The sequence below is a fragment of the Panicum virgatum genome, chromosome 2K (genome assembly GCF_016808335.1).
Source record: "Panicum virgatum strain AP13 chromosome 2K, P.virgatum_v5, whole genome shotgun sequence".
NCBI lineage: Eukaryota > Viridiplantae > Streptophyta > Magnoliopsida > Poales > Poaceae > Panicum > Panicum virgatum.
The window spans coordinates 15,085-154,076 of NC_053137.1; the positions used below are offsets into that span (position 1 = coordinate 15,085).

General features: G+C 45.2%; 13 protein-coding genes, 1 long non-coding RNA gene, 1 other non-coding gene and 1 pseudogene across 24 annotated transcripts; 9 read left to right on the plus strand and 7 right to left on the minus strand.

Moving 5' to 3' along the window:
• Positions 1-557, minus strand: part of LOC120659644 — a 10,301-nt pseudogene extending 9,744 nt beyond the window's left edge.
• Positions 558-1,283: 726 nt separating this feature from the next.
• LOC120696358 lies at positions 1,284-1,422 on the plus strand. The gene has a single exon (XR_005684134.1). It is a non-coding gene; the product is annotated as a small nucleolar RNA Z247 (small nucleolar RNA).
• A 13,882-nt stretch (positions 1,423-15,304) lies between these two features.
• On the minus strand, positions 15,305-16,647 carry LOC120659653 (probable pyridoxal 5'-phosphate synthase subunit PDX1.1). Its single transcript, XM_039937865.1, has one exon. The coding sequence runs from the start codon at positions 16,490-16,492 to the stop codon at positions 15,533-15,535; it is 960 nt and encodes a 319-aa protein (XP_039793799.1). The 5' UTR covers positions 16,493-16,647; the 3' UTR covers positions 15,305-15,532.
• A 14,089-nt stretch (positions 16,648-30,736) lies between these two features.
• On the plus strand, positions 30,737-34,173 carry LOC120659659 (sulfoquinovosyl transferase SQD2-like). The gene is made up of 9 exons (XM_039937874.1): positions 30,737-31,379; positions 31,471-31,588; positions 31,676-31,749; positions 32,256-32,311; positions 32,388-32,471; positions 32,546-32,633; positions 32,767-32,844; positions 33,178-33,234; positions 33,358-34,173. Exons 1-9 carry the CDS (start codon positions 30,976-30,978, stop codon positions 33,872-33,874), a joined length of 1,476 nt encoding a protein of 491 aa, XP_039793808.1. The 5' UTR covers positions 30,737-30,975; the 3' UTR covers positions 33,875-34,173.
• Positions 34,174-38,241: 4,068 nt separating this feature from the next.
• Positions 38,242-43,571, plus strand: LOC120659669. 2 transcript variants are annotated; one of them, XM_039937882.1, is made up of 5 exons: positions 38,242-38,625; positions 38,716-38,831; positions 41,487-41,730; positions 41,898-43,022; positions 43,095-43,556. In XM_039937882.1, exons 1-5 carry the CDS (start codon positions 38,359-38,361, stop codon positions 43,290-43,292), a joined length of 1,950 nt encoding a protein of 649 aa, XP_039793816.1. In that variant the 5' UTR covers positions 38,242-38,358; the 3' UTR covers positions 43,293-43,556. The 2 variants fall into 2 exon arrangements, 1 of the variants encoding a protein (XP_039793816.1); XR_005669135.1 differs by having other exon boundaries at positions 38,256-38,625; positions 40,125-41,730; positions 43,095-43,571.
• A 2,743-nt stretch (positions 43,572-46,314) lies between these two features.
• LOC120659679 (probable proline transporter 2) lies at positions 46,315-50,413 on the minus strand. Its single transcript, XM_039937896.1, has 8 exons — positions 49,867-50,413; positions 49,133-49,313; positions 48,609-48,833; positions 48,387-48,481; positions 47,851-48,040; positions 47,586-47,710; positions 47,291-47,506; positions 46,315-47,144 (listed from the first exon to the last, which is right to left on the minus strand). The coding sequence occupies exons 1-8, from the start codon at positions 49,876-49,878 to the stop codon at positions 46,764-46,766; spliced, it is 1,425 nt and encodes a 474-aa protein (XP_039793830.1). The 5' UTR covers positions 49,879-50,413; the 3' UTR covers positions 46,315-46,763.
• Positions 50,241-53,470, plus strand: LOC120659687. 2 transcript variants are annotated; one of them, XR_005669141.1, is made up of 3 exons: positions 50,241-50,370; positions 52,289-52,370; positions 52,482-53,470. It is a non-coding gene; the product is annotated as an uncharacterized LOC120659687 (long non-coding RNA). The 2 variants fall into 2 exon arrangements; XR_005669139.1 differs by having other exon boundaries at positions 52,289-53,470.
• A 6,282-nt stretch (positions 53,471-59,752) lies between these two features.
• LOC120659704 (uncharacterized protein PB18E9.04c-like) lies at positions 59,753-62,699 on the plus strand. 3 transcript variants are annotated; one of them, XM_039937927.1, is made up of 6 exons: positions 59,753-60,403; positions 60,558-60,692; positions 60,787-61,432; positions 61,533-61,636; positions 61,764-61,826; positions 61,932-62,699. In XM_039937927.1, the coding sequence occupies exons 1-6, from the start codon at positions 59,953-59,955 to the stop codon at positions 61,949-61,951; spliced, it is 1,419 nt and encodes a 472-aa protein (XP_039793861.1). In that variant the 5' UTR covers positions 59,753-59,952; the 3' UTR covers positions 61,952-62,699. The 3 variants fall into 3 exon arrangements, with proteins under 3 accessions (XP_039793861.1, XP_039793875.1, XP_039793867.1); XM_039937941.1 differs by having other exon boundaries at positions 59,755-60,403; positions 60,594-60,692; XM_039937933.1 differs by having other exon boundaries at positions 59,756-60,403; positions 61,767-61,826; positions 61,932-62,698.
• Positions 62,640-64,996, minus strand: LOC120659693 (laccase-14-like). Its single transcript, XM_039937919.1, has 2 exons — positions 64,852-64,996; positions 62,640-64,452 (listed from the first exon to the last, which is right to left on the minus strand). The coding sequence occupies exons 1-2, from the start codon at positions 64,954-64,956 to the stop codon at positions 62,848-62,850; spliced, it is 1,710 nt and encodes a 569-aa protein (XP_039793853.1). The 5' UTR covers positions 64,957-64,996; the 3' UTR covers positions 62,640-62,847.
• A 3,366-nt stretch (positions 64,997-68,362) lies between these two features.
• LOC120659721 (putative pentatricopeptide repeat-containing protein At1g74580) lies at positions 68,363-76,736 on the plus strand. 5 transcript variants are annotated; one of them, XR_005669155.1, is made up of 12 exons: positions 68,364-70,931; positions 71,049-72,366; positions 73,201-73,641; positions 73,958-74,149; positions 74,271-74,349; positions 74,439-74,480; positions 74,590-74,649; positions 74,820-75,809; positions 75,906-75,983; positions 76,084-76,197; positions 76,268-76,393; positions 76,509-76,721. XR_005669155.1 is itself a non-coding variant. In XM_039937958.1 (2 exons), the coding sequence occupies exon 1, from the start codon at positions 68,436-68,438 to the stop codon at positions 70,707-70,709; it is 2,274 nt and encodes a 757-aa protein (XP_039793892.1). In that variant the 5' UTR covers positions 68,363-68,435; the 3' UTR covers positions 70,710-70,742; positions 71,049-71,679. The 5 variants fall into 5 exon arrangements, 1 of the variants encoding a protein (XP_039793892.1); XR_005669150.1 differs by having other exon boundaries at positions 71,049-73,641; XR_005669153.1 differs by having other exon boundaries at positions 71,049-74,149; positions 76,509-76,736.
• A 106-nt stretch (positions 76,737-76,842) lies between these two features.
• LOC120659742 (BTB/POZ and MATH domain-containing protein 3-like) lies at positions 76,843-81,297 on the minus strand. The gene is made up of 4 exons (XM_039937972.1): positions 80,624-81,297; positions 79,726-80,074; positions 79,078-79,354; positions 76,843-77,441 (listed from the first exon to the last, which is right to left on the minus strand). The coding sequence occupies exons 1-4, from the start codon at positions 81,007-81,009 to the stop codon at positions 77,245-77,247; spliced, it is 1,209 nt and encodes a 402-aa protein (XP_039793906.1). The 5' UTR covers positions 81,010-81,297; the 3' UTR covers positions 76,843-77,244.
• Positions 81,298-93,137: 11,840 nt separating this feature from the next.
• LOC120659752 lies at positions 93,138-94,440 on the plus strand. Its single transcript, XM_039937979.1, has one exon. The coding sequence runs from the start codon at positions 93,261-93,263 to the stop codon at positions 94,089-94,091; it is 831 nt and encodes a 276-aa protein (XP_039793913.1). The 5' UTR covers positions 93,138-93,260; the 3' UTR covers positions 94,092-94,440.
• Positions 94,441-118,264: 23,824 nt separating this feature from the next.
• LOC120659763 (potassium transporter 22-like) lies at positions 118,265-123,271 on the plus strand. The gene is made up of 3 exons (XM_039937990.1): positions 118,265-118,818; positions 118,990-119,352; positions 121,151-123,271. The coding sequence occupies exons 1-3, from the start codon at positions 118,389-118,391 to the stop codon at positions 122,971-122,973; spliced, it is 2,616 nt and encodes an 871-aa protein (XP_039793924.1). The 5' UTR covers positions 118,265-118,388; the 3' UTR covers positions 122,974-123,271.
• A 924-nt stretch (positions 123,272-124,195) lies between these two features.
• Positions 124,196-126,895, minus strand: LOC120659772 (uncharacterized protein DDB_G0284459-like). Its single transcript, XM_039938000.1, has 3 exons — positions 126,547-126,895; positions 125,731-125,892; positions 124,196-125,639 (listed from the first exon to the last, which is right to left on the minus strand). Exons 1-3 carry the CDS (start codon positions 126,706-126,708, stop codon positions 124,341-124,343), a joined length of 1,623 nt encoding a protein of 540 aa, XP_039793934.1. The 5' UTR covers positions 126,709-126,895; the 3' UTR covers positions 124,196-124,340.
• Positions 126,896-128,382: 1,487 nt separating this feature from the next.
• Positions 128,383-133,111, minus strand: LOC120659776 (uncharacterized GPI-anchored protein At1g61900-like). The gene is made up of 8 exons (XM_039938011.1): positions 132,968-133,111; positions 132,465-132,698; positions 131,704-132,288; positions 130,527-130,772; positions 130,354-130,365; positions 129,526-129,669; positions 128,844-128,888; positions 128,383-128,722 (listed from the first exon to the last, which is right to left on the minus strand). Exons 1-8 carry the CDS (start codon positions 133,014-133,016, stop codon positions 128,643-128,645), a joined length of 1,395 nt encoding a protein of 464 aa, XP_039793945.1. The 5' UTR covers positions 133,017-133,111; the 3' UTR covers positions 128,383-128,642.
• A 1,685-nt stretch (positions 133,112-134,796) lies between these two features.
• Positions 134,797-137,217, plus strand: LOC120659785 (polyadenylate-binding protein RBP45C-like). 2 transcript variants are annotated; one of them, XM_039938020.1, is made up of 6 exons: positions 134,803-134,930; positions 135,728-135,783; positions 135,861-135,991; positions 136,300-136,396; positions 136,604-136,747; positions 136,869-137,217. In XM_039938020.1, exons 1-6 carry the CDS (start codon positions 134,861-134,863, stop codon positions 136,869-136,871), a joined length of 501 nt encoding a protein of 166 aa, XP_039793954.1. In that variant the 5' UTR covers positions 134,803-134,860; the 3' UTR covers positions 136,872-137,217. The 2 variants fall into 2 exon arrangements, with proteins under 2 accessions (XP_039793961.1, XP_039793954.1); XM_039938027.1 differs by lacking the exon at positions 135,728-135,783 and having other exon boundaries at positions 134,797-134,930.
• Positions 137,218-138,992: the final 1,775 nt, after the last annotated feature.

The following is a 138,992-nucleotide window of genomic DNA, read 5'->3' on the forward strand; positions in this document are numbered from 1 at the left end:
GCAGGGTTTTTTTTAAAGAAAACTTAGGCAAACTTTATTGATTCACGAGTACAGTTACATCGTTTACAAGCAAATGAAGGATAGAAGAAGGGGGCTCCTCAATTCAAACAAGAGAGCTCTTGTGTAGTAAAGCTTGCCTACCTAATTCATGGGCGACAGTATTACAAAATATATTGCAATGATTAATGGACATCTCACTAAACTCCTCCCTCTCGCTGCACCATCAATGTTAATCGTCAAGTATCACTGCAGGTTAGTTTGACTAGAACTTACTTCACGCGCTCCATCATAAGTTACATTTAGAGTTTACATCAATATAAGTGGTACAATGCAAGTGGGGCTGGTGAGCCCGAGTGGCTCCTGGAGCCAGCCCCCAGGCCGGCGACCGGGGTTGGATCCCCCGCGTTGGCACCGGGGAGGCCCTCTGTTACCTCTCCTAGTGAAAAAAAATGGTACAATGCAAGGAATACTAAAATAAATATTTTAAATAATAAATTTATAATAATACCTCATGAAAATATCTTAATAACATTAATATTGCTATAGTTGAATGGCATCTGTATTCCCTGGGTTCTGTAAAATCATATATAACATTTTATTAGATGAATCTGTAACATATGCATCCAGAAGGTTCTTGACTATAGATAGAATATGTAATTAATCTTCTGTAATTAGGAAAGTCAAGAACCTTCCATAATTCTTGTAAGCCACGCTAGGGGCTCTTCCAGGCTATATATAACATGTAGGCGGCACGAGGTAAAGTGCACGCTTCAAGCCCTCTTATTATCTTTCATGGTAACCAGAGCCATCAAACAATAATAGATTAGATCCACCTTCCACCATGTCAACCTCCTACGCCGCAAGAACAATCATGCACTGTGGAAGATGCAAGTGCTTGCCATCGTGAGGGGCGCACGCCTGGAGGGATTTCTCACAGGCGCCACAAAGACCCCCCCCCCCCTGCGTCTACCATGAAGAAGACAGCAGATGGCAAAGAAGAGGAGGTGCAGAACCCACTCTACGTTGAGTGGGTTGCTACGGATCAACAGGTCCTGGGATTCCTGCTCTCTTCTATCACTCCAAATATTTTGTCTCAGTTAACTGCTTGCAAGACTGCTGCTGAAGTATGGAGTGCTGTCGAGGCTATGTTCACCTCGATGTCACGAGCGCGCACCGTCAACACTAGGATCGTGCTCGCCACAACGAAGAAGGGCAATCTTTCCATGGCGGAATACGTCGCCAAGATGCGGTCTCTTGCCGATGAGATCGCGTCTGCTGGCAAGGCCATTGACGACGACGAGCTAGTCTCCTACATTCTTGCCGGCCTCGACTTCGACTATAATCCCATCGTCTCAGCCCTAGTCGCCAGGACTGAGCCGGTCAGTGTGGGAGAGATGTACTCCCAGCTGCTCTCGTTTGAGCAGCGCATGGATCTTCTCCAGCCTGATAGCATCTCCTCGGTTAATTCCGCCAACCGGGGGCATGGTGCATCGCGAGGCACGCGATGCAGAGGGCGCTCGCGTGGGGGTGCTCCATCTCGCGGGCGTGGCCGAAGCAATGGGCTGCGCCAGTAGAATCAAGGCGCACAAAATAATCAGCAGCATGGGTCTGACAACAGACCTAGGTGTCAGGTTTGCAAGATAAAAGGACATACTGCTGATATATGTTGGTACAGATTTGATGAAGATTTCGTACCAGAAGAAAAATATGCAGGTGCAACATCTACATCCTACGGAGTAGAGACCAACTGGTACATGGATTCAGGTGCTACAGATAACATCACCAGCAACTTGGAGAAACTGTCGATCCATGACAGGTACAAGGGCCACGATCAGATCCACACGGCGAGTGGGGCAGGTATGGAAATCAGTCACATTGGTCATTCTACTGTTACAAACCCTAGTCGTGATCTTCCTCTCAATAATGTTCTATATGTCCCCAAGGCCAACAAAAATCTTTTTTCAGTTCATCGTCTCACATTTGATAATTCTACCTTTATAGAATTTCACCCTGATTTTTTCTTAATTAAGGATCAGGCAACGAAGAAAACTCTGCTTAGGGGACGCTGTGATCGTGGGCTCTATCCTCTCCCTGCTAGGCGCACAATAAAGCAAGCCTATGGAGCTGCAAAAATTTCTTTTGATAGATGGCATTCTCGTTTAGGTCATCCGGCTGCTCCAATTGTGGAGAAAGTTATCAGCCAATTTAATCTTCCTGTTTTAGCAAATTCAAATAAACATTCGGTGTGTGATGCATGTCAAAAGGCCAAGAGCCGTCAGTCACCTTTTCCTCATTCCAGTACTGTTGCCCAGCATCCTTTAGAAATTATTTATTCTGATGTGTGGGGTCCTGCGCCCAAATCAGTTGGTGGACACAAATACTATGTGAGTTTTATTGATGCTTATAGTAAGTTAACCTGGATTTATCTCCTTAAATTCAAATCTGAGGTTTTTACCAAATTTCGAGAATTTCAATCTCTTGTTGAGCGCTTATTTAATCGTAAGATTATAACTATGCAGACCGACTGGGGGGTGAATATCAAAAACTGCATCCCTTTTTCGCCCAAGTTGGCATCACACACCATATTTCCTGCCCGCATACACATCAGTAGAATGGGCCAGCCGAACGCAAGCATCGCCATATCGTCGAGGTTGGTCTAGCTCTTCTTGCTCATGCCAACATGCCGCTAAAATTTTGGCCTGATGCTTTCCTTTCCGCCACACATTTGATAAATAGAACGCCTAGTCGGTTACTTTCATATGACACGCCCCTTTTTCGACTGTTTAACCAACAACCAGATTATTCCTCTCTTCGTGTCTTCGGATCCACTTGTTGGCCCAATCTACGACCCTACAATACCCATAAACTCCAATACCGCTCCAAGCAATGCACTTTCTTAGGATACAGTCTGTTTCATAAAGGGTTTAAGTGCCTTGATCCTGATTCTGGAAGGGTTTATATTTCTCGAGATGTAACTTTTGATGAATCTCTATTTCCCTTTAAATTTCTTGGTCCTAATGCTGGTCGTAGGTTTCAAGATGAAATTAATCTTTTACCTACCTATTTGTTAAATCCGACTAGTGGGGTTCGTAGCATTAGTGATCATGTGGCTGATTCTTCAATTAATCCTGCTAACAATGATATCCTAGCGCATGAAGTCGTGCAGGAATTGTCGTCATCGCATATAGGGGTGCCCGGAGCTCCTTCTGGTGGAACTGACCCCCAAGGTGATTCACCTGCGCCTCCAACGACTTCTGTAGGTGTATCTGCCCAGGATTCCGAGCCTGGTGTATCGTCGTGTGACACATCGCCTGAACCAACGACCGCCTCTCCGACGCATGCGGGTGGTTCTACGTCCGGCGCACCTGACACGATCAGCGCACTGGATCTAGAGCCTCCGGCGGCTGTATCCACTCTAGATCTCGTGCCGGTATCCTCTACGGCACCTTCGGCTGGGGGCGAACTATATCAAAGGCCTAAGACCCGTTTACAAAGTGGTATTCGCAAGGAGAAGCGCTACACCGATGGTACGGTTAAATATTCTTTCTTAATGTCTACTGGTGAGCCACAAAACTTATCAGAAGCATTAGAGAATAATAATTGGAAACAGGCAATGGATGCTGAATATGATGTGTTAATGAAAAATAAAACATGGCATTTGGTTCCTCCTCAGAAAGGGCGTAATATTATTGACTGCAAGTGGGTATATAAAATCAAACGTAAACAAGATGGCAGCTTAGATAGATACAAGGCTCGGTTGGTTGCAAAAGGTTTTAAGCAACGATATGGTATTGATTATGAAGACACTTTCAGCCCTGTTGTTAAAGCTGCCACTATTCGAGTTGTTCTCTCTATTGCGGTGTCCAGGGGATGGACTATTAGACAGTTGGATGTTCACAATGTTTTCTTGCATGGGCTTCTTGAAGAAGATGTATATATGAAGCAGCCTCCTGGGTACGAGGACAATTCCAAAAAAACTATGTCTGCAAGTTAGATAAGGCACTATATGGATTGAAGCAGGCGCCTAGAGCATGGTTCTCAAGGTCAAGTAAGAAACTTTATGCCCTTGGTTTTAAAGGATCCAAAGCTGATACTTCTTTATTCTATTACAGTAAGGGTGATGTCATTATGTTCATGTTAATTTATGTTGATGACATAATTGTGGTTAGTTCTAAGCAAGAGGCAGTGGCCACATTACTTCAGGATCTCCATAGTGATTTTCCATTAAAAGATTTAGGTGACTTGCACTATTTCCTCGGTATCAAAGTTGCCAAGACTAAGCATGGAATTATTTTGACACAAGAAAAATATGTAAATGATCTGTTGAAAAGAGCAAATATGGCGGATTGCAAGCCGGTAAGTACACCTCTATCCACTAGTGAGAAACTCTCAATTTATGAAGGAGATCCGCTCGGTCCTATAGATGCATCAAGATACAGAAGTATTGTAGGAGTCTTGCAGTATCTTACATTGACAAGACCTGACATTGCTTTCTCAGTAAATAAGGTTTGTCAATTTCTTCATGCACCAACAATAGTACATTGGGCGGCTGTTAAAAGAATATTGAGATATCTCAAGTCATGTGCAAAGCTTGGTCTAAAGATAAACAAGTCATTTTCTTTCTTGGTAAGTGCATATTCAGATGCTGATTGGGCAGGCTGTCCTGATGACAGAAGATCAACAGGTGGCTTTGCAGTATTTCTGGGAAATAATCTTGTATTATGGCATGCAAAGAAACAAGCTACAGTATCAAGGTCAAGTACTGAATCTGAGTATAAGGCATTGGCTAATGCAACTGCTGAGATTATTTGGATTCAGACTTTGTTGAAAGAATTAAAGGTATCTAGTCCGCATGTTGCACGGTTGTAGTGTGATAACATGGGGGCCAAATATCTTGCATCAAATCATGTGTTCCATGCTATAACTAAACACATTGAAGTTGATTTTCATTTTGTCAGAGAACGGGTAAACAGCAAATTACTTCAGATTGATTTTGTTCCTTCTGAAGATAAAGTGGCAGATGGTTTCACCAAAGCCTTGAGTGTACGAAAGTTGGAGAATTTCAAGTGCCATCTCAACTTAGGAAAGTTGTGATTGAGGGGGAGTATTAGATGAATCTATAACATATGCATCCAGAAGGTTCTTGACTATAGATAGAATATGTAATCAATCTTCTGTAATTAGTAAAGTCAAGAACCTTCCATAATTCTTGTAAGCCAAGCCAGGGGCTCTTCCAGGCTATATATAACATGTAGGCGGCACGAGGTAAAGTGCATGCTTCAAGCCCTCTGATTATCTTTCACATTTATCTATTAATATTATTAGTAGCTACCAAATACTTTAATAGGTAGCTCAATATTACATTTGCCTATCAAAGATTAGCAGCTACCAAATGTATTCACTCACTTACGGATGGGACCCATTTCAGCAATGAGAGATGGCCCATGGGAGAGAAAAAGAAGAAAGAAAAGAAAAAAAGAGAAAAATAAGGTTCACTCACTTACGGATAGGACCCACCAAGTAGGGGTTTGCTGGAGTTGTAGGCTATCCACCAAGTAGGGGATTGCTGGAGTTGTAGGCTAAATCCAAAGTCGAAAGAGTAGGGACAACCCATATTTTAAAAATAAGGATGTTGAAGTAGAGGCTATTGTTGGAGTTGTTCGAAGGTATACAATAAACATAATCTATTTGTCAGGAGGCAACCATATTTTCAATCAGCCACTAATTTTTTAAGTAGATCGAGCAAGATACTTTCATAGTCTTGGGACTGTCATGTCCATAGCTATTGTCTTCGTTTCCGGTATCTTCGTCGGCAGCTAGGGGTGGTAAAGGGCCTTACAATTTGGCCTACAAAATCTAAGGGTTGAACCTTAAAAGGGCCAGGCTCTAATTATATATAATTTTGAGCTAAAAAAATTAAGAGCCATATTGGACTGTGAAGGGACTATTAGGGCCATGGCACATTACCACCCCTATCAACAGCGGCTTCCTGGTGATTTTCTTATTAGGTGAGACGCGACACTAAAAAATGAATGCTAGATACAAGATTTTCATTTGACATGTTACGAAAAACTAATTTTGTGTTCGTGGTATGAATTTTTTTTAGAGGATCTTTTCTCATCTTAATTGTAGAATTAGCATTATACGAGCAAGAGATAAACATGTGAGTGAATGGGAGAATTGAAGAGAGGGAGAGCAAAAGTAAAATATGTAGGGTCTATGCAGCGCAAGGAGCAGCTCTCCCAGCCCCATCATGCCACCTGTCCTCGCGGGAGCCCCATCATGCCACGCGTCCTCTCGCAGGAGGGCTCGCGAGGCCGTGAAACGCGGCTAGGCGAGGAAGGGGCAGCATTCTTTAATTTACCCTAGTTTGATTACAGCTTTTCTACTTCAATTCTAGCTAAAATGAAGCAGCATGCATGTTTACAATCAACGCAATGTAATTAGACTTGTGCCCGGTAAAAACCTCCTAGTAGTAAAGTAATTTTTCTACCTCGATTAGGACTTGTCCATCCCTTGTTCCCATACTGCCACCGATTGTCTTAAGAGTTATGGAGTAAATGCACTATCAATATATAAACTCGGCAAATGGGTGCTGGTGCCACCAGAGTGTCATTGGCATTAAAGAGGAGAGATGTTGATTTGGCAATAAAGTTAAGAGGAGAGAGCAGACCTAATCATCACCATGACACCCCTCGTGGCGCGTCTATCAAGCCAACGACACAGGGATGACACTCCCACCGGACGATCTTCGCTTCATCTGAGATCGGCTGCTCGCTGCTCCACCGCCAGCCCCTTCCTCCCCACTCGTTTCGCTCCCACGCGAAACGCGACACGCTAGGGCTATCCTCCCTTCTTCCCTTTCCAACAAAATCCAAGGCGGCGGGGCCCTTGCCGGCAGCAAACCGAAGCTCGGCTCCTGGGGACCGGCTGGCCTCGACGCCCTCTGAACCCGATAGTTTGGATCCGAATATCTCTCAACTTCGTATATAAATTTTGAAATCGTCCAAAACAGAAGTTATAGCCATTACTCTACAACTTCCATGACATGAGCTTCTTCTAATTCTGACCCTAACCCTCACAAATTTAGTGTTGAACATGGCTGTCACAATGATAGTCAAATAAACATTTTAGAGCTGCAGTATTTCAGCTCTATACCTAAGTTTTGATCCTCCTTTATCCCAAATTCTGTATGTAAACTCCAAAATCGGCCAAAATAAAAGTTGTAAAGGTTCATCCAGATACCTTTTTCATGTTATGCATTTGCATGCCCTGATTCAATCCCTGACATAGCCAAAAATGGCTCTGAAGTTTGCTGTTTGCATTGGAATAAAGCTGAATATTTCTACTATGCAACTTTATTTTAATATTATACGAATATTGAAATTAAACAAATGCTATTCTACTATGTTGATTTCCACATGGTTATAAAGTTCACATGGCACATTTGATCATACCACCATTACATTATTTAATACGTAAGCTGTCTATGAAACTTTGCCATGACAATATGCATTGAGAGTGACTATACCATTCCAGTGTCAAGATGATGTGTCACTCTTGGTAACCGTGCGATGACAGTCCCACTGAAACTGGACTTAGGTTCATCGTCTCTCTAACTATTTATTTAAGTATAGTAAGTGTTCAGTAAATAGAGAATTGCAGTATTAAATTCGGTACAAAATAAATTATCATAAGCACAGGAACTATCATGTATAGATCTAACATACTAGAAAGCATGAACAACATTACTAGAATCACAGGATAAATGCTTAAGGAACATATCAGATCACATGGTAACCTACTGAGCCTTAGCTGTAGGATTTGCAATGACAGGAGGGTTGACGACAACGAAGTCCCGGTGCAAGGTCCCAAAGGTGAAGGGTTCCGAAGATCTGGTCTCCCTTGAAAGTCACCAAAAAAATAAAACTACAAAAGAAAGCCACGCTCCCACAAGATAAGGGGTCAGGCAAGATTTTGACGGTCCATTCACGCATGTGCTGCGCGCCCGAGCCAAACCCGGTGAGGCATTGGCATGCGTGCACATGTGGTGTTTATCTTCTCTCCCCCATTACATAGCTTGGAGGAGTAGAGACAATCTCCACATTCGTGTTGGTTATTCCACTCCTCCACTAGCAAGGTGCGACTAAACTTGCACCACTTCCTCTAGCATATACATGGGCCTTTAAGATTTATTGAAATTTCTGAAATTGTTCATGGACCAAGCCTATCGAAAATTCCAACAGTAAGTCGGTGCATTTACATACATGATCTCTCTAATTGCTTATTTTTGTGCAGTAGCTCTATAATCTCAAATTTGTAAAAAGGATCCAAAACAATGTGGCATGCGGTGTAGAATACCCTCAAAATAGATCTTATCCTAATTTAATGGCTAGATTAGACCTATGGGTTAAAAATTTGAAAAACCCTTACTTGGGGATAAAATCCCTGAAATAATTGTTAAGCAATTATCGTCCTGAGATAAATCCTAAAAGCCTCTTAAATCAGGTTCTTCTGCGAGTCTTCTGAGTAGTTTTGCGGCATCCAGCCTCCGAGCTTATGAGCTAGGCAAGCCGTAGAAGCCACATTTAGTTATTAGTGCCCCGCCCCCAAGCCTGGGAACTAGTGAAGCCATTGTAGATGTGCTGAGTGTAGTGGAGAGTTGTTGCCGAAGCAATCTGAAAAAGACAATGCATATATTATGTAGCATAATGCGGAGATACCGAGTTTTACTCGGTAATAAAGTGAAGGTATCGAAATTATTTGGTGAAAAAAAATTGTTGTGTTGAGCTCTTTTTAAGGCCATTAAAATCTCCTGAATTGCCCCCCTAGTACGTTTAACCACCTGTTCCTGTTCTGACCTTTGCTCATAGCGTGTATGAGATCCGTGTCCCACATACGCGTAGAGTCGCTTAGGCATGACCGAAGATCTGAGGTTTGACGGATTAAGGCATTTGCTATCCAGTTGATTAGCGACCGTTAAGAGAAGACAACGAGTGCGAAAAGGTAGTCAGCATTGTGACAAATAGAGTGCGTGGCATGCACAAAGTAGTCAGCGAAAGTGCGGGTTGCGCACAATGTAGTTATCAAAGTGTAGCTCGGGAGGGTTTCACGCCCATTGAGAGGCGTACACAGATAAGTAGGAGACGCAAGTGCAGCTCTGGAAACTTTCTCCCATCGGCAAACATACACAGACAAGTAGCTGATCATATGAACAACAAGTCAGAGAATGATATAAGTCACTTAGCTTGATTCGTGGATGATTTGTCAATGGAGCTGCAACGGTTTGTTGATGAAGATGACTAGTTGGAATTTGTTCCCGACTAGTTGTCGATGGTACGAGGCTCGCCATCGAACTAGATTCTAGTAGATATGAGTAGTTGAAGTAGTCGCCGGTGTGTCGATGTTCCCAATTTGTTCAAGTAGTTGTAGTTGCGGCGCGAGTTGGAGTCGAGCTGAGTAGTCAATGTTGATGTAGTCATTTGCCCAAAGATCCGATCGAACTCGACAAATTGATTTGTCATGTGGAGTGGATAATATTGATGAAGAGGTCCTTCAAGCTAGCCCGATGATCCTGACCATCGGCCCCACGGTGGGCGCCAACTATGGCTGTTTTTACAACCAGCCTACCTAGTGATACCCTTAAGATAGGATATATTTGGTGAGTGATCCCCGAATCTAAAAGTTGAAGGTAAAAGTGAGGACACGAGATACGGATTTAGATAGGCCCGATCATTTTAACTTGAAGGTAAATCATCGAGATTGATGAAATCACCACAGGCTTATCGCTATCTACTGGAACATCATTGCCTACCACTGAAAGCACAATGCTGTTAAAACCTAGAAAATTCGTACCCATGACCTGAGGGGCTACCGTAGTCTACTTTAGGTCTAGCTCATGTGAGTGTGGTGGTGTGAGTTTTTTTAGATCATACGGAACAACTCAGATGCTTATAACACACACACACTCACCCCTATGAATGCATGTACGCAAACCATACCCCTATAAGCATCTTCGAAGACTAAACCAGCAAATCCTCGAGATTGATGAAGTGACAATAGGCTTCTCACTATTGACGGAGAATATCGCCTACCACTAAAAACACAACACTGCTAAAACCTAGAAAATTCGCTACTACGAAAAGTCGAACCCATAACCTAAGATACAATCAAGACTCTTCTAACCACTAACTGCTGTAAATTTAGCTCATGTGGGTGTGGTGGTGTGAGTTTATGCTTGTGTTAAGATACTTCCAACTTCTAGGTTGAGCTAAAAAAAAGAACGCAACCCTCGGCCATGCATGTCGGTGTTCCGAAATCACCGGCTAGTAAATTTATATGTGCGTCACAGGATCGGATGGTAATACCAAGATAAGACATAAGATTTATACTGGTTCGGGCAGAATGTCCCTATGTTCAGTTCGAGCTCTCGTGCTCTTGTATTCAAGTTCGCAGTAGGGGTTACAAACGAGCGAGAGAGGAACGAGGGTTCCTACTGCGCACGCGCGCGTGTTAGAGTCTTCACGGATGCATGTGCGAATGTGTATGTCCCTGCGAAGGGTACGTCTTTGTTGTCGGTCAAAACCCACCGGCGAGTAGCGACAGGCAACACGAAGAGCCGGGAGGTCGCCGGGGCGCTGGCAGGCACTGCTCCCTCGTCAACGGCCCGCAATTCCAGCACACGCCGTGGCTTTTGAAGACGCAGGGCGTGCCACCTGACCTATACCCGATTAGGAGGGTGCAAACGTGCTTGCGACGATTTGCCTGCATACACAAACACGTGCAAATATAAGTCCGAGCCGTGGTCGGCTCCCCGGGACGACTCTTGCATCGGCTTTAAAGAGCCGATCGAGTCCCGGTGTCAGATTGGATCTGTGTATATCCGGATGTTGATAAATAAAGCAAATAATTGTAAAGCTGCTTCAATTAAATCTAGCTAATCTAACCCACGATGGAAAAAGCTTCACTGCTAGATCGGAACATCCTACACGTAATTGGGCCTAACAAGCGTAATAAACAACTAAACCTTAACCAGAATGGAGGCCTAAGAATAAGCGAAAGCCGATTACCGGATCAATTCCCTGTTAAGATTAAGACAAAGCATCTAATACGTCGTCGGATCATCCAACCCGTTTGCAAGGCCTAACCTAGCAGATATTACGCTAATTCTTAAGTATAAGAACATACCATAACAGATTAGATCTACTAGATAGAAAAGAAGCAGGGTGTTGTCTCCGCGCAACGTGACTGCGCAGAAACAACATGATATTCGTAGATGATAAGCAACAAAAGCACGATGGATCTACTAAATTCATACTACGAACATCAGGATAACTAGTACTACTCGCCATCAAAAACGCTTCAGTACGAGTAATAGCAAGGTAAAAGCAAGAACAACACTGCCCTGATCGCAAGAAGCGATCAAGGCAGCATGGCGCTTACTTAGATGAAACCCTAGAATTAGGGGTGGCGGTGCGCCGAGAGTTGTTGTTTGCAAACGTGATGACGTTCCCTTTTACAAATACCATAGAGTACATATTTATAGTCCGGAGACTTGGGAAACAATCTTAAACTAACGTGTCCATAGCGGACTGAAACGAACATGGCACCATTTATGCCATTTCGAGTGATTTTGGTGATCGATTGACAACGCAATCAATAGGACTAATATGATTGTTAAGATGACCATTCTCAGGCTTTTAGATTCAAGTGATGACAAAGAGAGAGAATATAGGCATAGCTAGACCCGAAGGGCCGCCCCTACGGGGGTTCCGCTACCCGGTTAGCGGACGGGGGTCGATAGCACCGGAAGAACCGACGCATGAGCATCGGTGCATCCGATGGTTGTCGGAAGAACCGACGCCATGGTATTTTGGTGCGGAAGGGAATCGAAGCCAAGTCAGCTTATAAGCACCGGATGAACTGATGGTTCAAAAAGGGGCATCGGTGCATTGGGCGTACTGTGTTCCAGAGGCGATGCAAGTCACGCAAGAGTCAAGTCTTAAGCACCGGTTGAACCGGTGAAGCATCGGTGCATACCATCGGTGTAATGACGTCAGCAGAAGAGTGGAGTGCTGTGAGTGACCGGATTAACCGACGGCTAAGCATCGGTTGAACCGGTGGTCACTGTGTCAGCTGTCAGGTGTTCAACGGCTACTTCGGGTTATGAGTGACCGGATGAACCGACGCTACCCCAGCCAGAGGCATCGGTTCATCCGGTGATACGCAGATTTCTGCTGACCGTTGGAGCAACGGCTACATGACTTGGTGGCCTATATATACGCCTCACCCCGGCCATTTGAAGATTACTGGAGTTGCCGGACATCCCACACACACCCAAGAACATCTCCAAGCCATATAAGAGCATCAAGAACATATCCTTAGCCCTTAGCACACTTTGAGAGTGTTGTGTAAAGGTTAGCTCTTAGTGAGTGTGATTGCAAGGCCTTGAGCCTTTGTGCTGTGGTTCTCTAGTGAACCAAAACAAAAGCTTGGTGCGCCGGCACCTTGGAGCTTTGAAGCTCACCGGCAACGTCATCGACCCTCCGACTTGGTGTGGAGCGGCGACGACACTTTGTGCGGGGGACGTGGAGACCCCCATCCTTTGTGGAGAAGCGCCTTAGTGGAACCCGGAGCCAAGGTGACCGTGATTGTGTTCACGGAAGAGACTTGGTGGCCGAGTAGCAATACTCTTAGTGAGTGCTACAACAACGTGGATGTAGGTGTGCCTTTGTGGCTAACCAAACCACGGGATAAACACCCGCGTCAAGAGTTTGCTATCTCATATCCCGCTCATTAAGCTTCCGCATTTCATACTAGCAATTTGTGTGTTTTTACTTTCATAGAATAGTTTCTTGATAGGAAAGGCTATAGGTTGCTAAACTCTTTTGGGATAGGGGTTTCACACTAGAACAACCTAGTTGCACATCTAGATAGCATATTTTAGTTTAAGTTTTGTGCAAACTAGTTGGAGCCATAGGTCTAAGTTTTTATTAGTGCCTAATTCACCCCCTCCCCCTCTTAGGCTAGAGCACCCGATCACTTTCACAGACTCTATCTCTAATCAAACTGGACCAAATCTAAAGATACATGGCCCACATGGCCCAAATACTCACGCAGGAGCCGATTCGTAAGCCTCCTTCAATTTCTTCATTAAGCCCAACTCACTCGCGGCCCATAAATTAACCTGTTAATTTATGGCGATAACAGTCTTCCCCTTTTATAGACTAAGGGGGAAGCATTTACACGGGGGGAGGGGAGAAAAGAGACGTGGGGGTCGGGCGAATCCCGACCCTGGCCTACCATCTGCCCCATGCCCTACTGAACCGTTGAGACGCCTTGTCCGTTCGTACTAGCATAGTGTCGACCGTAGCGGCGTGGAGAGGGCGGGATTCCGGCCTGGCCGCCACATCCCCCACTGTGGGGTATGGCGTCCTGTCCCCTCCTGACGTGGCGCACATCTTCTCATCCACTGTTGATGGCGTCAGGTGGAGTGAGCAGGCCACGCCTACGTTCGGACGGCGCGGGCTGACCCGTCGCCCACTCCGCCCCGTACAAAGGCGTGGGACTCTCACGTCCCTGACTTCCCAAGGCCACGTCTGGTATCCACCTTTTGACCGAAGGCGTTCCCCGTTTCCTGGAGATATGTCGCTGCAGGCCCAATGGGTCCCTCCAGGAGGGCGGCGGCTCCTCCTGAGGGGTTGGGCGAGGCGGAACTCCTTCGTGGAGGTCGGACGAGGTGGAACTCCCTCGTAGGGGTCAGTCATGGCAGGCCTCCTCCCCTAGGGGTCGGGCGAGACGGTATTCTTATGGGGAAATGGGTCATTTCCCCATGTTGGGCCGTCCGGCCCACCTGGACGTTGCTCCGGGCCTGATTGTTTTGTACCTCCTTGTGTTTTTACCCGGTTCAATTATTCTACCGAGCGGTGTTAGGGGTATTTGTTATCTTTATCCTCAACAATGTCCTTCTTGGCTTGTCATTTAGAGTCGGGGTCATCTATGGGCCTGTCTGGGAGCACTCCACTCCCAAAACAGTCACTCCACTCCACCAACTCCACTACACTCCACCACTTGTAGTTCAATCTGTTTGGCTATTCTATAGCTCCACTCCATAACTCTTAAAAGGCCAGCTCAGTTCCTTCCACCCTGCCAGCCCAGCAGATCATCTCGACCCATTTAAACTCCCCCTCACTGTCACGTGGGGCCCGCTTGTCAGCTTCACCTTTCCTCTTCCTCCCCTCCATCTCGCTCTCTGCGCCCCTACAGGCGGCGGTGGCCCGATCCCGCACGGAGGGCGCGAGCCCCGGCGGCGGCGGCCGGCGCGAGCCCGCGCGGCGGTGGCCCCAGCTTCGGCGGTGGGGGTCCCAATATTCGGTGGCGGCAGGCCGCAAGCTTGGGCGGCGGGGGCCCCGAGCTCCGGCCGGGCCGCGAGTCCAGCGGCGGGGGCCCAGCGCAAGCCCTGGCGACGACGGCCCCGAGCTTGGGCGGCGAGGGTCCCGAGCTCCGGCTCGGCGGCGAGCTCCGGCGGCGGCGGCGGCCGCGAGCTCCTGCGCCGACGTCCTCGCCCTCATGGCTTGCGACTCCGTCACCGTCTCCAAGGGCCTCTCCAAGAGCCCCTCCTGGGCCGTCGCGCTCGGCCGCCGCCACGGTCGTAGCTCCTCCACCGCGGAGGAGCTCGACCTCGCGCCGCCTTCCGAAGCAACAGTCGCCCCTGCAGGAGCTCGAGGGTCGGCTGCGGCAGGACCTCCAGGCGAGCCTCGGCGGCAGCGAACCTCCGGGCGGCGGCCGCCGGCGAGCCTCGGCGAGTGCCGGCGGCGGCGGCCCCTAATGGTCCTCAACTGCAGGAGCACAAGGCCATGGATGAGTCCATTGACTTTTCTTTTTTCTTGAAGAGGTATATGGAGCACAAGGCCATGGATGAGTCCATTGACTTTTCTTTTTTCTTGAAGAGGTATATGTGTAACTAGTGGCAGGTGGGTAATTATTTTCAACTCCACCAGCTCTAGGTTTTGGTGGAACATCTCTTTAAGGAGCTCGACAAAAAAGATGAAATGGAGCCAATTTTTAGTGGAGTGGAGCTAGAGGGTCTGTTTGGATATTTTTTTCATAAAGTGGAGTGTTTTTTTGGAACAAAACTCTCCCAAACACCCCTATATAACCTATAGATGCACCTCGTTAAGAGTCATTAACTCTAGAAGTATTTCTGAGCAATACTATTGGAACCAATCCTGTTGGAACCAATTCTGAGCAAATATATTATATATTCATTACTACACAATAACAAAAAAAACATCATAAGCAGGCATGCTGAGCCAATCCAATCCATATTCATTAGATAAGATCATCATCGATGAACAATATATTAGCTTTCTTTCTTATCGTTCCTTCATTATTGACCGAACAAGAGATTGATCGAGACGAGGAGAAGCAAGCTACTGTAGTACTGAAATCCAGAAATCGATCGGACTGGCAATATAGATGGATGGATAGATGGACGATAAAATAAAATTGGTGACCGCGGCCGGCCAGGTTATTACTCGGATCTGGCAGCGAATCGCTCCACCTTTGGGTCGGCCAGGTTGATGCCGACCATGGCCTCCCCGAGCCCGGCGCTGACGTCGGCCAGGATGTTGGGGTCGCTGTAGTGCGTGACGGCCTGGACGATGGCGCGGGCGCGGCGCGCGGGGTCGCCGCTCTTGAATATGCCGGAGCCGACGAAGACGCCGTCGCAGCCGAGCTGCATCATGAGCGCGGCGTCGGCGGGCGTGGCGACTCCCCCGGCGGCGAACTGGACGACGGGGAGGCGGCCCAGCTGCTTGGTCTGCATGACGAGGTCGTAGGGCGCGGCGATGCGCTTGGCGTAGGCGAAGACCTCGTCGTCGTCCATGTTGCGGAGTGCGCGGATGTCGCCCATGACGGAGCGGACGTGGCGCACGGCCTCGATGACGTTGCCCGTGCCGGCCTCCCCCTTGGTGCGGATCATGGCGGCGCCCTCGCGGATGCGGCGCAGCGCCTCGCCGAGGTCGCGGCAGCCGCACACGAAGGGGACGCGGAAGTTGTGCTTGTTGATGTGGTGCGCGTCGTCGGCGAGGGTGAGCACCTCGCTCTCGTCCACGTAGTCGACGCCGACGGCCTCCAGGATCTGGGCCTCGACGAAGTGGCCGATGCGCGCCTTGGCCATGACCGGGATGGTGACGGCGCGCTTGATTTCGCGGATGAGGCCCGGGTCGGACATGCGCGCCACGCCGCCCTGCGCGCGGATGTCGGCGGGGACGCGCTCCAGCGCCATGACGGCGCAGGCCCCGGCCTCCTCGGCGATGCGCGCCTGCTCCGGCGTGACGACGTCCATGATGACGCCGCCGCGCAGCATCTGCGCCAGGCCCACCTTGACGGAGAAGGTGGCCGACTTGGACTGCTTGGAGGGCTCCAGCAGGGCGGCGCCGTTGTTGCCGTAGACAGTGACCACGCCGCTGCCGTTGCCGTCGGACGCCATTACTCCTTCCTACTCTCTCTCTCTCCTCTCGTGTCTTGTTCTTCTTGGGAGAGAAGAAGAGGAGAAGATAGGAAGGGGATTCTGGACCCTTCCCTTCTTTTATGGCTCTCTCAACTCAACTCGCTCCAGTCGGGCAGAGGGGGCAGCAGGTTGGCGGCGGAGGGGGAGGCGGCGGGGGTGGAAGGGAAATGGATGGTGAGTTGGTGACAGCCTTCCATTGTAGCGGTGAGATGAGATGGATGATGCACGGACGGCTCAGATCACCTCCTGCTTCTTCACTCGCCGTCCCGTCGTCCATCCAGCCCAGCCCAGCCCATCAATCCAGTCTTTAGTCTTGTTTCGATCTGTAGGTCCACTCCCAAATAGTGTCAAACTAGATACTGGTGCGCCAGTTTGAGCTGGTCCAGTGGATGTCGTGTGATAGTATTAGCATAAACTATGTTTTGCAAATTTAAAAAGCTATGTAACTATTAGAAACTATCTAGAAACGACCTGATTTTTAACTTTTTTATATTGTATGAAACTTTGAATATTATTTTGGGTATCGAAATATTTTTTTTGGTGAAAGAAGGGATAAGATAGTTTATTAGAGAGGGCGGAGCACAATTAGTCCGATACTTAATGTATTTGCGAAAATATATTGCGATTAGTAGAGGTGTCATTTTTTAGAAAGTAGTGGTTACATTTAAATATGATGCGTTATTGTAGAGTTAGCATGAGAAGCCATAGAAGAATGGTGATCGAATTGTACGTATAGTATTGCTATTATAGTAGTAATGACGCGGCCTTGCCGCGTGGACCTATATCCCGCGTTGTAGTACGGTAGTTGATGTGGATTTTAGTTCATGCATGTAGTCGTTGTGTACAGGCAAATGTATAATTTTTTTTAAAGCAACGTAGTTAAGTTGAATCCATTGTTCCATTATTTTTGCATAGATGTCATGGTCTGCAGCCCGCTGTTGCAGTTGGTGTGATTTGAGCATTCAATTGTGACATTAATATTTAAGTACTATAATATTTTGGGTATCGAAATGGAGGTATGACATTTGTTGCTGTATTTATTATGGTGAAAGAATGGGTAAAATAATTTATTACGGAGGGTGGTGGCACGGAGCACAATTAATCGGATACTTAATATAGTTTGTGAAATCATGTGATAATTAATAGATGTGATATTTTAAAAAAAATTGTAGATATGTTAAAATATATCACGTTATCGTGGAGATCACATGAGAAACCGTCAAAAACGGTAGTACAATATTTTTTAACAAAATAATATGCTCTCTTGAATGGATTATGAAATTAATTGTGGTGAAAGAAGGGTTAGATAATTTATTAAGGAGTTTGGAGCACAATTAGTCGTGTACTTAATGTATTTGCAAAATTATACTGCAATTAGTAGCGTATTTTTTTATAAGAGAGCGGTGGTTGTACTAAATATGACATGTTATTATGGAGGTAGCATGAGAAGCTATAGAAGAATGGTGATACGATATTATATTTTTAGTAAATTAAAATGTTATGTTAAACGAATTATGAAAATGCTTTGAATTTAAAAAACTTTGCTATACAGTGAAGTTGTAGATTTTGAATTTTTAGGCAATTTTTGTATTGATCACTTTTTATTTAAAGATATTTTGGTGTCAAAATTATAGGTGCAATGGGTCGCATGTAAATATTTGTTTAAATGAATTGTGAAAGCATTTTGAATTTTAAAATTTGCTCTATAATGAAGTTGTAGTTTTTTAATTCTTGATTAAATTTTATGTTGAGCAACTTTTGATTCCAACACGTTTTGGTGTTTAAATTATACGTATAATGTTGCTCGTGTGGAAGTAATGGATGAAACGGGTTGTGGTTTGCTTCAATTAAAATCTGAGGGTTTTTTTGTAAAAAAACTTGAGAGAGGATAAGGACGGCGGGTTGATTTTATGAGAACTTAAGGTTTTATTTGCAAATTTCCTTCAACCAGCACTGTTGGACTGCGGGTTGATTTCGAGAAAAGCTGAGGGCTTTTTCGCAAAATTTTCTAAGAGGGAAACTTGGACCGCGGGTTGATTTCTCTTAAGTTCAAGGGTTTTTTTGTAAAATGATCGGAGAAAGCACGATCTGGGCCGACCACCCGACCGTCGGACCCGGCCGATCGGACGGCCGGGAACGGCTGGCGACGTGGCCTGCTTCCCTGGCCTCGGAATTGGCCAGGATTCGTAGGGAGAGATAATCTAAAGAAAGCCAAACAGAAGGGTTACTTCTAGGCTATTTGCAAATAGATCATCCAAAAAAATCCTCAAGAAATGTTATTTGAGGCCATTTCATGTGCGGCCTACTGATTCTCTCGCTCTTTCTTTTGGAAAAGTGGCCGCCCAATAATAGAAAAAATGCTTTAGGAGCTAAATAGCTTTTAAATCCAAACACCTCAAGTGCTATTTTATCAAAAAACTATTTTTTTTACTAAATTTTAACTCTCAAAATAACCCGCTATTTTTTCAAGAGGGTCTTTACCTCCTTCTCTGCCACCAGACATGCTTGATGCTTTATGCTTGGTTGGTTGTTGGCCTCTCCTCTCTCTCTCACCACGCACGCACACTGACACACGCAGTGTCTCACTCCTTAGGCTGCCCTTTCTTCTGCACTCTAGTAAGTAGCTAGACACTGAAGAAACAGTAAAGAATAAATCATGGCTACACTACATCCTAGTATTATGTCTCTACTTTTGAGGATTCTTCTCTACCTTTTCGTTTTCTTATTATTCTTTCTTGTCAAAAGGAAATGAACCTTTTTTGTTTCTTCCAAACAAGAAAGAGAAAAAAAAGGCACCCTTTCAATGTCAAGCAAACAGAGAGTCCCCAAACGAATTTCTTCTGTAAGCAAACAGAGTAAAATTCAGTAGCATACAAACAAAAGAAATTCCTAGCAAGTGGTAAGTGGTGGATGCCTTCCAATGAGCGTCTCTCCACGGCCCACGCCACACATTTTCCATCACCAGCTGCTGCATTTTTTAATTCTTACAAAACTGTGACTCGGACGACGGATGGATGGATGCATGGGCCGTGCTTGGCTAGGGCGGCTCCAGCACTTCCCACACATTCAGCACCAAGAAAAGCACCACTGCCCAGTTGCCATGCATGATACTATGCACAATCTTCTCATCCCCTCGCAGCCCAGCAAGCAAAAAGTGCCTGGTCCCATGCCAATACAAGAAGATGATGCCACCGATTATATTGCTCCGCTACTCCCAAGGCACCTCCTCGATTCGTTCATAGTTCCATACCCACGTAACTCAAAAGTGGACTTCTAGTAAAAGCATCTCCAAAAACTTTTCTAAAACAAGTAGACTAAGGGTGTTTAGTTGCGCTCCGTAAAATTTTTAAAAAAATATCTTTCTATATTTGAAGTACTAAACATAGACTAATCACAAAAATAATCACAGAACTCGTCTGTAAATCGTGAGACGAATCTAATGAGCCTAATTAATCCATCATTAGAGGTTATTTACTGTAGCATTACTGTAGCATTACTGTAGCAATTTAGCGTCTGATTGCAGTCTGATTAGGTTTATTAGATTCGTCTCGCGATTTACAGGCAGCAGTCGCAATGCGTTTTTTATTTCGTCTAGATTTAAGTCTCCATGCAGGTGCCGGAAATAAAATTTGGAATTTTGATTTTTGCATCTAAACACGGGCTAAACAAAATACCAAAACTGGAGTTAAAATCGAATCTAGTAACAGTCTCTTCATAATCCTCTCCTCGTTATCTGGCTCGGTATCCCAATTCCCAACCTCTCCGCTGGCCATCATTCGTGAGCCTCGTCCGCTCGCCATCCCCTCATCCTGCACGCCCAGCTCATCCTCCCGTGCGCCAGGTCACCTCGCACGCCCAACCAGTGTTTTCCTTACCGATCTGTAACCGCCGGTTACCGCCGATTTTTACCGATACCGCTACTAGGCGGCAACCCATACCGGCGGTAAATTTCGAAAAATTTCACCCGAATTTAAAATTTTCAAAAATATTTGAAATAAAAAAAGAAAAAATATGGTAAGAAAGTAGAGATGACATACATCATTTTAATATAGAACATGTTCAAATATTTGACTGTTTGGGCACTCAAAAAAATAAAAAAACTTTCGGACCGGTAATCCCGAGCGGTATCCTCTAATCCCGAGCGGTATTCGGAGTTTTCCGAGAGGAAATCGGCGCGTTTGGACCGGAAACCACTGCATTGTGAGTATTTCTTGATTTTACATTGATTTTTAGATGTTTGTTGTGTAGCTATATTCAAAAACATGTGTTCATATTAGCTATATGGATCCATTTGTTCATGGTAGTTGGATGTTAATTTGTTCATTTTAGCTATATGTATATATGTGTGTTCATATTTCAAATATGTACATATATTTTCATTTGTTCATTTGTTCATTTGGACTGGAAACCACTACTATGTATTATATATATTGACGATGATGGTTTGTGAGGACTATGGTTGTGATGATTTGCATGGACTATTGTTGTGATGATCTATATGGACTATGGATGTGAATTTCTATTTTTATGGATATGAACTTCTATTCTATGTATGCGTAAATGTTATATAATTGTTTGATATATACCATCAGTAATGATATTTACAAAATTACGGTGAAATGCTGCCAAAATTTTTAATTTTCCAAAGTCATACGGTGTTTACCGGTTAAAAACGACGGTTACCGGTCGGTAAACATCGATTACCGGTCGGTAAACATCGATTACCGGTCGGTAAACAACGGTTACCGGTTTTTTGAATTTGAATTGTCATTTCGAGCGGTTTCTAGCGGTTTTCGGCGATTTACCGCCGGTTTACCGATACCGCTAGTTGGCGAAAATCGCTTTACCGTCGGTAAGGTGAACCCTGCGCCCAGCTCGTCCTTCCGCGCTGACGATTCGGCTGGTCCCCACCATGGCACTCGGAGCCGATCGCCACCACGTGGCCGCCGGGGATGATGCGCAACGAGGTGCCCATCACGGTCTCGCAAAGCATATATATATATAGGCGCCTCACAGCAAGTCCTCAGGCACGCACCATCCTCGAGCAAGTCGTCCCGGACGGGCACCCAAGTCCGCCGCCGCTGGATCGAAGGCCTCTGCGGAGGCGACGAACCAGCTCTGCACCTGCTTCGGGTACCCCCCCCCCCCCACCAACCCCCTTGCCTCAAATCGATTGCAGATGATCCCCTGGTGCTTCCTCACCACTTCCCCACCGCCGGCAAGTCCACCCCTCGCCAGAATTTCACCTCCAATATAGTGGCGGAGCCAGGATTTTGAAGTTGGGCATTCCCATTTTCAAATCAAAACAAAATGTTCGATCCATCATTCTTCTTCAGTTTATAGAGCTTACAATATACAATTACAATGCAAACATTAGAAAAATGAGAAAGTAAAATTTTGCTAAGTTGATACTCCATCTTTTGATGACTGGCTGCTGTTGAGCATTTTCTTGCCACCCTAGCATTCTTGCGCCGATGCTATTGTGCCATGCAACAGCTCTCAAGAGGCTCAACTCTAAGCTCTTGTCACCCGGGCCCCTTTGTTGGCTTGCCGGCTGTTGTGCCACCACCAAGTCGCTCTTGCCAACGCCAATGCTCACAGTTCAGGATGCGTGCGTAGGGGCGCTTTGCCACATAGGGTGCTCCCGCCGCTCTCGCTTTGGCCCTTATCGTCACGCTCCACCGAAGGTTGCGCAAGCTATCATCGATGTCTGGCTGAAATCAATTTGGAGGAAGGGCTCCGTGAAACTTGAGAGTTGAGAAAGACACGCTGCACTTCTCGGATGTGGTTTAGAGTGGTAGTGGGCTAGCTTGAAGAGAGTAGGATACTGCATTTCGCTTTCGATTGAATTCTAACTTAAGAAATGGAGTATTTGATTCACCATAACTTATGCCTAAAATCGAAACCCGCGAATACCCGAAACCCGACGAACAATGCGAAACCCGATTTTTTTTTACAAATCAGCAACAATATTTCCAAGTTTTCAACAACCATGCACAACAAGCCCGTCTGGCGAGGCCTGCGTCAGGCGAGGTCGCGGCCTGGGCGTCTGGCGAGGCACCTAGGCCAGCGAGCTCGCTACTCCATCAGTGGGGAGCCAGGGTCGCGGAGTCCAGCGAGGCGACGCCGTGCGGCTGGCTGGGCGCCGTGCGGAGCGGGCTTGCGGGGCGCGGGTGGCCTCCGCCCTTCGGACGCCGGTGCGAGCCTGCCAGGGGCCGAGAGCACGCGGTGTAGCGGATCCGCTCAAATTAAACCGGTTTAAGTACGATAACTATCATCTTAATGGTTAATCAAGTTACCGCGTACTTAACAGTATAATCCGGTCGTCTGTCGGGTTAAGAATCGAAAAACACTGAAAGTCTCGCACGAAGACGAGCACAGATGATTACAAGTAGATAAAAAATTCTCAATTTAATTTACAGCAGAGCTTTACAAAATAAGTTTTAAATAAATTATCAGAGTTCAACATGCAACGGAATTTAAATAGTAGTTTAGCTTGAAAACAACGATAACTACGAAGGCGTGTAGATGTCACATCGAGCCCACCGGTACGGTGTGAATCCTGGTTAACTCCAACCAGCAACAAATACCTGAAAACAGAATAACAACAAACCCTAAATATACTAATACTCAGCAAGGCTTACCCGACTAGTGGTATATACTTAGCCGACTCCTAGACATGTAAAACTTTTGGCTCTGGAGTTTATTTTGCTGAAAAGCTACTAATAGTGGATCCTTACTTTCAATATTTTAGCTTAAGTTTAGTATAAACCGTGCCAACTAAGTTTGCTTGAATATCTAGAGCAAACATGGTAGATCAGAGCAATCCTCCGATGATATCGCAAACAAATCATTTTCATTCCATGCTCATTCCCATTTCTTTACTACGATGTGACGGAGTGACCAAGGTTCTCTTAACCGAGAGAGACGGCGAATCGATCTGATTTAACCTTGCAAGGTGGACCTAACACACATGACACGTGCATCCATGCCGGACCACACATGTCAACTGTTCTCATCATCACCCCGACGTCTGAACCACGCCTGCCAAAACCCGGGTGAAGGGTCCCTCACGATGAACTCCCAGAGAACCCGGAGGCGACATACACTCCAACACCCGCCATCATCCCACTCCTAGAGTAGCAGGTCATGATTCAAATGTATCGTTGCAATTCAGGTAATTAGCTTACCGGTTTCGACTACCTCCTACTCCCGGCATGTGGTTAGTACTGTTCAAACTTGGTCAGCACGGCCAACAATGGTACGGTCCTCAATCGACACAGGCGGAGGCTTACTTTCCATCCATTTCATATCTATAACCAAACTCATATCCGCCTGGTCTCTATTTTTCCTGTCTCGTTGATTCATTCTTAAGTAACCTTGCAATAAGTAATCAGGATCTATATCTCGTGAGTGACAGGAAATCACTCAACTTCTACCGAATCCTAGTTAAGCATGGTAGTATTAACGATCTTCACATACTAGTAGAGTAACTGAGGGAACCTAGGGATCATGCATCTAGGGTTTCAATCAACTCCTAGAAACATAAATGCACAAATACTTAAATAAATAAACATTGAATACTGAAATTAGGGGTTATGCTCCGGGGCTTGCCTGAGAGTAACACTAAGCTAGTGTTAGTACTAGCAAGGCCTTGGACCCTTCCGACTTTGAGCCGGGTCTTCGGTTGCTCCAGCGGTTCCTTCTCTCTTCAGGATGCGTCCACCCAACACCGACTTGTGGTTCGGTCCCGTCAGCACGTGCTCCACGTCCATACATTGTACGTCTTGCGTACCTAAATGATATGCAATGAGGCGAGTGCATGAACATAAAGAAAACAACACATGATGCATTAGTGCTCATGATGCAATGCAATTACAAGAAAGACCTGACTAGGCAATTATTTATCAAGTAAGCACCGCAAACAAGCTCAAAAGGCAAAATGGTTGGTGCTACACCACGAGAGTTCATTCAATTTGTTTTAGCCTGAAGTGTTTCCTACAAGAAGTATTACTAACTTATTTAAAGGAGGCTAAGCAAGACATAAAGCAAGAAAGAGCAAATATGACAATTTATTTCACTAGTAAGCAACTTCAGCAAGCCCAACAAAAGCAACCTACAAACTGATCATAACAGAGTTGGAATGATCTACCACTGAACAAAATAGATTTCTGAAAAGTACACATGCAGAAAAAGAATTTACTTAACAACATAAAAAGAAAACTATAGCTAGGAACTAAAGAAATACAAAAACTTAACTTGCACCCATGATTTAGCAACACACATTTACCAGCAAAACAAGCTATTGACAAAGCATGGAATAAAACTCTTCCAACATTTATTGATAGCAAACAATATTTGTTTTGGACTTAGCATGACAAGTTGAAAAAGAAAACATGAATACAGATTATGAGCCTAGGAATTTATAGTGAAATACACATGCAAATACGAGGCTATTGTATAAATATTGCATGCTCAGGATTTATAAATTAATTAGCACCAACAAAACAAGTTTTAATTGTAATTAAACATATGAGAGCAAGATAAAGGCAAAACTCAACATCTTCTGTAAGCACATGGCCATGTTAAATGTTTAGAAGGCATACGAACACCATCCAAGAGCAGAGGAAACACATTTTATATTTTTATACAATTCTATTATTTATAAACCATTTACTTAGCATTCAACGAGTTAAATCAATAACTCGGTCATACTACATTCAATGAACTTGAAATTTTTACCACAGCACACACATCACAATAATAGCCTACCACCAATTTTTTACACCATTTGGAGTACTATAACTCCAGTTATGCAAAAGACAAGACACACTAGCATTAAAACCTTAACAATCATAAATCTATTTTTTACAGCAACAATTTTCAACTAACACCCATCATATTATGATTTCACTGCATAGATCTACTTACAAGGATTCCAAAACATCTTCATTTGCTATTTTATGATTTTTCTACAATTTACTACGAAATTTCAAAGTTTCAGCAAAATTTCCAAAAAAGACCCTTCGGGGCACTATTCATCTGAGTATATAGCTATGCACTTAGCCCCCTGGATTTGTCCCTATTATTGCCTGGGTCCCTGGTCGCGAATCTGAAACAGAGGAGCGCACGGGGAGCTCGATTCCGGCGAGGTGGTGGCCGGCTGGCGGCAAGGGAGGGGTGGGGGAGCATGAGGGACACGAGAGCTTCCTATGGGTAGTCTCGGTTGATGCCGGGGTGGCCGGAGGAGGGCCGGGGACGGGAGCAGTGGGGGAGGCGGCAGTGGCGGCGGCGCTCCGGCGAGGGAGGACGAGCGGGGTCGGGCCGAGAAGCTTCAGCGCGACGAGGGAAACCCGTTCAGGGGCTTGGCTTGGGCGGGGGATGGCCGGAGGTGAAGGCGCGGCGTGCAGGGCCGGCGGCGGCCATGGCGGGCGGCGTTCTCACTGGTGGCGATGCGAGGCGGCGGTGGGGCAGGCCGGTGCAGCGGCCAGTAGGGCCAGGCGGAGCTGGGGCGTGCGACCCACGTGGCCGTCAGGACCGACGCGACGCAGGCGGCAATGGCGCGGCGCGCGTGGTGCGTAGGTGCGCGGCAACGCAGGCGTGCGGCGAGCGCGCACAGGCACGGCAGCGTGCAGCGACGAGAGCAGGCCCGGCCGAAGCGACCGTGGTGGCCCACGCACGAGAGAGAGAGAGAGAGAGAGAGAGAGAGAGAGAGAGAGAGAGAGAGAGAGAGAGACGAGGGAGTGAGCGAGAGAGAGAAAGGAGCCGGTGAGCGAGCGAGCGAGCGAATGCCGTGGACGACTTGAACATGGGAGCGTCCCGGAGCTTTGAGAGATGAACGGGTGAGGAGGATGACAGGTGGGTCTAGTGAACAGCGGCCTCAAGAAATGTCTTCTACAACGAATCTATTCCAAAACTCAAATTTTAACTCTACATTGCTCAAATTTTGGTAGATTTTCACAATTGCAAGAAAACTTCAAAACTAAACCGATACTCCAACTTTCATTATTTAAAAACTCGTATTTCATCTCATTGGTGAAAAAAAACTAGAAACTTTTAATCAGTGATTTTATGTATGCCTAATTAGTGCTAACGAGGATGTTAACCGTGTGCTTAGCCCTAATACCAGGTGATTAACACCTAGGGTGTTACACGCGGCCTCCGCCCTCCACCAGTGGCGGATCCACGGGGGGGGGGGGGCTCGGGGGCTCCAGCCCCCCCTACGGGCTGCAACCTCCATTGGAACAAGGGGAGCTAGAGGAGGAGAAAGTGAAGGGAGAAGAAGAAGAAGAGGAGGAGGAAGAAGAAGGCTTCAGCCCCCGCTATGGCTGTGACCTGGATCCACCACTGCCCTCCACGGCTCCACCTCCACAAGCACGTGCGGGGGCACTGGCCGCTGGGGCTCGCCGCTTGTGGCGGCCCGCCGCCGCCGGCTCCAGCGCGAGCCCTCACGCTCGCCCGCCGCCAGCGAGGCGCGGGGCCTCGACAGGAGAGGCGCATGGAGGGGCCCGAGCTTGAGGAGGCGACAACCAAGCGGACGAGGGAAGGCGCCGGCGGAGCAAAACGGCAGTGACGCGGCCTTGCGGGGCGCAGCGCAAGGATCGAGTCGGGCGGCCGGCGCAGAGCAGGAGATCGGGGGGGCTGGGGTGCATGCGCGTAGCCAGGGTGCGGCGGCGGGATGGAGGGATTGAAGGAGGCAGCAGGAAGGTGGGAGGATGGGGTAAGGATAAGATTCCACATATATATTGGTTGCTAGATGGGCCTTTACTGGGCTGAAGATTTCGGGGCCCAATAGAGCTCCGCGGGTTAATTTAAGGATCCGTCCCAAACCCGAAGTATTTCGGGTACCCGAACCCGCAAATCCGCGGATCTAATCTAAAAACTGAACCCGAAACCCGCAAACCCGAAACTCGCAGATACCTGACCCGAACATGACCCCGACCCGTTGCCATCCTTAGGTACATGCACCCCGGTGCCTCGCTTCGACTGACCATGCGCTACTCACCAGCCGCCACACACGGGCTGCGGCCGGCCCAGGAGGAGGCCCATATAAGTACTCCCTCCATTCAGTTTTGATTGATATACTATATGGCACAACGACAAAGGGAAAGTGTGCTTATCAATCTAATAAATGCAACATAGATTTTTTTGTTCGTCCTCCAATGTTTTAACTGGGAACTCCACGTTACTAGTGTTATTTATTTCCACAGCTCATACTCATAGCAAATATAGCCATCATTTTTGAACATTTGAGTTTTTAAAATATAGCTATAAAAATGAATGGAGGGAGTAGTGCTATAGCAATTTAATACTCCCTCCATCTAGTTTTGATATATATTTCAAAAATTCAAATGTTCAAAAATGATAGCTATATTTGTTATTAGCATGTGCTGTAGCAATAAATATCATTAGTAACGAGGAGTTCTCAATTAAACTATTGGAGGACCAACAAAAAGTCTGTGTTGCATTTATTAGATTGATAAGGACACTTGGTGCCCTTGGTCATTGTGTCATATGAAAATATATCTATCAAAACTGGATGGGGGAGTATCTGCTCTCACGTCTTGTCCATCCAATCACTATCACTGTTTCTTCCCCTTATGTGTTGCTGGATAAGCAGTGAGAATCACTGCTTATTCAGCCCAGTAGAATGTAGGTTCCATTATTTTTTTACTTTTATTTCCTAATATTCATGAGCAAAACATTATATGTAATTACTTTTTGTTTCTGATTTCTTATATATTCAACATTCCTAAAGATTAAATTCAACATTTTACATAAACTAATTCAACATTCTAAAAAAACAAGTTCAGCACTTCATGTTGAAATGTTGAAACAACATACCCAAAATGTTGAATAGGTATCCTCAAAATGTTGAAGTGATACATTCCAAATGTTGATCTTTTTAGGTAAGAAAAATAAGTAAAATATATACATATTATATCTCATTTTGTTGCATTAATTCTAGACAGCGTATAGGTCCAAACGGAACCGAAAATGGAGTCATAATTTGAGAGAAAAATGTGTTTGAAGATTGCGAATCAATTTAAACCTTCCCACCCGCCAGGCAATCTCATCCTAACACCTCTACTGTTCACAGCAGGTCACCCCTCACTCCACTCATGAATCTTGGCTGTCCGTTTACCTGTAGCATGAATTTTAAAGTGGATGTTTGATAAGAAACTTCTTTCAGAAAGATATACAGATACAGGTTTCCCGGCCACACAACCGCGCCCCGGTCCAGCCCACGGCGCCGCCCGCACTGGGCACAGCGCCGTGCTTCTCACGCGCTCCGCTGTTTGCAGTTCGGCACGGCCCAGCCACGCATGCACCGCCTTGCCGTTGTGCCGCCGTGATCCGCCTCGACTCTTCCTACCATCTTCAATCTTTTTTAAAAAAAAACTATTTCCTACATCGACAAGCACCGAGCGGGGATATTTTTCCCCGAGAACGACGGGACGAGGAGATGAACCCGCGGGGAGTCACTATTTTGGACTCCTTGCCTCGGTATAAGCTCTGTTTGTTTCAACTTTTGGATAGCTTTTCAGTGTCAAGAGTCAGAAGCTCATAAACAACTAATTTCTCACGCAACTTTTGAAAAGCTAAAAGTTCATATAAGCTGAGTCGTGTGGTGTCGGATCTAGACTTCTAGGCACGTTCTGTGTTAGCACAACAAGTCTTTTACGAAGTTCAAGCACATTCCACAGCACACCAACATGTCTTTGTGCCATGCCTGGCCCTCCAGATACTTGCAGTTGGCTTGTGCACTCATAGTATAAGAAGAGATTAAGAGCATCTCCAATAGTTTCTAATATTTTTTTATAAAATTTATTGTTTGCCAACTCTCTAAATAAGTATGGGAGAAAAAAAGAGTCAATCTCCAATAATTTTTTATTATTACTTTTAAAAATGAGAAGTTTGTGGCCCCACAGAATAATTTCGCGTGAAACAGTGCGGGGGAGAAGCGGTGCGTATTTTTACGCACAAGGGAGGCTAATTTGCCAATTGTTAGGAGATGGAGAATTAGGATGGGAAACTATTAGGGGGTATTTTTACCTTTTTTTCAAAAAAACAAGAATGAGGAAGAGAGATTGGCAACGGTTGAAGATGCTCTAACCTACCATGTGCATACGTTGCCACTACTATCACGATAAGATAAAATGTTCAAAGTAATATAAGAAAAATAAGTAAACTTTATAAAGAATGAGAAGAGACAAAAAATGTTAATTAGAAAGCAAGATTAACTGTCATAGTAGAATAACAAACTACATCCGGACTGATAGGCTATTTTTGTGCTGTGCTAGCCCAAGCATAGCCTAAAATACGAGTCGTGCTATACAGCCTGCCGTGCTGAGATTCTAGGCATGGCATGACCCTCGTGTTCGTGTCGTGCCGGTGGGGGTGCTTGGGCTGCCAGCGGCGGCACCCCGTCCACTAGTCCTGGCTCGACTCGATTGGGGAGGAGGAAAAAGTAAAGGGGCCACCACTCAGTAATATGGTCTTTTTTTACTACTGGATCCTACCTGTCAGGTTTTTTTACTGTTAACTTCTAACAGAACATGGATGAAAGGGCACACAGGTCACATAAAAAAATACGAGAATACACAAGTGCAACTAAACTTTTTATGGACATGCAAATGGCACCAACTTTTATAAAGATATACAGGTAAAAGATTCTTATTTCGTATCATTTTCTAGTACTTTTATGTTTACTAATTGTTCATGTATCATAAACTATATATAAGATGAATTTTGGATTTCAACCTTAGTGGACTATACTGAAGTTGAATTGAATAAAATTTTGTCTTTTCCCGTTGTTGGACTATTGTTTTGTTAAGATCATATATGCATATATTGTATATTTTACATGTGCTGAGTTCTTTGAGCTAATACAGTGGGTGCTCGGCACCCAATAAGTAATTAAGTATGCAGCGGCTATGGGTATAAATTCATCCACTAGCCTATGGCCCAGTTTGGTTGCTCCACCGCACTTCATCGGATCAATTGTCAATCCCACCCGTGGCCCAGCACCCAGCAATGGCAAAATGGCATCTTGAAGAGCTGACGTGGCGCCAGCATGCTGGAAATGCTCTTTTTTTTTTCTTTTTGAACGGAGCATGCTGGAAACGCTGATTGGTCGGACGCAGATAAGGTTGCTCGCTGCTGCCACGTGGACCGCGCGAAAACTACCAAATCTCACTCAGATTGGGACGAGAATGAGATGATCCTGGCTAGCATAGCATCTGCTAATCCCGGCAAAACGAATATGCTCTTTGAGTTTTCGATGCTCCAGCTCCTCCTCTTGTTGGATTCCATCCCCATTCCTCTGGCGCATGGCCATGGCGGCGGCGTAGTGGTGCGTCGTGCCTACCTGTGTTGGGGGGTGGGCGGCTCACTCAACTACTAGCACTTGAGCCAGCCACCACCTGTCCCCTCCCACTCCCAGGCCCTGAACACCAAGCATGGCGGCCGCCGCCGTGGTGCCCAGGCCGCCTCCTTCTCTTCCTACCAGGGCCTTTCCCTCCGCCTCCTCCACCTCCTGCTCTTCCCGGCGGTATCCCCTAAGATTAAGAAGAAGCATGCCCCGCCCCCTTGTGTGCGCCGCTGCATCGTCCTCCGTCTGGATGCCCGATCCGGACCTGGAGCCTGAGCCCGCCCGCGACGACCAGCCCGCGCCCGAGTCCAGGCCCCGCCGCATCGCCCTCTTCGTCGAGCCCTCGCCCTTCGCCTACGTCTCCGGCTACAAGAACCGCTTCCAGAACTTCATCAAGTACCTCCGGGAGATGGGCGACGAGGTGATTGTGGTCACCACGCACGAGGGCGTGCCTCAAGAATTCCACGGAGCCAAGCTGATTGGATCCTGGAGGTCCGTTCCTCTATCCCTGCCCCCAATCCCTCATTATGCTCATATTATCACCACTAATAGGGGAGAGAGTACCCTTCTTGCTTGCTTGCAGCTTCCCTTGCCCCTGGTATCAAAAGGTTCCGCTCTCGCTGGCGCTGAGCCCTCGAATCATCGGAGAAGTTGCTAGATTCAAACCTGACATTATTCATGCCTCTTCCCCTGGGATTATGGTAATTTCTTTCTACTACATACTGCATTATTAGTCACTATATATACATTCTAGCTCACCTGCTTCCTGCTTGTTTTGTCCACTACAGGTATTTGGCGCGCTAATTATCGCAAAATTGCTCTGCGTCCCTCTAGTAATGTCATACCACACCCATGTTCCAATGTGAGTTTCTATTTTATAATGGCAAAGGGAAAAGTATAACTAGGGGGGACACAGTTACATTTTGTGCGCCAGTCACCACTAGCAGTTGCTTGGCATGCTGCTGCCCCCATCCCATCGTTTTTGTTCACTGTCGAACCATCAATTTGAGAAAAAAAACTGTGAACTTTTCATAACTGAGAGAACTTGAGTGTCTCTGTTCTTAGCTTAGCTATTCTGCACGAGAATTGAAAAGGTCTCTATCTTCATTCATTGTTGAGAACCACTAATATGACAAATAAAAAGGGGAAAAAAAGGCATGTGAACATTTCATAACCAAAAGAATGACAACTTGAAGAGAACAGAGTCATCTTGTCTCAAACCTACAGACCAACGTAATCCTAGGCTCCTTGAAAAACTGTATGTGGATTTATTGACATCCTGTGGATGACACCTATTTGAATCGTATCGTAGCATCATGGTTTCACATGAATGGCTGCATGGAAAACTGATTCTTTTGATTATGGCAGTTATATACCAAGATATACGTTCAGCTGGCTTGTCAAGCCCATGTGGCTAATCATTAGTAAGTTTCAGTCGTTTTCTCTAGGAATACATTATTTGCATGATTAGTCAACTGATGGTATGTTTCCCACTTGTAGAATTCTTGCACCGAGCTGCAGATCTCACACTGGTACCGTCGGTTGCGATCGGCAGGGATCTTCAAGCTGCCCGTGTTACAGCAGGTTTACTTAACCACTCTGTCTGTAGTTTCATATTCTTTTACTTCTACCATCTCTCAGGTGGTTCGTGTTTCCAGCCAATAAGATACGCCTTTGGAACAAGGGTGTTGATTCAGAAAGCTTCCATCCTCGCTTCCGAAATAAGGAAATGCGTTCAAGGCTGACGTATGCGTTTTCGTTTTTCTCTTCACTCTATATCTTTGCATTTTAATGTTTGACTGGTTATTGCAATTAGCAATTTTTTTCTTACATATGCCTCAACGTGGTGCTTCCATGTTGTGTTTTTCGTTTCAAGCAGTAATGGTGAACCAGAGAAGCCACTAATATTGTATGTTGGACGCTTAGGAGTGGAGAAAAGTTTGGATTTTCTTAAGAGGTGAGCTCATGATGTGTATAACTTTTTAATGCTACTGTACAAGCTGGATGGTGCATTATTCAGTTTACAGCAATTTTTACCTGGGTCGTCAAGAACAAGATACAGGTTCACAAATTGTTGAACACAGCAATTGTGCAAAAGCTTGTTCTACAAATCTGATTAGCTTTTTTCAGGTTATAGTTGCTCTATGTGCTTACTTAACCATAATGTTTTCTTGGCATTACTCTTGGTTTTCTACTCGCAGAAGATTTTTCATTGTTTTATCTTCCAGGGTGGCCTATCCAGTGATTGCCAATTGTCATTACTGCTGAATTGAGGTTTGATATCGTGCAGAGTCATGGATCGACTTCCAGGATCAAGAATTGCGTTTATTGGAGATGGCCCATTCAGGTTGGCATTGTTATCCTCCGGGCCTTATGCTTTGATAAGAACCAAAGAAGTAGTTAGTCTCGTCAGTTATTATGAAGATGGCAGAAGGGAAATGTGATTCTTTCTCATCATCTTTCTGTGCAGGGCTGAGCTTGAGCAGATGTTCTCAGGTATGCCTGCAGTGTTCACGGGTACGTTGCAAGGGGAAGAGCTATCGCAGGCATATGCCAGTGGGGATGTGTTTGTGATGCCTTCGGAGTCAGAGACGCTCGGGTTTGTGGTGCTTGAGGCCATGTCATCAGGAGTTCCGGTAGTTGGCGCTCGAGCTGGAGGAATACCTGATATTATACCAGAAGATCAGGAGGGGAAGACCAGCTTTCTGTACACACCAGGGGATGTTGATGACTGTGTTAGCAAGATCGAGCGTCTCTTGTCATGCGAGGAGTTGCGAGAGATGATGGGGAGGGCTGCCAGGAAGGAGATGGAGAAGTTTGACTGGCGAGCAGCGACGAGGAAGATCCGGAATGAGCAGTACAGCGCTGCCATCTGGTTCTGGCGCAAGAAGAGGGCACAGCTGCTGAGGCCTGTCCAATGGGTGGTCCGGAGGCTGTTGAGGCCGACGATGCCTGGGGCTGGCAACACCGTCGCGAAGCAATCATAGATGAAGAGGAAGCATTCTGGAGCATATTGGGTCAGTGCATCTGCTTCTGCGGTGTGGATTGATTGGATGCGTGATGCTCAACAACATTGAAGGGAAGGAAGCTCAAGTTTAGGGTTCCAGTACACTGAAGAATGGATGATCAGTCGTTATTTGGTTTAGGACTAGTAGATTGTAAATCGTACATATGCGTGCACTACTTATTCTCTTACGACGTTGCATTTGCATCCTACTATCTATTCTTTGGTAGAATTGGTATTATGTCTGTCTCCCTACCTGTTTGGAAACATGACTACCTCTCAGATCCGGCCCCGGCCCTCCGTACGCGTGTTTGTGTGTGAAAACATGAATAGTCTCGGTTTGCGGTCAACGGATACGAGGTGCTCAATTGTCAAGTTTGGTGCTAGCACTGGACTCTAATTAATTAAGAATGTAAAAGGTTCATTTTAGCAGCCTCAATTATAGGCCTGTTTGGATCCATGGGTTATTTTTTTAGTCCACTCCAAATAGCCCTAGGGGAGGGGAGCCAAACAGGAGGGCTATTTGTGGACTATTTTCAAATAGCCCACCCAAAAAACTATTCCCCTCAAGAGGTGCTATTTGGGCTATTTTGAGTGGACCTCACAGAAAAAGTTGTCTTTTCTCTCTCCCCCACGCGCACTGGATCCCATCTCCCCCCCACTTGTGCCACCACCGCCCCCTATCGCAGCCCCGCTCGCCTGCGCGGCCACCTCGCCACGCCAGCGTCGCCGCCTCACCCACATGCTAGCGCCGCCGCCCAACCCACGCTGACGCCTGCCCCCCCCCCCCCCCCCGTCCTGCGTCGAACCCACTCGCGGCCTCTACACCGTTGGCCATGGTGGCTCCCAGCCAGGGAGCCCTTGGCCATGGCGCTCGCGGCCTCTGCGGCCCCCACTTGATCCGACCCGCCGCCTCCCACCGACGTCGCCAGCCCCGCGTCCTCGCATTCGGCCGAGCCGACGCCGACGTCCTCCATGGCGAGCAGCTTGAGCCGAAGGAGGAGCACGACCACGACGCGGCGCTCAGGATCTCGCCGGTGGTGGGGGTGTCTCCTCCCTCCCAGCGCCGTCGGTGGGCTATCCCTCCTCCCCCATCCGCGCGCACCTCTCTCCACCCGCGAAGTCCCCCCCCCCCTCCACGACCACCTCCCCCAGTCGTGCCCTGCCAGACACTCGCGCCAGTGCCGCTGCCTTCCCCAACCTGCGCCGCCTCCCACAGCCGCAGAGGCGGCGAGGCGCAGGCCGCGGTCCTCGGCGCAAGCCCGAGGCGGAGGAGGCCTACTGCGGCGAGAAGGAGGCGAGCCCACGCGGCATGCAGCCGGAGGGACGTCATGGAGCGGTGGCCGCCCGTCGGCATCGAGGACCGCGAGTTCGAGACGGAGGCAGCTAGGAGTGTTCGGCTATGGAGCGAGAAAAGAGGGCAGAACGGCACAGTAGAGCAGAATCGTTGGATCCAGGGTAAGCAGAATCGTTGGATCCAGGGTAGTGGGAGCTCAATAATTAGGAAGACAAAATAGCCAAGGGATTCAAACAGCTCTAGAGCTATCTGGATGTAGGGCTATTTACATAGGCTAAAGAATAGCCTTCAAAATAGCTCTTGGTTATTTCTCCAAACAAGCCCATAGTGTGAGTACGATTTTTCATGTCCAACATGACACCACGTCATCGTATTCTATATGGGGTTGGCGCTGAGTCAGCCACCAGAGCGCTAAGACGTCATTGTATTATTTCTATATTTCTTTGTTTTCCCACTACAGCCATATCACATTCTTGCATTGTATTTTTTTGTGTATTTTTTTGTTTTCCCACTACAGCCACGTCTCATTCTTGCTTTCCTTTTATTTTTGTTTATAACTAGGTGGGCCACCCGCACATTTGCGCGGCAAGATATTATATAATGTTACAACCTTTATTTTATGTGTTTAACTTTGTGCTTTTTAAGCTTTGAGTACAAACTAATTTTGATGTTTTGAGTGTGGATATATTAATATGAATTAGTATATTTTTAAGTGTAATTTTTAAATTTTAATTTGTTTGGAATTAGCTTGGAACTTAAAACTTTCAACCATTGTCGATGTAATAATAATAACCCTCTGATTTTCAGTTAAATCTTCACTTATATAATGTGCTAGGTCTCCCCATAATATTACCCTAACTTTTTCACCACTGAAATTTGATGTACACTTGAATTTATTTTGATGGCTCATTCACTTCCTTAACCATTGTATTATATGTAAAAACTATTTTTTTTTCATTGCTCAATGGACGGTACATAATGGATTCTTCTACTTTGAAGTTACTAAAAAAATGTATAGAACCCTCATTTATTTGTGGCCTGTAAGTATTTAGTAGACCCTCCCATATAGTAGCATTGATTGTATCATTATGTTCAAAGATACAATAATTAAGTAAAATTAGGATAATATATACAAACAAAAAGAAATTGATAAAAAAATTACATGTTCATCCATTAAAATCATATCCACGCTTATAAGTTCATCAGTTGCATTGTTAATTGAATCTCAAACTCTGATAACTTTCACTTCAATGCTCCACATTTGTCCTTTAATTGTAAGATCACTTAATTTTTTGTATGTCCTATATCGTCAATGCCCTATCTGAAAAGAAACCATATATATTAGCTGCAAATTCATATTAGATGAAAAGACATGATATTTTAATAATTTGTTTTGCAAAGATTATTCATGAAAGAAATTTGTATGGAAGTGTGATAATAGCTTATCGAGTGATCTAACAACTAAAGGACAAACATGTAGCATTAATCAATCTGCCTACTATACAGTTAAAACAAAAAATATGTAGCGTCACCTCTGTTGCTGCCCGCTATAATTAATTGTAGCTACTCTGGCTGATGCCCCTTGCATACATCGTTCACTGAATATGAGAGTTTCATCAACAAAGATGTTTTGCTTAATAAATTTTATTACTTAACTCATTCCTGTATATTCATGATGACTTATGGACGAACATGCAAGCATGAGAGTACCTTTGTAGTGGGGTTTGTGACGCTAACGCCGCAATGCATGGAGAGGCCGAGAGCTTCGAGCAATCTGGTGTTCAATGCTTTGAAGATCTCCGGCGAAGTGTAGAGATCGTAGAGGAAGTTCTAGAACTCCGGCGGCGAGTCATAGATATCCGGCGAGGTGAGACCACAGAGACAAGTTCTGGAACTCCGGCGGCGAGTCCTACATATTGCTTTTATGAAGTCAACCTATTCTCCAAGTATGAGTTTTGTTTAGATGTTTTTTTTTAAAAAAAAGTAAATGTGTCTCATTTATGAAAATGTGATGATGACGTCAATCTGTTCTCCTTGTATGGATTCTCCTCGTATGAATTCGCAATGGTGGGTTAACTGAATTCGCAATTGTGGGTTAACTCTAATTACGTATAGAGGTATTTTTAACTAATTTTATTATAATGATAGTGGTGGGTAATTTAAATTTTTTTATTTTCTCCGATTAACGTGAGAATTTCTAACTCTTGAGAGCGAATGCGGAGGCTCCGTTTGTTGGCCAAATAATAAGATAATAGACATTTCTTTGTTCCAAACAGATACTGAGATACCTTACATTGAGAGAATTACATGACCCATTGATACAACTAGGTAAACTGGGCTCTACGTCACGTCCACTTAGAAATATGAAGCAAAATAATTGTTGAGTTGATAGTAATATATGTGTATAGAGCATGAAGAGAGATACACTGGAGGGTGTGGCAATGGGGTGATTGTTGCTTACGGGCCGAAGAATTTGTTCATTCGGGCTGGAGCATCGTTGGGGACCGTGGTGCTTGTGGGCTAGACTGCTGCTGCACGACATCCCTGTTGCTCCTCGTGCATGTTCCTAAAGCAGGTCGGTTTGTTGCTAGCGATGCCCACAAGTTTTGGGGACCATAGCGGGACTCACGTGCAATCATTCTGTTCGCTGGGCTGGAGCTGGAGCTGGTGGCTGAAATGATGTAAGAGAAAAATATTGTTGGCTGATTGGTGGCTGGAAGCTGGTGCTGGAATGGTGTGAAAGAAAAATACTGTTGAGCTGGAGGCTACTGGAGCTACCGAGCAGAATGGATGAAGACAGTGCAAAAAAAAAAAACACTCAATTCATGTCCCGCGTCGGATTTTCTCTCTCCGCACTCGGGGAGCGTCCGGCTCCGAGCTCTTGGTCTCCACGGTGCAAATGATAGATATAATATAATTTTTAAAGAAAATAAAATAAAACAAAACAAGACAAGGGTGAAGGAAGGGAAAATATCTGCATCCGGATCTTGGCGTATCTCCGTCGGGAGTGGGACCATCTCAGCAAGACACCATTCCCTCCTCCCCTGGCAGGCAGGCAGCCAGCCAGCCAACCAATCCCCCAATCAATCAATCCCCAATTCGCTCCGCTCCCAGGCAGGCAAGGCTCCCCGCAACCCAACCCTAGCTTCCGCCTTCCCCTTCCCCTACCTATGGATCCGCCGCCCACCAGAGAGGAGCCCGAGCCCGGATCCCGTCCCTTCCCCGAAGCCGACGAGCCGGGGACCTCCAGATCGGAACGCGACGAACCGGAGACTTCACCATCGGAACGCGACGATCCGTCGTCGGGTGCTCCGCCGCCTCCTCTACGCCAGCAGCTCATGGGGGCTTGCCGCGCCGACGAGCGCCTCAGGCCGCTCCTCACCCTCAACGTCTCCTGCACCGCCGCCGACGACCGTTTCATCGCGCACCTCGCGCAGGTAAATTAAAGCCTGCTACCTCGGATGCTTAGGGTTTACGGATTCATTCCTTCTTCGGTTGATTTTGCTCGCTTCGCTTCGTTGGCGCAGCACTTCGAGGTGTCGGAAGTCGGCATGCTCGCGCGATGCCTCTGCGTTCCCCTCGTCTCCCTGCGCGTTGGCAAGGTTCAGAGGGACGGCGCCCTCCTCTGCCCAACATCCATTAGGTTGGTAGCCACTCAATCCTTTTCTCGCTTCATCTAGTACACAAGGACGCGGGTTGACTTAAGATCGCAGCGCCTGGTTCTCTTGTCTTAAGATCTCGCTCATTGCATCCTTGACGTTTCAACTTACCATTCGCATCTCGCATAGTTTACCAACGTCCTTGCTTCTCGACGTGTATATGCTTCTTGGTTGCAGCTAGCCTTTACATATTATGTACATGTACATGTTAGTCAGCTCCTTCTGCTGTACTGCTGCGTTCATGGGTGCACTTTGACCTACTCTCACCACCATCTTAAAGAGCCAATCTGTTAACTAACACTCATAACTAACCGTGTGCACCCCACGATGCTAAACATACGTCTGTTCTTGCCACATGTAGGTAGCATGTTTGTGCTCTTTAGATTGGTTCCTTTTGGAGGTTGCCCTGAAATATTTGCACCAGTTGAGCATGAATACATCCTGATTCTTCTTATAATTGCTTCAGAAAGTTGTATTGCTGCTCATAGGATCCTAAACTAACATATTTTACTTTCGAAACAGCTAATTTGTTCTTAAAAATATCACTCAACCTAGCATGTGACATCATGTAAAGGCACTGAAATTTGTTGTTCATTACAGTTAATACACTGAATCTTATAAATTTCGCATTTAATGAAATTGTTGTTGACCAATATGTCCTTCCATAGTTACCAAGTGTTGTCTCTCTGCTTGTACTTTCAGGAAATTAGCATGGCACTGCATCTATACGATGTTGTGATAATGGTCGCAGGTCTATATGATTGTGTTTTTTTTAATTGCATGGAAACATATTAGTGCAACCATTATCATACTATTAGATTTCATGATAAATGCGTTCAGTTAGGTATGTCAATCTGCAAGTACTGAAGCCATGATATGATACAATAAAATGTTGGAGGACTGCCATGTACAACACTCAACAATAATTTCTGTTCTTCTCTGCTCATTATTTGTTCTCATTTCCTCCTTGCTTGTTTTCTGGCCTTTCCATCCTTTTTCCAGTTTGACCTGTGGATCATGCAGGTCTTGTCCTGTGCTTCAGTAATCTGTATTTACTACAACTTCAATGTTTCGTTGACCCTCTTTTGTTTTTTATTAGTAGTATGTGGTGCCTTTCTCTACTTCACGCCACCTAGTTACTTTCTAGAAGACATGTTTGTTCCAACTATTGCGCCTGACTTAGAATGATGTGCTTGTTGATTCTGGGGTTACATAATTCATCTTATTAGTGATGGCACTGTTCATCCTGCCAAATAAATTTATCTTTTCATTTGTAGGTAATTTGGGCGTGTGTCATAATCTCTGATATATGAGGAAAGAGAAGGTAGTTTCTTTCATGGCCTTGCAATATTTGTTACCTGCATTGATAATGAGTAATCATGTACTGCACTGTTTGGTGAGACTGATCAACAGGATCCCTAATTATGACTGCTATATTTTAATGGCTGGCTGCAAAGTTGTTCTGCAGTTACCATCTTAACGTTTTGCTGTTGCAGGACATGATCTAGCATCATTAGTTTGTGCAATAATTTAGTGCTTTGTTCATCTTGAATAGATGTATTTGTGCCCACATCGGTGCTCATTCTATAACCAAATACTTCGCTTGCCAACTTCTTCATCTGTAAAACATTCTTTCACAACTGTGCTTTTGTTTTACTCTCTGTTATGGTAGTCCTTGTGTCCCTTTTCTTTTGGAACCTTTTTTGTTCAATCTTTCACGTCGTATTTGTTGGGTTTAGTCCTAATGGGGATTATTGGTAGTAACTGCCCTTGGTAGTTTTTTTGTACTTCACCATTTTTCTTTTTGGGACTCTTCATAATTACAAAATATGTTGTTTTGCTCATGTAGAAGCAAAATCAGAATTTAGTGGCCCTTATTTATTTTATATATCTAGGTTACGTCTATGGAAGGTCTCACACTTATTACCTACGAGGTATATTTGGCCATGAGCTCACGTGAAAAATAAAATGCTGAACAAGAAGGCTCCTAGATTTTTACAACTCCTTCCAGTGAAAAGGCAGATCTGCTGCTATTGTACGGAACAGGTTCTCAAACAATGTGTTTTGATGTATTCAAAGGGATTCTCTCAAGTGAGGCATGCACACTTCTTTTGGAGGAGCATAGATTTATTGCCTATGTAATGGTGCCAAAAGTTAAGAATTTGCAATAGCATCTGGGTTTTTATTTTGATAAATTAGTGAGCTTGGGCCTCAAGACAATGTTTTACCACTTTATGAGGTCCTTAACATTTAACAAGGTTACTCTTTTCTTACATAGATGTATGTAATGGCACCTTATTAGTTACAGTGAGGCTTTACTTTTACTTATATCGAATTTCCTGGTCTGAGTCATTAAGTTTCACAGATGACAAAATTAGTTTATTTACTTTTCCTTACTAAGTTACTAGTGGCTGTGGTGTATATTAATGCTTGCGTATGTAATATGAGTGAACAGGCTCCTCTTTTCTATTAACTTATTTTCTTTCTATTGAAGTATCTCTTCTGATCTGTGGTTCAAAATATTTTTCTTTTCTTTTACCATAGCAGCTGTCCTGTCTATGCTTTTATTAGAACAAACAATATACCATTTGGTGAAAAATTGTTCATGGATCTCATGAATGCTCATTTCCTTTGTGCAGAGGGAAGCTGAAGCTTGGTCTTCTGCCATCATCTAGCATGTGCCTTACCTTTGTTGGTGATGATGGTTATTCAGAGCAACTAGCTCTCTTGAGCAACAGCTTTGAATGCTTGGAAGCTGTGATTGAAGAAATATCAGCTGATAATTCTGGGCGCTCTTTCCTAGTCAGAATTTCAGAATCTAAAGTATTTTACTACTGGTGTGCTGAGAAGTCAAAGGAACATGGAATGGAACTTCTTTCAAAGGTTTGTCTAAATGTAGAACCTTGATCTTAACTGCGATTTGCTGAAGTTATGGCTTCCTGGTAGAAACTACTGGAACCAAAGTATTATATCTTCATGGTACAGAAAATGATTTTGTCCATATGCACGCACTGATTAGGATTCTTGTTCCTTTGTTTTTGTGTGCGCAGATGAAAGGCCTTTTGGACGGGAGACCAACACTCTCTGATCTGACTGGCATTTCCAATTCTCGACTTGATGCTTTTGCCAGTCATTTACATGCTTATCTTCTCGCATCAAGTATTGGTGATGCTAAATCGTTGGGATCACTTGATGACTTTCTGGGTCCATCAAGACCGCATGATCAATATTTGCAGCTCCAATCAGCTGTTTCCAAGACTTCCAGGTTTCATGCCTCCGTAAGTAATGCAACGAAGTCAAGCTCTGTCTATCAAACCAGCTTAAGTCCCAGATCTGGCACTTTTAAAGATGGTGTGCCAAGGGCTTCATGTTCAAGGGTTGTCGGGAGAGAGAAATTGAAGCGTCGTGCAGAATGGTCAAGCCCATCAATTGCCCCCCTTGACGCAAATCATTTAACATCAGGCAGTATGAACCCTGATTCTACCAATGAGAAGTGCGATGCAGATTGTTCAAGAAACGTTACCTCAGTTCCGTTGGACTTGCCTTCATTTCCCTTGTTGCCATCTATCTACTCTCTTGGCACTTGTCCGCCACCTGAGGTTTCTTTGGAGAAGCAGTTTAAGCCTTACTATTGCTGGTGCCCGCCATGCCCATCATCACTGCAATACACTGTTTCCCCTCTGCATCTGCCAGCTACATCTGTAGATCCATTACCCCTACCATCTTTGAGTTCTCTGGTAGCAAATGAGCAGCAACCTTGTTCAGAAGTGTCTCCAAATCTGGATACAGCTGATCTCCCTTCCCTTAATCTTCCATCGATACTGCATGATCCTTTACTTCACCTGCCACTTCCCACTTCACCACTTATTCCCCTACATGGTTCGCAGGTTCCAACGTTCACGCCATTGATGTCTGATCCAATTGTGCATGTCCCAGTCATTGATGTGTGTTCTGCAGGGCAGGCATATCTGGTGAGTTGTGGTCCTTCAATATCCTCAGCAGTTCCCCTGCTTCCTAGCTTGAAGCCTCTGCTGCCAGAAGCAGATTCGTTAGTCGAGAGAAGTGCAAGGGAAACGCTAATGAGGCTCATGGCTTCGGCACCACCTGCAAGCAATCCTCAGTTAGCTAACATTCTCCCTGTGGTCATGCCAGAAAGTATATATCTCTCTAATAATGTAAGACACCTGGTGGTGGCGATCAACTTGATTTTATCTTCTTGTCTTGTGGCTTATTATTCTGTTTGATAGGTGAACAAGCATGCTGATGCTGACCCTGAGGGCAAAGATTTTGGTACATCTTGTGTTGTTGCATTTGGAAGTGGGATTGGAGTTGTGGAGCTGTACTCCAAGGATGAAGTTTCAAGCGGGGATGATTCTCATGAATCATTTTCAGAACATGATGATACAAGCACTGACTGTGATGTACAGCATTGCCAGAAAATTTAGTTTGCAACAGTTTGGCACAAGAGAAGGGGGTGTTTTTGGCTAGCTTGCTGGTATTGAACGTCGTAATATTTTGAGCAACAGCTGCATCACCATGGTAATTGGTAAATAGGTTTTCAGGGATTTGGTGATTTGATGCTCTGAGCAGCCGTTTCTAACCCAGTCAGCAGGCTTATCTGGTTGGCAAGTGTAATTAGTTCGTACTGTGCTTCGTTTTGTCAAACTTATGTGAACCCCTGAAGTTATTTTAGCCGTTTGTTTTATGCATCTTTAGTCTCAAAATATCTAGTACGCATTATTAAGGACATTTTCATTCCTTACGAGGCACGCCCACACTTTCGTGTCTTTACGAGGCACGCATGATGTTTAATATTCAGACAGCGTAATCTCTAGCTAATTAACTTGTTTTGGCGTTGGAGGAGAGCAAAGATCTCATCAAAGCTTGGCGTGGACAACTATTCTAGAGGGTCAGCCTGGGAGTTCGGTCTTTGTTTAGATCCAAAAAATTTTTGGCCAAAAATATCTCCGTTGACAGCGACGAGTTCTGCGCGCCCCGCCGGGACGGGACGACGGCGTCTCGATCTGGATCGATCCCGCTGGGATGCATGAGATCTCTCGCCTCCGCACAAATTCGTGTGGTTTTTGGCATGAGAGTTGGCACCCTCACCGCTGGCTTACTAAATGTAAGAGAACTTGCGGTGAAAAGGGTACTCCCAATTGCTGTAACAGAACTCGCAAGTAGAAGAACGAACTTCCAATGCATCGAAGTTTTCTACTCCTGCTTGAATACTTGCTCTTGCTCAACGGCCGAAAGAGAACTTTATTTAGTAATGCACTTTACTTTAAAAAGCTTTCCAAAATTGGCTAACTGGATTGATTTTCCCTTGTTGGGACTGGAGAGACTTGTGCAATTGGAGGGGCACTTTCACCCACAGGCTCGTAAGGGGAAGGGACAAATACCTTTACTTGGTCTAACAGTCCAAGAGCTCTCACGGTAATTGGATAGCTGGAAAGCTGGCTTGAACCAAGCCAAAAGGCGGTGTGTCATCACCTTGAACCAATGAATTCTCAGATTACTGGCAGTAATTCGTTCATTTCAATGAAAGAGCAGGTAGCTATAAGTTTCCCCACTCTAATAGTCTTTTTAGATTCAAGCTTATTTCCTTGAGGATCGCAACCCGAATCTTAGGATAGTCTACTTTCTGATAGTCTAGGAATAGCAGTCACAGAGGGAGGATCACCAATAAGTGTATTCTTACTAGATGAGACATCTCTATTCTTACTAGAAGAGACATCTTCAAAAGATTTCTTCAAAAAATGCAAAAGAATTTCTCGTTGGTCCTGTCTTTACAAAAAAAAGTGAGGGGGCCCACCACACCACTTCCCTCGACCCCTTACCACGGGAGTCACTAAAGATGAGACTGACCATGATAAGGGTATGGGGCATTGATTGGCTTGGAGGATTAAGGGGAATAGTTTCGGGTAGTGGAGCCAACATATTAGGTCGGCCAATGAGATTTGGCCCCTTTTTCTCCACCTGCGCAGGAGGGATTGCAGCGAGATTCAGATGCCACTCTTGACTGAGCCCGGGTTTAGGGGCTACCTGGGTTTGTGCCCAGCCTGGGGGCGCCAAGCGCAATTCGAGATCGAAGAAAAACGGAGACGCCGTCCGGCGTTCTAGAGCAAGCCATGTACATCTCGGCCCAAGACCACACGAGGAGGCGGCCCGGCCCGGCCCGGCCCGGCGAGAATTTCTTCTCCCGACATGAACCGAGCAGATGCCGCCGGCCGCGTGGACCATGCCCACCCTTCCTCCTCCTTCCCTCCGCCACATCAGTCAATTCACACTAAAATATAGATAAAATAAAAAATTAATTGCATAGTTCGTGTAAAATGTGAGACGAATTTTTTTAACTTAATTGCATCATGATTTGACAATGTGATGCTACAGTAAATATTTACTAATAACGGATTAATTAGGTTTAATAAACTCGTCTCGTGATTTACAGACAGAATTTGTAATTTGTTTTGTTATTAGTCTACATTTATACTTCAAATGTGTGCTTCATATGCTTCAAAAATTTTACATCTAAAAAATTAAACAAGGCCTTACCTGAACCGAATCGATCATTTGGTTTCCCTGATTGCCGGGGGGGGGGGGGGGGTGAGGGGGTGGTGTTAGGCGAGGGCTGCCACTGGCCGGCGGTGGGAGTGAGGAACGAATAGGGTTGGAGGGAGGGAGCTTAGGATTAGTTGGGTAGGGATGGGCCGGTGGCTGTTATTGTGCTGGGCCGCCTATTATTGCTTTATTGGACCCCAATTTTGGACGGTTAGGCTAATTCGGTTACCTGAGGCCTATAACCGAATTACACTTACACGAACCGATCTAGTGACCTAATCAGGTATTTCGGTTTGGTTATCAATTAATTATACCTAGAGTCAGTGAGTGACGGACGGGTGGTGGCATTGATGAGGGGAGTGGGACAAATGGTGGCATGAGACGATCCGGAACCCAATTGTCTTGACCGAATTCTAATCCTAAAATATATCCTTATTTTGCTACGGATATTATATGTATTGATTAGTAATTATTAGTATAGACTTTAGTATAATGCTAAAAGTGATTTTATAAAAATATAGTGTATATACAGTATAAAAATATAGTGTATATACTTTAGTGGTTACAAAAACCTCAGTATCATGGGTTCGACTCCCCGTGGGAGCGAATTTTCTAGAATTTAACGGCGTTTGTGCTTTCAGTAGTAGGCGACGTACTGTGTTTCTAAAAAAAAGTGTATATACTGTACATATATCTTATAAAAATATGAGAGCGTTTGTTTCCAATGGTGGTGCCATATCGCCACGCTCCCTGGTGCAGTGGAGTTCATTGCCCTCATCTATGGCCACTTGGGAGGAATGAGTCGGACCTGTGGCGTCGATTTCCAACCGCACAAGCTAGCTGGGGGACAAGCTGTGTTTCAGAGGGGTGCAAACGATCGCTCAGCTCAGCAATTAAATCCACGAATAATGCTAAAGACATGAGATGCTCATACCAACCAAACTGTCCATTAGTTCTCCCCTATTAGTACTTTTGACATCATAACCCTTCATTTCAACTAATAATCCTGGGCTGTAATAAGGCCTGAAATTACAACTAGTACTTATTACGAACCTACTACTACATTATTCTTCCAGTGTCTTAGTTCGTCAGTATACCAATACCAACATATATAGTTCAGTTCTCCACTTGTCCGTGCGCAATGCACACCAAACATATTCTCTGCATACCGAATCTGAACAACCAAATCTTGCATGCGCATCTGTGGTCTTCATTTTATTGCTTGAATTCACCGTTTCTATTACCATATCTTCCCCAGCCCACCCAAAACGAAACAAAAATTTTTTTAAATCTTTCAACTGACCTATCAAGCCAATGCTCCAAATCGCCACCAGACCGAGAAACTAAACCTGGCCTCAAAGATCAGCGAAGAAGTGGTAGGTGGTAGAATCAAGCATGATAAGCCTTATTGCCGCGACCGCGGCTGCAACAGCCAATCCGCTGAACCCAATTAGATTCAGCCAGTGCCAGGATTTCTGGATGGCAGACAACTTATGGCCCTTCACCATCAGGTACATGTGATTTGCAAGAACGAACGTCAGGGGGAAGGTGCTGAGGGCGCCCGTCAGGCTCATGAAGTCACCAAGGAACGGGAGCACCGCTGCCACCAACGTGTTCACCGTCAGGTAGCCTCCTCTGACAACTACTCTGAACACCAAGTTGTGGAATGCAAAAGGACCGCCACGCCCACTTCCATACTTTGTGTCCAAAAACTCATACATTGGGCTCGCAAATATCTGGGAAATACATGTGCATAAAAATCGAGTTAGTGACCTAATATCGGTAGCTATGTTTGAGACAAACGAGCCACAATGCTACACAAATATTTCAGTGACCTAAATACTGCAGTTTGGACTAGAAGAACACAAAGAAAGTGACTTACGTGTAACGCTATGACGGTCTGAAGAAAGGCCGACATATTTGCAGTGGCTTTTATCCAGACCGGGCCCTTGACGTTGTTCAGTAGATAACTTGATGTTGAGGAACCATAAGCCCAGTAACCCATAAAGGTTACGGCGTACAGAGGCAACGAGCCAACAGTGAACTGGAACCACAAAGCTTTCTCCATGTTCTTGACCACAGGAGGCCTTATGGTTGCCTGCAATATATTCAGCACATATGGTGAATGGTGATGTCCTTGCAAATAATAGTACTCGACAATGCTTGCTTGGACTCACTTGAATTTCAGGCAGCATTCCAGTGTTGTAAGCAAACACAAGGTCTGCTACAGCACCTATTGTAGTGAAGATTCGAATTCCGTGTGATCCGGGAATACTATAATCCCTTGCAGGCGCGGCCATTCCTATGAAATATCAGTAATGAAACAGAATGTCTTAGTAAACATATGCCCACCATCATATATTGGTATAATAAACAGAAATGCATATGAAATGATGGTATCAAAGTTGGCAAGGCAGCTTAATATGGTGCCAAGGATAATACCATCTCTCAGTGATAGCACAAACGCTATGACAATATAGATAAGGCTGAAAAGTGTGGAGAACCCCAACCAAACCCTGAGGGCAGATAGATAAGGAATTCCAAAGGCAAAAAGAGCACAGACGAATCCTGATATTGCAATGCAGTAAGGAAGCTTTAGAGCTCCATCATCCCTAAAGAGTGCATATGTTGCCTGCATGCATAGGGGAGATGGCAAATAAGTTTTGGAGGGAAATATTTATATATTTAAATCAAAGTTAACTTCAATGATTTATCTATGACAACAGATCTAAGTGATTGCTGACACTAATAACATTTTCTTGAGCTACAGTGCCACCTGTGTAAAGCATGCCATCAACAAATGGACTGATCTAATGGAAGGAAAACCAAAAGATGGAAATCCAGAAAAAAAACTCTAATCTAGACACAGGATCAATAAACAGTAGGGCCAAGCAAATATGGTACGATGGAGTCATGGAAAGAAGAGTGTTTATTTGAAAAAAAAAACAGGTAGTATCAGTGGTTATTTTTGCGAATACCTTCAGAGCTTGCCCAGCTAAGATGATAAAACCTGTGTTGATCATGAAAAGATTAACGTATTGCAGAGCCCATGTGAGTCCATAAATTTTTCTTCCTGTAGTTGAAAGATAAGAAAAATAAATTCTACTAGAATAGGAGGTAATTCCAATAACTTGAGAATAACACAATTTTAATGCAAGTAGGCTTAAAAGAAGTTAGTTGCTGAAGTAAACACTACTAACCATATATGTGCCCAGCAAGATCTCTGTATCTGATATGGCGTTTGCCACCAACTTCATGGAGTCGTGCAAGAAGCGCATTAGCATACATGGATATGGCAGCAGCTAGGAGGAGGCCACATGTCCCGGCAATCCAGCCTAAAGGGACCATTACAGAGCCAGAGTATCCAAGCACATATGCGCTGTTGACCCCGGTTATGAGGACGAACCCAACTTGATACCAGGGATCTGAAAATGGCAGAATTCTTGCAGGATTTAGCCATGCATAATGTAAATTTATCTGAATGCAGTCAGCAATTTTGAAATTGAACGAAAGATCAGAACTTGATTTTTAGCAGAAGAATTTAATTCATGGACGAGCAATTAACGGTTGAAGAAAAATAAGGCGATTACATCATCAGTTTGCTTGCTTGCTTGCTTGTAATACTCATAACAGGGTGACAGGCATGCGTGCAGTTAATGGTTGAAGAAAGAAAGAAAGAAAGAAAGAAAGAAAGAAAGAAATGGCGGCTATGCATGTTGCGTACCAACGCTAATCTGGTGGGCCGTATCCTCGGAGAGGTCGGGCCTCTCGCCCTTCTCGTCGGCGGCGTCCATGATCTTGGTGGGCAGCAGGAGCGGCGCCCTCTCGTGGTGGCCGTCGTCGAATTGCAGGTCCTCTGTCTCCGGGGTGGTGCACGACGATGACGAAGAGGAAGGGGAGGGAGCCTATAAAAAGGAGGACGAAGCCGCCGCGGCACCAACACGGTGATGCGATGGCTCCCCAAAAGTAGCATCATTTTCGTATATAATCGAGGGGGGGAAATAAAAAATGACGGACACGTTGTTATCGCCAAAGTGGTGAGAACATTGAATGAAATGATGGGTGCACCAATCAATCAATTAGGGAATCAAGTGCGATCTTACTTGTGGTGCCTAATCTATATAGTATATGTTATGCTATACTGTATGCCATGTGGAACACAACACAAGACAGCACAAAGCAGACACTGACTGTATGCATGTATAATTGGGAGGCCATCCGGAGCAGAGTGTGACGGGTCTAGACTATTGAGAGAGAGAGAGAGAGAGAGAGAGAGAGAGAGAGAGAGAGAGAGACGATGGGTCAGGTCAAAGTAAGTAAGCAGAGCATTGAATCATGAGAGCAGCAGCTCTCAGCCTCATAAGTAGGAGTATGCAGGTGAGTGCGAAGCATTAACAATCAGCACTAGCAGTAATTGAATTGATAGGGAAAGGAGGCGAAAAAGGAAGGCGGACTCACGTTGACATCCATTGCTTTGGCTCTGTGGGAATCCAATCCAATCTTCTTTCCGGTCAAATTGGTTGATGGTCTGGAGGATGAATTTGTTGGAGAACCCCAAGTGCAGCGATGGATTGATTGATTATTCCCTCCTGGCGGCCACCAAAGGCCTTTCGCCTGACCACTACTTTCCTCCTCCTCCTCCTGCTGCTCCTCCTCCTCCTCCTCCTCCTCCTCCTCCTCCTAAGATGTAAGATAATCAGGGGAGGGGAGGGGACGGGAGGAGCTGGTGGGTGGGGAAAAGAAATTGCAGCAGCCACAGGGAGGAAGAAGAGGAGGGGGCATAATGGCGACCGCGGGGCCCCTGATATTTATTTCTTTATTTATAGAGAGCCCGAGCGCGCTACAAGCCGGGCAGGGAGGGGGGACTGCAGGAGGAGGAAGACGAAGGTGAAACAAGCAAGGATGGAAGTTCGTTGCAACCGATTCTTGCAACCAAAAAGAAAACAACCCATGTCATAAACTGTCAGTCTCAGCTCGGCCTCTCCCTCCGATCCGATTTCTCATTCCGTTGCGCGCGATGCATTTCTTTCCTTCGCTCTATTTATTATTTGATTTTTTTAGGAAAAAAAAAGAATTGCTTTGCTTTGCTTGCCGAATTCCCCAACCACACACGCACGCAAAGCCTTTCTTTTTGTTTCTTCCCCGTCTCCTCCGCTGCTCACTCACTGCCTCTTGGGCCCCGACCACCAAACATGGGCGGAGCTAGGTGGATGCCTGGGTATTCCTAGGAATACCCAACTTTTTCCCCAAACAATCATGTACATTTGAAGTATGTATATATGTATAACTTATATTAGGTTATATTCTCTGTTCTCTAGGTTAGAAATCAGCCAAATACGATCTTTAGAGGTCCTATCGCCCACAAATCCTCTCTCTGTCCATGTATCAATTCAATCCATCTCACGCACGTTCTTGTACAACCGCGTCCTGGTTCCCAAAAACCAAAACCCAGTTGCAAGGATGCAGATAGCTGCATGTAGTCAGTGCTTAGGGTGAAGGGGAGGGACCAGCCGCCGTAAGCTAGCAATGCATTAGGGTTACGGAGCCTGAGGCAAGGCTGCCAGGGACGGCGATGTGGCTGCATCCGCGGTAGAACATGCCGAGGCTTCAGGCATCATGACGCCATCTATTGATTACCCTGAGATAATATGGTTCAGTCTGTGGCAATCATATATTGCAGCTTATCTGAACAAGCTATAGGTACCAAATTTTGATAGAAGAAGCTGTGTATTTTTAGCTAATTATGTGTAGTTTGAACATTTAAATGCTCCTTTACCCATCAGAGCAAACTTAAGAGCAGACTTATGATCAAATTTGGGACTGAACAATTACAATCTTTACAAATCAGCACTAGACTTAACTAACTATAGGTTGTTCACCTAGTATATGAACTAGTTCATTGTTGAATATGAAGTAAGATCCAAAAAATGAGCTTGTATCTTTAATTGTCGATATTCTGAACTTGTATTTTTATTGGATTTTTTAGAAAGTGGGAATACCCAACTACAAAATTCTGGCTCCGCCACTGCCACCAAACACCATGTGTGCATGCATGTACAATACGACACAGCAAACATACAGATATATCTAGTAGTATATATATTAATTATATGTAAATATGTAGATAGATAGATGGATAGACCGATTGATATTAGACAGGTTGACATGCAGATAAAAAGTTTTCTACAAGATGTATGTCTCCGTCCTAAACAGAACCAAAGGTTCATAGTTTTCCTCTCCTCTTCTTTTCTGAAAAGAATCGAACAGAGGGAGAAAGAGAGAGGTGGGGAGAAGGCCACTACTAGTACCTAAAATATCGTCAAACTGAAGAAGAAGAAGAAAAGATATTGGATGCTGCAACAGGGATGGAGGCATGGCATCTATCTACGCTACCGGTAGTACCCCTATACAATTCAAGGAGAGAGAAATATCATGAGCTACGGCCGGGTCATTTTCTACTCCTTCAGTTTCGTCCATCCATTCATCGCTACATACTACTTCCGTTCCGGAAAGACCAAAAGCAAACATTATTGGAGGGATATTTCCTACGTATTTGCTTTGCAACTGCTGCTACTTAGTATGGCTCACCAGCTAGTCTTTGCATACCCAAGTCAGCAAAGATTCCAGATGTTTGAGCATAATAAAATTTAAAATACTCTCATCCCCTTTAATTAGAAACACACACACACACACACACACACACATCCAGCTATCCAAGTCGGTGTATACAACACAAATATAGCATGCAAAAGGTGAAGATGAGAAGTTGTGTGTTTCTCCTTTTTTTTTCTAGACAACCGGCTTCGCTTCAGAGGTCACAAAGGAAAATACGATAACAGGGTGAAATTGAAACGAACAAGTCTCCTGTGCACCTGTGCAGGTCCGTTTCTTCAGATGAAATTGATTCGGAGTGCTCCTGAGTCCAGATGAGATGAGGCTGCCGTCACCAATTCGATTGCCATGTATGTATTCCAATGAGGGTGCAGCTAGCAATCATCCATGCTCGGATTATTCGATTCACTTCAGATGCCCACTGCACTACACTACTTGCAAACCAACACTGCAACTTGCAGGTTGGAGCCTCAATGTGATTATGATAACAAGGGCCAAAGCAGCATTGTAAGGCGGGCCTTGCATCTTTCTGGAGATACATGACGTACAAAAACTCATCACCATCCAAAAGGTAAGAGAATAGCATCAATTTTTATTTCTTCCCCCCAATAGAGGCAATATGATGACTAAAACTTGTCAAAACACCAATAATTAATGATGACCACACTCAGCTGACATTAGAATATACACCAACATTATACATATATCTCTGGTCCACTAATAGCTAGCAGCATCTGATTCCAAACCATGATTATCATAATTCCTAACTAAAGGCAATCCAGTAACTCACCTAATCTCTAGTGGATGCGAAAATGCCCTTCACAACCAACCTGGAATTCAGATGCGGAGACTTTCAACCCCGGAGAAATTTTCCCAGAAAGGAAAAGGAAAGGCAAAAGGCAGTCCTGGATTCCATATTCCAGTTTGTAGTTCCTAACTGAAAGCAGCACTAGTATATCTAATAGTCATAGACTCATATAGTAGCTCCCAAAATATAAAAAAAGCAAATTATATGATACTCATAATGCAAAGTCAATGTCGCTTTGGGTAACCGAAAGCATGCAGCCCTTGTTTTTTTGCCTCTATCCAGAAATATGAAATGCAGGTCACTTTGATTTTTGCTCCACTGTGTTGGCAACTTGAAGGGGACCTACATCATCAAATCGATCTTGGAGCTGAAATGCAGGGCAAAACTATGATGATGAACCACAGTTTGGAGTATTTATGGGTCTAGTATCCGTCCGTCTATGGGAGCTGAAATATGCACATGCATCAGGCTTCAATGTTCCATCCAGGAGCTAGGAGAGGGAAAAGAATACCAAATCTGTTGTCGCATGACCCCAGCATATATACGATATGTAGTGGAGAAGTGCTATTAACTTCTTGAGCAAATATGAATGTATATGATACAAAGTCATGTCAAATTTCAACCAATTTTTGGCGAGCATTAGTAACGAGCAAAAAAAAAATGCTCATGTTTGTCCCCTAGAGCTGACAATCAAGACATAAGTACACAAGCACACTGACTAAGCAGCATCAGTGCTACAACTTGAATACTTGATTAGGAACCGTGGAACTGAAACTGGAGGAGCTTCTAACTAACTTGATTTGTGCGGAAAGCGCAGATCTTGCGCTGTTGTGTTCCGATTGGGGGAAAAAAATAGAGTAGTAATTACAAGACAAAGCAACAAGGTAAGAGCTGGTACTTGTTAGCCGCGGCGGACGGCGGAAATCTTCTGGTAGACGACCTCGGAGGGGTGCATGGGGTACTCCACCGGCGCGACGGGCCGGCGCGCCGCCACGGACACGGAGTACCGGTGGAAGAGCACGACGAAGAATGTGACCACGGCGGCGGGCGGCGTGGTGAGCAGGTGTCCACGCGTCAAGTATGCAGGGGATCCACAAGCAATCAGGCAGCCATGACGTGGTGAAGGGATCACGGTAAAATTTCAAAGATATACCGCCAGGGGAGGTTCATCGTCATCCTCCCGCCATTCTGCTTCCCAAACCGAGCTCTCCGTTCTTCGCAAAAATTCGTCACCCTCGCATGATCTTGGTTTGATTCCTCGCGCACACGCCCTCCCAGGATCACTAGCAATCCGTTCGAACCCTTCCCGAGCCAAGTCCTTCACCGCACCTTAGGGTCCAAAATCGTCTTCAACCTCGGGTCGCCGCCGTTCAGTGAAGGTGAGAGCGTCGGGGAGTCCTAGGTGCTGGTTGTTTGGGGTCATGTCTGGGTGGTTCTTGGCGTTTATGGGCTTCATAGTATGTGTTGGTGGGTGTTTCCGTGCCGTCCATGGCTGGGACAGCCGGAATGCGCGTGCGCCGCCGTGGCCATTTCGCGGTCTTAGGGGTTGCCGTGGGGCTCCGTGCTCCGGCGCCTCCAGGGACAGTTTGGGGGTCTGGGAGCGTTCGTGGGAGGTATTTTCTTGTGCCTCGGCGGTTGGTCAGGGCTGTGGGGCCTCGGCGCGGCCGGCCACCGTGCGCCGTCCGTGGTCGTCGCCTGTGTCGGTTTCTGGGGCTAAACGTGCGGTTTGGAGGTGCTTTGGGGGGTTGTGTGCATGGGGGCTTGGGGCGGACCCTATGCGCAGGCCGGCTTGGTTGCGCGGCAAGCTCGCCGCCGGCGAGCTAGGAGCTGCCGCCCTGCCTGTGCGTCTGGTAAAACAGAGGAAGGGGAAAGGAGTTAGGGGAAGAAGAAAAGAAAAGAGTGGGGGCTGAGTGGAAGAAAGCAAGGGTTAAGTGGAGAAGGGTGAGAAGTTGGAGGAGTTTTCTGGTAAACTTGTTTAGATTTTACTAGAATTAAATTTAAATTTTGTTTTCTTCCATAATTCCTTATAATTTGTAGAAATGTCCAAAAATAGTCAAACCAATTTTATTAGTTTTTTTATTTTCTTTTATGCATTAAAAGTCTTAAACCCTAGGGAAAATAATAATAGTATTGAGTATTTATTTCTATGCCTTGTAGGTAAGGTATTTAAATAAGTACTTAATAATTATAAAAGGCATAAAATTTTGAATGATGCTTTATTTAATCACAAATGCTTTATAATTCATAGGAATTAGGTTTTGAGTTAGAAATTAATTATGAAACCCTTTTCTTTAATAAAAGAAAAATGCTTAGGATAGGTTAGTAATTAAGAAATAGTGGGTTAAGCTTTTTTTTTGGGTAGAATAGTGTCGACTTACAACGTTATCTTGAGATAAGTTGTACAATCTTCTTTTATTAAAAGTTTTGCATACTAACATTGACTTGCATCTTACCGTACAACTTGAAGCACCTGAAGTAGAGTTTGTGGAGTTATCTGAAGATCCCCAGGAGATCCAAGAAATTCTTGAGCTTGTTCCTGTTGTTGAAGGGATTCCTGAAGATACTAACTTAGCAGGGACCCAAGGCAAGCCCCGGTGCATTTATACCTATGCTTTTTACAACTATTATGCAATCATCAAAAATTGGTTTATTTCATGATTGCGCATTAGTTCTAGGAGTTGATTGCAATCCATTTCTCTCATGCATAATCTATCCTTCTTTGATAGGACATCTTTGCCACCTTCTCAAACTTATTAGTAATGTCTTATGCTTAGCGATGCTTAATTGTTACTTTGTAGTAACCTATTTACTTAATTAACTAAGGTTAATCTGGTTCTCGCTTTGATCAAGGGAATAGTTTATCTTTAATGTTATGGACAGAAGCTAGTGAAGCAGTTCTGCCCATTGGAATTATTTTGTTAAGGACCGTTCGTTGTTTAACCTTTGATTAAGTGATACTACCTAGTTGCTTACTGCCATTGGGAACCAGCAAATCCGGTAGATTAGTTGACTCTTGGATTGGAAATGATTTATATCCGTGCTTGGCGAGTGGGAGAAAGGCAAGGGCGTAGACTGAAACTCACATTGTAGATCAGGCAAGATGTAGGGTCCCATGTGGGGGTGCGCCTGGTAACTTTGCTTCCGGTCCTTGGGTACGACTGATTGAAAGGTTGTTACGTACAGTCCCCGGAGCTGTACATGACTGGTGATTAGGTATCTCCTGCAGGATATAAATCGGTCCGGATCGCCGCAATTCTCGATTATGAATGCACTTGATAATTGCTTGAGCATCATAGTTAAGAAAGATATTTGTGATGATTTTCCTTAAAAGTAATATCATTGGATGTTTAGTGCTTCTTGTTATGAAAAATATTTTTATCACCTAGATGTTAAGTAATTATTAAATTGGAGTAAAATCACAAAATAAGGACTTACCATTAGTAAGCTTTATACAAAATTGTCGAGCCAGCCAGTCCACTAAAAAGTCCTCATACTCCTTGCAGTTTTATTTTGGTTATTCGGGTCAATCTTCCTGAGTATCTTCATACTCAAGGTTCTATTTTTGTGTTTTTTTCAGAACTGCAACAACCATCTACTAAAGAGGAGTACCCGAAGAACTAAGTATTTGAAAGGTCTCCAAATACTTAGTATGAGTCGTAGATGTTATGTTTAATTACCGCTTACTGGCTTGTTTGCTTTAAACTCTTAGAATTGTGTAACCTGCACTTTAGTTTGTTTCAAACTACCGGTTTGTAATAATCTGTACCTTTCAGTATTTATGTAAAAATATAAGGATTGTTGATGCTCTCCCTTCGTGGATGCAATCCTAATGTATGGTTGAGATTCAAGTGTACGTGGATGATTTGGGTTGTCCCGAGGACATTTGACGGACTACCGGATTTAAACTGTTTTAAGTGTGTTTGCAAAAAAATTACTACTCTATCAATGATTTGGCGCACTTAAGCCAGTTTAAGTCAAGCGGTTCTGCCACACTCCGGCTCGCACGGTAGCATCCAGCCTCCGCTCACGCGGTGGAGGAGCTGCACATATGTGGCGCCGCAGCTCCAACTCGCATGGTGGCCTCCGACCTCCGCTGTGCGGCGCCAGAGCTGCACAGACACAACGCCGAGCTCACGCCCATGCGGAGAAGCCAAGATCCTGCATTCACGGCGGTCTCTGGCCTCCGCTCGCTCAGTCGCTCACACGCGTGGGGTCGAGATCCTGCTTGAACAGGCATCGATCGAGGGAGATACCCATCGATTTGAGCCCTTCCCGAAGCACTGGGCGAGCTCAACGATGGTCCATAGAGCAAACGACCGAGAGATGCCATAGAGGGAGAGACACATCGGGAGGGGAAAGATGATTCACACTAGATTGATGCGCACGGAAGGGGAAAAAAAGCAAGTGTAAAATGGATGAGACCCTGACTAACAGGTCCCACATGTCATATAAGAGTAGGGGCTGAAATTTGAGGACCGCTACTAGAGTTGAGGGTAAAAATTATGCTCCCAAAAAATAGGAGGAGCCCCTATTAAAAAAGTAGGGAATGAAAATAGGAGCTACTGCTGAAGATGCTCTAAGGTGCAGTTGCCTTGCCGGAGGGCGTCTGAAAGCCGGCGAGGACGGAGGGCAGATCGAGTGGGCAGGAGAGCAGCAGCGGCGGGCTCGGGTGGCTATGGGTGGGGATGCGCGTGGCGGAGAGGCAGAGGTGGCGTTGTAGTCTATTATCCAGGTGTGGAGCTTCCGGTCGGGGCAGGCGGAAAGTGGGCCTTGCCCTGTATGCCGGCGAGGTCGACGATGGGGGTCATGTACTGGCTTGGACATGTGCGCCTGGGGAGGACATGGAGACTTGTGTGGAGGTGGCGGCATTGGCGCCGCCTGAGACCGCCTAAGAGGGCTTGTGCGACTGCTGCGTGGAAGAAGAAGAGGCGGCGGAGGTAGTTGGAGCTAGTGCTGATGCTATGGTAGGCATGATGAGGAAGGAGAGAAGCAGCGGCGATGACATCTTCATTGCTCAGCCCCTTTGAGCACTTGAGCAGTGCGGCGCAATGCTCTGCTCCGGACAGGGGCGGAGCCAGCGTCCCCCTGCCCCAGGAACTCCATTGGAGGCAAAGGGGGAGAAGGAGGAGGAGGAGAGAGAGGAAAGGAGGAAGAAAAAGAGGGAGGAAGAGGAAGGAGCTTCCCCTTGGTGCTAGGGCTAGCTCTACCACTGGCTTCGAATTGGAGTAGCATCAAAACCTTGGGACCACTTCTTGGGTCCCAAGAGAGAGGAAAGGAGGAAGAAAAAGAGGAAGGAAGAGCAAAGAGTTCCCCCTTGTTCTGGGCCCTGTTTGGTTCCTTTTATTCTAATGGAATTTCTAGGAAAGAATCTTGTATGCATATGCTACTAAATAAAGTCTAATTGCAAAATCTTTTTAGGGATGAGTGTAACTTTTCGCGATGAATTTAATGACGGTAATTAATCGATGATTGACTACAGTGATACTACAGTGACCATCCTCAGATCACGGGGTCAAAGGTCTCGTTAGACTCATTATAGTTCCTAGCGCAAGGGTTCTGGAGTTGATTTTGCAAATTGTCTTTGTTTGACACTCTAATTAGGGGTCAAAGTCCCTTCTAGGGACTTCTAGGGAGTAACCAAACAAAGTTGTTCTCCTTGAGACTAGTACTCTAGATTGATTTGCAGATTCGGGGAGATGGTGTTGTTGTGGCCGCGGAGTGTGGACCAGACCAACTGCTTTTGCCTTCTTTTTTCTTTTGTTTTGCTTTGACTAAAGAATGAACTAACCCCTTGAAAATGAAAATGTAAAGAAATAACCTACTAGCTCCTAAGCTAGATTGATTGATTGTTGCCCTCCACTAATATGCGGAGTAACAAATGAAGGTATCATCAGAGAAAGAAAAAAAAAGTGCACTGCTGCGCATTACTTTTACCCGTGCACACGCTGGTGTTACTATTTCTAGTTGTTGCTCTCCTTAGAAATCTACTTGACTTGTAATGCATTTACCGATTCTTTCCACATAAAATAGCATAGTATAGCAGAGAAAAGGGAAGACAAAACTCCACTTTTTTTTTGCATCTGGATACTGAGTTGTACCCAATCCCAGGAAATGATTTTTGAGAGGATGGACCCACCACCCTACTACTCATACACTGGCAGAGCTACATGTCGGCCAAAGTGGGCTACGCCCCCCTTCCTCCACACTAGCTTCATTGCATATTTTTATTTGTCTGAACTGTTGTAACTAATAATATAGAATATAGAGAAGAATAGCATGAGAAATGACAGATCCATGAAAGGGAGAGTGGGTTCAAATACTCCATACTAGTTGCCGGATAAGGGAGCACCTCACTGCTGTCCAATTTCTATACATGGATGGGAATTCCAAAGATAGAAGAAGAGCCTCTATGCTCGTTTGGACTAAAATGACTGAAAGGGTAAAAGAACAATCGTCTATGCACGGTGAAGAGTGAAAGAATACTTGAGCCATTGAACCAGTACAATCCAAAAATGTACTCAAGCCCCGTTAAATAAACCATACTTCGAATCCTTTAGTCCAGCATCAAATTAATCAAAGTTGTGTGTGAGCAGACGTTGAGGCGAGGCTTAGCGTGGTTGTGATTACTGTAGCACTTGGCCCCTTCTTACGTTCAATCCTAGCCCCGCCACTTTACTCGTAGTAGGGGAGTACTAGACTAGTTTTGTTCCTCCTGTGGGCTGGGCCGAACGCAGCCCAGAGCAGCCTTGTTCGTCCTGTGGGCCGTGTTCTTTCTGGACCGCGCGCACTTGCAGCCCATTCCACCCTTGTTGTTTTATTGGTGCGTGGCGCGCGCGGGAGGAGGGGCCAGACCACTGACCAGGGAGGGAGGCCTTTCACCTTTGGCGGGTACTTTTTCCTTCCCGCGCGCGCGCTCGTCGTCTCTCTTCTTCTTTCCCAGTTTCCCCCGAGATGCTTACTTTTCCCTCCCTCCCGCCATGCTTCGTTTTTCCCTCCACAAATCAAATATTCCTACCCATCTCGCTCTCCTCTGAGATCCCACCCGCCATTACCCCCATTTCTCCCGGCACGCCAGATACAATCGAATTGGATCTCCGCCTCCGCCTCCCACATCAGCCTAGGCCATGGCGCCGCCCAAGCCCACCACTCCTGACGCGGCCACCAAGCCCAAGAACAAGAAGGTCACCGCCGCCCAGGTCGCCTTCCTCGTCGAACGCTACCTCTCCGACAACGGCTTCCACGCCGCTCTCGCCGCCTTCCGCTCCGACGCCGCCCACCTCTTCAGCCCCCACCGCGCCAAGCCCCCGCCCAAGGGCCTCCTCCCGCTCGCCGACATCCTCCACGACTACATCGCCCACAAGGAGGCCCGCGGCGCCATCGACTCGGCGATGCACGCCATGCACTCCCTCGTCTCCAACTACTACGCCTCCTCCTCCTCCTCGCCGCCGCCGGCAATGATGACCATGATGATGCCTCCCGCCGCAAACACCTCCCAGCCATCCTCGCCTCCGCTCGTCCCGCCGCTCTTCGTCGCCTCGTCTTCTTCTCCTCCGCAGCACCAACCGCAGCCCCAAGGTACGGTAATTAACTGCAACGCCCTCCACCTGTTCGACCTATTGCCTCCTTCATTCCTCGTCCTTTCTTTCTAGCATTGCATTGTTTCTTGTATTTTTTCTGCAACCTTAACCACACCTTGTATATGCTTCACCTGTCGTACATCACTACGAAGCTCATGCATCCACCGCGCTCCTTGTCCACAACTCAGAAATGCCCACCAAAAAGAGGAAGCATTCCAAGTCTGCAGGGAACACCACTACAGCCTCCAAGAAATCCAAATCCTGCACCACCACCTCGGATGCAAAAGGTACATTCACGGCTTCTTTACTGTAATTTCTCCACCACCACCACTGCAGTTAGCAGTCTGCAGATGTTGACCCAAATTCCCTGATGCATGCCAGGTCCTAAAGCTGTTGCCTCTCAGCTGGCAAATCACAACTTGTATCCAACTTCAGCTCAACAATCTGCTATGGCGAACCTTCCTGTCCAGACCTCCTCTGTTGCAAAGAGCTTATTCAGGCCACCTCAGCCTCAGCTCCACTCTTCTCCCTCTAGTACACCACAACCAAGCCATGCCATGCAAGATCAGGATCAGCCTGCTGCTTGTACAACTCAAAGGCCATTGCCCGTGGCGGCAAGTGCTCATACCCAACATGACATCGCCTCCCAGTGCTCCATAGTTTCTTCTTCCAAGACTCTCATCGTCAGCCCGCTCAAAGGGGGCACCTATTATGCTGTTGAGAGGAGTTACCATGTCAGCTCCCCCTTGAAGTCCACCACCCACAAGTCAACCAAGAGGGAACATGTCAAAGGAAAGCTAAACTTTGATGCTACTGATTCAAGGCTAGGTCCAAGTGAGCAGCTGATTTGTGACAAGGCCTCTACTACCTCCTCTGATGAAGACAAGCAAGATGACTTTGACATTGATTTCACTAATCTTGATATATTTAATGGTGATTTTTCGTTTTCTGAGCTTCTGCTTGACCTTGACCTTGACACTGAAGGTATTCATTGCCAGAATCCTTCTACAGGTGCTGAAGTTGAAAGGTATGACATAGTTCATTTTGTTTGTTTGTTTGTTTGACAACTTTCAATTTCTAGTCTTTGCAAAACTGTGCATGCTAAGATGTTTTCTTTCTGCATACAGACTAGAGCCTGTTGCCAAGAGTGACTGTGTGATAGCAGATCCTGGTTTACCTGATTCAGTGAAGGCAGTGGCTGCAGATTCCACTGAAGATTTCGATTTGCAAGGTTTGCACCTAGCTCTAATAAGATCCTCCATTGTCTTGTCTAGCTTCCTTTTTTTTTTCTTTGGCCCCTTATAACGATCATTATTTTTTGGCCCCCAAACAACTGTACTGATTGATACCTTCTTCAGCAGGAGCGACATCTGTCACTTCTGTCAGGGCTACTACTAAGAGGATAAAGATCGTCAGCCCTGGTATGCATTCTTATGGTTCCGCTTGTCATGCTGGTATACATGCATATTCAGCAATCAACGGAGTAAGAACCTTCTAACGTGCTGTACTTGGTTATTTCTTTGCAGTGAAGGGCCGCACAGCTTAATTAGAGCAGCGGATGAAATTTCACATCACCAAGTCAAACGCGACTCCATGTAGCCGGCCGCATGACTCAGTAATTTTATCTAGATGACTCACTAGATGGCCTGACAATTAATCCATGACAGTATGTTGTAGTAGTGACCAAACCAAGTGAACTGCGCTGAGGGCATTTTCAGCTTCCTGTAGCATATATATATGCTAGTAATGCTATGATGTAGTTTCTTGTATTTGTTATTAGCATTGTGTTGTCATGTAAATGCTAATAGCCTAAGGTTGTTATCCCGAGTGGTGCGAAGCAACCGGCGGCACTCCAGAGGTGGGGGGTTCGAATCCCCATCGGGGTGAATTTTCCCGCTTGTGGGAAAAAAAACCCCTCGCTGTGCTTCTGATAGCTTGGGTTGTGTAGTCAGCTTGGCCCGACCTGGCGTCACGGTTTCCCGGCCCAGTGGGTAACGGTCCCGGCCCGGGTAATGGTTCCAGGAAATGGCACCAGACCTAAGGTCAGAAAGAGCCGGGGTTCGGGGGGTTTCTCGGTCTGTGTTAGAAGGCTTCCTTCTTATAAGAATGCTGGGGGGCTAGCCCCTCGCAGGTCGAGTTTTTTTGTAAATGCTAATATGGCAGCATTACTAATTCTAATTAGTTTAATGTTTTGTTTCTGTCAATAGAGTTTGGCATTCAGATTGTAGTTGCACTTTGACTAGCAAGCTGTTGGGCCCATTTCTTGCTATATATTTCAGAAGTCGTTTATGTTCGTTCCCTTAGCAGCATTATTATTACGCCCCAACTGAAGTGCATGCCTTGGAGAATCTGTCTGTCTGTAAACAAAATGAGCAGAAAAAAGAAGAATGAATCAGGTCGTGGAGCTAGCTTGTGCCGTGGTTTCCTTGTTCCTCCTGATGACTAGCACTGTGGGTAGTCCGGTGGCGGTGGCGGGAGAGCGGTGTCGGGGGTGGGCCCGTCGTCCACCTCGAAGGCCATGGCCAAGCCGAAGGGCAGATGCGCATCCAGGTGGCAGTGCATGATCCACATGCCGGGGTTGTCGGCGGTGAAGCGGATGGCCGCCCATCCGCCGGCCGGGACGGCGACGGTGTTGCGCTGGTGTGGGTTGACAAGGTTGTAGGTGCGCACATGGCGGTGCGCGTTGAAGTTGCCGACGCCCTGCGCCAGCACGTAGAAGTTGAAGCCGTGGAGGTGCAGCGGGTGGTTCTCGGCGCCCAGGATGGCGGTGTTCTGCAGCACCACCTCCAGCGTCTCCCCGTACCGCAGCGCCTTCACCTTGGTCCCCTTGGACGTGGCCATCACCGCCGGGTCGGCGCTCGCCGCCGCGCTGGTGAAGTCGAACATCACCGGCGGCCGGTCGGGGAAGTCGCGCGTGTACATGCCGCCGGCTTCCCGCCGCATGCGCGCCTCCAGCAGCGACATGGCCGTGGGGAACTGGAAGGACACGTTGTTCATGCTGGCCGCCACGGAGCCCCGCGTCCGGTTGCACAGCGTCTGCGCCGGCGCGCACGGCGTGACGCCCAGGCCGAAGGTCACCAGCATCCGCGTGTCCACGTGGAGCGGCACCGTCGGGGCGCCGCCGTCCTGCAGCAGCCCGGTGAGGCTCGCGTAGAAGCGCTGCGCGGTGGCGCTGTCGTTGAACGCCGGCATGCCGGGCATCATCGGCGGCGGCGGAGGCTGTCGTCGTCGCCGTCCTTGGTAGTAGGTGACGAGGCCCGTGGTGGTGGCGCTGTAGGTGGCGTTGGCGAGGCTCTGGTACACCTGCGCCGCCATGTAGTAGCGGCGGCCCGGGTGGGCGTCGGCGCGCATGAGCGCGTCCACCGTCTGCCCCGGCGCGACGACGACGACGTCGGTGTGGTAGGGGTCGGTGTAGCAGGCGTCGGCGGCGACGACGGTGAAGGAGTGGGCGGCGACCTTGAAGAAGAGCTGGTAGTTGAGCGCGGCGTTGATGATGCGGAGCAGGTAGGTCCTGCCGCGCTCCACGGCGAGCTGGTAGCCACCGGCCGTGAGGCCGTTGATGGTGAGCGCGACGGAGATGTTGGGCGCGCCGCCGGCGAGGAGGGCCTGGCGCTCGACGTCGACGACGCTGGCGTTCCACCACTCGCCGAGCAGGATGGTGGCCTCGCGGTGGGGCCTGGGGAAAGGGTAGCTGGCCCCCGGCGCCGGGCGGAGGAGCAGCGCGCCGTAGACGGTGGCGCGGAGGAAGGAGACGTGGGCGTGCCACCACAGCGTGCCCTCCTGGCCGGTGACGTTGAAGCGGTACGTGTAGCGGCCGCCGGCGGGGCGGATGGGGCACTGCGACACCATGTTGGGGCCGTCCGCCCAGCAGGAGAGGCGCTGCAGGATGCCGTGCCAGTGGATGCTCATGTTGTAGGGCGAGAGGTTGACGACGTGCACCACCACGGTGTCGCCGTCGCGGGCCTCGATCTTGGGGCCCGGGAACTGCCCGTTCACCGCCGTGATCACCTGGCTCTGCCCCAGCAGCTCCACGCTCAGGTTGCCCACCTGCCACGTACATGTACGGGTACCGTCTATATAGTATGAAGCAGCAGAAGGTCATACTAAAGCCACAATGACGATCTAAAGCAGATGATGATCCAGGCTGATCTAGTACGGCTGTTTAATTAGTTTACGGATCAGCACAATTGCGCTCAGGCTGGAGATATAAGCTCTTTATTTTTTTTACCCCCCATGGTTGCCCGTTTAATTAGTTTACGGATCGGCTTATGATACTTTATTACTTACTTGTTTGAACGTGGTTCAGTGGTGGTGTTGATCTACTGCGTGAGGATGCGCGTGGACTGATTTTCTCTTGGTAAGGGGGAACTCTTTCCATTATCTAAAAAAAAATAGGGGCCAAGCGTAGAGAGAGAGAGAGAACGAAGGAGAAGAGAAATTACTTACATGGAAGGTGTGCTCAACGACGGCTGCGTCAGCCGACAACAGGTATCTGACCAGCAAGAAGCACAAGGCGAATGCGAGGTGGAAGAACAAGAATGGCCGAGCCATGTTGTTGATTCCAGCCACTACAATTGGCTTCGGATCTTCCTTGGATGCATTTGCATGCTGAAGCTCTGATCTATATAGCTAGCCAGCTAGCTGCTGGTCGTCAGGTCTCACTATCAGCTCGTGCCTGTGATGTTTGCAAACTTAATTTGCAAGCATTATATTGCATCACAAGATTATTAATTAATATATATTAAACCCCATCATGCTGTTACAGCAGCAGCAGTATCAGGTAGGTGTAGTCGATCTTGGAGTTGAACGACAGTTGTTGGATCAATGGCATGGGCATCTATCTCCCTTGGTAGCTTCTACAGAGCTCCAATTACATATCTGCTTGTCATCTAGGCAGCTGCTGCTAGTAGCTAGTTTACATACTGACTATTGTAAAAGTAGTATGAGCTATCCATATATCCAGTTATTAGAAGTCGTCAGGACAGAGGAGGCAGCTGATGCATGCGCTAATTAGTTGTTTTCCCAATTCATTTCATACGCAAACGCCTCCCCCCCCCCCCCCCCCCCATTCACACGGCACCCACTAACTAACTGTAGTTGGTGTACGCTGCCGTGTTTAGTTAACACAAGCAAATGAAAGAAAACCCTGCCTGCAAGATAGGTCTTGTTTATTATAACACTTTAGTCTCTCACTCTCTGCTGCCAAGCTTCTAGTTGCCTTCTTCACAGGGACCGCTGTTATTCTTGCCAAAAGGGAAAAAAAAGGCGTACGGTTAGTGTAATCCAAAATTTAGTAGGTTAGTTATGGTTTGCCCAACTAGCTAGCCCTATCAATTGACGACCATTCGCCATCTTCAATTTCAGAACTCATCATTGATCGATTATATAGTCTTCTCACACACTGTTAGCTAGGCAGGTAGCAGGTTAATACATACAAGATACAGTACTAATGACTAGATGTCTAGATGACTAGATCATGGACACTAACTAAAGAGCAACGTGAAGCATCGTGTGTTGTTCTATCTCATCTGGTGAGGCAACACCACACCATACCGGCCATATATTTACTTGCCAATTGCCACTGCTGAGATGACACACTAGAGCTATCAGCTATTTTGTCAGTGTGTAAGGTCCGATTTCATTTTCTATTAAGTAAACTTTGCCAGCGGTCCTCAAACTTGTTCCGAGTTCTCATCCCGATTCTGGTAATCTCAAAATACACATAATAGCCCTGAAACTTATCCCACGTTATCATCCCGATCCATAAACTTGTCTCGAGTTCTCATCCAAGTCCCGATATTCTCAAAGTGCAGTAACAACTCTTAAACTTTTCCCATGCTCTTATTTCGGTCCTTAAACTTATCCTGCACTCTCATCCAAGTCCATATGCTTTTGAAATACATTATTTATTTATAAAAAGTTTTACAAATACTTTCAAATTTATTTAGATTTCAAATCAAGTTCGATTGTCACTCAAAGTGGATCAAAACTTATGGATAAATTATCAAAAATTGAATGTGAAATACCAAAAATATCTAAATAACCTAGAGTTGAATTATTTTTTATTTTCTTAGGATTTTTAGAGCAAAGGATAAATGATTTTCACATCCTTATTAATCTCTAAAATAAAATCAACTATTAAATAAATATGTTGAAATCATCAAATATTATATCCAAGATGATTGTCTCATGGATCTTTGATCAATGGCAAAATTTGCCCATGGACACCGTTAAAAGCTGGACTTTGCTCCAAGCCACCAAAAAAGTCTGCCTTTGCTGAGAGACATTGAAAAATCATGCCCCTTTGCCGAGAGACACCGCACAGAATAGAGTATTCGATTTAATTGGAGAGCAACAGGAAATGACGAGTTTGCCCTGCTGCCTTATCTTCTCCTCCACCGACAGAACCATGGTCGCGACGCTCTACGGGACCACGGCGGTGCTGGCATACGTGCTGTCCGCCGCGCGCCTCGCCCACAGACGGTGCCACGCCGCTCCACCAACCCACGGCGGGCGGCGCCAAGGGTGCCGTCGCGGCCGCGCACCTCCTCCTCGCCGCGGGCGCGTCCGCGGACGCGCTCGCCTTCTTGGGACTCAGCGCCGATGACCTCCTCCCGCGCGCCACCGCCGCCGCCGAGAGGGGCAGGGCGCTCCTTGTGCTGCTCAAGCCCCCCGCCTGGAGGAGCTCGCCGCACGGGCGGTGGCAGTCCATGCGCAGCTGGATGGACGGCGGCCAGGCGGAGCCGCGGCAGGAGCTCGCCGCGCGTACGGTGGCAGTTCGATGCACGGCTGGGCGGGAGGAGCGGGCGGTGGCGCTCCCACGCACGGCTGGGCGGAGCTCCCGCGCGGCGGCGGGGCGTGACTTGATTCAAGGGGCGGCGGAGCTCGCGGCTCACGCCCCCTGGCAGTGGAGCGCGCGGCTCCCGCACGGCAGGCCCGTCGCCAGGATGGGCTGCAGGCCTGGGAGGGCCGCCGCCGGGGAGGGCCCGCGCCGGGGAGGAGCCGCGCCGACGCCTGGTTCGCGCTAACGTGAGGTAAGCTGCGTGCGTCTGTGGCTCTGCACAAAGAAACGGCCTGCGTGAGAGGATAAGGCAGTAGGGCAAACTCGTCATTTCGCGTTGCTCTCCAATTAAATCGAATACTCTATTCTATGCGGTGTCTCTCGGCAAAGGAGCATGATTTTTCAATGTCTCTCAGCAAAGGCAGACTTTTTTGGTGGCTTGGAGCAAAGACCAGCTTTAAACGGTGTCTGTGGGCAAATTTTGCCTTGATCAATTTTGAGTGAGATTGGAACTTGATTTAAAATCCAAAGAGTTTGAAACAATCCACATATTTTATTTTCTAGTTACATGAATGAATTTTGGAAGTATATGGACCTATTTGGGAGCGTGAGATAAGTTTACGGATTATTATATGCATTTTGAGAGTATGAGGATTGGGATGAGAATTAGGGACAAATTTAAAAACTATTATGTGCATTTAAGAGTATCAAAATTGGTATAAGAATTCGGAACAAGTTTAAGAACTGCCTGTGAAATTTGTTCAGTACATACTACTACACTTCTATAAAAGCGAATTCTGAAGACATGATCCTCTTCCTTTCCAGGTGGCTTATATGTCCAGCCTCCTATGATGCGAAGATGGTGGGCCGCCCATTGTCTAAGGGTCCCTTGTGGAAGACTTTTCCACATGTGAGCTAATTCCAAATTCTAAGGGTCTCCAAATTCTAAATTCTTGGCCACAATATCTACGTCCAAACGGGGTGCAGCTGTTCAACTGTTCTGTTGGGAGGGCCCTCAAAAAAAAAAAAAAACTGTTCTGTTGGGAGGAGCCCGGCAACAGGCCCTGAACTGCGTCCTGTCGGGCCGGGCCACTATAAATATTGCAAGCACTGTGATGCGACCCAGCCCAGCCCAGCCCATATGGATGACGGATGTTTTACAAAATAACCCTCCTCCTCCCTCGCAATTACGCCAGGAACCGGATCGGAATGGTCGTCCCTCCCGCCGCCGCGCCGCGCCGCGGATGCGATGCCGCCGCCGCCGCGCCTGCCGTCGCTAGCAGCCCTAGTCACCCGCCACCCTCACCAACTACCCGCCTCCGCCTCCGCCTCCGCCTCCTATCCCTCAGCCTCCACGCTCCCTGCCTACCGCGCGCTCATCCGCGACCTCTTCTCCGCCGGCCGTCTCGACGACGTCGACGCCGCCCTCGACTCCGCGCGCTCCCGCCTCGCCCCAGGCTCCCTCCAACCGCTCTACGTGACCTGCATCCAAGCCTACGCCCGCGCCGGCCGCCTCCGTGCCGCCGTCGACACCTTCGAGCGCATGGACCTCTTCGGCAGTCCGCCCGCCACCCCAGCCTACAACGCCATCATGGACGCCCTCGTCAACGCCGCCTACCACGACCAAGCTCACAAGGTCTACGTCAGGATGCTAGCCGCCGGCGTTCCTCCCGACGCCCGCACCCACACCGTCCGCCTCAAATCCTTCTGCCTCACCGGCCGCCCGCACGTCGCGCTGCGCCTGCTGCGCACCTTGCCGGAGCGTGGGTGTGACTCCCAACCCGTCGCCTACTGCACGGTCGTGCGGGGGTTCTATGCCAGCGGCCACGGTCACGATGCACGTCGCCTGTTCGATGAAATGCTCGGCAGGGATGTCTTCCCTGACGTTGCCTCTTTCAACAATGTTTTGCACGCTCTTTGCCTCAATGGGGATATCTTCGAGTCTGGGGCACTTCTCGCCAAGGTCCTCAAGCGGGGGATGCCGGTAAACAAGTTCACCTACAACATATGGATCCGCGGGCTCTCTGAAGGCGGCAGGTTGGGAGAGGCTGTTGCGCTCGTGGAAAGGATGGACTCCCACATTTTGCCAGATGTTGTCACCTACAACACATTGATACGTGGCCTTTGTAAGGACTCCAAGGTCTGGGAAGCTGCACAATATCTTCGTAGGATGATCAACCGGGGCTGCATCCCAGATGATTTCACCTACAACACCATCATCGATGGCTACTGCAAGAAGGGCATGCTGCAGGAAGCTACTGAGCTTCTGAAAGACGCTGTCTTTAAAGGTTTTGTGCCGGACCGGGTCACATACTGCTCGCTGATCAATGGACTGTGTGCTGAGGGTGATGTTGAGAGGGCCCTGGAGCTCTTTAGTGAGGCACAAGCAAAAGATCTGAAGCCTGACCTTGTCGTCTACAACACCCTTGTCAAGGGGCTCTGTCGTCAGGGTCTGATCTTGCATGCCTTGCAGATCATGAATGAGATGGTCGAGGATGGCTGCCATCCTGACATTTGGACATACAATATTATCATCAACGGACTATGCAAAATGGGAAATATTTCAGATGCGACAGTTGTGATGAATGATGCCATTGTCAAAGGATACCTTCCAGATGTCTTTACCTTCAACACGTTGATTGATGGCTACTGCAAGAGATTGAAGCTCGACAGTGCTCTTCAGCTTGTCGAAAGGATGTGGACATATGCCATTACCCCTGATGCTATTACATACAACTCAGTTCTGAATGGTCTCTGCAAAGCAGGGAAGGCCAAGGAAGTCAATGAAACATTTGAAGAGATGGTCCTTAAAGGATGCCGACCAAATGCTATCACATACAACATACTGATAGAGAATTTTTGCAAGATCAATCAACTGGAAGCGGCTTCTGGGGTGATAGTCAAGATGTGCCAGGAAGGGTTAGTTCCTGATGCGGTTAGTTTCAATACGCTGATTCATGGATTCTGCAGGAATGGTGATCTTGATGGAGCATACCTACTGTTTCAGAAGTTGGATGAGAAAGGGTACTCTGCAACAGCTGATACTTTCAACATTCTGATTGGTGCATATTCTAGTAAGCTGAATATGGAAATGGCTGAAAAGATTTTTGATGAAATGATCAGCAAGAGCTATAAACCTGATCTGTATACCTATCGTGTTCTAATCGATGGGTTATGCAAGGCTGCAAATGTTGATCGCGCATATGTGCATCTGACAGAAATGGTAAACAAGGGATTTGTTCCATCGATGGTGACTTTTGGCCGTGTAATAAATGCACTTGCAGTGAATCATCGAATATCCCAAGCTGTTTCTATTATTCACATCATGGTGAGAATAGGAGTTGTTCCCGAGGCTGTTGATACCATCTTTAGTGCTGATAAGAAGGAGATAGCTGCACCAAAGATACTTGTTGAGGAATTGATGAAGAAGGGTCACATTAGTTACTCTACTTATGAAATTCTCCATGGAGGAGTGAGAGACACCAGATTAACTAGAAAAGCTCGAAAGGAAAAATACATCTAATGTGTTTACTTCACCACATCAGTAAAAAATCATGTCAGTAAGCCAATAGAGCTTCGATGTATCTGAGCATAAGATCTTATTATTGTCCTATTAGTAGCTGTACACTACCACTTCAGGGCTTCTTTGTTCAGAATATGTAGACTATATGTTCCTACTTCCTAGTTGTAGGAATACAAAGGTCCGACATTTCTATGTATGTATGAAGGCTCATGGTAGTTCAAGGTAATTCTAGGGAGCTGGATTATTATTATACTCAGTAGAATATGCCATATTAGCTACAGTTTCTTTCCATTCTGAATATTTGAGTAAAGGCTTACTCTATGTGGCTTCTGATGGCAGGCACTGCAATGTTTGAAGTCAGTGTTGGAAGGTGGCCAGTGGCCACTACTAGTAAGAAATACTTGTGGAATTGTGAGTATTTTTCCCATTTATATGACTTGCTTACAGATCTCATGGGAAGTGCTCTCATCTCTCTATTGGCGTACTTAAATGCAGTCCCACTCAAAAATGTTGATAAATTTGTTGCAAGTGCTATTAAACTATATAGACATGTTGTTAGGTCCTGACTCATTTTGTCAAATGCTTTCTATAGCCTGTTAATGCAGGTTGCTGTGCTCTTCTGACTGATCTTGTGACAAGATTCTGAACCACCTCCTGTTTGTTGCTGTTGGTGCTTCTATATGTGTCATATGCCATTCAATAAACAAGGATGACAGGCATCCTCCCGTTAGTCACCATCAGTTCCAAGGCTCTAACCAATGAAGCTGTATTCCCTAGTCTGTACCTGGTTGTCTGCTGTCACACGCATCAAATGATACATCTCAGTGCTGAAGTTATTCCATTAGTTTTCTTTGTGCAACCAAACTGGTACTTTTCTACTTTATCAGTTTTTGCCTGTTTGAGAGGGCATTCAGGACAAATTCCAATTCTATACAAGCAAAAAATAATAAATATGGAAAATCTTTCAGCATAAAAAATAATTATAGTGTTTTGATGAGTAAATCAAGTTCAAAATGATTTTTTTGAGAGATGGACAAACTGAATTTTAACCACAAATCAGAATCAACGTAATTAATTTAAACTACATGTACCAGACTGACAGGGACAAGAAACTTTTATTTTGTTGACGTTTTCCAAGATGACCAGCATGGCCACTTGAGCCTTTTTAATTAGGCGATGCTAATCGATCCTTATCAGCTTATGTCATGCCAGCAGAAAAAAGAAAGAATGCTCAAAGGAAGAGAGCACCACATACTGTCAACCATCACAACTCACCTACCAAACGTATGCCTTCACCAATAAAATATTGGGGTAGACAAATGCAACATGCTATGCAATTGTTTTTGTGCATTAGTGGTATTCACTGCATGATGCAACTGATTTAGACTACTCAGCTTCCTCAACCAATATTGATGATACTGATGATGGAATTGCCTCCAACACCCCCCCCCTCCAAAAAAAGAAAAAAGAAAAAACACGGACTATGCAATATAGTAATGTGTTGACTTGTTGCAAGATGTACTCAGAACTAACTCTCTATTTATTTCCCCTCAATTATATATTGAACTTATTATTATTACTTGATTCACCTCTTGCCACGTGGTCTTGGGTCTGCAGCTACCAACTAATTTCATGGAATGAACACGTTGAAAAACAGGTATTTTGTAACTTGTCAGTCATTGGTAAATCTTGTCAGCATCGCCACTATCAACTGCTCATCAATCTATTGTTTTTTCTGCATTTAATCTTGCATGTACTGTTAATTGTCTGTGGTAAAAGACGTCATCTATATAATTGCGATAAGACTCTCCTTCGATCTCATAGAGTGAAAGAGCCCAACAGAATTTTTGGTTTTGGATTGAATTGAGAATTTTAGTTTTAATTCTCTTTTCTTGCTGCATAGTGTGTTTTCCCCCTCTGCTGGGCCCATGCCCTTGTCCAGATTTCTCCTCCTTATTTATCTAATATAATACTGCAGTAGTGGAATCCCCTACTGTTTCTGCTAAAAAAACTAAAAATCAAGGTCTCGAGGCAGCTCATCTCTAGACGTCTAGTGGTGAGAAGGGAACTAACAGGACCCAACGGCCCTCCTGCTCAGCCTAGCTTTCATTGGTGCCACCTCTTGGGCTTGGTCTCCTCTCGCGCTCTCTGCTTCTTCTACAGATTGATTATATTCCTGTTTCGGTTCTGTCTATACCCTCGTAAGATATAATCATACCTTGTTTGGCTAAATCTCTTGTTGTGTACCTTCATATTTTTGTTTCATAATATCTGAATCGCAATCTTTGATTGTTCTTGCAGTATGTTCCCCTCCCTTTTGTTTGTGTCCATCTTTTTTTTGTGAGTAAAAAGGAACATCAAATTTATAGAGCACGAGCTGTTCGTTGATTTGCCTAAAAGATGCTCTATCTGCTATTTTGCTCCGAACTTTTAAACTTTGGGAGTTATTTTCTACTGCATGTCTTCTGATGTCTGAATCATATACCTGCAGCACCGGACCTTGAGGCTCGTCAGAGTTCAGGAGCTGTTTTCAAGATGTTGCCTCTTGAAAATGAGCCTGGTCACTGAATTTCCTTGATTTTATTCCTGCAAGGAGGTTGAAGTGAGGGGATTAACGAGAATTAGAAGAGTTATGGGAGTTGTGCTTCTGGGTTTCTTGGGCCAGCTAATCAAACGGCGAGCTTCTCTGCGGTGGAAGCAAGCGGGAAGAGCATCTTACCGCTGCAGCTAGCCTCCTAATCGTTTTTAACTTCCTTCTACTTAGATACATAATTCTCCTAGTCAATTCATGTACCTTTACGCATGAAATTTGATCTGTGGGCACATTTAAGGGGATGAGCACACATATCATACAACTGTTACAAGGACTGTGTTCTGATGGTCTATGGAGGTATGCCATCTTCTGGTCTTTCAAAAGCGAGATGAATGGGTGGTAAGTTTATTTGTTTGTTCCGGCACAATCGTCGAACTAGCATGCATGAAAATTCAAAGTATAACTCCAATTTTTATACCAAGATAAAGAATAACTATTGCTCACCATACAATCTTCAAATATGCTCAAGTAACTTCCCACGGCTTAAATTCATGGTTGTAACTAGACCTGCTACGGTTGAATGAGAACATAGCCAAAACCTTATACTTGAAGTTGGCATGGAGCACAAAATTGGGGGTATTAAGAAATTTCTGTTTGTAGCGTTGCTTCATCTTGCTCTTTGTCTCTTTCATAATTGGGTAAATATATCTTGCAGGATCTTGACTTGGGGGGATGGCTATGTTGATAAAATGGTAGAATACAGACAAGTGGGAAATCTTTCTGCTGTCCCCACTGTTAGTAAGAATCAGATTGTACCATCCTCTTGCTACAACAAAGGCTATCCATTTTGCCCCATTGAGGCAGCACTACTGAGAATGTCTAGCCATTTGTACCCTCTTGGAGAAGGGTAAGCATGCTTGCATACTACTCAACTTCTTTAAGTTAATGTTAAATGCACCCTGTTTTTGACTAATTATATTTTTTCCAAGTCCAAGATTATTTGTCTGTAATATTTCCGACTTCGACAGGATTATTGGTAAAGTAGCGCTTACAGGACAACATTGCTGGATTTCTGCCAACGAACTTTGTTCGATATCTATGCATAATGTGAGTTGAATTTGCAGTTAGCTGTCCACGTCTATGTATTGTTGATCTTGCATAGCACAGGATGTCGTTTCAACATCTTATCTTTTCAGTACCAAGAAGACTGGCTGCTTCAATTCGCAGCAGGGATCAAGGTACCCGACTTATATTTTTCAGTTAGTGCTAGCAATTTATGCCTGTATTAAATAGCTGTATTGCAAACATCCTGCTTGAAACTGATTTTTAAGTATTTCTTACCTGTAGACAGTACTGCTTGTACCGGTGGTTCCTCATGGGGTTCTTCAACTGGGTTCTTTAGATATGGTAACTCGGCTTTATTGATAATTTTTTTTATATGATTAGTATTTGACAACCAATGTTTTGGCTCGCTACATTGTCCTATCAACTGAGGAGTACCATGGATTTAGAGAGTTTGAGCCATCGCTGCATAATCGGGATGATTACTTCATAATGTTGTTGCCAATTCCCTTCAGGTTTTTGAAAGTTCAGCGTTGGTGACACTCATCAAGGACTTGTTTCATGAGCTTTACGATGCTCCGGTTTCTCATACCTCTTTATCTGCTGACTCATATACTTTGAGGCTACCAACTGCAACTCTATCAATCGACCATCCAGATGTTAACTTGTTTGAGATCAATAGTGCTGCTCAGCTTTTGAATGATCATCTCAGTTTAACTCAACCCTTCACTACATCAGAATTTCCAACAGTGGAAGATAGCACTATAGGCTCTTACAGAATTAGTGTAACAGGTGGGCCTGATGGACTGTTGGGTGGTAACGAAATCATGAAGTATGAATATTCCAATGGCTTTACCCTGACTGATATGGCACATGGATATCAAGAGAATACTTGTGGTGATGGCAGCACTGTTCTAAATGATGGTGTAGTGATTTCAAGTTCAATCCATTCAGAGTTTCACAGGGATCTCATGGCAATGTCCAGGGAAGAACACGAACTCTTCATATGGCATAGTAGGTTGAAGCACACAAGCCCCACACCCCTTCAAGTGAATGGCGACAATGCAGACTTTTGCATGCAGCTTGAAACCAACAATTATGCAGAAATGTTACTAGATACTATAATTGACCAGATTGGTCATACGCCAAACAGTGAATCTTCTCACCCAACTGATCCTCCACTTTCATGTGAAATGATAATTAAAAAAGATAATGCGCCGAGGATGGATGAATCATCAGTTCCTGACATCCCTGGTGGCCAAGAACTTTCACATATCCCCATGAACGAAGGCTTCATAAGTTGTGCAATGACTGATGCTTCGCCTAAAGAAATCAGCAAGACCACAACTCAAGAATGCATAGTTCGAAATACACATGGGACAAATTCAGCTGAAATAAAAATAAGACGCGGTAACGTTGAGAGTCAGAGGCCAAGACCAAGAGACAGGCAATTGATCCAAGATAGGATGAAGGGTTTGAGGGAGCTCATTCCAAACGCATCTATGGTTGGCTTCTAACATCTTTTCCTTTTAAGCCTCCTTACAGCTGTGTTTGGCAAAAATGAAGTGACAAGTGCTGATTATATCCACTTGCATAAACAGTGCAGCATTGATGCTCTACTGGACAAAACCATAGCATACATGCTGTTCCTCCAGAGCGTATCCGAGAAAGCTGAGAAGGTAAGTTTCTTATATCCTGCCATATCAGTCACAACTCACAAAGTCCATGTAGTACTTGTATTTTATGCTTAATTTCTGTTTGCCTGCAACACTGAAAAAGATCCCGAATACTACATCGGAAGACAAGGAGCCCCATGATGAGACAAAGAAACAACTTGAAAGCTGCCCGCTGAGAGTTGAAGAGCTTGATCAGCCTGGCCATCTTCTCATTAAGGTGACTGGTCTGCACGCATGAGTTTTGTCGTTGCGTAATTGAAAGCCTTCTCATCATGTGCTTCATCCAGATGCTGTGCGAGGACTATGAAGTCTTCCTTGAGATAGCACATGTGTTGAAAGGCCTTGACGTGAGCATACTGAAAGGAGTGTTGGAGCATCGTTCTGCCAAGCTCTGGGCTAGCTTTGTCATCGAGGTACATCAAAGACTTGTTTTCAACCCTTTGGAGTGGCGCATCAAAGATTGATTATTTTTTCAGAGCATATTTTGAAGAATCTTATTTGTGCTGCACTCTGCCATGTCACTCGCAGGCATCGGGAGGTTTGGGCCAGATGCAGATTCTGTGCCCACTGATGCATCTCCTGCACAGGAGATGGAGTTAGCATGTCTGTCAGGCTCTGTTTACCTGTCATTTTAGTGTTTGTGGTTGATGTGGATTAGTTATGCAAACACCTTAGACCGACTGTTTGCTTGGTACTCTACTATGTACAGCTAAATAATGGATGAATGCATTTAGATCACAATATTATTACCCAAAATTCGATGCTGCGAAAAGGAGGTGCAAGCAGGAAACAACCGAAGTTTATTTTTCCAAGATCAACTGATGGCAGGATGAAACCATGAATCTACTATTAGCTATCTGTAGAAAAGTAAATTTTGAACACATTTGATTGAGAGAGAAACAATCTGTCATAGTCACATATCGCCAAAACCTCTTCAGTCCAGCAATCCTAACATCCCTAACAATCAAGACATCAGAAGATGACATCAAGACATGGTAAATCATTGAGTTTTCCTGACAGATGATCATACCCGCACACGCCAACCTGCAACCTACATTTTCCATGCTAATAACAAATTTACAACTTCTGCAAACCAAAATCACCAGGATACGAGATTATTCACAAGGTACTGAGTCCAAATCAAATCGTTGCCAACTGAGCACCTCATGCAACTCCCATTCTCCACCATAACATACAGATCCTAGGAAGCATAGAGAGGCAGCATTAAGCTACATTAGTTGACAGCTTGCACCTAACCAGCCATCTAAACCCTCCTCCGGGTGTGCCTTTCACTAGCCTCAACACTTTCAACTGGGACCATGCCTTCGTTCCCACAAACCCCTCTCTTTCGGTTAACAGATGCAGGATCATCGTCCACAACTGCCACAGTAGCTAACAAGTCAGATAGAAGGGATGGGCAGGTCTCCTCCAAGTAATTAAAACCTTCTGTCTCCATAACAGCTGCAGACAACAAAAGCAACAGCATAGCATCAGAACTTCAGCAAACAACCACCATGGGCTAAAAATGTAAGCAATGCAGGTTGTCACAAGACAACAGAACAGCCTCCGGGGAATACTTGCAGAGTTGAGACCAATCTAAAAAGCACACAGAAAAAAGGCCTCTAAAATGAGGTTGAGTAGACGATGATTAAACCTAGAATTATCATATAAAGGCACACTGATACCAACTACCCTAAACATTGAGAACAAAAGAGTGTTAAATAACCTTTTTAGAAATTGAATGTGCCTGTGAACTACTACTGATTCACCTTGATATCTCTTCACTAACACTTCATTTTTAGACCATCAGAATGAAGGACCATCAGCAGATCCAAAGGGTCTAAGACCATTCTGCTGCTCAAGATTATTCTTCTTCCCCTCTACTTACAATGGCAAGCTGTTTTGAATTTTTTTCCCCACTAACTCAAAACACGAAGACATTTATAGGGTCACATTCTTTAAAAACATGGCATGTCAGGTTACAATATACTTATAGGGGCATTAGGTTGTTTTTTAAATAAAAAAGGAGAATATGAATCAACTGTCAGTGCTATTGAATTCTGTACAATGTAACAACACATATAAGAGCTTGGTCATTCTTTTTAGGGTATTAGATAAAATTCATGCATCATTACATTCTTTAATGAAAAGTGCAACATTTTCCACATAAACTTATCCACAATCTGCCATTTTCCACATAAACTTATCCCCAATCTGCCAGTCAGAAACACCAAAAAATGGTAGCTATATCCATCCAATCACCAAATTCAAGCAAGTAAATAAAGGAATAGTACTTGTCGATTATGGCAATCATACTATCCCAAATCTACAAAGATTGCACACTTATTTCCTGCCAGCCTGACATTTAAACATGTGTTTCAGGGCATGTTTCCTTCCTAAATATGTGCTCTGGATGTTATCTACACTTGATTTGAAAACTACCTTCCAGGCTACTCCCTCCGTTCCAAATTATAAGCCATTCTAAGAATCTTGGAGAGTCAAACCATCTCAAAGTTTGACCAAAATTATAGAGAGAAATATACAGATTTATGACATCAAATAGGTGCACTATGAAAATATAGCTAACAAAGAATCTAATGACACTTAATTGGTATCATAAATGTTATTATCTTGTCATATAAATTTGGTCAAACTTGAAAATTTTTGACTCTCCAAGATTCTTGGAATGACTTATAATTTGGAACGGAGGGAGTATATGGCTTCTTGTTGTCTCTAAATCAAAACTAGGATAAGAAATTCAACCTATTAATAGCAGAACTCTTACTATAAAACCTGTCATCATAGTTACCTAAGCCATAGGGGAACATCAATCACACAAATTACCCAGTAAGAGCATCGCAGAGTAGGAATGTATATAGTTAGACAAAATCTAAACAACACAATCGCCACACCTGTATACCTCACAATATACCATGCTTTAGATTGCTTTGGATGGTTAGATATATTATTTGAAACAGCCAAGAAAATAACTCTCCAGATGCACAGAACTTGATAAACAGAATACACACAATGCTGTGTACCACAAACAAAATCATAAATATACAGTATGTTTCATATTCCAGAGAGAAAGTCATACCTCCCAGATTTTCTCGAACAGCAGCAAACTTTAGACAGGAGGACTTCAGCTCAGCACAATGGTGCTGTTCAGCTAGGGCTAAGGTTGTCGCAACTGTTTCAGGAGTCAGTTCATCACATAACTTCGCTTCACAAAGGATACGCAGCCGGTCTAATCCATATCTATCAGCTGCTGCCAATAAATGCTGTACCACTACTGTTGATGTCGACATCGAGACAGATCCAGCTAGTTCATGAATACTAGGGAGTTCATCAGCATATATGAAGTTCACCATCGCCTGCATCGGGAGGGGGAGAAATAACATTACAGTAAGGGATACATTCAATCGAATAGTGATGCATTGAATTTTTTTTCAAAGTAAAAGGTTCAACACATTAAGAAGCTAAGAAGCATCATAAGACAGAAACAAACCGAGATTGGCTCTAACGAGAAGAACACCGAGACTGATTACACCCTTAATTTATGGCGCAAAAGCATAATCAGAATTCTTCCAGTTTAAGCGCCAAATTGACATAAAAATTTATCTGCCTAACTTATGCATCCCTTCTGTATATTAGTATATAAGTTAAACTAGAGCTTCAAACAACAGAGCAGTAGCGTACAGAGGACATATGTTGGAGAGTGGAGCGACCTGCATGTGGCCATTACCTTGAAGACAACAGGCTCCACATCCTCCACAACAACTCTGCGTAGGTCAGGCTTTCCAATAGGACCAAAGAACTGGGCTTTGAACACCGGGGAGCGAGCAGCAAGAATCCACTTATGTGCTCTGACTTTCTCATCACCCACTTCAAAGGTTATGTCACATCCAATGCCGAGGCTGAGCAGCTCCTTGAAGCAGCGGCCCATGTCCGATGGTGGAACATGAACCTGGATGTTCTTTGGTGTTTCTATACGGTTCTTGACAACACCCACAGTGCAGTTCATCACTAGGCAATCATTCTTTAAGAAATCAGATGTTTCCAAGAGTGATCTTCTGTAGAACCGCTTGTAACCCCTGAAATGGAAAGGATAACAAGAATAATCAGGGAAACAAGATACGCTAGCTAAGGAGGGGATAGGAAGCTGTCATGTGTTACGAGGAATGGTATGAAGTAATTGGGGTGGGTAGCGGCAGAATAACTGTCGCTGAGTTATTTTAGTTGGCATACGATACGACTTCCTTTTCCTGCAGGCTAGAAAATGGCGATCCCTATGACCCTAGTGACATTACGGCAATTAAAATGGGGCTTCCTCTCTTTTTTTTAGCAGGCAGGAGAATGGCAAGCGAAGCAAGACTGTGAGCCATCCTTGCAAGTCATCTGCACTGAATCATGGAACCCCTGGTTCCTTGAGTGACTGGCATGCTTTGATTCATACATAATCCATTACCCCAGAACTTATGCAGAAAAAGTAGCACGCAATATTCTGTTTGGCGCAAAGCAAAAGTACATCATGGCCTTCTGATTCCCCTCCCCAATAAGGCAATAACCAAGGTTGGGTGCAATTAATCTAGGGCTGAAATTGCAATTGCAATTAATCTAGGGAGGGAGGGATGGTCGCATACCACATGGATCCCCTGTACTTGAGCGTGTAGGGTCCGGCCTGGAGCGCGCGGTCGAAATGGGAGTGGACCTTGTGGCGGGCGCGGCCCGACTGGTCGAGGAGGGTGAGCTCGAAGAGGGCGCGGACGTCGGCGCCGTCGGAGGCGAGCGCGACGAAGACGGAGACGTAGTTGGCGTTGTCCTCGGGGTTCTTGCCGTCTGGGTAGAGGTAGACGGCCCAATGGTATCCCCCGACGGCGAAGACGTCACTTGCGAGGTAGCGGCCGGGGCCCATGCCCTTGGCGAGGGAGAAGCCCCTGACGGTGAACTGGTGCGAGCCCCGCACTGTCTCGGTGACGGAGCGCGACCACGAGGTCGGCTGGGGAGGCGTGTGCGGCGGAATCGCCATCGCATCCGGCGGCGGCGGCTGCGGCTGGGTGGGGGAACTCGAACCCTAGGGGGGGAGGGGAGGGGGCGAGTGTGTGTAGCGTAGCGTGTCCTGGGCTGGGATGGCTTGGCCGTGTCGTCTACGAGGGGAGGAGCTCTCCCTCCGGGTGGCGGATTCCGGCCGGTCGACGGCGATGACCCACCGGCGCCCTCCTCCCCTTTTGCCTACTCGGAGTCGGAGCAGCGGCGGCGCCCCAACGGGGTGGGGTGGGGTGGGGATTGATTGCCTACAGAACGGAAGAAGGAAGGGGGGCAGTTTTCATCCTGGTCCTCCTCTAGCGCCTCTCCTTTTTTTTAGAGTCCCTCCATATCCCCGGGGTCTTTCCTGAAAGAAACACAAGTTCTTCTCCATCCCCTCAAGGCGTCCGCAGTGGTCGACGATTTAGCTGGCGATTAGATTTTTTAATTGATAAACAGTGACAGCACAGTGCTCGCTAGCGACGAATTTGTCGCTAGCTCGCACAGTCAGATGGAAACGGCAGACCATATCATCTTCAACAGCCTCTGAACGTGTATTTATTGAAGATTTATGTTGCATCAGTCATTTCTTTTTGAACTCCTTCACAAGCCAAGGCAAAGAAGAAGGAACATGAATATTACATTATTGCAAGAGTATGGCTGCAATTGTGTTGGTTTAATTTGTTAAATGAGATTGATTAAAGAAGAAAATAAAGGAGCCTCATCAGTTTGGTTTGTGTATGTTTTATTGAAGATCAACTGCAACTGCAGTGCAGGTGGCATGCAGGATAATAAGCTGATAAGCAGGTACGCATGTTCATCGATATGACCAGATGATGGATCGGAGATAATGGCTGTCCCAGCGCAGCGCTCACCCTTTGCCTCCCTGAAGCAGGGAAGTGATCCGCCCAAGATCCCATCCTCTCCGGCAACCTACTGAACGAAAGTGAAGCATGGCGTCCCCGTACCCTTTCGAGTCCTCCTGGGGAGGTGATTCCTTTCCCATCGCATTCCGTTCCATTCCATCCATATAAAGACTACCATAAGGAAAACCGGTTTAACTGCACTAACTATAATTTTATTAATTAATTAAGTTGTCATGTACTTAAAACGTTTCAATCTAATAATCTATTGAGTAAGTCCCAATAAACCACCGATAATCTCGATTGAAACATACACCAAAAGTCTCACGCGAAGATGAGCGCAGATAGTACATGCATGGTATAATTTTACAAAAGTGAAAATAATATTAAGATATTTACAAAACAACTTTCCACTTAGAAGTAACTTAAGACATAATAATAGCGGAAAAGAATCTAATTTGAGAAAAAAATAATAGAGAATACATAAAACAAATCGAATATTATGAAGTCGCGTCAAGCCCACCGATGTGAATCTTGGTTAACTCTAACCAGCAATAGTTATACCTGAAATAAGGTCAGCAACAAATCTTGAGCAACTAATACGCAGCAAGACTTACCCGACTAGTAGTATATATTTAACCGACTTCTAGTATATGCAAAGCTTTTAGCCGACTCTTAGTATTTTTGGCTCACGCATGTGTATGTCAGAAACAATAATCTATAGCACCAGGCTATATTAGATTAGCTAGTATATATAGATGTATCCATCCTTTTGTTTGACTTATTTTATTTTCCTACCTAATCTAATTCGCTAGCTTTCCAAGATTTAACACTCATATAGTCATATCATAATAACACGGGGTCAATCTAATTTATTGACATAATGACATTTAGGTTAGGGTGTCAACTTATCAAAGGCTCACAAATTGGATGCCAATTTTAGAAATTTCTCGATTGAACATAGCTTGCACATACGCACACTAACCTAAATTTGTTATTGGGAACATATCAGGTGCAAACTAATCTCTTCGTGCAAACTGTGCAAACTTCAATCTGGGTCACTGGATCAACATCCAAAGGGGATGATGAGCTAGGGGAGTGGGAGGGGGATTTGCAAAAGTGTGATTAGAGGCAGTCGGTTAATTGTAAAATTATTCAATCTGCTCATCCCCTTGAATGTTGATCTGGTGGCCCAGATTGAAGTTTGCACGAAGGGATTGATTTGCACATGATAAGTTCCCTTGGTTATTTGCTTGTATGGGCAGGTGCTTCATAGCTTTTTTTTATCACTGCATTTCTTCAAATCATCCAGAACAGTCATTTTTCCAATATACCAATCAAAATATGTTTCAATAGCCGTTAACAGCATACGATGATAACTTTACTATTATTTTTCTTGACCTTGAAATATTGATTATTCCTTAATTTTGGATGACACATGCTTAGAACTTTTAGAGTTTATTAACATTTCTTTATTGTGCACCCATGCATGTCTGTTTCCTTTTTCCTTTCTCTTATGCTTTCTGAATTTTCAAATATAGTGATTCCTTGCGGGATGTTTTTTTCTTTTTCTTGAAACGAACTCCTTGCAAGAAAAATATAGCAATCATTACAATATTGCATCCATTTTTCGGTATATTTTTTGTTCTTGTAACAGAAAAATTACAACACAAATCTCATTTCCTAAAGAATTCTTTGGTTAAAATAAATATTTTCCTGTTGCAACAGGGAAAAATAAGGTGGAACCAAACGATTATTTGTCAAGGTTTCTGTTGGTGATCTTCAAAGCCTGCACTGATTTCTTCAGGATGCCGGACTGGGTGCTTGGCGCGGAAAAGCACATGGATGGACGGGAGGACGGGGAGTTGCTGATGGCTCCGAGGAAAGGGATGCAAACTGCACTTGTTAATGGGACGGTGGCGACTTCAAAGAAGGGGATGCGAGCAGCAGAGCAGGGGATCCTGTGGAGGAATTGCTAGGGTCAAAGTTCTTCGGCAACAACGGAGTGGATGGAGGCCGAGTTGTGCCGCCGCATGAGCCACCCATCATGTTGGAGGAAGAGAAAAAGGTGTACTTCGTGGCGGAGAATGCGGGGAGCGAGAACTGCTTCACAGACAGCCCACAACTGCCATTATTTCCATCGCTACAAAGTGTGGACTAGGGAATAACATGCAAGGTTGGAGAGCCGACTGTTCAAATGCTGATCTATCAACTGTCACTGTTTTGTCCTTCTGTGCCATATATTATTGTACTTAGGTACGTATGCACGTACATTATTAAAGTTGGTGGTGTGACGGGAAATGTGTTGTTGATGACACGCCCAACAGTAGCAGCTCGCAATGCAACAATAATGCGAATGAATTAATGACTGGAATGTGTATGCATATATATATATATAGGTAATAATTAATTGTGTTGTACAATTGTGATGGATGGATCGTGGATGAGCACAGTATGGTGTAGTTGAGACTTTGATGCAAAAGTACATACACTCATTGTATAACTGTACCTGCTTGTACATGTGGACTACTCGTAGCTGTATGCATATATGCATATAGATGGATCGAGAGTACAATGCACTAAAGAAACATACAAGCAAATAAATTGAAGCCACCCTGCTGATAGCTAGCTAGGCATCAATGGCCAGCAGCAGCATCTATCTGATCTATCATGTACTTGCATTCGATCGGCGAGTTCTTTCCATTATTCACATCATTAATTTCAGGCCCGGCCACTACGTACTTACAAGTACTGCACACATGCATGGAGCGAGACTGTGCTACCTGCTTGCTGCAAATTTTTTAAAAAAAGGTGCAACTCGATCGATCGATCGATCGATCCACATGCATTCTTGCTTATAAGGCAGATACATGATTGTATTATATTGGAGTACTTGTGTTTTGCATTGATCGATTCTCACTCTCTCTGTTGGTTCAATCAGGTTTATAAGGGTGCGTGGTAACAGATCATGATCCTCCCGTGGAAAATATTACTTGAACTGCTCTCATTGTATAGTCCGGGTTCAAAGAGTCCTAGCCTAATTACACAATCTAATTGATCTACTCGGCCTACAATGTTTCTAGTCCTAATTCAATACAATTCATACTCTAACATCTTCCCTCGGTCGCAGCAGGAGCGAAATGGACGATTGCGACTGGATTCGAAGTCTTGTGCTTCCTTCATCTTCTCTGCTTTCGTCTCCGCTCTTTGTGGTGTTGTCCCTTGCATTGTCTCTTCCTCAATTCCCTCCCGTGGTCATAGTCGGAGTGTCTTGGATGACATGAATGCTTTGGCTGGAGTTGTTGCCGATTGTGTCTTGCATATGTCAGATGATGCCAGTTGAGAGAATGTCTTGCATATGTCAGAGGACAATTGAGTCTTGCATATGTCAGAGGACTATTGTGTCTTGCATATGTTAGAGGATGCTAGTTGAGAGTGTCTTGCATATGTCAGAGGATAATTGAGAGTCTTGCATATGTGAGAGGATGAAGTGTTGATGCAGTCTTTTCCGTTGTGTAGATGACGCGGTCGTTGCCGTCGTCGATGAAGCATCTTGCGGAGTTGTCTGAGAGAGGACACAAGATGTCCATCTTGTGGACAAAGTGGCGGCAGCTTGTTGACGAAGACCACACTGAAGAAAGCCATCGTTAAGGATTTGCTGACTGTGGTTAGTACTTTTCTATAAATAATAACATAAATAATGTATTAATTTGGTTCGCACTAGGGGTTCCTAGTGCACACAAGCCGAGAAAGGAATCTCGCATGCATGGAGTGCTAAATAAAATTTATTTGCAAAACCTTTTCAGGAATGAGTATAGCTTTTCGCGACGAATCTAATGACGATAATTAATCAATGATTGGCTACAGTGATGCTATAGTAACCATCCTCTAATCACGCGGTCAAAGGTCTTATTAGATTCTTCAGAGTTCCTAGCACAGAGTTTCTAGAATTGGTTTTGTAAACTGACTTTGTTTGACACTGTAATCAGCGGTCAAAGTTTCCTAGTATTTCCTAGTGTTGAGAACCAAACAGGGCCAATGATAGAAGTTTGAATTTTATATTGACGCGCTTTAAAATTTTATTATAATCATATAGTTTTGATTCAGGTTTTGAATTTATTTTAAATTCTTATTGTGTTATCATTGGATAAGTGGGTAATTTAGGGGCGCTTTAAAATTTTATTTAATCATATAATTTTTATCATATAAATTTAGGGGGTTATTTGATACTATTTTATAATGGCATAAGTGGGTAATTTACAAAAAGATTAGGGGGGTTACTTTATATTATTTTTTATAATGGCAGATGTGGTTAATTTAGATACATGTTTAGGGAGTTACTTTAGTCTATTTTCATAATAGCAAAGGTGGGTACTTTATAAGAAAAATATAACAGATCCAATGGCTATTATGATTAGAGTTGCCGAATTGATGGCCGGATGTTTATGATTTTTGTGAGAATTTATTGGATTTCTCAATTTTTTTAGATCGTCCATCTAAGATCCTAGGTGACTTTATTTGGAGCCTTCAAAAGGAGCCTCCAATTAGTAATAGTGCGATAGAATCGGTGCCTCTAATTAGGTCAGATTAGCTTCAAAAGGAGCCTCCAATTTTTTACCGCTTATATTTTAAAATAAATTTATTATGATATATATTCTAAACTAATCTAATGGTACTTATTGTTTTGTATCATGAATGTTATTATTCTTTATATAGTTTTAGTTAAAAATTAAAATGCTTGATTAATAAAAAGTGAGAATCGCATTTTTGTGTGGACGTAGTAGGAACCGTCTCCGGTCGATCTCATGCATCGTCACGAGAGATAACTCAATGAGATATATAGTACAGTGGGAAAAGGAGCGAGACAAAGGTCAAGACCAAGGCATCACAAGCATCAACTAAATAGTATTTCTATCTGTCAGCACTCAGCAGCTTTATTTATTATGACTCGCTCGAGAGACTAATTAATAATTTATTATCGATCTCATATGTTGACTCATCGATCGGCGATAGAGACAGACTGCGTTAGTTGAATTCAGTGACGTATGCTAGCTGGTGCCTCATCGATTCAAACAAATGAAGGGACAAATTGATGGCCAAAAAGTGGTGATTGAGTAGTGCAAGCTATCACACATGCATGTACTAGTACTATATATTATATCTAGTACTATATATATATATATATATATATATATATATATATATATATATATATATATATATATATATATATATATATATATAGTGAGCGTGGGAGCCAATGCAAGAACGTAACATGAATGAATTTGGTGGTACGTCATAATAACGAAATTTGAAAGCAAGCTAATCGTGCACACAATCAATAATTATGAACTGATGTTTACTCGTCAAATTAAATCTGAGATCCTGCCGATTGATAGAGACATGCACGATCAACATTCCTCAAGTTTATGACAGTTTATTTTACTGACTTATTGCTCATGATGACTTATATTGAAGTTTGTACGGTTTGCACGAAGAAATTAGTTTGCACCTGATATGTTCTCATACTAAATATATTAATGGAAAAAGTCCGGTTTACACCCTTTAACTATCGCAAAAGTCTGATTTTCAACTTTCAACTACGAAACCGGACAATATAGGCCATCCAACTGTCAAAACTGGGCAAATTTGGCCCCTGAGGTGGTTTTCTATTTTGTGAGAATTAAAAATATTCAATTTTATACTAAAAAATTTATAAGTAATTTATTTTAAGTCAAAAAATTATGAAATGGGTATCAAAAGTTTTCTAAAACTGTATCTATTGTCTCATGACTTGTGAGCTATTCAGATCTAACTTTTTTATGTTCATAATATTTGGTTGCTTGCAGTTATGTCTATTATTTTTAATAACTAAGATTCAAATGGAGCAATAATAGATATGTTACATTTTTAGAAAAAAATTGGCACTAGTTTCACATTTTTCTTATTTAAAGTGAACTAGTTTTGATTTTTAGATCTAATTAGATTTATTTAATTTTTTTTTAAAAAATACAAAACCACCTTCAAAACCATCCCCAGGGTCAATTTTGCCCGGTTTTGACAGTTGGATGGCCTATATTGTCCGGTTTCATAGTTGAAGGTTGAAAATCAGACTTTTGCGATAGTGACTATATTGTTCTTGCGGATGTACGCTAGAGAATCTAGCTATCTATCATGGCTCACTCTTTACATATATATGGAAAACAGAAAACTGTGAAATTGTGATATATTATAGTTTCCAAAACTGTTTTGCTCCTATCCCCGCCCGTCGGGCAAGCAACTGTTATGGAAAAAGAGGAAACACTACTTGTTGACAATCAAAATTGGCAGGAACCAGTCTGACCGGTATGTTCAGGCGGTCTGACCAATCGATGCGTATGTAGCTGGTCTGGTACGACCAACCGGTCTGACCGGTGGGTCTGACCGGTCCAAGCAGAGTCCGAGTATAACTAGAGTTTTCATAGATTTTGATCTTGTAATAGGATTTCTTGCGGGGCAAATCCACCCACCCTATAAATATAAAGGGCCACGGCCGATTGAGGCATCCAATCGATCAAAATACAAAACAAATCTATTATTTCATTGTCTTTACTTTTTATCTCCAAACCCTAGCTCTTCCAACCTCCTATCTGCTGTTCTTCCTTCGTCTCCGCGATGTCTAAAGGCGTTCTAGGTGGCATGCCGATCCTAAAACAACCCTACGTGCGCCTGCCCTGACGGGGTCCCTCCCGGGCTAGCGTTCGTCGAACTTCGCCGCTTCACCCCGGCGACCGGTCTGACCGCCTTACGCAGGAGGCGCTGCATCGAGCTCCTCCTCGCGCCGCGCGACCGTGCGCGCTAGTGTGTTGGCCCTAGATTGGCGCCCACATATTTTGGCGACTCCACTGGGAAAGAAAGATCTTGGTTATCAAAAACCGATCTAATCTACCTCAAAGAAGATGGGATCAACTACTGAAGTCGACAAGGACAATACCATCCCTTGTACTGAAGAGCATCTTGCTGAAGATATTCGCCAATTGCTGGAGGAGCGCAAGAAGAAGTGCGATGAAGAAGATATGAAAGTGGCGCTTGCAAGCATCAAGGTTGATCGACGTGGCAAGGTCACCAAGATCAAGGAGATCGACTTCACCTCTACTTCTGCGGATGCATATGAGGTAACACCCCCTGTAAGTGCCACATCTACTGGTGTTACTATGGAACAAGTTGAAAATTTGTTCGCTAAGCGAGATGTGCGATTAGTAGATCTGTTTACTGAAAGGTTTCTGATATTAACCGTTAAGCAACCGGTAATTGATGACACATCGCCTGTTTCTACTATTGAATCTATTGAAATCTCTGTCTCTCAACCATCGGTAACTTTACCGGCGAGTCAACCACCGTATGGAATGCCGATGCATTATTTTAGTGGTCAAACGGTAACGCCAATGAACTTGTTGGCAGCTCAGCAAACATATTCAGACTCGCTTACAAGCATCCATGGTTCGGCTAACTTTCGCTGAACGAATGAGTTAGAAAATTCTGCGCCACCATATTCTACTCATATTCATAACATGCCATCAGTACCCCCGAGAAATACCATGTCACATATCGGTCCTATCACGGATGAGATATTTGACTCATACGTGCAGCGATGGCAGCACAGGCAGCAACCAGTCAGACCGACCTCATCAATCGGTCAGACCGGTTCATCTCAACCGGTCAGACCAGTCGTATCGACCAGTTAGACCGGTTCCCCTGGTCATACGACATCAAACCAGCAGACCGTGTCTACCTCCACACAGCCAAATTCATCAATTAATCTTGAGAAATTTCTTGCTGAATGTAAGAATGATTTGGCTAAGATGATCAAAGAAAGTCTTGGGGTAGAGGTTAAAGACAAAACTTTATCTTACCAAAAGTCGTATCCTATGTCTTTTGATACGGTTACATATCCTGCTAGTTTTAGATTGCATGAATTTGTGAAGTTTAATGGAGATGATAGTAAAAGCACTTTCGAGCATGTTAGCCAATATCTTGCACAATTAGGAGAGGCTAGTTCTATAAATGAATTGAAAGTTCGTTTGTTTTCTTTATCTTTAACCGGAACAGCTTTCTCTTGGTCTTTGGCTCCTAACTCTATTACTTCATGGGAACAATTAGAGCAACAGTTTCATGATCACTTCTTTTTCAAAAGTTATGAGCTTAAATTGTCCCATTTAACATCGGTTAAGCAAATGCGCGATGAATCTATTAATGATTATATTAGGAGATTCCGCGAGACAAAAAACCGATGCTTTAATGTGAATCTCGCCGAGAAAGATTTAGCGGATTTAGCTTTTAATGGCTTGAGATATCATATTAAAGAAAAACTAGAGGGCAATGAATTTTTTGCGGTTAATCAAGTGTATCAAAGAGCTTTGGCTGCAGAAAGCCGAAGTAAAGAGTTGCAAGAAAGTCATAGACATCATCGTCCAAATACTCATGCTCTTGAGTATCATTCAGATTCTTCGGACGATGAGTCTAAAGATATTTACACTGCTGAATTTGTGTGGTCGCCCAATAATAAACCAAGTACTTGTGCTTCTTTAAAGCCGATTCCTAAAAATCGGCATGATGAGGTTAAATATACTTTTGATGTGTCAAAGTGTGATAGAATCTTTGATGAGTTAGCACGACTTGGAAAGATTAAGTTCTCTCACACAATTCCGACGGTAGATGAGTTGAAAAGACGTGCTTATTGTAAATTACATAATACTTTTTCTCATGCTACCAATGATTCCAATGTTCTTCGTAGACAAATACAATCGGTCATAAATGAAGGACGATTAGTTATATCTGCAATGCAAGTTGACCAGAATCTTTTTCCAATGCATGCACATGTGCTTGAATTGAAGAATCCCAAGGTTTTAATTCGGCCAAGTCAAGCCGAATCAACTAAGGGAAAAAAATGTGATCATCGTTGGAGAAGAGAAAAAAATGCTGCAGAACAAGACTTCTCGAGCTGCAACAAAAACATCAACACTCGGGGGGCATGACAAAGGAAAAAGGACCGGCAGCAATCTGACCGGTCAGACCGGTTCATCGGGCGGTCTGACCGGTTTCCAGACCGGTCTGACTGGTGTGTCCAGTAAATCTGGAAATCCCTCCAGGGTTGGAACTAGAACAAGTCCGAGCTTCAAAGAGCTCCTGACCAAGTATGAGAAGGAGGAAATTGTCCAGAAGCAGAAGGAACGGCCAGATGAAGCCAAAGGTACCAAATCAACGTCAACATCTAGTGGGCAATCGGATTCTCGCCTACGTCAAGGTAATTGTGTTGTTACATCAAATTCTGAGCCGATTGCTCCGTGGTTCTGGTCATATCCTTGTTATTATACACCTTTGGATTATAGTAGGATGTATATGCAACCATATTATATTCAATATCTTTCTATGTATCCAAATTGTATTCCACAAAGACCGATTAGCAATAATCTGATAAAAAAAGATCTTAAGTGCAGCAAGGAGGGTGAAAAGAACGTGAAGAAAGATTCAAAATACTTACAACCGAGGTGGTGTCTCTCGGGCTTATCTCACACTCAAAAGAGAAGGTTACAACATTTGCGCAATAACCAACAAAGCCGGTAGCCATGAAGAAGGTTTGGAGGCCAAATCAAATTGTTTCATCATCAACTTGAAAAAAAGTAAGACATGGCTGGTAATTTTTATCACCCTTAGCACAAAAAATGGCCGATGTATTATTGATCATCGCCCTTAGACAATTTTGGTTCGGAAGAGTATTCTTTAGCACGCAAGCTTTGCCAAAGAACATAGAGGCATATGTTGACAACCAAAATTGGCAGGGACCGGTCTGACCGGTATGTTCAAGCGGTCTGACCAGTCGATGCGTATGTAGCTGGTCTGGCACGACCAACCGGTCTGACCGGTCCAAGCAGAGTCTAAGTATAACTAGAGTTTTCATAGATTTAGATCTTGTAATAGGATTTCTTGCGGGGCAAGTCTACTCACCCTATAAATATAAAGGGTCACGGCCGATTGAGACATCCAATCGATCAAAATACAAAACAAATCTACTATTTCATCGCCTTTACTTTTTATCTCCAAACCTTAGCTCTTCCAACCTCCTATTTGCTGTTTTCTTTTTTCGTCTCCGCGACGTCTGAAGGCGTTCCAGGTGGCATGCCGATCATAGAACAATCATACGTGCGCCTGCCTTGACGGGATCCCTTCCGGGCTAACGTTTGTTGGATTTCGCCGTTTCACCCCGGCGACCGGTCTGACCGGTCCTTCTGACCGGTCTGAGCGCCTTACGCAGGAGGCGCTGCATCGAGGTTCTCCTCGCGCCGCGCGACCGTGCGCGCTGGTGTGTTGATCCTAGATCGGCGCCAACACTACTCTGCTCTAGAGCGAGAACGAATTTAGTTGATTTGATTTGTCCAGTGAGCTGAGAGTAGCAGTGAACAAAACGCGTGTGTGTGGCCACTGCACTGTGCTAGCTGGCCAGCAGAGAGCTAGCAGCAGCATGTGGCCACTGCACTGTGCACACACCAAAGCAAGAGACAACGCCCCTTCTCCCTTCTCCTGAATTGAAATCAGCAACAAAACAAAACTAGCCTCACGAACACCTAAGCAAACGTACAAATTAATAATAAACTAGCCTCAATATAATTGATCGATGGAGAAGACTTGCTTGCATTGCTTCTCTCGACCAATCATCTACGGGCCACTTAGCTTCTTCTACTAGTACACTGCTAATTAGGCTAGCAGCTACCGTGTATTAATTAGATTCACTTCTTCATTCCTCCGACGATGCTAGCTAATACATACACTACGGTAAACAGGGAGCCCTAAAAACACTCTGGTAAAAGTTTTGACAAGTGCCACCCTCGGCAAACATGACACGGCAACTAAAGTGATGGCAAAGAGCTATTTGCCAAGTGCTATTTCTCATGTATGTATACCCATGTGCTATTATTCTACATGAATAGCTAAAATGGGCAGAATTACCGAATAAGTTCAGTAACTGGCCGGTGAGCTATTACTAAGCATTGTTCAATAATTTTGTAAATTTACTTCAGTATTTTGACTATTATTTTTGCTCGTAATAAAAGGTGGGTGTAGAATAGCATTACCGTATTGTGTTTGTATACACACACATACATATATATAGGGTAGCCAAGTAGTATATATGTTGTGTCACATCATCATCACATATGGTACTGATGGACCATTGGCGAAAACAACAAAAACCCAGCCTGCCTGCTTCTCCTATCGATCCAACTTGGCATGCGCTCCTGATCAACATCATCCTCTCGTCGACTACTAGTCGCAGCAGCAGCAGTAGTCGTCTACCGTACCATCCATCTATCAGCTGCTAGCAGGTAGCTAGCTACGCAGCCCCAACGCCGCAGCAGCAATGGAGCAAATGGCCAAGTACTACTGGGCTATGCTGGGCGCAAGGACCGCCGCCGCTGCGGCCACTAGCAGCCTCAGGTCCTGGCCGCCGCCGGCGCATGCCGGCGAGCCGTCCTGGGAGGAGCTGGCGTTTGCCCAGGACGCGGCGGGGCACCTCGGCGGCTGCGTGTGGCCGCCGCGATCCTACACCTGCACCTTCTGCCGCCGGGAGTTCAGGTCGGCGCAGGCGCTTGGCGGCCACATGAACGTGCACCGCCGCGACCGGGCTCGCCTCCGGCAGTGCGCCTCGCCGGACCATGAAATCATCCAGGACGCACAGAAGCAACAGTCGTCGATCGCCTCTCCTCCTGCGGATCACCAGCTTCAGATGCAACAGCAGCCGGCGGAATCTCCCTTGTTTAGGCCCAAGCAGCAGGCAGTATTAATCTCTGGCCCTAAATCTACTTGCTGTGATCATCAAAGTTGCAATAAGGAGGGAGCTGTGATTAGTTCTACTTCTCCTTCATTCATATCAACCATCATCAACGAGAGCAAGAACAAGGTAGTCATCTCCCTACCTGCGGCGGCGACTGCGGGCAGCAAACAAGCTCTAGAAATCGATGATGATGAAGAGGAGGAGGAGGAGGAGATTGTGGCGGAAAGGAGGAAGCGAAGGCGAGTGGTCCATCAGCAGCCAGAGGCGCTGCTGCCGGTCTTCTTCCTGCGGTCATCCAAAGGAGTTGAACATGATGCAAAGGTACCGAAAGTAATCACCAGCCCTAGCCCCAATTCATCAGTTCATCTTGCAGGCCGGCAAGAAGTGGATCTGGAGCTCAGGCTTGGAATCAAGTAGCATTCCTAAAGTAGCGTGATGAATAGATAATTTCTTCCCTGCTGTTTCATCTATATACCATTCTATCTCCTCACCATGCGAGTTCATTGCGCGTGCACAACTGGATCATACACTTGATCCTTCGTTATCGACGAGGACTTTGCAGTTGTTCTTTCCCCTCTCTTTCTCCATTAATTTGTCTCTAAGTTTCTTCGTCTGCCTGAGATGCATGTTCTCGATTTTATCCAAGGCGATCGATATGCCTTTGGCCAAAGTTCTTGTGTAAAAGTTGTATGTTAATTGTCAAACAGATAGTATATATATATAAACTATATATAATTCCAAAAATGATACTATATGTAGTTTTCCTCTCATAATAGCTCAACTTGATGTTATATTAAATTGTTAACTAACCTTTTCATTTGTTCTATATATGTTTTTCCCTGTGGTTCATTTTGTACATGATTTTCTATTTATTTGATTGATATTCATTGATGATCACTGGGTTTTTATGTTGCATTTTATTCTTAGTAACACATACGTACTCAGAATTTTGTCAACAGTTATACTTAATATCATTTATTTTTTAAAGGAATAAGAACAATGCTCTAAGAGCAAAGAAAGATCGAGAATCTTGCTTGGCTGCCCTTACGAAAGATTAATTAATTAATTTGAACGGCGTATAGTATATAACAGGTACGGTATGTCTAGTAATATATGTATAATATATCTTATTTCTTCACCGCATCATTTTTCCTAATACTTCTTCTGATGACAATAAAAGCAAAACTCATATATATAGTTTCTTCCGGACTAGTCCATATATCGTCTTAGCTATATATTGTCATAAGGTATATATATGCATGGTTGATTAGATATATAGATGTATATCGGGATCATTAATGCATGCATATATATACGGGTGGTAGTAATATATATATATATATATATATATATATATATATATATATATATATATATATATATATATATATATATATATATATATATATATATATATATATATATATATATATGCATGGCAGACCAATAATTGCTGGGTACATGCATGTTTGCCTCAGAATCGACCTTAATTATTTTGGGCATTGCATTGGTCTCTGCTGGTCCTAGCTTGATTATTTCCCCTTCAACCATAAGCAAGCTAATAGCCTAAGGTTGCTTCTTATGCTAGCTCAGATCACAAGCAGACAGTAGACAGGGCAAAGTGGTCATCTGTTCTTGTCTTTTGCTCTATATATATAGTCCTTATATGTGTTACAAGGGCACTGCAAGCTAAAGAATATATAATTTTTCTCCTTTATTAATTATATCATACCAAGCTAGATTGTACAGATTGCTACAAATTAAGGTGTATGCATACACACACACACACACGCACACACACACACACACACACTTTTTTATTAGCTAGTAGTACACTATGTTCTCATACTTACTAATAATGTATGCACATTATATATTATACTTTTTTTCTATATATATCTTCTCTCTTTTCAGTTATCTTTATCTGTGTTCTGTTTTATGGCTTTTGATCGAGTATAATGCTGCTTTTAATTTGTCGCTGCCCTTGACCCATGCATACATTATTGTACATTTCATTGATCAGAGATCAGTGGAGACAGAGGGAATAACCGATCGATTGAGTGTTGATGATGATGTGTGTGTATATATGAGGCTGCTACATGCCATGCCAACACCATTGTCTTGGTCTGGTCTGGTCAGAGAGAGAGAGAGAGAGAGAGAGAGAGAGAGAGAGAGAGAGAGAGAGAGAGAGAGAGAGAGAGAGAGAGAGAGGAATCATATCGATCCGTGCAATTGCAAAGATGCAGTGGGGGCTCCTTGTCTGTATTATACCATGCATGACTCTATCATATATGAGTATCCTGAGCTGTGCTGGAATGTGTCAGTGGCATATATTGTGAGTGGGTGAGATTAGGCCAGGTCCCTTAAGCTTGTGACACATGATGCATCTCTGTCGCCTCTGCAAGCAGTGCATAATATAAGCAGGCAATGCATACCTCTGTCTCATCACTCTATCTGCGTGCTGCTCTGGACCTTATTACCATCATGCATACAGTATTGCATACACATGCATATACTCTAGCTAGCATTAGATCTGTAGTGCGCACTAGCTACTTAGATTTAGCTAGCTCTACTGCATGCAATTAACTGATCAATTAATCTTGCATTAATTATATTGTAGGCTTGTAGCTAGTATATGCGTGCTCCAGAAAATAATAAAATTTCCTCACTACTAGGATCATCATTTACCTAGAATATAATTCTCGCTCTTTAGCTCTTACTTTATTATAATGTCAAGTGAAGAATTCGAATATATAAAAAATATATGCTGCGCTTGATTCTCGTTGAATAAATAACTTGCTATATATAAATAAACGAGTGACAGTGGTAGGAGATATATGTTCACAGATCGAGTGGACTTTAATTTGTTGATTGATGGGGAGTATTAATTCAGAGATACATCAGTAAGCTGACATCCATGCATGTGCAGGCGGCCGGATATTATTATTACTATCGATCATTGAGCCATGATCACTGGGATGCAAGTCTGACCTCTTTTGGGTTGGGTCGACACAAAACTTGATGAAATGAATTAGAATGACATGCTACGTGTTGACAGTCAAAATTGGCACCAACCGGTCTGACCGAGTGGTCTGACCGGTCGAGGCACTGTGGCCTATCCGGCAGGGACCGATCGGTCTGACCGGTAGGTCCGACCGGTCTAACCGGTCCAGGTAGAGTCCGAGTACAACTAGGATTTTTCATAGATTTAGATCTGTAAACAGTATTTCTTGTGGGATAAGTCCACCCCACCTTATAAATATAAAGGGTCACGACCGATTAGGAAATCCAATCGAACAAAATCAATACAAACTCTACTTTTTATCCTCTTCTCCAAACCCTAACTTTTCCAACCCATCTGCAGTTCTTCCTTTGTCTCCGCGACGTTTGAAGGCGTTCTAGGTGGCCTGCCGATCCTAGAACAACCCTACGTGCGCCTACCCTGACGAGGTTCCTCCCGGGTTCGCGTTCGTCGGCCGTCGCCGATTCTCACCGGCGACCGGTCTGACCGGTTCCTTAGACCAGTCTGACCGCTCCACGCAGGGAGAGCTGCATCGAGCTCTTTCTAGCGCCGCACGATCTAGTGTGTTCGTGTGTTGACCGAGATTTGCGTCAACATACTTTTTGGCGACTCCGCTGGGGAAGAAAGATCTTGGTTAATAAAACCGATCTAATCTACTCCAATGAAGATGGGCTCCAACACAGAAATCAACAAGGAGAACGTCATCCCTTCGACATATGAGCATCTTCCGGAGGACGTTCGTCTGCTGCTGGAGGAGCGCAAGAAGAAGCGCGATGAAGAAGATCTACAAGCGGCGCTTGCGAGCATCAAGGTCGATCGACGCGGCAAAGTCACCAAGATCAAGGAGGTCGACTTCGCTTCTACCTCCTCGGATGCATCTACTGAGGTAATACCTGCTGCAACTGCTCCACCTTCTGGTGTTACTATGGAACAAATTCAGAAATTGCTAGCTGAACGTGATGTTTATTGGGTTAATTGGCTTAGCTCTAAGGAAAGGGAATCGACTGGTAAGAAACCAGAATCAGCCGATGAACCTCCATCTATTTCTACTTCTGAATTTTATGTTCCTCAACCATCGGCAGCATCTCCTACGAGTCAACCTCAACATGGGATGCCGATGAATTATTTCAGTGGTCAAACTGTTACACCCACGTACACTGATCCTATTATGAGTATTCCTGGTTCGGCTAACATTAGCCTAACAAACGAGATTGTTCAGTACACACCACCAGAAATCTCCAGGAATTCAGTGCCACACACCGGTCCTATCTCCGACGAGATGTTCGACCGATATGTGCAGCATTGGCAAAACCGGCAGAGACCGGTCAGACCGGTATATCAGTCCGGTCAGACCGGTTCCCCCCAACCGGTCCGACCGGTCGTACCGACCAGTCCGACCGGTCCATCCGGTCAGTTTGTTCCAAACCAGCGTGAGGTATCTACATCCACACAGCCAAATTCTTCGAGTAATTTCAATAAAATGCTTACTGATTATAAGAATGATTTGGCTAATCTGCTTAGAGAAAGTTTTGGAGTGGATGTTAGAAGTAAAACCCGCACATACCAAAAGTCGTATCCTACTTCGTTTGATTCGGTTGCATACCCTGCTGGTTTTAGGTTGCCTGAGTTTGTTAAATTCAGTGGGGAAGATACTAGAAGTACTTTTGAGCATATTAGTCAGTATCTTGCCCAATTAGGAGAAGCTGGTTCAATAAATGAGTTGAAAGTGTGTTTATTTTCTTTATCTCTAACTGGAACCGCTTTCTCATGGTTTTCATCTTTGGCACCTAATTCTATTGTCTCATGAGAACAATTAGAGCAGAAGTTCCATGAGCATTTTTTCTGTGGGCATGATGAGCTTAAATTGTCTCACTTGACATCAGTTAGTCAATCGCGTGATGAATCTGTCAATGATTATATAAGACGATTCCACGATATAAAAAACCGATGCTTTAGTGTGAATATTGCAGAAAAGGATTTACCTGATTTGGCTTTTAATGGCTTGCGCTCTCATATTAAAGAAAGATTAGAGTGCTATGATTTCTTTATTGTTACTCAGGTGCATCAAAGAGCTTTGGCTGTAGAAAGCCGAAGCAAAGAGTCTCAAGAATCTCATAGGCATCATCGTTCTAGTGTGCATGCTTTAGAATGCAATTCAAATTATTCGGACGATGAGTCTAATGATGTGTATGCTGCTGAGTTTGTTTGTCCATCTCAAGCTAAACCATTTACTTGTTTTGCTCTTAAGCCGATTCAGAAAAATCGGCAAGATGAACGATTTACTTTTGATGTATCCAAGTGCGAGAGGATATTTGATGAGTTATATAGGATTGGATATGTCAAGATGTCACATACTCTACCGCCGTTTGAAGAGTTGAAGCGGCGAGCATATTGCAAATTTTATAATACTTTTTCACATGCTACTAATGATTGCAATGTGTTACGTAGACAAATTCAATCGGCCATTAATGAAGGACGATTGTTTATTCCTAATATGCAGGTTGATCAGAATCCTTTCCCAATGCATGTGTTGGAATTGAATAATCCTAAAGTCCTAGTTCGGCCGAGTCAAGCCGAATCAACCATGGGGAAGAATGTAGTTATTGGTGATGAAAGACCTGAAAAGAAGCTGACACAGAAGATCCCTCAAGGCGCAAAAACACTCGGGGGCAAGACAAGAAGAAGAAGGCCGACAACAAGTCGACCGGTCTGACCGGCCATAGCGGCGGTCTGACCGGTTCGACCGGTCTGACCGGTGCGCCCAGTAAATCTGGGAACTCCTCAAAAATCAAGACAAGGCCGAGTTTTAAGGAACTCTTGGCCAAATATGGGAAGGAAGGGAGTGCTCAGAGACAGAAGGGGTGACCAAGCGAAGTCAAGGATACGGGATCATCGTCAGGACATCAAGAGCAATCGAGTCAAGATAATTATACTTCATCTAGTGGACCGATTGCTCCATGGTATTGCTGGTATCCTTACTTTTATACACCTATGGATTATAGTAGGATGCATATGCAATCATATTATATTTAATATCCTCCTATGTATCCAAATCATACATTACTACAAAGACCGATTGTTGCTAGCAATAATCCGGTCAAGCAAGATGTTGATTGCAGCAAAGAGAATGAGAAGAGTAAGGAGCAAGATTCAAAGTATTTACAGCCGAGGTGGTGTCCCTCAGGCTTGTCTCATACTCAGAAGCGAAGTTTGCAACGTATGTGCAAGAAGGAGGCAACGGAACAACAAGTGGAGGCCATGCCAAAGACGACAGCAACAATGAAGAAGGTGTGACGGCCCAAACAAGTTGTTTCGACATCGACTTAAGCAAAACATGGCCGATAATTGTTTATCGCCTTTAGTACAAAAAATGGCCGATGTAGTGTTAATCATCGCCCTTAGACAATTTTGGCTCAGAAGAATGTTTTTTGGCAATCAAGCTTTACCAAAAAAACAGGGGGGCATATGTTGACAGCCAAAATTGGCACCAACCGGTCTGACCGAGCGGTCTGACCGGTCGAGGCACTGTGCCCTATCTGGCAGGGACCGACCGGTCTGACCGGTCCAGGTAGAGTCCGAGTACAACTAGGATTTTTCATAGATTTAGATCTGTAAACAGGATTTCTTTCGGGATAAGTCCACCCTACCCTATAAATATAAAGGGTCACGGCCGATTAGGAAATCCAATCGGACAAAATCTATACAAACTCTACTTTTTATCCTCTTCTCCAAACCCTAGCTTTTCCAACCCCATCTGTTGTTCTTCCTTCGTCTCCGCGATATTTGAAGGCGTTCTAGGTGGCATGCCGATCCTAGAACAACCCTACGTGTGCCTACCCTGACGGGGTCCCTCCCGGGTTCGCGTTCGTCGGCCATCGACGATTCTCACCGGCGACCGATCTGACTGGTTTCTTAGACTGGTCTGACCGCTCCACGCAGAGAGAGCTGCATCGAGCTCTTTCTCGCGCCGCACGATCTACTGCGTTCGTGTGTTGATCGAGATTTACGTCAACACTACGTAATTAGTTTGGAAGAGAAAATGAATTAAAATAACAAACCAAAAAACACCAATGGGTACCCATTTGTATCCCTTATTGATCAGTGTAGGCTTTCTGTGCGTAGTATATGTGTGTGTGTCATTCCCTTGCTCTTTCATATTGGTTAGGTAAACCCATAGTGCCTAATTTTTAGTTAACCATCAATCTGTATCCCCTATATATTTTATTGGAGATCGCATATATGGGGAGGGGGGCACGCAATATATATATTGCATTGCTTGTACCTTTTGTTCCATTCTGTACGTGCTATGGGTACACGTTATTATGTCTCTCCTTCAATTTGCTAGCTAGTAAAAAAGACGCCACGTACTGCTCACCCCGCCCCCATCCATTATATTTTAACAAGTTCACGGATGACCAACTTAATTGTCCTGCACAATTGATCATCTCTTGCTGACGGAAATAATGTAATCGATCAGACATTATTTTGTTTAACACAATGATGCGCAGCTCTTCCGCATGTTTAAGAGAAGAAAAAAAATATATTCCGTTAGGTTTCCTCTACTAGTCCATCAATCCATGCGACCATGCCCCTTATCGCAATATGAGCTAGTTACATAATTGTTAGAAATTCATGAATAAACGTAGGGGTTCGTAGCTAATCAAGATTTTTTTGCACTGCCTCCTACAAATATTTTTCTTCACATTCTAACATAAAAATGGTCATGTAGATATTTTCTTATGAGTAAATTACACCCCAGGTCTCCAAACTTATTCTGCAACTTCATCTAGATCACTAAACTCTCAAATCATCCACTGGATCTCAAAATCGTGTTAAGTATTCCATCCGAGGTCCCAAACACATCACGCAATCAACCGAAGCCGACATGACATGCCACGGTGGCAAACATTTACAACCCCCACCCCCACAAAAAAAAAATCTATTCATCTTTAACTTTTTACCCTATTCCTCCCCAACCTCCCTCAGTCTCATCCCCTCCCTTCCTCCTCTTCAGCTCCCCAACCATTGGAGCTGCCCGAGCTCCGCAGCGGCGCGTGGTGGAGCACACGGGCCGCGGTGCATCCACCGTGGCGGCCACACACTGCACAACAGCACATAGAGCGTTCGGGGCCGGACGCACGGGCCTCCTCCGCGCCGCGCTCCATCGCACCGTCCTGCTGCTCCTCCCCGCGTCTGTGCCCATTGGCATGCTCTGGGTGGCCATGCACCAGGTCCTCATCTCCACAGGTTCGCGAGCGGCGGCCGTTGGCGTGGTACGGCGACGGCCATGGAGGAGGCTGGCGCGGGATGTAGACACGGGCGTGGCGCGATTGTGGCTGTTGGCGTGGTGCGGTGATGGCCGGCGTAGGATGCGGCTATGGGCGTGGCGATGACGGCTTGCACGGGCAGCGGCCGTTAGCGAGGCACGGGCTGTTGCGGTCGACGGCCACGAACGCGACCGGGAGCGCATGGCTTGGGTCTTCAGCAAGGTGCAAATCTAGCCGCCGGACCTCACCATCGAGAAATGCTGGTATGGTCGCCTGCTACATCGGTACCACTGTCCATGTGGAGAACGATTGAAAAGGTGGCATGGCCAGGCTATGGGGGTACTGCCCAAGCTCCTTGCCTGCGGGGGAGGCGCCCAGGCCGGCATCTCCTTGCCCCCGGCCGACAATAGCAAGAGCCGCTGTTGAGGCCTTCGCAGTAGCAGGGGTGGCGTCGGACAGGCAGCGAGGAGAGGGGGGCGGGAGGGGACTGAAAGGCGTCCGCAACAAGGCGAGCGACTTCGGCACAAAGTTTTAAATAGCCGGTTAAAGCTTCCGCTATAGACCGCTATAATTTCTAGAAAGAGCAGACGCTATGGCATTTAGCCCGCTAAATACCGGCTATAGCCCGCTAAATGTCGAAACGACAGCTCTGCCGCTAAACGTCTTAGCCGGCGATTTAAAACATTGCTTCGGCAGCACGCGTGGTGGAGAGTGACTGCGAGCGCGCACTACGAGACGGCTTGGGCCCGTTTTCTGTCTCAGCCCAGCCCAGGCTCAAATCGCCGATCGATTTGTTCGTCGCTATCGAGTGCTCTCTCTCCTCCTTTTTCCTTCCACGTCGGATTGATGCTGGTGACGTCGCTAGCTCAAATCGCCTTGTTGCGGACGCTCTAAAAGATGATAGAAATTAGGAGGTTATATGTCACCGAAAAATTGTGTGGCATGTGTGGGACTCGTGGTGGATCACTTTACACAATTTGGGGATTCAAAAAGGACGATTCGAGAGTTTAGGGGTCTAAGTGAAACTACATGACAAGTTTGGTGACCTGCTGTACAATTTACTCTTTTCTTAACTATCATGTCATCATATACTTTATTAGTTGATAATTAATCTATATGTTTGTCCATCCATATTCATAATTAATTTCATCCCTTTCCCATCACACACCTCCATATGTACTCGACATTTTAGTCGAAACCTTAGCTTAAGTGATGTCAAGTATTGGAATATGCATACTTCATCACTTCCTACATATATACATATCTATGCTGTGGTCGATCTACATGCATAGTTTCACACACATGGGCGTCTACTTTGAATTAGTATTTTGTATAGTATTTTAAGAATTTAGCTTGTGCCACTGATCGAGTCGCACAATCTGCAAACGCATCACACCCGCCCGCCGAATTTTGACTGATGTCAACGTACAATTTTTTTGGCATGCAAGCTGCGACTTCATTATCTATTATCTTATTATTTAACCAACAAATAGAACCTCCACATTCACTCTTAAGGCCTAAAAATTCACACGGTAATCAGAGAAAATAAGAAAAAATAAAATTACTCACCACTGCCATTATGATAAAAATCGACCCAAAATACCCCTATGTCTGACTAAATATAGTCCACCACGCCATTATAAAAAAATTAATCCAATATTTAACATAGTAACGAGACTCCAAACAACTAGCATTGGGTAAGCTACGAGATTCTTAAAAATTACGATCATGATTTTTAATTTATTTTTTCTACGAACATTGATAAAAAAATTTCGGACAAGCTTTAGAAAAATATTTGCACACTATAGCATCACGTTGAAAAAAGTAGAAAAGTTATAACCTCACAGTGTACTGAGACATCTTATTATTTGGCCAACAGACGAAGCCTCCGCGTTCGATCTCAAGGCCTAAAAATTCCCACTTTAATTGAAAAAATAAGAGAAATTAAAATTACCCACCACTGTCATTACAATAAAAATCGGCCCAAAATACCACTATATTCACTAAATATAGACCACCATGATATTATAAAGAAACTAATCCAATATAACATAGTAATGAGACTCCAAACAAATAGCGTTGGGTAAACTAGGAAATTCTTAAAAACTACTATCGTAATTTTTAATTTATTTTTTCTACAGACATAACACATTGATAAAAAAATTCTGGACAAGCTTCAGAAAAATATTTGCACACCACAGCACCACGCTGGAAAAAGTAGAAAAGTTGTAGCCTCACAGTTTACTGGGAAATACTATCATTTTAGTTGAATAATTGTAATATTATTTTTAGCATACAATCGAAACAATTACAGACAAAGTTAATATGTGTTCTATTTACTAACATTTCAGTCAAAAGTCATGTTGAAACTAATAAATGACGTCGAAAAAAACCAGAAACAACCTTATGTCAATTATTGCTTATCTCATTGTCTTAGTCAAATCAGTTGCAGCATATTTGAATTGATTAAATGAGTACCCAAGGCTAAGAGAGGAACAAAATAGGTGCACTAAATCTATATTCCATTGGAAACGATAAGGGGGATGAGAAAAATAAGAAAAAAGGAAAAGGAAAATGAGAAAAAGAAAAGGCCATAAACCAGCGCGGATACGGTGTGAACGACGCGAAGGAGTGGAGTGTGGAGTGTGGAGAAACTATTATTGGATTATGGGCAACAATGAAGAAATGAATGGTTGGAGGTTTATAGGATTTACACTCTCTATCGATTCTACGAATTAAGCTGGGAATGAGAGAGTAAATCTCCCCTTTTGTCTCTCCCCTTGAGCAACCAAGATAACAGTAACAAGAAGCAGCAGCACTAGCAGGTGAGTACTAGGAAGACGCCAAGAAGCTGTCGCAAACCATTGACTTAGAATCCAAATTAAATAAATAAAAATATTACGCTGCAACATTAACTGTAACACATAAATATAAAAAAAATGCTCAAAAAATTTCTTATGTCAAAGATAATACTACCTCCAAATGAATAATAATCTGTTTGCCATTGACGCGATCCTCAAAACACAACTTTGAGTACTATTAAAAAAATTACATTTTAGTGAAACTAAATATTTTTTAATCAACGTATACAACAACAAACTTAGAACTATCTCAAAATGGTATCCAATTCAATCCTAGATGGAGTATGAAAATAAAATCAAATTATTGATCCTCAAAATAGCTTTAAGAGATCTTGATTTTCATAAAAAAAATCGCTTTATGATAGACAGTTAAAAAAGTGTAACTGTAAATATACTTACACCTAGCCGCACAAATAATACATATAAATAATTAAATAATTTAAAATATAATATTAGATATAGTAACATCTAGCCGCACAGATGCGCGGGGTGACCTTAAAAGGAAGCCGTACGTTCTGCAAATGCCAAATACTCTTACCAAAGTGTTGGGTGCTTCATTGGTGGCCTGGCTGGCGGTCTAAGGCAGTGATGCTTATAAATGTCGAGCCCCTTCTTTTTATGGGCTGGGCTCATGGGCCCTTGTTTATTCTGGTTTGCGTAGCTTGCTACTGGGCCTCGCCCTTGCATGTAGACTGGACTGATAATGGAGGAACTTGACGAAGTTGTTTGGTTTCCAAGTACAGCAATATACAATTCTTAAAAAAAGTACAGTAATATATATACACGGTAATACTATTTTACATCTTAGATATAGTGTTTATTGTACAGACCAAACTAGTTAAAAATCATTGAATCGAGTTACCGAATTACTGAATCACTTTCGGTTAAAATGGTGTTCATTATTACTAAAAATTTGTTCAGTAACAAAAATAGCATGTGAGTATTAGAGCATCTGTAAGAGTTCCCCGTCACAGATTGCCATTTTTATTTTTTTGGCAAAAACAAAAAAAACCTTCTCTAACAGTTCCCCACCCCTGATTGCCATTTATGCCAAGTTCGGAAAAAGAGTCTCCGCGCGCGTATATATGCGCGTTCTTATCCGCGGCGCATCCGTCCGTATCAGAAGAGGTGGAAGGGCATAAAAATAATTTTGTTTCTATCTCAGGGTTTTTGATGTAAGTTTTCATAAGTTGGAAGGGCATAAACATAATTTTTGTTTCTCTCTCAGGATACTGATGTAAGTTATATCTAGGTTTGGCAAGTGAATTATACCAAACTATTAGAGATGAACTATTTTTTTACTTGGCATATTTTTTTAGAAGTTGACAAAACACAAGATTTGCCAAGTAAAATTTAGTAAACTTTTGAAGATGCTCTATATTACATATATATATATATACACATATATATATACATATATATATATATATATATATACATATATATATATACATATATATATATATATATACATACATATATATATATACATACATATATATACATATACATACATATATATACATATATATACATATATATATATATATATATATATATATATATATATATATATATATAGAGACGCACTGATAGAGAGATCTGCTGCAAATCTCTCTCTCGCGCTCGACTCCGGGGAGAGAGAGAGAGATGTACTGATAGATAGACGTACAAATTGAAGCCAGCAATTGAAGGATCGACAGCGTTGCGTTTGTAGATAGATCCGCTGAAAATTGCGTTATGCAATCAAATCTGAAGAATGCAATCCGATCCCAAGGGCCGTCGATCAAATGCTAGCTGGCTGATGATCGATGAAACCGGCCGCACGCAGAATACTACTAGCTCGACATTAATGACCAATCATATTCAATGCAAAGCGCGTGGACAAATTATATCATGTGTGCGTTGGGTTCACATTTTGATAGATGGCTTTGCATGCTAATGACCCACCGTTTGCGAACCAAAATCTCTCTATATATTATTGATGAAATATATGTTTATAATGATGAGAATCAATGCAATAGATCCAAGGAACCCCCCGCGTCGCCCCTCCCTGGCGACTCGGCGGCGAACCGCGCCGCCACCCCCGTCCCCGCCTCGCTGCCTCCGGGGGCCGGCGGCGGCGGCGACATCCGGCCGGGCGGCGGCGGCGGCTAGCGGCCTAGCCGAAGCCGGCTCTGCCTGCCTCCTCATTCCCTCCCACTCTCTCTTCTTCCCCAACCTCCAAACCATGGCCCCCCTTCGCCGGATCTACGCCCCCCAAGGCCGGATCAGCTCGTGGCCCCCCTCCCTCGGCGGGTGGTGTGGGGTCCCGGCGTGCTCCTGCGGGCCACCGCCGCGGAGCTCGACAGCGTGCTGCCCCGCGCGCTTGGCCCCCTGGGTCCCAGCTATCGTCGCCCCTCGTCGGTGTTCGCCCAGGGGTGGCCGCCCGTGGCCGGTGCCGCGGTGGTCTCGCCCTTTTCATCGGCGCCGGCGGTGGGCCGCGTCGTGCGTGCCTTTGGCCACCGGCTCCGTTGGTCCTCCCCGGCATGGCGCGGTGGCCCCCGGGACTGGGGCTCGCTGCCCGCCACTACCCGTGGTCACCGTGGGTCGTGGGCTCTTGTCCCGTTTGGGGCGCCATCCGTTGGCGCTGCCGGCTCGTGGCGTGCGGCCATCCCCTCGTTCCCAAGATCTTCGGGTGAAAGCTCTGTCCAATACTGTGCTGGGCCAACAACGACGGCGCTTGCGGGCGTCGTTCCCCTCCCTGGAGGTGTTGTTGTGTTGTCTTGGGAGTCGTCGTCCTTCTGCCTCGCCGACGCGGTCGTTTCCGTCTTCTCGGCGTTGCTTGTGGTGGATCGTCGTTGTTGGTGGTGGGTGCTCTGGGGTGGAGCTGAGGCGAAAGCCTTTGCCTGTCTGCAGGCCGATGATGGCGATGTCTGCGGGCGCCGTTTCTCTCCTTGGAGGCATCATTCGTTCGCTCCTTCCCCCTTCATGCCTCCGTGGTTGGTCGCCTGGTCGGTGGTTCATCCTGTGTACCTGTCTTGCTTCATTTTACGCACTGTCGTCTTGGAGGCCTAGGCCATGGCGGTTTGCTTGCAGATGGCGGTTTGCTGGCCCGGGCGGATGCTTTGCCGCCGTGATAGTGTTGTTTGGTGGATGCTTTGCCACCTGTGGTTACTTCGAGTTTGGCGGATGCTTTGCCGTTGTTCCTCTACTCTGGCGGATGCTTTACCGCCGTGGTCGTGCTATTCGGTCGATGCTTCGCCACCGTCTCGTGCTTCATGCTTGCTCTCCCTTGGCATTATTGGCGACAGTTTTTTGTGCAGGTCCTACTCTTTGGGTGGCCTTTGTCTGGGTGGCTTGTTTGGAGTGTCCTCCCCCTCCATGGTTCTTCTGCTGTCCGCTTGTTGTGTTAGTGGCTACGGCCATTTTGTGTGTTCGTCTGTACTTTTTCTTCAGTGTTTCTTTATCTTTAGTCCTTTGAGTTCTTGTATTGGCCAAGTTCTGTTTGGCCACCACAAGTTTGTGTCTGTAACTGCTTTCTTCTTAATGAAAAATGTGCTTAGGCACGGTCTCGAAAAAAATGCAATAGATCCAAATATTCCACACTAGCATTATTGTTCTTATAGTTGTTTAGATTTTATTTAGTAGGAATTTGGGATAGGTAGAAATTATATATTCTTAAATGATTCTAGCTATTTTCACTCACACACAAAAAGTTTTTGAAAATCCACATTTTTTAGTATAAAAACATTATTCCGCTAAAATCTTGAAATAGCTCAGTTCGGGGGAACCTTTTAAAAATAAGAGATGTTACATCCACAGCCGTTGAGAGTGAAAGCGATCATGTGCTCTAGACTAAGAGGGGGAGAGGGTGAATTAGGTACTATTAAAACCTTAACCTTTGGCTCCAACTAGTTTGCACAAAACTTGAACTAAAACAAGCTATCTAGATGTGCAACTACGGTTCGCCTTAGTGTGAAACCCTCATCCCAAAAGAGTTTTGCAACCTATAGCCAATCCTAGCAAGATACTACACTAAGAAAGTAAAGGCACACAAGTTGCAATATGAAATACGGAAGCTTAAAGAGAGGGATGAGAGGAAGCAAACCCTCGACACGAGAATTTATCCCGTGGTTCGGATTGCCACAAAGGCGCCCCTACATCCACGTTGTTGAAGCACTCACAAAGAGTATCGCTTCCCGGCAATCAAGTCTCTTCCGTGAACACAATCATGGTCACCTTGATCCCGACATTCACTAAGGGAGATTGCTCACGAAGGAGGGGTCTCCGTCCCCCGCACAATGTTATCGACGCCGCTCCACACCAAGCGGAGGGTCGTTGGCTTGCCGGCGAGCCACCAAAGCTCCAAGGATGGCCGGCGCACCAAGATACAAGGATGGTTCACTCTAGAACCACAGCACAAGGATCTAAACCTTTCTTGATCACTCACTCAAGAGCTAACCTAGCACTAACACTCACAAAACTTGTGCTAAGGACTAAGGATTTGCTCTTTATGCTCTTGGATGGCTTGGAGGTGTTTTTGGGTGTGAGTGGGATGTCCAGCAACTCCAGCGAACTCCAAATGGCCGGGGGAGCTCATATATATAGGCCTCCAAGTCAAACTAGCCGTTTGTAGCCGTTAGCAGCTTTTCTGTGTGGGCATCGGAAGTTCCGGTGCTTCTGCATCGGTTCTTCCGGTCACTCACAAGCTGAAACTAGCCATTGGCTTCTCTAACGTTTCTGCAGTTGAGTTGGCAACCACCGGTTTAACCGATGACTTAGTGTCGGTTCAACCGGTGCCTTTTGATCTCCATGTAGCCGTTGCCCTTGCTAACGTCATTGCACCGACGCCTTGCTCCGACACTCCACCGGTTCAACCTGTGCTGAAGGCGTGGCTCCCTCGCGCTTGACATCGTCTCTGGAACATAGTACGTTGATTGCACCGACGCTTCTCTTGACACTGTCGTTTCAACCGGTGCTTCATTCTTTCTTCACTTGATCTCCAGAGGCACTCAGTCTTGCACCAAAGCCAGGCTGTCGGATCTTTCGGCAACCATCGGATGCACCGATGGTATAGGCATCGGTTCTTCCGGTGCTACTGGTTTTAGTAGAACTCGTCCAATTCAGCATTTCTTTGAGTTCATTCTTCGTGTTTTGCTTTGCATGGTCTTTTTACTTCATCCCTAGGATCTAGAAATGTTCACTTAACAAAACCATTAGTCCCATTGATTGCGTTGTCATTTGATCACCAAAATCACTCGAAATGGCATAAATGGTGCCATGTTTGTTACAATCTCCCCCTTTTTGGTGATTGATGACAACACAATCAAAGCAAGCATAAAATTTATAAAAATTGACAAATTGAACCACCTACACTTGCTTGGACGCTTACCATCATCCATTGACGGTTTAGCCTCCCCCTATTTGCTACTCTTCTCTCATATGTTGACTTGATCCAGTCGGCATTTTCCCTTTTTGGAATATACTTTTCCTTCTTGGGAACATCTTTCCCCTTTTGTTGGGAACATACCTTGTTTTGATCCACATTTCTCCCCCTTTGGAATCAAATCACCTAAAAGGTCTTGCAAAACAATATAGCTCAAGAGAAGATTAGTAGCCTAGGGAGTTAGTTTCATGACTTATGATCCAATTGTATGATATCAATGAAGATACCAATTGGAAATTTACTATGGTGGATCACAAAATCACGAAACTAGCATGACATGAGCTAAACTTTCCACAAGAGTGTGCACAAAAAGATAATGTGAAAGTCAAGTGTACAACTAAATGTTATAACTAGAAAACTTAGATCATATCATGCACAGAGATAGCTCTAAAATAACAAGGTAATCAAAGATACCAATTGAATAAATTTAGAATCTTGCATACCTCCGGGGGTTTTTCTTTGTTTACCTTGCATGTACCAATTGAACGTGACTTGCAATCAATTGAAAGTCTTTAGAAGATGAGCACTTGGTACACCAAGATTAAGCAAATGTATGAGCACATAGCCTATGAACTTAGATATGAGCATTTAAATTCAATAGAGCATGGCTCAATATGCATGAAGCACAATTTATCTAATCACTCTTATAGAGTTGTTTGTTCACATTAATCGTGAATAACATTCTCTTAGAGTGTTAATTCCATCGCGAGACTACAAATAATAAACTTGCAAACATGTTAGTCTCAAAAATCACAAGTCATAGGATGAACTCCCCCTAAATGTGTGCATTTAGTGTTTGAATCACCAAGCAAATGTATGCATATTGATTTTGACACAATTGGAAAGTTTACCCTATAGTTTGTGTTCACGGTACACATATGAAATACATACCTCATGAGATACATGTACCATGAAGGATAATCTTGTGTAGCTTTCTACACACTTATCAAACCATGTGGGTTGCTCTTGGGTTAGAATCATGACACAAGCAACTCACCATATATAATACTAGGAGATGCAATATGCACGCAACCTAACAAAAGCAATGGAGCTAAATAATATTTGAATTTAAATCTAGCTACCATTACCTTAATATGGGGGACTTGGGCAACAAATGACCAAGTATTGAGCTTAGCTTCTTTGGTTTGAACCTTCACTTCAACTTGTAAGCTAAACCTCCAAATCTCTCAAAGCCATTCTTGGACTTCAAGTCTCCTTTGGAACCCACACCATTTGAGGCCCCTTCATATTGGTGATGATGTCCTTGGGCACCCAAATGGAGTGGTTCCAACTCCTTTCCTTCTTCCCAACTTTGTGAGCAACCACCTTGCCATTTGTATTCTTTTTGATTATATAGGAGGTGCTATTGCTTTTGTTCCTCCTGTTGGGCTTGGTGTAGATGCGAGAACTCTTGATTGTGAGCTTTTTTTTGTTCTTCTCATCCGGAAGCTTCTTCCTTGGTTGAGGACACTTGTTGGACTTGTGGCCTTCTTTGTGGCACTTTGAGCAAGTCACGGTGGACCCCTTCTCAAGCTTCTTCACCATGTCTTCATGGTTATCTTGAGAAGGTTGGACATTGCTCTCTATGCTTTTGCCCTTCAATATATACAAGTCCTTCATGAGCCTTTCTATTTCTTGCTTGAGCTCATCATTCTCCTTGGTAATGAGATCATCACATGATTTTACAACAACATTCTCATTGCATTTCTCATTGCAAGGGTTAGAACAAGATTCATCAAATTAAATCAATGCAAGAAGTTGAAGCATCTATCCTAGAGATTGGAATTGCACAAGGGATAGTTTTTTCATTTCTAAAAAGTCATTAGTATCATTAATGCTCTCAAATTTTAATTTAAGCTCTTCATGCTCCTTGCTAAGCAATTAGAATTTGCACATTAAATCTTCAAAATTTGTAGCAAGAGAAGCATTTAAATCATTGAGAGCATTAAGGTTTTTATTTTCTTTTGATTGCTTCTTAATGACTTTTTGGTGCTCATGAACAAGGTCAAGAAGTTCATCAATTGAAGTAGAGTCGGAGTCATCATCACTTACATCGCTATCCATACTTTTGGCCATGAAGCAAATGTTGGATGATTATCCCATACGGGTGGTGAATTTCTTGTTTGATTCATCACTTGAACTTGCACTTGATTCTTCACCACCGCTTACCCATTCACCAAATACGGCATATGATTTATGCTTGGGCTTCTTCTCCTTCTTATGCTTGTCCTTCTTGAACTTCTTCTCAACCTTCATGAGTTGATGGTGAGGCCCATCTTTGAGGAAGACCATATACCCCATTGAATTGATTTCCTTCAAGCATTTGTTCATCTTCTTCACTTGCTTGTAGAGGTTGGGGTTCATTGGCTCTTTTTCATCATTTGAGGAGCTTCTTGCATACTCTTCTTCCTCATCACTTGAGCTACCTTTGATGGCCATCTTCTTCAAGTTCTTGAGGTATTTGCATGCAAGTACTCTATGTGTTGGTGAAAAAGATGGCACTTTTGCCTTGATGTCATTGCGTAGCTCATGGGCGATCACCTTATTGAGGACTTAATTTGGTGTCATTGTGTCGAGTTCTTTCTCATATAGAATTGTGGTCACCAAATCATAGTCCGGCCTTCGGAGTGAGTGAAGCATCTTGCGAATGAGTTCCAAATCTTCAATTTGCTTCACACCTAAGGAATTAATCTCATTCATAAGAGTGTTCAAACGTGAGTACATAGATTCAATATTCTCATCATCAAGTTACTTAAAGCTATTAAGCTTATCAATGAGTACATGATATCTTTCGTTGGCAACATCCTTCGTGCCCTCATGGTTCTCAATGATAGTCTTCCATAGCGTTTTAGCATTTTCACAAGAACAAACCCGATTGAACACATTGTCACTAAGAGAAGACAAGATTATGCATTTAGCGGTAACATCATATTGCTTCTCTTGTTGACCATTGTTTTTTACAACTTCACTCACAACTCTCCAAACATTTAGCCCCGTCGCTTGGAGATGGGTTTGCATCAAAACCTTCCATCGTTGGAAGCCCGTGCCGTCGAACCGTGGAGCAGGTCTAAAAGGATCCATCCTTTCCCCCTAAGAGCTAACTCACTAGGCGGTGAAGCCTACCGATCTAATGAGCCGGTAAACACAAATTTGCCAATGAAATTGGCTTTTTTTATGAGAGAAGTGAGTCCCGGCTCTGATACCAATTGAAAGTGATCGGGTGCTCTAACCTAAGAGGGGGAGGGGGTGAATTAGGCACTATTAAAACCTTAACCTTTGGCTCCAACTAGTTTGCACAAAACTTGAACTAAAACAAGCTATCTAGATGTGCAACTACGGTTCACCTTAGTGTGAAACCCTCATCCCAAAATTTTTTTGCAACCTATAGCCAATTCTAGCAAGATACTACACTAAGAAAGTAAAGTCACACAAATTGCAATATGAAATGCGGAAGCTTAAAGAGAGGGATGAGAGGAAGCGACCTCTCAACACGAGGATTTATCCCATGGTTCGGATTGCCACAAAGGAGCCCATACATCCACGTTATTGAAGCACTCACAAAGAGTATCGCTTCCCGGCAATCAAGTCTCTTCCGTGAACACAATCACGGTCACCTTGATCCCGATCTTCACTAAGAGAGATTGCCCACGAAGGAGGGGTCTCCGTCCCCCGCACAATGTTGTCGACGCCGCTCCACACCAAGTTGGAGGGTCGTTGACTTGCCGGCGAGCCACCAAAGCTCCAAGAATGGCCGGCGCACCAAGATACAAGGATGGTTCACTCTAAAACCACAGCACAAGGATCTAAACCTTTCTTGATCACTCACTCAAGAGCTGACCTAGCACTAACACTCACAAAGCTTGTGCTAAGGACTAAGGATTTGATCTTTATGCTCTTGGATGGCTTGGAGGTGTTCTTGGGTGTGAGTGGGATGTCCAACAACTCCAGCGAACTCCAAATGGCCGGGGGAGCTCATATATATAGGCCTCCAAGTCGAACTAGCCGTTTGTAGCCGTTAGTAGCTTTTCTGTGTGGGCATCGAAACTTCCGGTGCTTCTGCATCGGTTCTTCCAGTCACTCACAAACTGAAACTAGCCATTGGCTTCTCTGACGTTTCTGCAGCTGAGTTGGCAACCACCGGTTTAACCGATGACTTAGTGTCGGTTCAACCGGTGCCTCTTGATCTCAATGTAGCTGTTGCCCTTGCTGACGTCATTGCACCGATGCCTTGCTCCGACACTCCACCGGTTCAACCGGTGCTGAAGGCATGGCTCCCTCGCGCTTGACATCATCTCTGGAACATAGTACGTTGATTGCACCGACACTTCTCTTGACACCGTCGGTTCAACCGGTGCTTCATTCTTTCTTCACTTGATCTCCAGAGGCGCTCAGTCTTGCACCAAAGCCAGGCCATTAGATCTTCCGGCAACCATCGGATGCACCGATGCTATAGGTATCGGTTCTTCCGGTGCTACTGGTTTTAGTAGAACTCGTCCAATTCAGCATTTTTTTGAGTTCATTCTTCGTGTTTTGCTTTGCATGGCCTTTTTACTTCATCCCTGTGATCTAGAAATGTTCACTTAACAAAACCATTAGTCTCATTAATTGTGTTATCATTCGATCACCAAAATCACTCGAAATGGCATAAATGGTGCCATGTTCATTACAGAGAGCATACGAATGGTAAGCCTTAGGCCACGATGAAGTTTGGTTGCCATTGCTTGGTAAAATATGCCAGGAGCGCGGGCACAAAAAAGAGTTGCCGAAGGCATACTTGGGTCAAGGGCAGGTATGGAAGAGGACATAGTCGCGAGGCGAGGTTTGCTTCAATCTCAAGCCAGCACAAGACGACAATGCTCGACACACTCCTATTGCTCCTCTATAGGCACACAACCTTTTCGGCTGCGACCTTGTTGCCGACGAACTCAGCACTGCAATCGGCCGGTCCGAATCTGATGAAGGCACACGAGCGCGTGACCGGCCTGAGCTTGGACTAGGGGTAGTCAGACTCACAAGCATACTATCTCACATGGATGAACACAAACTTCCGCATGGGATGAATTTCCAAGAGCAGCGCACGTAGCAATGGTGCAGAGGGGCTTGGCCATTCATTACCCATGGAAGTGAGGAAGGCTGAAGGCACCTCTTGCTGGAAGAGCACACTCTCGCCCACGGAGCCATCAATAATAAAGAGCCTCACGAGTCACGACTAGCTCCAAGATGCCATGCCATTGAATGTCGAAGACGTAGTACCCGCTACCGAAAAAGCAGGCCCACAACCGTTTGTGGGCGCAAGCTCTATTATGTCTGTCCATCCTCGCTTTATTATTCCCGGGACCTCTACAGTACTGCTCTCTGCAGTTGAGTCACTGACGCGTGGGCCCGGCCCTACACGTCAGTGAGGGGGGCAGTAATGCAGAGAAGTTGCTTCCTATTATTCGCGCTGGTCAGCACGCACTCGATTCCTGGCTCTGATTCTTGGTTCCGGTTCTGGTACCTGTATCCCATTCCCCACTTGCTCCAATCTTCCTCTCGCCTCGTTCTCCTCCCAACCTTTCCCTGTCTCGCTCCCTTTGTCTGATATCTTCCCATTTAGTGCTTTCTTACTTCTTCTCCCGGATCTCCTTTCCGGCGAGCTTCAACTCCAGCACTTCGGATCCGATCTGTGAGGAACCGTCCAAATTATCTCGTATAAACTGAGTTATCATTCATTGATCAACCCAGCTTAAACGAAATAGTCCCGGTAGTTCTCGATATGCGCTTCGAACCTCGCTCAGGAACAACTCGCATACCATTTGTTCACATCATGGCAACTATCACAAGAATATATGAGAGCAAAAATTTAAACTTTTAATTACAAGTCTCAATTATTTTACAAAAACTCATAAATTTAACTATAACATAAGCAACCATACATAAATGTTTTCAGCAAGTAAACTTTCTTTACAAATTAAGATGTATCCTAGGTTTAGGTAGATATCCTATCATATTTTCCTAAAGTCAGAGGTAAAACACAGCAAAAAAATTTAGAGAGTATTAAGTAGCAATAATGATGTCCTTACCTAAAACACCACTTACATAAGCTTTGAGCAACTTCCACCATCCATCCACATTGCCGGCTCTAGCGGGATGAAAGTGGCCAGCACTCCTAAGAAGAAAACCTGCAAAACAACTTAACAGCAACACCGTAAGTAGATTTCATACTTGCAGGGCTTATCCATAATACTATACATTTGGTAGATGCATGAGGCTTGTCAAATTTTAACATTTATACATAAAAATGCGAGCATAATTTATTAAGTGAATAAGCAAAAGACATGGCACCTAATATCTCTATATAAAGCACCAATACAATTGCATAAGTAAAGTGATCATGTATCCATGAGCTCAATCTTCCATGAACTCCATCACGAGACTCTACATTGGAGCGAACCTCAGAGAGCGTGCTCAATGACTGAGAGCGTGGCTATTACAATAGATTAAAAACCTTACAAGGGTGTACAACTTTTCCCACACGAGAACAAGACCAACGACCATACCCACAGCCAAGGATAAGTGTTGATTCATGACTCAACCTTTCACACAAACACAATCAGCTATGAGCGAACGGTCGGGAAGGACGCACCGGAACCGCCGATCACACTCCATCACAACTCGCACCGAATCCGATCAAGACAAGGTGTGACTCATGCTAGTTGGCTTACCATCCCATTATTAAGCATGTGGTTTGTACGAAAAAGTGCTCAAGAGACCGACGACCAAAGAGACGGTTCTTAACCAATTCAAGCAAGTCTAACCCACTTGGATTCCACTCCCAACATAGCCCTACCATTCTTTTTCAAGTCCAAATCATCATTCTTAGTTGCTCCACATTTATTCATCATCGACTAATCATGTAAAATTAATCAAACATCCTATAGCTCGCGAGTGATGGTGACCTTGCCATCTCTTGACTTCTACCGTAAGCTAAGCATGGCTAAGCAAGTTAATCCGAGAAGTCTAAGCATTCATACTTTACCTAATATAATTTATTCAAGAGCTAGAAGGGAAACATGCCAAGTGGATTCTACACATATCAAATAAACTAGATAGGGTTAAGTCTATGCACAAGCAATAATTTATACTAGTGCAGCAAAGAGGAGAGGTGCGGTGGCAAGGAGCAGAGGTGCTGTGCTGGAGTCGAGCAAATGGGTGGTTTTGGAGGAAGAGAGAGACAAACGGAGATAAGGTAGAAAGACGATTGGAATGGGAAACTGAGGAATAGCTGCCTGGGACGAAGGTGTTGACCAGCGCAAATCTTGATGAGGCCTCTACAACCGGGTTGAGAAGGTACCGGGTTGGCTACGGGGACGGGGTCGCGGGGATGGGGTCGAGAGGAGCGAAGAAAGGGGATGGACACTTCAATTCAAGGGGGCATATGGTGGGATGAAGGGGAATGGTGGAGAATAGGAATTTTTTTATCTGGACTCAAGATGGGAGCGGACAGGATCGATCAATTTGAAAGTTGGCCCAACCATGAGAGCAAGGCTAATAGTATGGACGAGGTGTGTATAAAAATCGGCCACATGAGTCAGCCTCAAATCAGATCAGGGTCCATAAAAATCGGAGCCTGCCGACCCAATGTAAAAAAAATAGACTTTTGAGGTAAAACTCGTAATGATTTTATTTCGGTTTAAGAGTCACAATTTAGTCCATATTTAGTGGGATAGGGGGTCTAACTTTTTCGTCCCATTGCAACGCACGGACACTAATACTACTGTGTGTGTGATGGATATGGAGCTAATAGTATGGACGAGAATGGACACGAGCCTGGCCCAGCATCAGCACTAATACCAGCTAGTTAATTAATTAGGTCGTGGAGCTCTCGTAGTGGCCGTGTGCCTATGGCACACGGCAAATGAGGCGCCTCCCGTAGGTAGTGACGCGCGGGCGCACACAGTCGTCGACAGTGATGGATGGATAGGCATAGCTAGAGACGTCTGATCGGCCGGCTGGCGACATATCGATGCAATTAGCTAGCTTGCTTAGCTTGTTATATAAAGGGCCGCAGGGAGCCGCGCCTCTTGCTCATCCGATCCGATCCATGGACAGCCAGGTAGCTAGAGGGTAGCAGCAGCAGCAGGTCGAGATCGATCGATGGCCCAGCAGGCAGCAGTCCAGGTGCAGCCCAGCAGCACCTTGGAGATGATGATGAAGAAGCCGCAGGCCAGCAGCTGCTGCTCCGAGGACATGGCGGACCTGGAGCTCGCGCTGGAGCCGACCACGGTGCCGCGTCAGGACTCTCTGTACAGGGACGCGACGAGGGCGGGCGGCGGCGGCGGGAACCTGCACGACGGGCAGCAGGACGGGTGGGCGCGGACTCTGCGGCTGGCCTTCCAGTGCGTGGGCGTGCTCTACGGCGACATCGGGACGTCGCCGCTGTACGTGTACTCGAGCACCTTCACCGGCGGCATCCACCACACCGACGACCTCCTGGGCGTGCTCTCGCTCATCATCTACAGCTTCCTCCTCTTCACCATCATCAAGTACGTCTACATCGCGCTCAGGGCAAACGACGACGGGGACGGTATGTGTGCATGTATCTTGTATTATTAATAGATAAATGATTAATTAACCAACGAAATCACACAACCTGCAGCAGCTTCTTTTTTTTTCTAGCAGCTAGCAACATACATACATACAGTACGTCTAGCTAGCTAGCTAACCACCATCAGCATCATCATCATCATTTGATCAGGCGGTACGTTCGCGCTCTACTCGCTCATCTCCCGTCACGCCAAGGTGAGCCTTGTGCCCAACCACCAGGCCGAGGACGAGCTGATGCACATCGACGGCGGCGGCGACGAGGCCGTGCTGGCGGCCAAGCCGTCGCTCCGCGGCAGCGTGCGGCGGCGGACGGTGCAGCTGGCGTCGCCGAGGGAGCAGCGGGCGCAGTGGGTGAAGCAGCTGCTGGAGACGAGCAAGCCCGTGCGCATCTCGCTCTTCCTGCTCACCGTCCTCGCCACGGCCATGGTCATCAGCGACGCCTGCCTCACGCCGGCCATCTCCGTGCTCTCCGCCGTCGGGGGGCTCAAAGAGAAAGCGCCAAACCTCACAACAGGTCCGTACCTACGTTGTTTCCTCCGATCCGTACATGTATTTGCATACCTCGATCATGCATTTAATTTAGATAGACATGATCCAGCTACCTAGCTACTTTTCAGAGATCACGAAGAAGGTCGATGTGATAGATTATTGTAGATTTAGGTCCACATGCATGTATGAACTCATTAACTACAAAGAATTAATGATAGTGATGGAGACAGTCCGGCTACTAACTCACTCCATTCTGCTGCAACCAGCAACAGTATTTTTCTCTCACACAAATCAACACCAGCCAATCAGCAGTACTTTTCTCTCCCAGCAAATTAGCATCAGCCACGAGCCACAGCTAGCAGAACAGAGTGAGTGCCTTTGATGATACATATAGTATGTAGATGCATAGACGTTGTGATAAGAGCAGGTCAGCCATCTATCCATGCAAATTTTCCCACTGCCATTAATCATGCATATGAAACTAGCTAGCTAGGAGTATATAAACAAGCAAACCACTGCAGCACGTGTGCGTTATATATATCCCGATCGAGTGCAGACACAGACCTGGTGACTAGCTAGTTGACACGTGGAATTATTAAATAATATGTCAGACAAAAATATTAATTGTCTATATATAAGAATAGTGATGTTGGTCCCATGCATGCTTCAAAAAAAAACATACCTGTCACCTGCCTCTTCCAGATACTGTATATAGCTGATGCATGCCAACATGTTTAAAATGTGAACGCATTCAATTCAGTTGGACATAGAACACTGATATTTTCTAATAAAGTTGTGCAGACAATGACGTGGCCGGTACAATGATTTATATATGATGGGCAAACCTATTAGAAACACCAATATTTCGTTGCCAATAATTAATCTATGTTCCCATAAAAAAAAATTAATCTATGTATTATCTTTTTACATATTGATTGATGGTCAAGTTGCATTGTCAGGCCAATTATGAATTAGGATGGTAGATATTAAAGGTCGTTTGTGAATTATTATGGTGGTTTTAGATTTGTTACATAGATGTATGGTGGTTTTGATCAGAGCTAGAGCTATCGATGGGCAACACGCTCTTAATTTCAATGGCAGTATTATTAGGATGGGCCTGTAACTTGACATGGATGATGATGATGGATCCTCCAATAACAATTGGTTAAGCAGTCTGCGTCCTTGTGATAAATTGCCTGTTGCGTTGCGTACACACCTCCGATCAAATTGCGTGTTGATTGATTATATATATTAATTACTCGTATTAGCTAGTGGGTCCAATACTCCAATGTAAGAAATTATTCAAGGGGTAACTAGTGTATACATATAATTAATCATTCTTTTTTTTCATTAGAACGACAGCAATGGGATAATTATTAAGTAGCTAGTGATGTACTAGTATATATAGTCTCAAGGCGTAGTGTCTTTTTATGTAGTGTGTGTGTGTGTGTGTGTGTTATTAACTGTTAAGTTTGGGTATTTGAAAAATGGTACCACGCACCACAGTACATTTTTTTTGTCTGAATGAGTGCCCTCTCAACCTCAAGCAAAAGCGGCAGCTAAAGGCAACAGTGAGCTAGCAGTAGCAGCTATGTGTGAATGAACAGAACAGTACTCAAGACCGGCCGGCCGGCCGGCCAGTGTGTGAATGAAATGAACCCTCTGAAACACGTACGCAGGCAACCCCGTCCGTGTGCTTTAACTTTAAACGCAAAAAATGCACTACTGTTGCACGTGATCTACTAGTATGTATAATAAAACAATTAATTAATTCTTCTATCTGCACAAAATAAATATAAATAAAAATATATGTATGCATGCAGACCAGATCGTGTGGATGACTGTGGGCATCCTGGTGCTGCTCTTCGGCGTGCAGCGGTTCGGCACCCACAAGGTGGGCTACCTGTTCGCCCCCGTCGTCCTCCTGTGGCTCCTCCTCATCGGCGGCGTCGGCGTCTACAACCTCCTCCGCCACGACGTCGGCGTCCTCCGCGCCTTCAACCCCAAGTACATCCTCGACTACTTCCGCCGCAACGGCCGCAACGGCTGGGTCTCCCTCGGCGGCGTGCTCCTCTGCTTCACCGGCACCGAGGCCCTCTTCGCGGACCTCGGCTACTTCAGCGTCCGCTCCATCCAGCTCAGCTTCGCCTTCGGCCTCGTCCCCGCCGTCCTCCTCGCCTACATCGGCCAGGCCGCCTTCCTCCGCCGCCACCCGGACCAGGTGGCCAGCGCCTTCTACCGCTCCACGCCGGAGGCCCTCTTCTGGCCCACCCTCGTGCTCGCCCTGGGCGCCTCCGTGGTGGGCAGCCAGGCCATGATCTCGTGCGCCTTCGCCACCATCTCCCACTCGCAGGCGCTGGGCTGCTTCCCGCGGGTCAAGGTGCTCCACACCTCGCGCCAGTACCAGGGCCAGCTCTACATCCCCGAGGTGAACCTCCTCCTGGCCGTCGCCGCCTGCGTCGTCACGCTCGCCGCCAGGACCACGGCCGTCATCGCCGAGGCGCACGGCATCTGCGTGGTGCTCGTCATGCTCGTCACCACGCTGCTGCTCACCCTGGTGATGCTTCTCGTGTGGCGGGTGAACGCCGCCTGCGTCGCGCTCTTCTTCGTCGTCTTCGCCGCCGCCGAGTCGGCCTACCTGTCCTCCGTGCTCTACCGCCTGGCGCACGGCGGGTACATCCCCGTGGCCATGTCGGCGGCGCTCATGGGCGTCATGGTGCTGTGGCACTACGTGCACGTGCGGCGGTACGAGCACGAGCTGGGGCGCACGGTGTCGCACGAGAGCGTGCGGGAGCTGCTGGCGCGGCGCGACGTGGCGCGCGCGCCAGGCGTGGGGCTCTTCTACACGGAGCTGGTGCAGGGCATCCCGCCGGTGTTCCCGCACCTGGTGGACAAGATCCCCTCCGTCCACGCTGTGCTGCTCTTCGTGTCGGTGAAGCACCTGCCCGTGCCGCACGTGGACGCGGCGGAGCGGTTCCTGTTCCGGCAGGTGGTGGCTATGTCCGACGACGACGACCGCCGGGTGTTCCGGTGCGTGGCGCGGTACGGGTACCGGGACCCGCTGGAGGAGGCGAGGGACTTCGCGGGCAGCCTGGTGGAGCGGCTCCAGTATTACGTGCGGGACGTGAACCTGTACGGCGAGGCGGGCGCCTGCATCCTTGGGGTGAGCTACCCGAGCTCGCGCTGCGACAGCATGCGGCGGCAGAGGTCCGTCGGCATCGGCAGCAACATGAACATGATGATGCGTCCGTCGGCGTCGTGCACGGAGCATCCGGCGCTGCAGCGCGCCTGCAGCAGGCCAGGCGTGTTCGCTGAGGAGATGCTGACGCCGGCGGAGTCCTTCTCGGAGCTGTCGCGGATGGGGAGCGTGGCCCAGGCGCAGGCGGCCAAGATCCAGCAGGTGAGCCTGGAGGAGATTGCTCGGATCGAGGAGGAGCAGCGCTTCATCCAGCGGGAGATGGACAAGGGGGTGGTGTACATCCTCGGGGAGGCCGAGGTGGTGGCGCGGCCGCACTCGTCGCTGCTCAACAAGCTCATGGTCAACTACGCCTACGCCTTCCTCCGCAACAACTGCCGCCAGGGGGAGAAGATGCTCGCCATCCCAAAGTCGCAGCTGCTCAAGGTCGGAATCACATACGAGATCTGAATGCTCCATCCATCCATCCATCGGTTACAGTTACTACACATATAGCTAGTATGAAGTAGTAGCACTACAGTTACAGTTACAGTTACAGTCAGTAGTTAGGTGGTGCCTCGCTCGACTGAATGAATTGCTATGCTGCATCTTGCATGTCTCTAGCTAGCAGATGCTGCATCAGCGCATGACATCATCTGACTGCTTGCTCTAGCTATCTCAACTGAATTGTATATATTGATGAACCTCCTGTATTATATTGGCTTCATTGTTGGTTCAATTATATATTATCATTATTATATTCCTTGAACGAGATCATGCATGTTTTGAACGGGAGGAAACGACTCATTAATTGGTGAAAACGATCCTAGACAAAAACAACTAGCCCTGTTTAGTTTCCAAAAAATTTCCTACAATATCCGTCACATCGAATCTCTCGACGCATGCGTAGAGCATTAAATGCAGTTGAAATAAATAACTAATTATACAGTCTAGCTGATTACCACGAGATGAATCTTTTAAGCCTAATTAGCCTATGATTGGACATTGTTTGTCAAGTAACAACAAAATATGCTACAGTACCAAAACACAAACTTTTCCACCAACTAAACACACCAAACATATGCCCGTCATCAAAACAGCCAAGTTCTTTTAAATGGCTATAAACATCGATCACCCACATATGAAATCATGTTGAAACTGTTGGAAATAGGTCATGAACAGGTTCGAAATGGCCCGCGCCTGCGAAAACGACGAGAAACATGTACTAAAGCTAGCTTACGAGAGGCTAAAAATGGACCGATATGAAAATGGCTCTAAACCTCACCTAGCTACATATATAGAATAATGTTCAATTGAGAGAAAACATATTGCATGAACACGTTCCTCGGATGCATGAAAACGGCCACAAAACACAGCTAGATGGAATGCCAGCCAGTATTGAATCATGGCGTGAACTTGTAGTGACTTATTATTTCAGAGAGTTTTCAGACTGGATCGACATCACAGCCCATGATCGAGAGAGCCCCCAAGCCTGACTGAAGAAACAAATGCTGTGCACTTCACTTGAGGCCTCCCTCTGTTAGCATATATATATATATATATATATATATATATATATATATATATATATATATATATATATATATATATATATATATATATATATATATATATATATATATATATATATATATATATATATATATCGGCCTGTCTGTATACACGCACCATGTCAAGAACAATTTACACTGGACAAGACTAGCATACTGTATGTATGTAGTAATACAGGAGTGGGTTTTTGGTGTGTAGTATTCCCATGGGAAATACAAATACATTAATTCCATCAGCAGCTTCCCTTGCATTTACATTTACTATAGCTAGAGATTGGCTGCGTGGACAGGCTTGTGATCGTCCATCCTGGCCTCAATGAGCTTCTCCCTCAGGCTCTGCTTGCTCTTGCTCTTGCTCTGCTGCGGCGGCGGTGCCCCTGCCATTGGTGGAGGTGGAGGCGGAGGCGCCCCCGGGGTCACGCGGTCCGAAGACGGCGACCAGCCGCCACCAGTCTTCCTCCTGCTCTCGGCGATGGCCGACCTCCAGAGCCTGCGTATCAGCGCCGTGTTCTTCCCCACGGACGACCGCCGGCTCGCGCCTGACGCCATGCCGCTGTTCCCGTTGGCCACCGAAGCCGAGCGATCGCTGGTCCCCAACCAGCTGCACGAGTCCCTGCCTCCGTCGTAGTCCATGTCCATGTCGGCGGAGGAGCTGCCCCCATTGTCGACCTTTGCCAGGAAGAGGTCCGTCGCCGGGCTCACCGGCGACTGCATCATCGCGCTGGCGTTGGACGGCGCGGGGCTGCTGGTCTCCTCCTTGCGGCGGAAGTGCTCGAACACCGAATCCGCATCCACCTCATCCTCCTCCTCGTCGTCGTCGTGCTGGCTGCTGGCGCGGCCGCCGCCGCCGCCCCCGCGAGGCCTGAGCTCGGCGCTCGCCGCCGCCGCGGCATCGCTGATGATGAAGCGTGCCTCCCGCATGGGCGTGGACGAGTGGCACGAGCAAGTCCTCGTCCTCGTCCTGAGGAGGAACGCCTCCATCTCCGCCTGCAGGTGGGCGAGCTGCGCGTACTTGGCCTCGAGCGCGAGCTTGGCGTCGGCGAGCTTCATCTGCACGCGCTCCTCGCGCCAGACCTCCGCCATCTGCAGCATCCGGCGCTCCTCCTCCATCTCCTCCCGCATGCGCAGGCACTCCCGGCGCAGCAGCTCCACCTCCGCCTGGTCCTCCTCCACCTCCCGCGTGAGCTCCGAGCAGGCCTCCTCCATGAGCTCGCGGGCCTTGCGCTCCGTGTCGTAGCTCTGCGCCTGCTGCTTGGCCGACGACCTCACCTCCGCCAGCTCGCGCACCAGCCTGGCGTTGGCCTGCTCCAGCTGCCGCCGGTGAGCCCGCTCCTCCTTGAGGGCGGCGACGGCGCGGCGGGCCTTGTCCCGCACCCGGGCCTTCCAGGACGCCTTCTCCTCGGCCAGATCCCGCAGGAAGCGCTCCAGCCTCCTGGTCATGGCGCGCCGCTCCTCCTCGAGCTCGCTGATGTGGTCTCGCGCCTTCTCCAGCTCGGCCTCCATGAGGAGCATCAGAGGAGACGGCGATGATCGCGAGGCCCACGCCCATTTTGTGGCCTTCTCCATCTGATATAGTAGTAATGATGATGATGGAGTTGGCAGTGCATGCGGTCAGAATTGAAGTTGCAGATGGCCAGACTCGAAGGAAATGGATCACCTTGTCTAAGATGCCGCCATGGTGGTGGTGGTGGTGGTTCCTCTTCCTAGCAGAGCAACATTGGCAGCAGCAATGGCTTCCCGTTCCAATTCCAGCTGCCAAGTGCTGCCGTTTGTTGGCAGGGGCAGGGCACCTCCTTCCTTCACCAAATTTGCTAATTCTCTGACAACAGAGAAGAACATTTCTTTAGGAACTAGTATCAACATGTCAGGACGTACTGAGCATCGCATCGCATCTTTTTTATTTTACATCTGTATACAACAAACAACTAATGCTAATCCGGTACGCCTCCAGTTTCTTCTTTTTTTTTTCTTGGGCAACGCGATCACATTGAACAGGGGAGAAGGAGGAGGAAACAGGAAAGAAGGTGCATCATTCAGAGGAGAAGAGAGCGACGATCCTGATCTCAATCAAAGTTGACCCAGGAGGCATCCAATCAAACTGAAGGAAGGCAGCAGTCCAAAGCATAAGAAATCCCACGAGTGCAGGCAGATCTATCAAACTGCCTAAATAATCAATCGAATGCAGAGTAGAACATTCATTCTTCTTTTCATCATTAAGATAAGAAGAAGAAGAAACCAAAAAAGGAGGCATTTTTGGGGATCATCATCAGTCAAAAAGACAGGGCATCTTTGTTAGTAATTGCTAAGTCTGATGAGATGAAGAGCAATCCTCATCCCCCCCCCCCCCCCCCCCCCCCCCCCCCAACAACACAAGACAAATCAAAGACAGCCGGGCGGCATGATGATGAAATGGAAATGGAAATGGAATCGGAATGGATCATCCATCCATCAACATATATAATAATTAACATACCGCTTGGTTCTGGTTCTGGTTCTGGGCACCCCCGGCCGCCTTCATCCTCTGTGCGTGGCGCAGCCTCCAGAGCCCGGCGGCTAAGGCCCTGGCAGAGACAGGGACAGGGACAGAGGCATTGCGCCTCCTCCGGCGAGGGGTGGCGGAGGAGGAGGGGGTCATGGGAAGATCATTGGGAGGGAGGAGCCGAGGAGGAGGACGATGGCGGCCGGGCCGGACGGATCGAGTCAATATTATTCATTCATTTATTCCTAGCTTTGCTTGCTTGCTTTGTTAATGAATGATGAAATATAATGGATCCGATGTGGTTGTTGGTTTGCATTTCTGCCTGCGCATGTGACATGTCATGGGTGGAGTGACCAAGCGCCGCATCACGAGGAGCCCAGCGCCAATTCGCCATCGCCATCGCCATCGCCATGGGGGAACACCCAACAGCGGCTTTCTATTTCAGGCGTGATAGGATACGACGAGTGACTGCAGTTTCTCCTCCGCGCTGGCTTTGCTATTCTTTCCTTTCTCAAGGCCGTGTTTGGTTGTAGGGTGAAAAAATTTTCACCCTACTTTTGACCATTGATTACGAGTATTAAATAAAGTTTAATTACAAAATCACCTCCACAACCCCCTGTAAATCGCGAGACGAATCTAATGAGGCCTTTGACCGCGTGATTAGAGGATGATTACTGTAGTATTACTGTAGCAAATCATCAATTAATTACCGCCATTAGATTCATCGTAAAAAGTTACACCCGTCCCTGAAAAGATTTTGCAAATAGATTTTATTTAGTACTCCATGCATACGAGATTCTCTTCTCGAAAAACGTGCGCAAAATTAACCAAACACGGCCCAAGATTCTCTTTTCTCTAAACTAAGAGATGAGCGGAGAAGATCATTGGCCTTGCTCTAGTAAATTCGTTCTTCTTCTTCTCCCCTAGTAGTACGTATGCTAGTAGCTGCTAGGGGCTAGGCAACAAAACACAACACTGTGTCTGTGCTGCAACCTGTGGATGATGGACCGACAGATAGATGCTGAGCTTGGATGGAAACGTACGTGTACCAAAGCAAAGCAGAGCAAAGCAAAGTTGGATTGGATGGATTCATCCGTCTTGGACTGGACCCCCACAATACAAGCAAGCAGGCACCGAATATTTGGGTCCTTGGCTCAATGCTGCTCATGCCACTGTACTATCTTCGAGTCTTGTCCGCCATCTAGTCCAGGAACATCTTTTTTTTTTTGAACAACTAAACCAGGAACATCTTTCATGATTGTTTTCCCTTCTTGTTTCGTTTGAGACATGAGAAAAAAAAACTTTCCCATGGTTATATCTATCTATATATCTTTGTATCAAAAAACTTATAAATAGAGTATTTATTTACTTGTTGGGCAGCCAGCCAGAAGGTTGTTCTAAAGAAGCCACAATATTTATGTTGATTGGTAGTCATGACTCCTGACGGGTCCTTTTTGCTTCTGGACGAGAGGATGATCCCGTTATTGCTTCTTGTGTTTCCTGCTTCTATTCTAGGAGTGCGCAGCAATGGCACGAGCAGTACGGTACTAGACCAACTGATTCAGTTCAAATAGACCAACCTGAATGACAACCAACCATGATTCAGAGCACAACAGCACCATTGCTTAACTGGCGCCGCCGACGCAAATACCAAGCCCAGGCCCCCAGGCCCTTCCAGGAAACACGCACGTCATTAGCCACTTGTACCGAGAGCAGCACACACCAATGCAAAGCTATAATAATAAGAGATACCATACCGTACCAGTGGACAAATAAATACTTAACAAGAACGCCACCATCACATGATCCATCTATCAGTATCAGACTTCCTGAGGCACCAATAATATGAATTGAACAATATGCATGCGCATTTAGCATCTCACCACCCCACTTTCTCGCTATACAAAACCAATATAAATTATTGCTATCATTATATTATATATGCCTTACAACAAATTACGTGCACTAATATATAGCTACCAGGAGATAACAAAAACACATGTGAACCTAGGAGCAAAAACTTCACTGCCACCTCCAGTTAGCTCTCCTGAATGAATATCAATAATTGCCATCTGCCAAACTGGACCACGCTAAGCTTGTATCAAGAGCACCAGAACAAGGGAGGCCAAAGAAACCAGCAGCCTTAGCCTCAGATTCTTGTGGTTCCCACCTGTAAAAAGGAAAGGAACTGACACATCTTCTTGTATATGCATATGCCCCCAAAAGGAAAGTATCCTTTCAGCCCTACACATAAACACCAGAGATCAAAGCACAAAATCTAGTTTCCTCACCATTCTGTGCCGATGTTGCGGCAGGTCGCTCTGGGATATTGACAGCTGTATACACAAGTACCAAAAATTACTGCAACAGCATAACAAGGACAAAGGCAAAGCGCCACAAAGACACAGTCAAGCACCGTAGGAAACCCATGACACAATATAACTATAAAGTCGTATATTTAAGCATTCCTATGCCATCCAGCACAGCTAGGTAAACAGAAGTCCAGATCCAAGATGGAAGATTTAGAGGGTAAATGCAATTTTTACTATCTCATAAGGCTTATATTGTTAAAACAAATAAAATGACTAATCTCTGAATCGAGATATATTAGAAATTGTCCTTACAGATACGAGGAGGATAAAATACGGCAACAAATTAAGAAGATAGAAATGACTATATAGTCCCACAAGCAGTAAGCGAGGTGATACTGAATCACTGAACTTGCTTCCACAAACAAAACCACATATTTAGACTTCATAGCACACTGATTCAGAAGAAAGGGGGTGAAACAAACTAGTGGAATACAATAGCAGGCTTCAGTATTTAATTTCATATTTTTCAAGTGTACAAGTGCTTTACCTAATAGGATTTAATAAGAGAAAAACAGAAGAAGCTCATGTGTGTAAACATGTAAATAATAAATAAAACAATTAAGGTGCAAAGTATGTTCAGCACAGCAGGTAGATAGCATACATTTATTGCATGATGAGGATGGTGCTTGCGTGGACGATGGCCATGGGGCCGCGATGTTATCATTCAGATCACATGTGAAACTAATCCCAGAAATGTGGTCAAAGGATGCATCCGAAGGCATACTTGGAAGGAGGCATCCAGATTCTGTGTAAAACCACGAGACCAATCACTACCAAGGAATATATCGATTTCTTTTGAGTACAGCTCTACACATTGGATGATGTGAAATCTAATGTAGTACGTTTGAGCATAAAAATGTTTACTAACAGCTGGGAAGTATTGCAGAATAAATCTGTCAGGTAGGTAGGCAAAATATAAATCTACAAATCCTGATTACAGAAGCAATCTCTCAATGAAAACAAAGTAGCCATAATAGATGTGCTTAGAAATTCGGCTTCTACATGCAGTTCCATTTTTTTTAAACTGTCACGCAGTTCCATTTCTTTTAAAACTGTCATGCAGTTCCATTATACATAACTCCAATAATTAATTTGTGCCAGAGCAGGATTGCTCCAGGGAAATTTAGGATGTTCAAATTTGATATAAGTTCCAGGTGAATCCTAGTCATCATTTCCAATTCCAAACAATAGTTCCTGCTCTTAATTCTACTTCTAAGAGAGCATACCATAATTTAATCCCTTGCAAAAACTAAATAGAAGAGCTTAAAAACTAAACAAGCAGATTAATGTGGTAAGGCATGTAAAATTAATTGAATGTTGCAAGGAAACATGGAATTCAGCCTCAACTCGGTCAGAGCATAGCATGCCATGAAAAGAAAATGGGCGCATTAGAACAAAGTAATAAAAAAACTTGAAAATATTAATTTACCTTGAGATCCAACTGTTTGTGAATCCAGTAGGGGGCAGGCATGCAAACACAATTGTTGAGAAGATAGATAGATATTTCATCAGTTCAGTTGCCGATGTGAAGCAATGCAGAGCCAGAAGATAAATATGGTCCTTATGCATAATCAGTTGATAGTTCTTGAATAACTTACTTACCTTGAAGTGAAAAATCCTTTAGTGTTATTTGACAAGAGCTATAGACATTCGTGCTGACGTTCATCTTTTGCAACTTTGCACCAAGAAACGAAGCACAATTTAAAGCTTGCAAGTTTGTTATGAAGCTTTGCTTTTGCAAATGGGCTACATAACTTAACATAGCCTTGCAACATGTAGTGCTGTTCTTGATTGTTCCACCACACTCTTTTGCCACCTTACTTGTGTCAGGAAAGCTTAGCGGGCAAACTGGAGGGATAGATCAAGAATAGGCCCCTCAGTACAAAAACTTTTAACAGTGAACAATGGTGATAATACTCAAAATGTAGAAACATAATATAAATTGCTATTAAAGAATCAAGAATGTATATCCATCAGGTCCAATAAAACCTTAGTCCAATAAAATTTTGAAACTTAATACAAGCGCAGTTATGGCTATTCAAATCTTTCAACTCTTTTTTTGCCTCAAAAAAATGTGCCAAAGCTGTTGTTCTCTTAATCCAAATCATACATATTTCAGCACCATGACACCTAATGCCTTAGTGGCATATTGCTGACCCAAATTTGGAGTGAGAACCTTGCATTGGGTTCCTATTGAGTTCCATGCTATCAATTTCAAATAGTACTATGAGAGAGCTCCAAAGAATCCACAGAGCAAAAGGAAAATTCAGACACCCTACATGGACTATTTAGTCTCTCGCTTTAAAGCATGGTCCTCTTTGCCCAAAAAGAAAAAAAAAGGTCCTTAAAGTTAAACTATCCTGCTGAAGTTCCTGAAAAGCTTGAACTCTTACAATCTAGTCCATTATTGAAGTGTGCACCGGCTTTAATTAATTCTGTGATGTGCCCCTTTATGAATTCTATATTTGGATGTAGGCACTTTTTTCAACTTCAGAAATTCAAGCAGATCGATCTGCTTGGTAAAGAGGCCAATCACATGATGAGTAAATAAAATGATGCATGAACATGGTTTTCAACACCTATGTCTTAGAAGGTGTGGTCCATTTTACCTATTACAGTATAGCCAATAACTACGCTACAAGATGTTTAATTTTGTAAGCAAACTATAAGAGATGCAGGGAATATCATCAGAAGGTAACAACTGAAGAAATGAAAAGCACATTTGCATTAGTTTTCAGTTTGGAAAGCAAATTTGCATTAGTTCTCAGTTTGGAAGTACCTCCATTGACATTGCAGTTAGATATCTGCCTCAGCATTTGCTTTGCAGACGGTGGATCAAGCCTGCTTGACAACCATCTGAGAACAACGTTCCTGCAACTATCAATTTTGGGGCTCACAGAGTAGCTCGTCAAGCCTCCATCCTTGGATGAGATTTTCTGGGCAGCCTCGTTTATAGCATTCTGACATGTCTGGCTGCAGCATTCGTTAACAGGGTCGATCTTCCGACAGGCCTCAAGGAGCTTGGACGAGTCAACGACACTCTCAAACGAATCCATAGTGCTGACAGGGCATGATCCCTCGGTGACATTCGAGAGGTGGACCGAGCAAAGGCTGTGGAGATTATCGCTGGCGCCCTGGCTCAACAGCAGCTCCTGGACATCCGACAGGCAATAGTTGGCAACGGTGGGATCCAACGCAAGAGACCCTGTCTGCTTGCTAGACTGCCCTATGAGGATGGTCAGTGTTGCCTGAAGCTGGGGGCAGCAAATAACATTGGCCAAGAAAGGTGCAAACGAGGTGAAGCAGTCGACAGCTGTGGTGGTCATCAGTTTATCGACAGCGGTGAAGTTCAATGTGCATTTCCCTGCATTAAGGAATTACCAGGCAGCTTGAGTTGGCATTGGCATTTGGCAAAGGCAAACTACAGTTGCAACTTGTTCAGTTGTCAAAACTTTTTTAGAGGTCCCCCAAGTCCCCAACCAATGCAAGCTTCAAAAGGAAGGAAAAGTAGGCTAGGGGCAGAGAGTGCAGAAATTAAACCTGAGAGCTTTGGCGTGCTGTTGTTAAAGAAGGGCGCGAGCGGAGCAGGCGCCAGGAAGGGAACAAATGGCTTCGGGGAACCGCTGGGGGAGAGCTCCGGCATGGGCATGAGGCCGCCGGGCGGGAGTTCCGGCATGAGGCCGCCGTCATTTTCCCCTGCGTGAACGATCCGGTGAGGCGGCAAGTGGGTCTGAGCAAATGCAGCCTCTGAATCGCGCACCAGCCCCAGCAAACCTGCACATTATCAAGGGGAGAGCACAGATCAGTGGCCTCTGTTCCTGGCATGGAGAACTGGTTGGATTCTCCCAGTCCCAGGCAGTGGCAGCCTCCCTGCTGCTGGTGGTGGATCAAAAATCAGCGAGGCAGCACAGGGAATGGAGGAGCACCCGGGAACGGGAAGGAAGCCAGAATCTATGGCCCCCGTACAGGGACTCAAATATTGGGGAAGAAATAATAGGAGCGAGGAGGGGAGGAATCAGAAGCCGAGGCAGATGGCTACTCACAGAGGATGGAGAGGGCGGCTACCGCGAGGAGCCGCCCAGTCAGGGCCATAGGGTGCCGCGGCAGCAGCGGGCGGCGGCGAACGGACGGAGAGGAGAGGAGGGGGGCGGCGCCGCTGTCTGCGCGAGCTCGCGGGGTAGGGAGGGGGGGGGGGGGGGGGGTGGAAGTGGAGAAGAAAGTAGGCAGCTCGCTCGCTTTGAAAGGGAAGAGCTTGACGAAACATCAGGTACACCCAGGCCGACAAGAGATCCTCCTAGCACATCCCATTCCTTCCTTTGTTTGGGCCGTGTTTGGATGTGGAGGGGTAAATTTGCCCCAAGGCAAATATTTTATTCCAACCATTTTCCCCCAACAATTTTACCCCATAAAGATGTTTGGATTATGGGAAAATATGGTTGGAGAATAGCATTTAATTGGTCATTTTACCCCCATTTGACACCTAAAGAGGGGTAAAGAAAAAAGGAGGGGTAAAACATTTACCTCAACAAGTTTTATCTCATGTTTGGATGTTTGAGGTAAAAAATAGATACTTTTACCTCTTTTACCCCTTTTCCATCCAAACAGGGCCTTGGTCTCTTTCTTTAAATATAAAAAACATGCAGTAATTCTAACTCAAGTTTATAGCTTTATTTAAAAAATTCAAAGCATGTTAGGGATAAGGTGAACATCTAATTACGTAAATCGGTTGAATATCAAAATTATTTTTCATTCAGGGTTCAGTTTGAAATGTGGAAACTGGCTGCTTGCTAGCTATGTGTTTAGTTTGAACTTCAAAGCTGTCTGTTTAGTTGCCCGAATAGCACTTTGAAAACTAGCTATGTGTTGCTACTTACTATAATTTATTTGGATCTGCTCTGCTAATCCCGTTATCTAGAAGGATTTAAATTGCACATCCCGTTGTTGGATACAGGCGGACCTGAAATTTTCGTTTTCTCATAGGGATTATTAAAATTTTGATACTAATAAAAAACCCGTGGAAGAAAGAAGAAAGCGTATCTTGGGTGCGCTAGGTAAAAGATCATTTTTGGGTACACGTTTGCAGGTGGGCGTAGCGAGGGGACGGATGGGGAGTGCTGAGAATTGATGACGCCCACCCCATTTAATAGGCACATTAACGCCCTTCATTCAAGCCACGCCCCTCACCACCCTGTACAGGACAAGCCTCGCTGCCAGGTGGGACCGATCGTCAGTAAATATTAAATACGCGGCCAAGTAGTAACTGCCCTGGCCGACCCCACGCTCGTTTCACTGACCGGTGGGACCGGCCATTGGGCCCCTTCTCTCGAGGCGTGGGTGGGGAATACGTGCCGTGTGAAAGCAAAACCAGCCAGTCAATGTCATGATGCTCAAAGTCAACGATGAGCTTTGTGACTTGTGGGCTGGTGGCTGCCTACTTCTAGCTTTGACATGACAAAACTAGCTCAATAGGGAAAAAGTTAAATCACTCCAACTATATACAAAGTTTAGATAACCCTCTAAATTATGGTTGGTTTATTTTACCTCCAAATTATGTCTTTTGATTCAAATTACCTACTAATATAATTTGTCTTTTTCATTTCTCAATGCATAGGTGAAGTTTTAAGTTGAGATTGTACAAGGTGACAGTACACATTATAACACATGTTAGAAAAAATAAATCATAACTTTTTATCATTATAGTGCTATATTAGGATTATTAATAATAAATTAATCATTAGATTTCAAAATCATATGAAAAATAACATTTTTCTAATATGAATTGTGATGTGAACTACTACTCTCTAAAATTTGAAACTAAAATCAAACTTGTGCATGGAGAAACAGAATAGATAAATCGTATTATATGGTTTTGTACTGGCCGCTCAAAATGTTATGGCTTTGTTCGCTTTGGAGATGTCTATGAGCATGCACAAGCAATGACAGAAATGAATGGAGCATACTGTTATACCAGGCCTATGCGTATTGGACCTGCTCCCAACAACAAAGGTACGCACACGTTCCTCCGTGGTTAATTTTTGGACAAGTTGCAGTGCTTCAAGCCATTGTTCTCTACTCTCAGTTTCTTCCCTCCGGCATGAATAAATCCTTCCTGCTGTCATATTTTAGTTTGTGGCCCTTTTTGCCCTTGTAAGTGGTGCAGTCAGGATTATCATCGCTGTTTACGATGCAAATGGAGCTACTTAACTCTACTGAGCTTGCTCATTCAAAGAGCAGTCTGGCATGCTATCTATCCCAATAGGTCTTTTCTGTCTCTTTTAGCTCCGCACTAGTTGAAAGCTATTTTCCATGACCTGTCAAGTTGATATTCTTGTTCTTCATGTATATGTTCTGGACTGTCACAGTGATGCACGCGTTGATGTATTTCAAGATGCATCATATGCTTCTGCTATACTTGTACAATATTTCACCTGCAGGGATTTTGTTACCTGCAGAAGGTGTTTGTGTGCTGGCCTTTCTCAATACATTTGTTGCATATACAGTACATACAGATGTCAAATACGCGTAGTGAAATATTGTATTGTTTGGTAGACTTTTGTATTGTTGCATTGCATTGTTTTAGTTCATGCCCACTTTGGCTTGTGGTGCGCGAGTAGTGAAATATTGATGGATCAGAATTCCCGAACATGCATTGAAGTGCCCTTGCCCGGTGGTGGGTTAGTCTCAAATACGCGTGCGTCAGATATTCAGAGTAGCTAGTAATTATTATATATTATCCTGTGATATTTCTTGTAACAGCGTCAATAGCAGCACTATTGAGTCACATTTTTTTTTCTGATATTCAGATTGTGTCCACAGCACACAAGGAACTGATTCTTGTCACAATCCAAACAATTCGAGAGTGAGTTCATGCTTTTACTTTTCAAACGAATGATTTGTATGAAAATTTAACCTTAAGGATGCATTTGTTGCTTGCAGCTGTTTGTCGGGTGTCTTGATAAAAGCATCACTGATGATGATGTACTGCGAGCCTTTAGTCCATACGGAGAGCTTGTTAGTGTCAAAGTACTACAGGGGAAGGGCTGCGCTTTTGTCACATACTCAAACCGGTAATTAATTTTGTCCTCGTGATTTTATATTGTAGATGTTGGACCTGCCAGCTAGCTGATCAAATTCCTCATCATGATTTCAAGTTATGAGAGAACTAAACTTGTGTATAGGTTCTGCCTTGGAAGGGACCTACTAAGTATATCATAAAATTTTGTCAAATGTGGTTTTGTATACAAATTGCAACTGTAGATTTAAGGTTGCAAGGTTGTAAACTTTAGGTGTATAATACATGTTTTTAGTTGCCCTGGCATAGCCCCCTCAAATGTTCTTTGCAGGGCGACTGACTTGTGAGTTGTATGTCTTGTAGGGCATCGGCAGAGGAGGCCATGAGAATGCTAAATGGGAGTCAGCTGGGAGGTAACGCCATGAGACTTACATGGGGTCGCCGTGCTACTAACAAGCAGGTAGCTTCTGTTGCTTGTTTATTCGCTACTCCCTCCATTCCAAATTATAGGTCGTCTTTGCTTTTCTAGGTGCAGAAGCTAAGTACCTAAAATAGCCAAAACGATCTATAATTTGGGATGGAGGAAGTAGTTGCTAATTTCCATGGTGAAATCATATGAGTTTTGTTTGTTGATATGCTTACTCTCTTCCTGCACAAATATGAGCAGGATGGACAAAATGATGGCCGGTATGGACGCCCCAAATCCTTTGATCCTTCAGGTTTCGGTTGGTCTCCTCAGGTTCCGTACGCATATGCTCAGACAGGCCATCCAGGATATGGATATTACCAGCAGCAGCTTCCCACAGTACAGGTAAATTTTTCTCTCATGAGGATAAGAGATTCATCATTTTAATAATATCGTTTGTTTCCCTGTGGATCTGCATCAGAAATTTGTTCCGATTATAAAGAGTATGCATTGTATCTTGGTGCAGTGAGATCACCATGTGAAGGAACATCACAAGCAACGGCATGTAGAGAGATTTGAACTCGGAAGAAGTTGCACTCCTTTTTTGGAAATAGCTTAACCCTTCAGTTGCGCTCCGTGACGAATAGCTCTGTATCCCACCACGGAAGCCCCCCGTGATGCCTGGGAGTACAGTTTTGTTACAGACGTCGAGAATTTAGCAGCCCGTTTAACCTGTTGATGAGAAGAAGTTTGGGTTGCCTGAATTTTGCTATGCCATGGGCATTGCTAGCATAACTCAGGTTTAGGGTTAGTAACATGTCAGTTGAGGCTTACATTGCGGTTATCTTTTACAGCCAGATGTGCACTTGTGATGCCATAGGGTTCGACGCCGACGGTAAGAAATTGTTGATTAGCCTGGAGTACTTGCATTGTGGACACAATGTGAAGCTGAATCAGCATGCATGCCAATACATGTGCGAACTAGAATAAGACAGGGACAGGGTTGAAGAGCAGGTCCTTGACCATGCCCTTGATGCGATGAGTCGGCGAGGTGATGCCGTCCCCATCCTGGTAGATGCAGTGGATGATGCGGGCGAGGTTACGGCACAGGTTGGCCGTGGTCATGCTCTGATCCGCAGACGACGACGTCTCCTTGTTGAACACCTTCCAGGTGTCGGCGATGACGCCCTGGACGGCGGCGGGGGGCTGCCGCTCCTGCGGCGGGGAGCGCGTGGAGCAGCAGGAGCGGCCCCGTGGAGGTGACCCAGCCGTTGGCGAGGTACTCGCGGAGGCTGGGCCTGCGGCTCCGCTGGTGCCACCGCGCCTCCACCATGAACGCCTTGCACAGCTGGTGCCACTGTTTCTTGTAGAGCGGCAGGACGTGGCAGCCATGCTTGCTGAGCACGCGGTCCGCCGCCGCGGTCGAGGTCTCCCAGATGGCCGCGTACATGGCCCTCATGTACTCCGGGAGCGGTGCATCGCCGCCGCTGCCGCCGCAGGGGGGCTCCCAGCCGGCAATGGCGTCGGTGAAGGCCCGGAGCTCCTCCGGCGTCCCGTAGACGTCGTAGATGTCGTCGAGGTGGACGATGAGGGACTAGGCGGTCTTGGCCAGCACGTCCCGGCAGTCCGCCAGGTGCGGCTCCGGCGCGATGCATGCTGCGCAGAAGAAGCACTCGACGACGCGGTCCCTCGCGAAGGGCAGCCGCTCGCCCAGCCGGCTCTCTCCTTCCACCTCGGCGAGCTCTCTCCGGTGAAGAGCTCGCCGAGCCAGGTGCAGGATGTCGTCATCGTCGTCTTGTGTGCATGCTCAGCACTGTTAGTTGGCGATTTGGTCGTTTGTTACTCTTGTAGTCTTGTGTGCATCACGTGTGTGTACATCATTTAGTGGATAGATGCGGAGAACATATTGATGTTTCCAGCGGGTTATAGCTGTTACCGTGTTACCAGCTTTAATTATATTTATAAATTTGTGCATCTGAAATTGCAACACAAATTTTAATGGATAGAGGATGCAAGCATATATCATCATGCAAAATTTGAGATGTAATTGAAACTTGTGCAATGAGAAATAAATAAGAGAAATCAGCCTATGAATAATAGTGGGTTATGGATGTGAGATGAACAGTTGAACCCGCAACTATTTAAGTGCAAGTTTTTTTTTCTTTTTGCACAATTTTTTATTCAATCTCAAACTTTGCAGGATGGTAGATTATATTCTTACGTGATCTATCCATTCATTTTTTTTTGGAATTCTTAATGCACACATTTAAGTGTAATTAAAGTTTGTAACACAAGATACGTTCTCCATAGATGCATAATTAGGTCTGTAGGTTGGGTTGAAATGGATTTTTATGAGTTGAATTTTGATATGGAGTATGTTTGGATGGGTTAAAATGGATTGTATTATATAATGGAGCGGGATGGAGTGAGTTTTATATAAATGCGGGTTGGGGCGGGTTAAACTGAATACTTGTGCAAAACTGTATGACTATAATTAGGGAACCTATCAGGCTATGTTTTGAAAGCGGTAAGGCGAGGCGAGGCGATCCACCACCGCCTTCTCGCCTAGGCGACGCCTAGGCGGGCTAAGGCGAGAACTTAAGCAAGGCGAGCCGCCACCGCCTTGTCGCTTAGGCGACGCCTTGAAAAC

Coding starts and splice junctions, on each gene's coding strand:
- LOC120659693 (XM_039937919.1), bottom strand. CDS start 64,956: ATGGCTCGGCCATTCTTGTTCTTCCACCTCGCATTCGCCTTGTGCTTC. Junction 64,453..64,851: donor TCGTTGAGCACACCTTCCAT/GTAAGTAATTTC, acceptor TGTACGTGGCAG/GTGGGCAACCTGAGCGTGGA.
- LOC120659772 (XM_039938000.1), bottom strand. CDS start 126,708: ATGACCCCCTCCTCCTCCGCCACCCCTCGCCGGAGGAGGCGCAATGCC. Junction 125,893..126,546: donor ACCAGAACCAGAACCAAGCG/GTATGTTAATTA, acceptor CTCTGTTGTCAG/AGAATTAGCAAATTTGGTGA. Junction 125,640..125,730: donor ATGGCGGCATCTTAGACAAG/GTGATCCATTTC, acceptor CTACTATATCAG/ATGGAGAAGGCCACAAAATG.
- LOC120659776 (XM_039938011.1), bottom strand. CDS start 133,016: ATGGCCCTGACTGGGCGGCTCCTCGCGGTAGCCGCCCTCTCCATCCTC. Junction 132,699..132,967: donor AGCCGCCCTCTCCATCCTCT/GTGAGTAGCCAT, acceptor GATAATGTGCAG/GTTTGCTGGGGCTGGTGCGC. Junction 128,889..129,525: donor ATCCTCATCATGCAATAAAT/GTATGCTATCTA, acceptor TTGTGTATACAG/CTGTCAATATCCCAGAGCGA.
- LOC120659752 (XM_039937979.1), top strand. CDS start 93,261: ATGGAGCAAATGGCCAAGTACTACTGGGCTATGCTGGGCGCAAGGACC.
- LOC120659669 (XM_039937882.1), top strand. CDS start 38,359: ATGGATCCGCCGCCCACCAGAGAGGAGCCCGAGCCCGGATCCCGTCCC. Junction 38,832..41,486: donor CTCTGCCCAACATCCATTAG/GTTGGTAGCCAC, acceptor TCCTTTGTGCAG/AGGGAAGCTGAAGCTTGGTC. Junction 41,731..41,897: donor GAATGGAACTTCTTTCAAAG/GTTTGTCTAAAT, acceptor TTGTGTGCGCAG/ATGAAAGGCCTTTTGGACGG.
- LOC120659721 (XM_039937958.1), top strand. CDS start 68,436: ATGCCGCCGCCGCCGCGCCTGCCGTCGCTAGCAGCCCTAGTCACCCGC.
- LOC120659679 (XM_039937896.1), bottom strand. Junction 48,482..48,608: donor TCTTGCTGGGCACATATATG/GTTAGTAGTGTT, acceptor TTTCAACTACAG/GAAGAAAAATTTATGGACTC. Junction 47,711..47,850: donor TGTGCTATCACTGAGAGATG/GTATTATCCTTG, acceptor GATATTTCATAG/GAATGGCCGCGCCTGCAAGG.
- LOC120659653 (XM_039937865.1), bottom strand. CDS start 16,492: ATGGCGTCCGACGGCAACGGCAGCGGCGTGGTCACTGTCTACGGCAAC.
- LOC120659704 (XM_039937927.1), top strand. CDS start 59,953: ATGGCGCCGCCCAAGCCCACCACTCCTGACGCGGCCACCAAGCCCAAG. Junction 60,404..60,557: donor GCACCAACCGCAGCCCCAAG/GTACGGTAATTA, acceptor ATCACTACGAAG/CTCATGCATCCACCGCGCTC. Junction 61,637..61,763: donor TGAAGATTTCGATTTGCAAG/GTTTGCACCTAG, acceptor TACCTTCTTCAG/CAGGAGCGACATCTGTCACT.
- LOC120659763 (XM_039937990.1), top strand. CDS start 118,389: ATGGCCCAGCAGGCAGCAGTCCAGGTGCAGCCCAGCAGCACCTTGGAG. Junction 118,819..118,989: donor GGCAAACGACGACGGGGACG/GTATGTGTGCAT, acceptor TCATTTGATCAG/GCGGTACGTTCGCGCTCTAC. Junction 119,353..121,150: donor AGCGCCAAACCTCACAACAG/GTCCGTACCTAC, acceptor GTATGCATGCAG/ACCAGATCGTGTGGATGACT.
- LOC120659742 (XM_039937972.1), bottom strand. CDS start 81,009: ATGGCGATTCCGCCGCACACGCCTCCCCAGCCGACCTCGTGGTCGCGC. Junction 80,075..80,623: donor AAGTACAGGGGATCCATGTG/GTATGCGACCAT, acceptor TTTCCATTTCAG/GGGTTACAAGCGGTTCTACA. Junction 77,442..79,077: donor TGTTCGAGAAAATCTGGGAG/GTATGACTTTCT, acceptor TGTTGTCTGCAG/CTGTTATGGAGACAGAAGGT.
- LOC120659785 (XM_039938020.1), top strand. CDS start 134,861: ATGACAGAAATGAATGGAGCATACTGTTATACCAGGCCTATGCGTATT. Junction 135,784..135,860: donor ACAATCCAAACAATTCGAGA/GTGAGTTCATGC, acceptor TGTTGCTTGCAG/CTGTTTGTCGGGTGTCTTGA. Junction 135,992..136,299: donor TTTGTCACATACTCAAACCG/GTAATTAATTTT, acceptor TATGTCTTGTAG/GGCATCGGCAGAGGAGGCCA.
- LOC120659659 (XM_039937874.1), top strand. CDS start 30,976: ATGGCGGCCGCCGCCGTGGTGCCCAGGCCGCCTCCTTCTCTTCCTACC. Junction 31,589..31,675: donor CCTCTTCCCCTGGGATTATG/GTAATTTCTTTC, acceptor TGTCCACTACAG/GTATTTGGCGCGCTAATTAT. Junction 32,845..33,177: donor AGTTTGGATTTTCTTAAGAG/GTGAGCTCATGA, acceptor GATATCGTGCAG/AGTCATGGATCGACTTCCAG.